Raw genomic sequence first — 144179 nt, forward strand, 5'->3', positions numbered from 1 at the left:
AGGCTGAGGCAGAAGGATTGCTTAAGTCCAGGAGTTTGAGGTTGCTGTGAGCTTGATGCCATGGCACTCCAGTCCGGGCAACAGAGCGAGACTCTGTCTCAAAAAAAAAAGGAAAAAGGTAAAGATACAACTATATGACAACCAATTATGATTATTAGTTCCATGAAAGAAAAGAACAGGGTGTTGTGAGAAAATAACGGGGCTGGGGGGTGGTGGTGGTGCTTAGTTTGGATTGAATGCTTAATTGGATTGAAAGGTCTGGGAAGACTTTTCTGAGGCTGAGACCAAGAAGATAATTAGGAGGTAGGCAATGATGGGAAGAGCATTTTCACTGTTCCAGGTGGATGAAGCAGCTGAGGGTAAAGAGCTGGTTCACTTAGTTCTCAACAAGACACTTCAGAGAATGAAGATGACCTAGTGATGGCCACAGCCAGCTTTTTAGAGGGTTGTGCCCATGTCCCAGTATGTGGTATTTCCTTAATACATTATGTATTGGTGAAAGTCCTGTCCAGACATGGAAGTGGCCTCTCCCTTCCCTTGCAAATCCTGGCATGCCATCCAGTTTTGCAACTTCCCAACCTGTTGCCAATCAACTCTGCAGGCTTATTGACCCCAAAGTGTGTGGTGAAGCTCATATTACTGTTCCTTGATTCGTTCTCCATGTTCTAAAACCCATGGTGCAGAGAGCTGGAGCAGAACAGGTCTGGGAACTTTTGTTCACAAGTTATCTTTATACCTGGAATTTACATCTCATGCTAAAAACTCAGACATCCCAAAGAGAAGTTGCTCAGCCTTTTGACTATTCTGGATAACAGTATAAAGGATTAAATGAAATAATCTTTCTGGATCCTGTAAGATGAAATTAAACCACATTGTTCTTCTGGATAATGAAGAAATAAATTAAACCAAGCAAACTTTCTGGATTCCAGAGAGAAGAATGAAATGAAGTCACCCATTCTGGATCATGGAGGAAGAACTTAAGTAACATTTCTGGGTGAGAGGACATTTTTCTGGATAGTGGAGGACAGGATGCAACTGAGCAGTTTTTCTGCATAGTGGAAGGACTCAGTCCAGGAAAAGAAGCAACGTAGTACCTTCAGCTCATAAGAACTAGCCAACAGGAGGGGGTGTCAGTGGTGACAACTTCCTCGTATGCCATCAAGTACAAACAGAGGAAGCTTGTGCCTGGGAGGCAGGTGCCCTGGAGTTAGGTTGTTTCCAAGGCTTTCCATTACTGCTCCATAGGGCTTGGGGCCCGTGGACCTCACAAAGCCTCAACCATCATGTTCTCAAAATAAAGCACATCTGTGACCCTCCCCAGCTTTCATATTGGCAGAGATACAAAGCCCAGATGAAAGGACCTGGGAACTGGGGGATGCTGAGAGTGGGACCAATTAGTCATTTTGGACTTCTGAGATGACAGAATCAGAAGAAAAATTAGTCACATCCAGTATAAATCCTTCATTTTACAACTGAAGAAACTGAGGACTAGATACGGGAAATGACTTGCCCAAGGCTTCACAGGCAGGTAATGGAAGAGCTGGGACTAGAACCGGAGATGCCCGACTCCTAGACTGGTACTTTATAGTGTTAAACTTAAAGCCGTCTCATAGGAATAGAGAAAGGCTTTCTGGTAGAAGCTCTTGGGACCTACATTGAGACAGAATAGAAAGATGAAAGGAAATAAACTTATTAACATTCGATGAAAAGCTTCAATTAATTAGGCACAGTGCCAGATAATTTCGCATATTTTTAAACCTCACTTGATCTTTTCAAAAAAAACAAGAAGGAGGTATTATTGCCATTTTGCAGTTGTTAAAACTGAGGGTCAAAGAAATTAAGTAATTTGTCTTAGGACACTCATGTGGCTGAGCCAGTATTTGAACCCATACCTGCTTGCAGACAGAACCTGGGTCTTTCCATCCCAGCAGAGTGAAAACATTAATTGCTTCTCAATATCAGTCGCAGATGTGATAAAACCTGGCACAAAAATTAGTCAAGACTAGCAGCATCTGCCTTTTCCTGTGGGGGGTGGGAAAAGGAGGGGTAAGGTTCAATTCTTTCCCCAGGCTTGAAGGCAGGTGGCAGAGTATCTGCTCTCCATCCTAACATCATAATTCATATTGCTGAGAAATGATCCTCTGGATAATTTTAGGATCTCTGATCTCATTTTAGATATTGTAATTCCAATGGATATTTTCCTTTTGACTTAGGTACTCTCTCTGCTCTTATGAACACTATTATTATCCCAATCTAATCACTTGTGTTTGCCTTTTACACAGATTATTTTTAAAATTTTACATGTAATTTGCTTCTGAAACACCATCGCTCAGTAACTACGAAACCCTTCTCATTACTAAAATCCTTCTGTGCCCAGTTCTTCAAGAAATTAGATCATCTTCAGATGGGTTGTTAATAAAAATGAAAGCTATAGCCAGGAGCACGGGTATCGTTGGGCTCGTGGCCAACAAATAGGCCATCTGTGTGAAAGAAAACAGGCTGAAACGATTTTAGACTGTGGTCTCTTGTGGCTATGCTGAGAACTGACCTCACCGGTGCTCGCTCAAATTAATTGCCTTTTAGGTTGTGTTTTCTCCTCATGGAAAACCTCTTTTCCCAATTCAAACCATGTGGGTTAAAATGAGAAAATAAAAGCTAAAACTGCTTCCCACACCCAAAAGCCCCTTCGGTGAGGGATCCCAGGTGGCCCCGAGAGAGCAGTTAGAGGTTCGAGAAGGGTTGGTCATCACCGCATACCATGCATAGGTGGAGGGCTTGTTATTTTCAGTTTCCCGCCTCTGAGAGGATACCCCTATTGTTTCTGAAAATGCTGACCGGGACCCACACTTCCAACAAAATTCTTCTACCCCTGCAGCAGCAGCAAAAGCAGCAGCAGCAGAAGCAACAGCAACAGATAAGTGTTTTGATGAATTGCAAGATGGATAGGGCTTGAGTGCCCCCCAGCCCTGCTGATACCAAATGCCTTTAAGATACAGCCTTTCCCATCCTAATCTACAAAGGAAACAGGAAAAAGGAACTTAAAACTCCCTGTGCTCAGACAGAAATGAGACTGTTACAGCCTGCTTCTGTGCTGTTCCTTCTTGCCTCTAACTTGTAAACAAGACCTAAGAGAACATGCGAATGGAAAGTCACAAACCTCTGGGTTTTTGAAAGGATCCTTGGGACCTCATGCCCGTCTGTGGAAACTGGATGGAGAGATTTGGGGGAGCATGGACTCTAGCCGGCTTAGTTCTCTACGGAGTCAGCGTGCTCCTTTCTGGTAAGGTTTGGCTTTATTTTTTTAATTTAGTATTTATAAAAGCAGAGTTAGTGAATTCTGGGCTTTCTCACCAAATCTCATCAGTGCTAGTTAACAAGGAGTGGCTGTGGCAACGGAGTTACTTCTCTGTGACTCTCTGGTTAATATACGGAAGAGTTGAAATGCAAAGTCCCTGAAGCATGAACCGATTTTCTAGACTTTCTTTTCTGAATGGTTATTGCCCGCTGTGTTGCCACAAACGATTTGAGGACTGATTAAGTCATCTTATATGAAGAGATTCGCTTACTATCATGCATTATTTTCCTGCTCTTTATTCTGGAGTGTTTTCCTATTTTTTTAAAAAAGGAAACAAACCTGGTTTTACCTGCTTCAAAGATAATCTTCAGTTATTTTTTAAAAATGAAATTCATGCTAAGAATTATGGGGTCCACTTAAAGCAATATGGTTTGTCATTGTTACACAAGAACAATAATGCTTTCCTATAAAGATTTTGTGTCTGTACCCTATTTTAATTAAAACAATGAAATTACAGGTATTTGGGGTTTTTTATAGTTAGGGTCACGGAGATTAGGGCTATATAATTTCTCTTTTATTTTAAAAAATATTTGGCATATAGTAATTCATATAGTGTTTACTGGCCTAATGAAGGGAAAATTTAGGCAGTTACCAGTATCCTTGGGCACAGGAGAGTACTGAAACCTCTTGTAGAGTTAAGGAATGGTTGGCCAGAATGTGTTTAGGAATGCTTGGCCAGAATGTGTTTAGGGTTAGTATATATATGGCTCAGAGTCTCTAGATAATGGCATGCCTCTGTAGTTCACTCACACTATGTGACACAGACTGAAAGTAATATCAAAACCTGAACTGCAGGTCACAAATACATTATCATCACCATCAGCGTCTCCCCTTCAGTTCGAAAATATTCTAATTATTATAATGAAAATTGAATTGATATTGGAGAGGAATTTGGGAAAATTTACTGAATGTCGTGGGTGTGGGCTATATTCTATTAACAGAATTTGATCCAAATATACATAAGTATCTGCTATACTATTTTTATATTTTCTATATCTTTGAAATATTTTAAGTACTCAATTCAAAATTAATCCAGTTAGATAACAGAATTACATACCATTTGTTTTACAGCTCTCCAATGTGCTTTCAATAACCAATATGTTGAGAGTTTAATAATATTGTTAAGATTAAGAACGTGTAACACGTTGCTGAAAATAAAAGATTATTTTAAATGGATTCCGTATGTACACAGAGATTGTTTATATTAATGTAGAAATGTTGATTTCTCCACTAAAATGCATCTTTAAATATCATGATGCCATTTTTGGTTTGCTTTTTTTTCTGAATGCCACATTTATCAGCAACATGAACTCTGAAACTGATTCTATACCAGGGATTATAGTAATGCAAAGCCCAGGTGTCTATAGTTTCTCCAAGGTACCTTTTAGGTTATATAACACACACACACACACACACACACACACACAACTGGGTTTTTTTGTTTGTTTTGAAACAGTCTTGCTCTGTTGCCCAGGTTCCAGTGCAGTGGTGTGATCACAGCTCACTGTAGCCTCAAGCTCCTGGGCTCAAGTGATCCTCCTTCCCCAGCCTCCTGAGTAGCTGGGACTACAGGTGTGCCCTACGACATCCAGATAATTTTAAAATTTTTTTGTAGAGACAGAGGTCTCGATATTTTGCTCAGGGTAGTCTTGAACTCCTGGCTTCACGCAATCCTCCTGCCTTGGCCTCCCTCAATGCTGGGATTATAGGCACGAGCCACTGCACCCAGCCACAAGCAACTGTTTTAATTCACTTTTTTCTCCTAAAGTGGTTTTGTTATAATACTTTGCAATATAAGCTTAGAAGACCTGTCATAAAATCAAGCAAAATGATCATATGGCCAAAATAGTTGCTCCATGTCTAAACAACACTGACTTCAGGAGCGAGAGGACCAAGGAGAGGAAGGAGATCATGCTCTTATTAAAAAGTAAGGGGGTGACACTAGCAAGGTTAGTTTCTGAGGTAGGTCTGTTGTGTTGAATGCTAACTTGCATCCCTAGTCTAAGCCTCCATGAACATGAATGCTCAAGTCTTGACAATGGCAACAGGAATCTGGATGATCATGTCTGTAGCCATAGCAGCCCATTATTCAAGCCAAACTCCACTAGTAGACTATAGTAATGGAGCAAGAGGCTTATGAGTTTCTCTCTCTAACCCAGTGGATTGTTTCTCATTCCATTTTTTTTGAACAATGAAAAGAACTGAAAAAAATGTGCCACATTTGCCTCAATTAAGGTGGCTCTGGGTAGCAGAGATGCTAACCCATACAGGGTTGGAGAAGGTATGTAGCTTCAGAAGCCTCCCCACAAACCCTCCTAGATCCTGGTGGTTTCCCCTCCCAATTGAGAATCATTGCCAAAGTCAGCTTACAAACAAGTTCTCATAAACATATTAATTTTTCCCTACTCCCCTATCCTCACCAAACCAGGCTGTTTTCTCTAAAAAGTTGTGTATATAGAAAAACAAGCCAAAAAATCACACTTTCTGCTGTATCATAGCATGTCCTATATGATCAATACTGATTCAATGGGAAGTCTCTAGTTGCATGTCTTCATAGCTCTGTCCTGTGTCATTTGACATTTTAAATAACAACTGGATTTAGAGACAGTGGACATCTTGTCTGGCATGGCAGAAGAAATGCAGTTATGGGGAAGTGGTTTCAGATGGAACCTCCTTATTAGGGCTGGTCTTAGAAGGCTCGTGTCAGGTCCAAGTAATCAAGGGCGGAGGTCTAGAAGCTGGAATCAGACACCCCGTGGAATTATGCTCTGAAGGAGGAGTTTTGCTTTCTTCACAGATGCTGCCTTCCAAGCATTGTCTTTGTTAGGAGATCTTAGCATTTCCCTTTCAGCCCTGCCCTGGGAGAGCTTCCTGGAAGAATCTAGTTCTTCTAAGGCATCACTCCAGGAGGGAAGGGGTCTTCCAAGTCCATCTCAAAAAACTATTATGTCCTGTGGGAGCTTTAGATGGGTGGGCTCTAAATTCCTCTGCAATTATCAATCTGTTCACTGAGCCTCTACCCCTCAAAACATATCTTTGTGATTGTGTCTCCTGCTTATTCCCTGTAGATGGTATACTGGTTATTGCACAGAATCAGGATTTAAACAGACTTCTCTAGGCTGGAAGGGTGGACCAAAACCTGCGTTTGAGTTAAAAAAAAAAAAATAAAGTATATATGTTTAATATGGGGCAGACCCGGTTTGTTGAAAGTTCTTGGGAATGACATCCAGGTTTGGGGGGATACACAAAACTCCTGGGAGCCAATACATGCTCTGTTTGCTAAATAGGGTAATGCATATGCTGTAATATATTGCATTAGCAGAAATATAAAGTCAAAATCAGAAATGGTAATCACGACATCCATTAAACACTGAAGACACGAAAAATTTGACAGCAAATGTAGTAGACAAGCTGAAGAAGGAGTTAAGAGCATGGATTATGAAGTCAAAGCCCAAACTGGATAACCATAAACATGTTATTTAATTTCTTTAAGTCACATTTTCCTCATCTTTATGGATGAAAGACCCATTTCCAGGGTCATTATGAAGACCAAATATGATAATGTATGTAAAGTGCTTAGCCAGTAAGAACTCTCTTAATAAGTGAAGCTAGTATAATCAAAAGAGAGGTATTGCTAGGAGGACCACATGCTAGTCAAGACTGATCTAATCTTTTCCAGGATGTAAGAGAACCACTTAGTACTGATAGATGCAGTCTCCTTCTACAAAACCTTGACATAATCCAGTCCCTCAAATTTTGTGCTGGCCACTCCCCACCCAACAAGCCTGAATACTTTGCCTACCACCCAATGCCTCCCTCACATATTCATGCACCCCTGATCACGGCCTGCATGCTCTCACCAGGCCCATTTCCACAATTTACACATTCTTTCCTCTTGGCTCTTGTTCATGCTGTTCCATACATTTGGAAATGGCATTTTCCGTCTCCACTCTGCAAACACAATTCATATCAGCTTGCCTGGGCCAATTCTTTCTTTCCACTGATCGTCCCCTAAATCTAGGCTCCTTCACCATATGTCTTTGAGCTTTGACCTTTTAGCCCAATTAGCCTCTACAATCTCTGACAATAAATATTATTTCTTTTAAATTTTCATTAGTGTATGTACTTAATGTTTAGGAATTTTTATTGAATGAAATTTTATGGTCATACTAAGGAATTGTTGGTACTCCACAGCAGACCTAAAAGAAAAAGCGAACATTGTAGAAAGAGTTTCAGATACATTGAATGATAGATCAATTTCATATGCATTGTAAGTAATATTCAATCTTATTTTAAAAGGTTGGCTTATGTTAAGTGTTTGATGTAAATAAAGTCAAAAGAAGATGTCTTTTTTTTCCTATTAAATATGAAACAAAAGAGAGGACTCATAAAAGTAGGTTTAGGCCTTTACTTAAAATTGGGTATTGTATGATTGTTCACTATTACCTATAACATATGCATACTTTTTATTCGGTAGACATTTGTTGAGTTATTGCATGGCAATCATTCATTGATTCATTCACTTATTTTTCTTTCAATAAATGAAGACTTATTGAAAGCTTATTTTGGACTATGTACTGTACTGGAAACTAGAAATATGAAAAAGAATTCCTTCCCCCTGCTAAGCTCACATTTTAGTAGAAAAAATGAATATAGGCAGATGAATTATAAAATGTGATAAATGATATAATAGAGGTATTATACAAAATAAAGGTATTTATAAAATCTGAGGTTTAAAGGGCTATGAATTATTGGGTCCAATGACATAAAATGAAATTGTAAAATCTAAATCAACATAAATTAAATGTCTGAAAAACATATTTCAACTTCATTAATTGCTAAGTTTAATATAAAGAAAATGAATGATGTTTGAAAACAATTTGTGGGTTGAATTTTTCTCACTTTGCAAGAACTCCTAAATAGTCATGAATATTGCCAAAAATCCATGGCTAGCTATAGTTATGAGTTATTCATAGCCAAATAATTTTAAAATCAAGATAAAAAAGAAGGAAGAAGGAACTTCTCATTAGAGGAAGCAACGTATAAGAAGGAGGTGTGTATAAAATAACAGGGCAAGCCTGAGGAAGTTGAGTAAAGCTGGAATGTAGGGTAGAGGTAGAGAATGAAGGTTGCAGTCAGATCAGGAAGGGCCTTGTGGGCCACTTGAAGTAGCTTATAGCTCATTCTGTACATGATGAAATTTAGCAGGGTGTTCTATCATACGTCATATATCTGATTTATGGCGCACAACAGTCACTCTATTAAAAATGTGGAGGTTGAATTAACATAGCAGAGACTGTCGACTGGGACCAATGTGGCTTCCCAACATTCTAGGGAAGAAGACTGTGGGGATCAACAGGGGGCTTGAGAGAGGTTTAGGAGGTGAAGTTGCAGGAGTTAGTGATTGGTTGCATATAGGAGGCTGAGAGAGACGGAGGAGAACCATCATTGCTCCAGCATTCTGTTTTGGATAATGGTGATGCCATTCAATGTGCTGGGAAACATGGCAGAGGAAACTGGATGGAGCAAACAATTATTTTGTACATGTTGATTTTGAAGTCACATGTAAAGGGAGATATTTAGCAAAATTTGGCTCTCTGGATCAGAAGCTCAGAAAAGGATTGGGCAAGAGACCGAGACATGGAAATTTTCAGTTTATATTAAGGAAAGCTTTGAGCATCCAGTGAAGGAAAGAGAAAGAGGAGACAGCCAAAGATTCAGTGAGGAAGAAGGAGGCAGGGAGTCAGTAGGAGAAGGAAAGCCAATCAGATTCCTTTCCTGGGATTTTAGAGAATTGCCAAAAGAGAGAGTTTTAAGATGGTGACAGGGTCCAGGCCTGGCATGGGGGCTCCAGCCTGCAGGTCTGTTATTTTACAGAGAACCAGCTGCACTGGCAGCATCACCAGTCCAGGCTGGAAGGGTGTCAGAGGAGCAGCTGGCTTCACCCCCAGCCTTCAGGAAAGAGAATGTCTAAAGTTGCCTCCCTTATTTCTGGAATTGTAAGCTGATAACCCAATTCCCACTCGTCTGGCCAGACTATTCCCTAACTCACATCACACGTGCAGAATGGTTTTTAGATCTAGCCATGCTTGTTTCCCCGTAAACCCCACCCCCACTGCCCTCCTTTATCCCTGGAGGAGTCTCACTATCCTCCCAAGGTTCCTTCCTAGAGACTACAGAAGCAGGTGTGAAGACATGGATTTGCCAGATGGGTGGAGTCCTGACTCTTTTTACCACATGTGGTGAAAAGTGCATTCCTGTTGCCTGGTGGTTCCATGTCTAACACTGGTGTGGATGTGACAGAGGGAGAGAATTTAAAGACAAGCCAAAGGTGCCAGTCAGGCATCAGGTTGAGGGCATCGTGGGTGGCTGCCATTTGCTCTCTGCTGGTCACAGCCCCTTGTCCAGGGCTTGGCCAGTGAGGTGTGTGTGGTGGTCACACCCATCTCAGCAGATCTGTCAGCTTTCCCGCTTTTGTTAGGGGGTGATATCATGCTTCCTGGGGGGAGCACTGGAAGACAATGCTCAGCCACTTTCCTCCAGATACAATAGGCGGAGTCAGGAAGGCAGTATTGACATTGCTGGGGCTGGGGAGGCACTCGCTGCTCCGTGGCCGTCAGATGGTGAACCAGCTTAACCTTGGCACACAGGGCCTCGGTTGTGCAAGGCGTCTGGCTGCAGAGCCAAAGGGGACTCCACCCTGGGGACAGGAGTGCTTTAGACATCTGGGAATCTGGGATGGGCTTCAAATTCCAATCCCTGTGTCAAAAACAACCACAAAACAATAATAGTACCAGTAATAACAAAAATGACTACCATAGATTGAATGCCTCTGTGTGCCAAGTGCTTAATGTGATTTTAATATCTCCTAACAACCTTGCACAATAGATATTGTTACTCATTTTTTAGTAGGTAGAGAAACCAGGGCTCACAAAGGTGAAGGGAGTTGTCCAAGGTTAAAATGTAGTGGACATCCATTATTTTGAGCTGCGCAACATCCCTGCTTTTTAAGAGCTGCCATGCTTTCCCTGCATATATTCTGATGGGCCTGCCAATTACCAATCACAGAATGCCCTGTCCATCTAACGACAGCAGTGGGTTCAAATGGAGGATGCACAACCCAACAGAGCCAGTTAGAGTCTTTCTCTTGGAATCTATGAGGACTTCGAAAGCAAGATGCTCTCTTTCTTCACTGAGGAAACTGTATACCTGGCCAGCTTCCCTGGCCACTTGAGGCTGGTCTTCAGTAGGAGAGATTGAGCTAATAACACAGAACAGGACTGACACTGGCACTGTGATGGTATTTGAGCCCTGGGTCCAGTGGTTTTGGATCAGAGGCCCATCCCTGCTTCTTCCAGTTATGTGAGCCACTTTCTTTTAATTGCTGGAGCTATTGTGAGTTGATTTCTGTCTCTTGTAAGTGAATCATCCTTATTGACCTCATGTCTCAATAGGAAATGATGGAGACAAGAGTTAAACTGGGAATGACCTGAACCCCAGTCCTGAGCTCTTTAAAACACTCCACTGTGCCATCTTCTATTAATAACTAGTGTTTCATGGTCACCCGGTTCCTAGAAAATGAGGCTAATAGCACTTTTGTGGTTTTGGGAAAGATTTTTTAAAAGATACTACTTAAAAGTATTTAGTACAATGATGGTATATAGTAAGCACTCAATAAAAATCAGATGTTCTTCCTGTTTCCTTATAAACAAAGCTGGAGCCTCTTACATTTCCTTACACTAGTTCTTTAAAGTACATCTCCATCCACAAGGGCAGGCAACTCATATTCCTTGCAGATGAGACTCCCTGGCCTCCCTCTGTGCCCTAAACCAACTTGGCTTTGTAGAGGGATAAGGAGAGAGCAGCTTAGAGATATAGGTTCTTGGGCTTCTGCTAAAAATCTGGAGAGTCAGGTGGGAAAATTCTTTCCTGTGGCTCAACCACCTGGCAAGACAGACCTCCCGACTTTTCTCCTGCCGGCCCCCAATTTCCTCTCTTCCCTGGGTCTTGACTGAACAGAGGCTTCATGATGATTTGCCATTTGTAGGTCCTCACCTTATCTATTCTAAACCTGTTAAATCCTAGTCCTTGACAATTTATTGAATCCAGGTGGAATCTGCTTCACTTCTGACTAAGTTTGTGGTTGGATTTTTGGACCCATCCTGGAGAGAAAAAGAGAGGGAGAGGGAGGGAGGGGGAGAGAGAGAGAGAATAGCTCTGCCTCTATTTCACCACATCTTTCCTCTAATTCCAACTTCCCTTAGTCTCAATTTTGCTTTGCGTCCAATACCCTTTGCATCTGGAAAGCACTTTCTAATCCTCTGGGGTTGATTTAAACATCCACCTGTTCTACTGTTCATTGCTTCCACTTCAGAATGAAAGAGGAGTGTGTATGGTAGGTGGTTGTGGTCAGCAGGTTTTCAGCAGCCAGTCTTCGCCTACCTCACCAGCCCCATGTGGCTTTCAGCCCCTCGTGCTGCGGTGGAGGCATACTCCAGTCGTACCAGGCTCTTTTCAATTCGCAAATATTCACTTTCAAGTCCCCATGCTTTTGTGTATGCTGTTTCCTCTGCCCAGAATGCCCTCTTCACTTTCTCTTCTTCACCTGCCTGGCTGGTTCATGATCAGAGGTTTAGCTCTGGTGTCATTTCTTCTAAGAAGTCTTCCTTAACCTCCTTGCATGGGTTAGTTAGGGCATGAGGCAAAAATATGGCCTGAGGGCAAAGACATATGTGCAGGTAGATTATTTGGAATAATGGTCCCAGGGAATGAGAGTGAGAGACCAGTGGAATGGATGTACAAGGATGCATTATCAAGTTGGCGGTGGCTACAGAAGCCTGGTGTGAGACTTTCTGAGGAGCCCTATGAAACCACACTGACACCGCGAACTGTTCACCTGGGAATAAAAACGGGAGGCATTCATCCATCGTTATTCTCCCCCTTTGTTCAGGGTTATGTAGATGTGTGAACCTAGTGGGTTACTGCAGGTGAGGAAGTGAGATATACTTGAATGTGCTCTGGGTGAGCTACTTTGATATCACACCTGCTCAAAACTCAGAAGTGGCCCCTGCAGGAGCAGCTGGAGCCAGAGCTGAAATGGGGAGGGTCGCATTGGTGCCCAGGAGGTGACAGACACAGGCACCTTTGTGCTTGCCTCTGTCAGAATACTGAGAACATTCAATAGCAGTTTACAGTTTACTTATTGGCTTTGCACACTGGGCAGTGAGCTGTGTTTGGCATTTCAGTGTTTCTAGTATCTGACATTGTACACTAGCTGGAAGAGAAAGACTTTAATAAATAGCTTTGCTTTGGATTAAATATTCTGAGCCAGTGTTTCCCTAAGCATATCATGTATACTATCGCTGGCTTGCAAGATACGTGGTACTTAGAAGACTATTTATAATTATGATATTTATTTGTACATGTATCTGTAGCTACCTTTCTCTAGATATATATATATAGATATGTGTATGTATTTTTCATATCAATTGTGATGTCATGAATATTCTTGCTTAAGGCTAAGGAAAAAAGGTGAGTTAATTTAAAGAAAATGCTTAATAAAGTAATTGTACAAGTAGCATGTAGACTTGGTAAAAATCATGAAAGTAATGCATGAATGAATGCGGCTTGGGAGACGCTGCTCTCACGAATGAGTTAGCCATGTAATCCTGTCCTTTTTAGAACTATGTATGTGCATGCATGTCCAAATAATATAAAAGCAATTTCAGCATGTAGTTAATACTATCCTAAATGACATGAACAAAGTGAAACAGAGCTTCATGGTGATCAACCTGTCTCAAAGGACTGTCTTAGACTCAATTTTGCTTCTCCCAGGAAACTTGGAAAGTAAACATTTGCTAATAAAATTACAAACGAGACTGAATTTACCTCGTGGGCACTGTGAGCATCCTCAGGAAAGGTCTGACAGGCAGCAAACCAGTGGGCAGTGCCCATCAGTGGAGGAATGGGTAGGTCAGGTCTATTCATTCACTGAAGCTAACATTTATCGAGCCCTTTCTATGTACTGTGAATGTGCTAGGCACTGGAGTTCCAAAGGCAGTTAAGAAAGAAACCTGACCTCAGGTGGCTTGCAGCCTGGTGGGTGAGAAGCCCTGCTCTAATAAAAGCAGGACACATGGAAGCTGGAGTGAGCAGTCCTGGGAGAGAACAGGGATCTCACCGAGAGGCTGACACTTGAGACAGGTGAAGCGGATTATGCATTGTGGAAAATCAGGAGTGGAAGTGAGGAGTAGAAGCATTCTGAGCAGAGGGAAAGCATGAAAAATGTGAGATAAAAGATTAAGAAACCGCTGTGTAGTGGTTCTATGCAGCTACACTAAAGGGCACAGTGAAGGAGGTGGCAGGGAACAAATCTGGGAAGATGCCGTGTGAGGAAGGTGATTTGGTTTGAGATTAGCTGAATGGGCAAGGACAGAATGCTTACAGGATACTTTAGGATGTAGGATGGAGCTGTGTGAAGGAAGGAGTGAGATGGCCCAGGTCTGTCTGGGGAATAAGAAGAGGGCAGCGGGGCAGGTCTGGGAACACCTACATCAAGGGGTGACATGGGTAGAGGAAGAGGAGACTGAGGGTGCTGAAAGGATGAGCTGAGGGAGGAGGGAGTTTCAACCATATCAAAAATTGTAGAGGCAGGAGCAGGGTAAAGAGAGAGATGGGAGAATTTGACCATTTGGTGCTGTTACGGAGCATTTTTAGCGAATGAGCGAGGTTTGTGTTGAGGAGTAAGTGGGAGGTGAAGAGAAAGAGCAGGTAAACACAGATTCCTTCCTGAGCGATGTCTCATGTCCTGGCAGATTCCTATTCCCATGTGCATTTCTGTAAGCTTGATTATAGGGTGGGCTGGTAGGAGAAGCGGTCAGGTCCTTCTCTCTGCCATCGTTGGCTCAAGGTGCTAAAAGGATATGCAGGGATTGAAGATAGTAGAAAAAGACCTCTTCACAGATACTCTCTTCTTCCTCTGCATGTGGTCTTCAAATCATGTGAACGAGGGAATTATTTTAGTTTCACAAGTGCACTGTAATGAGGGTAGATGTTTTCACGAAGGAGCCACACAGTTACCTGGAGTAACAGAATATCAGAACTGTCAAAGACTAACGGATTTTCTAGCCCAGTATTTTTGAAGTGCCTTCACTGAATACTCATTCCAGAAGAATCATAGAATCCTTTTTTTTTATTTTTAAAGCTGAGTACCATGTGGAGCCAATGTTCTGTATCTTAAGAAATGCTGATTCAGCTCAACCTGCTCATTTTACAAATGCCGACACCGAGGCCCAGAGAGTTCAGCACTTTGCTCGGATTCACTCAGCTCATGGGAGGCTAAGTTTCGTCACTGTCTAGAGCATGGAAGGCCATGTAAATTAGAGCTTAATGCACACACCATGTAGGCAGACTGCAGAGCTTGTATCCCAGCTTTGTTACTGTTTGAGTTAGTTATTGCTGTATAACGACTGACTCCCAAAACTCAGTGGTTAAGCCAACATTTAGGATTACTCACATGCTTTTGGCTCATTCAAGGTTCAGCTGATCTTGGCACAGCTGGATGGCTCTGCTTCAGGTGGCCACAGCTGGTGTGGCTCTGCTTCTTGCTTTAGGTACGTGGGTTGTCTGGATGAGTCTGCTCCCATGTCATCCTTCTCAGATCAGCACATTAGCCAGGGCATGTTGTTTGCCTGGTGCTGTTGGAAACACAAGAGGGCTAAGCAGAAACAGGGAAACAAGTGGGGCCTCTTAAGGCCTAGGCTCAGAGCTACCACACTGCCACTCCCAAAGTGATGTGCCCAGCTCAAAGTCAAGGGCTAGGAAGCACACTCTGCCCACAGTGAGGCCAAAGCATGTACGTGGATGCAAGGAAGCTTTGAAGAGTTGGGACCAACAATTCAATTGACTACAATAACTACTAGCTTTGTGCTGTGGTACAGGTTACTTGGCTTCATCTGTAAAATATGCATCATAATAATAAACAATTTAGAACAGTGCTTAAATTTAGAAAACACAAAGTAAATGTTCATATTATCACTAATTTTATCCATCTAACCATCACTACCGGTGAATGACAAGGCCTTCACCAGAGCAGCCATGGGAAGGTTGGGGTGACTGCACACGCTGGCCTAGCGTCGGCCCATTCTCCAGCAGCAGAGGAGCTTGAAGGAGCGACCTTCTGAAGAGTCCCCGAATCATTTATTTTTAAATTCCCTCTTTTTTTCCCCTCTTATAAGTACTACATAGCCACAGACTCCAGGGCCCCAGCAGCATGGGTTTGCTCTGTGCTGTCCAGTCCGCCGGCGCCCTCGCCCTGTGTATCTCACACCCAGTCAGCAGAGCTTCGCACACAAACTGTCGTCTGCCAAGAGGTGTGGAGCTGGAGCCACACAGCAGCTGCAGGAGCTCAGCCACATTCGGAGGCCTGGGGTAATCTCCTAACAGGCCTGGCCACAGCGCTGAGTACTGAGGGTCTCCAGCGTACGCAAGCCATCAGCAAAGTATGACTCCAACGTGAGTAATACGTGAGTTCTGCCAGCTGCTTCTGGAATTGAACAAAAGACAGTGTTGTTGCCAGTCAGGAGAAAAATCACCTTTAACTGCACCGCTGTCTTCCCATGGAGGCTGAGGAGAGCCGGTGACTCAGACTAGCTTCCATTAGAGGCCCCTGTTTCTTTCCTAGAGATCACCTTCTGATGACACTCATGGCTTGTAAGCCCTACCAAGCCCACCTTTTTCACCTTATGGCCAGGAGTTTAAGAGCATAGACTCTGGGCAGATAAATCTGGGCTCTAGCCACTTTCAACAGTTTGATAGCTGTGTGACCTCAGACAAGTCGTTTTGTGTCTCTGCAGAATGAGAACAATGATGTTACCCACACTGAAGGGTATGCAATCATGAAAGATTGCATGATATGAAGCATGTCAAGTGCTTAGCAAAATACAGGTTCATAATAAATGCTTAATAAAGTATTACATTAGGTGTCATTGTTATTTTTTATGTTTCCCTGTGCTGCTAGGGTAATTGCTTCTAAAAGCACCCTGTCCCCAAGAATCTGTATATATGTCATTCCATTCCATTTCATCCCCCGTCAGCATAGCTCACTTCTTTCCAACACTTTCTGTTCTGTAAATATATCTTGAGCTCCTACTCTGTGCCCAACAGTGGGTCAGATCCTGAGCAGATATAAACAGAAATAAAACACAGAACCTTGCTGCTAAGGAGGCCACTGTTGGGGTGTCAGCTGCAGCTAGACATACGGTAGATTCTTGTTATTCATGGCAGTTATGTTCTAGAAATCATGCACATAGGGTAAGTTTCCTGCAAGCTTCTGTTCACATATTCATCAACAGATCAAGACATAACCCTGCTTTGTGAGAGTTTTGGTTTAAGGACAAACTCTTTGATATAGTGTGGCTGCTTCATTAACATTAAACTCATAGCCAATAACACTCCTGCCTGAACAAAGCTTATCTTACACACATATTTTCTCCTAAGGCACATCCCAGCCTTGTGGTGCTTAGGAACACTAGACAGCACTTCAGCACTATACATGGGGACCATTGTAAATGGTGAAACTGCCAAGAAAAAGCACAGAAATGCAAAAAATTAATGCACTAAATATATCACAAAAAGGACACTTGTTTATAGCATGAGAGCTGAGCAGAAGGAAGCTTTGTTCCACCTCAGCTGGGAACTTGTGTAACCAGGGACCCTGCATGTGTTCAACGACTGGGAAAGCACTGCCAGTATCGATTTTCAGGTGATAAATAAATTCTAGCCAGTATACAAGTTCATAGAAACAGGATCTGTAAATAATGAGGATAGACTACATATTGATACACAGATGACTACACAACTCAGACTGCAGTCAAGTTTCCACAGAAGTACAGGACGAGTACAGTGCAACGCAGCACAGAAGAGAGAAATTGATTCAGTCTGGGGTAATCGGGCCCCACTAACAGAAATCAGACTTTCAAACATAGAAAAGCATGGGTGACAGAATAGATGGTAGTGACGAAGCATGGAGGGATAAAAGAATATGGCCAGATGCAACCAGATTGGGCCAGTGGGTGGAAGGATTTCGGCTCCATCATTGTACAGTGTAACCCAGATTTGACTGGATTCCCTGAGGTAGCCCTCTCCCTACCGACACCCATTACAAGCAAGACCCAGCACTCTGAGATGCCAAACCAATGTAAAACAGATCCAACGCCAGAGTGTTAGTGAGTAACATGGAGTTTTTAGTAGGTCAAAGGAAAAGATGATTTGTGTTGTACAGTGTACAGCTTGATAAATTCACAAGTGGACATCTCTCTGTTCCTGGGGCTAAATTCCCTTCCAGTTCTCAGGCTACTCATTTCTTCTCTCTTTCTTTACTTTTTTTTTTTTTTTTTTTTGAGACAGGGTCTTGTTCTGTCACCCAGGCCAGAGGGCAGTGGCGTCATCATAGCTCACTGCAGCCTCAAGCTCCTGGGCTCAAGCAATCCTCTGGTCTCAGCCACCAGACTGGCCAGGACTATAGGTGTGCGCCACCACACCCGGCTAATTTTCCTAATTTTTTTTTTTTTTTTTTTTTTTAATAGAGATGAGGTTTCACTCTTGCTGAGGCTGGTCTCAAACTCCATTCCCTGCTCCAAGTTGCTTATCCAGATATTCTCCCAGTAAAATATTTTCTCCATATTTTGGCACAAGCGATACAGAAGTACAAGGTCTCGGAGGAGTTGCTATTCTGTATCATCGCTTCTGTCAGAGGCAGAGACAGAATAAGTATTTTCTCCTTTTAGAAGCGTGATCCATGGTTTCTGCATTTTCTAAAGAGGCTAGCCCGGGCCCTAACCACATTAGATATCCAATGTAATGCATAGATTTCCACTAGACTGATGTCTTTGGGGAAAGAGACATTTTTGTAATGTTTTCTGCCATAAAACTGATATGTAATTTTAATTTTCATTGTTTTCTTACATATTTCATGGCAAGGTTTTAAAATTTGCATCACATAAGTTCTAAATATTGCTTCTAATAATTCTCATCAAATTCACTAAAGATACTGGTTTTGAAACAGCAAAATAATTATAAATTTTATATTGGAGAATAAGGAGGAAGAATAGCTGAGAAAATTCTGAAGAAGAGTAATCTCTTAGGAATAGCTCTACTAGATCTTAAGGTGGAGTATGATACTGTAATAACACTGGGGTGCAGTCTGGAGAGTTTGGACACACAGATCAACAGACTAGAAAGGCCAGAACCAGGCCTGAGTTTATATGAAATTGTAATATCTTATAAAGGACACAAATCAATGGAGAAATGAATAATAGTTCTGAGAAAATTGGTTTTTTGTTTTGGAAAAAAGAGTTGTTTAAAAAACCCATCTCTTACCACACACCAAAATAAATTCCAAATAGATTAAAAGGTAAAATGTAAAAAACTCAAACTATCAAAAGAATAAGATAGAAGTGAATATATATTGAATTTTCATATGGAGAAGGATTTTATATGTTTAAAACAATGGAAGAAACCACAAAAATAAAAATGATTATACTTGTATACATAAGTATTTAAACTGTTTCCTGGGCCGGGCGGGGTGGCTCACGCCTGTAATCCTAGCACTCTGGGAGGCCGAGGTGGGCGGATCGTTTGAGCTCAGGAGTTCGAGACCACCCTGAGCAAGAGCGAGACCCCATCTCTACTAAAAATAGAAAGAAATTATATGGACAGCTAAAAATATATATAGAAAAAATTAGCCGGGCATGCTGGCACATGCCTGTAATCCCAGCTACTCGGGAGGCTGAGACAGGAGGATCCCTTGAGCTCAGGAGTTTGAGGTTGCTGTGAGCTAGGCTGACGCCACGGCACTCACTCTAGCCTGGGCAACAAAGTGAGACTCTGTCTCAAAAAAAAAAAACAAAAAAACAAAAAACTGTTAATCCAACAATAAGCAAAATTAGAAGGCAAAGAACAAAATGAGAAAAATACTTGCAACAAACATGGAAAATAAAAGATTAAAGTACTTTTGTTAAAAAGCTCATTGAAATTGATAGAAAAAAATCAAAACATCAGTAGAAGAAGGAACAAATAATTCACAAAAGGAGGAAATACAAATGGCTTATAAGCATGTGAAAAAGTTCACTCTCCAAAACAAATTAAAATCAAATAAAAACAAGATACCAGATTGCTATGTCAAACTAGCAAAGATTAAAAACAACTGCAAAGACTCAATACATGGCTGGGATTGGTAAAATGTTCACTCTTATACACTGCAACTTTTTAGAAAGAAATTTGGCAATGTAGAGCAAGAGGCTTTAAGAAGTTATTGATTAGAGTAAGTAAAAATTCAGAATATGAAATAGTATTTGATTTAAACCTAGAAAATGCTTTATATGTTGGTTTCTTTAGTTTAAGTATTCTAGAAAAAAAATGAAGGCTATGCATCAAAATGTTGACAAGGGTTGAAATGTTCCTTTCTAACTGTTTCTTTTCACTGTGTTTAAATAGACCTGATCTAGTGTTTAAAGAATTCCACAATAAGGACATATATTTTGAAATAATTTGTATTTGAAAAGTCTTAATAAGACCATTAACTATTTTTGTGGTTTTAGAGATATTCTTTGATGATTTTTTTAAATTCTTAAATCAGTATCACCTAACAGGATAAAAATAATTATAAAAGGACCCACAAGTTATCAGGACTACTGTCTATTTTAAGTATATAAAACGTTTAAGACCAACATATTAATTAATGTAGTATTATTATAGGAAAAAAGAGATTCTCAAGACAGTCTCTTCCCTGAACATTTTTAGTGGGACATTCAGGTAGCCTATTGAAATAGGACAAGGAGAGGCCGGGCACGGTGGCTCACGACTGTAATCCTAGCACTCTGGGAGGCCGAGGCAGAAAGATTGCTCAAGGTCAGGAGTTCAAGACCAGCCTGAGCAAGGGCAAGACCCTGTCTCTACTAAAAATAGAAAGAAATTAGCCAGACAACTAAAAATATATAGAAAAAATTAGCTGGATGTGGTGGTGCATGCCTGTAGTCGCAGCTACTTGGGAGGCTGAGGCAGGAGGATCACTTGAGCTCAGGAGTTTGAGGTTGCTATGAGCTAGGCTGACGCCACGGCACTCTAGCCTGAGCAACAGGGCAAGAGTCTGTCTCCAAAAAAAGAAAAAGAAAAAGAAAAGAAATAAGACCAGGAGACCAGGAGAGACAGTAAAGAAATGTTTCTTTCACAGTATCCAGTTGACTTTAAAAGTTTGGGAATGAAAACTATAAAAATGGGAACTCTGGGTAGTTATTTCAAACTATAGCATTTATGTGCTTTAGCTTCCTTAAAATGTACATTTTTTTTCTGATTACAAAAATAATTCATGTTCATGTAGAAAAATTTGGCCATACAGAAAAACATTTAAAAAAAAATTCAGTCACCAAAGTTAACAGATGTGCTTCTTAATAATATAAGAAATCTATATCTATACCTGTATCAAGGGGAGGGGAAGGTGGGAGAGAAAGACAGAGAAAGAGATGAAAGGAGAAAGAGAGTGAGCATGAGAGAGACAAGTTTGGATGTTTGGTTTAAACATCTGGTAATTATTATCTTTAAACATATGAATAAGTACAGTTGTGCATGCTCTGTTGTATGATGGTAGCTGAGAGAGAGAAAAACAGAGGTCTCAACCACAGGATCGTTGACTATAAACCAGAAGAGACCCCATGGAAAGTGAAGTCACAGAACTAATCCAAATCTTCAGATGCTGCCAAGTTATTTTTGAGTAATGCCTGAAACAAATACTTCCTTCTTATCTCTGGACATCCTCTCATCACTTAGATTTAACCCTGAAGGATGGAATGAGAAATGGGTAAGTGAAAGGGTAAATATCAGATATGGGATTACAGTTTCATATAAACATTATTTGTTAATAAAAAAATCTTGTCAAGTCATAGCTTGTTTTTAGGGTCATGGATATCCAAGAATTACTGGCATCAAAAGTAATTTGAAAATGTCATGTACTTCTGACTCTATGTCTTTTGCTCTTTACTTCACCATCTTTCTTATAAATCTTGTTAGCCACATCCAACTGAGTTCAAGTAAGCGGAGGTCTACAAGCCCATTGCTGGCTTCCACAATCTTCATCATGGCCCCCTTTGTCATTTCAGTGGCCGTGTGACACATCCAACCCTAAAAGCCAATGTCCTCAGCTTACTGCTGCCCTTTAGCACCTGTATCCAAATCAATTATTAGCACATGCTTCATCTTTCAATAAATCTCCCATTAGACTACAGGCCAGTGGCTTTCACACTTGCTTTATAGAGCCCGATGGCTTCCCAGGAGGTGCCTGCGGGGCTGCCACAGCTGGGGAAGCCTATGCCTGGACATTCCTAGACACCTTCACTCCTACTTCACCCCAGCTTCAACCACAGTAGTTATACTTTTCATTAGGCAACATATTATCTTCTATATAATATTTCATTTGGTAAAAGGATACCTCTGCTTAAACAAAAACACTGGGACCACAGATGTAAATTGTTGGATTTGCTCTGGCAATGCCATCTCAGAACTGGGAGTCATAGGCGGGTATCCTGTATGAAGAATTATTGGCTAAGCCAATAGTAGTTAGAAGTACAGGTTTGAAACTAAAATAGGAGGTATAGAAAGTTGATTTGTATTTTCCATTTGCTGTAGACTAGAAACCAGATAATCAGGTCTGTATGTAAAGGCTAGTAATGCTCTGGTTGAAGGTTTGGGTGACTGTTTTAGCAGAGGGGATGCATTTTTTTTTTTTTTTTTTTTTTTTTTTTTTTTTTTTTTAGACAGAGTCTCACTCTGTTGCCCAGGCTAGAGTCAGTGCCGTGGCGTCAGCCTAGCTCACAGCAACCTCAGACTCCTGAGCTCAAGGGATCCTCTTGTCTCAGCCTCCCGAGTAGCTGGGACTACAGGCATGCACCACCATGCCCGGCTAATTTTTTCTATATATATATTTTTAGCTGTCCATATAATTTCTTTCTATTTTTAGTAGAGATGGGGTCTCGCTCTTGCTCAGGCTGGTCTCGAACTCCTGAGCTCAAACGATCCGCCCACCTCGGCCTCCCAGAGTGCTAGGATTACAGGCGTGAGCCACCGCGCCCGGCCAGGGGGGATGCATTTTAAGTCATGAACTTTATGACATTGATTTTTGTCAGTGTTAAACACATTTGCTAGAAGAGTTTTGGGTGGATGAACTGTGATTGTATGGTTATGAAAATTCTGTATACTTGGATTAGAGTGTTAATATCATCTCATTTACTCTGAGATTTACTGTCACAAACATGATGTTCTGTAGGAGCTTGAGGACTCTGTTGAATGCTCACGATTATTTCCTTCTGAGTTGACATTGAAATTTTGAATATTAGCCACACAGACCTCAGCAGCCAAGTTTTAATTTCAGTTACATACAATAGGGCAAAATTTTGGCTTTCATTGAATATATTCTATATTACATAATCTAAGAACTAAAGTCAATTTAACCTCTAATAGTTTTTAATTCTTTAGGAGCCAAAATTAAGAATATCAAAAATTTGATTTGACACCTACAACTCTGGCTGATTAGTCATATTTTAAAATTCTGAATCCAGAGATTTTAGACATCAATTTCTAGAGCCCATGTAAATCTTGTTTTCCAGCTGTAACCCTAGACTATAAATGTGTGCCATCCTTAGAGAGAGTCAGATTTCATCATTAAATAATCCATAAATTAAAATTTATTTTCATGATCCCCTACTAGAAGTCAAGTCCATTTGAATATCTAATAAATAAAGAAAATGAAAGCTTTAGCAATGCAGCCCAGAATGCCAGGACATAGAAAATAAAATTTTATTTTATTTCATGGTGTACAATTATTGAGCTGGGTGATATTCAGTAGCTCACTCTCTGGACCTCATTTTCTCTGAACATTAGATAAAAAATGTTACCACAAACGTTAGCTTTTTGCCGTAATGGGCCCTGAAGGCAGGATCACCTTGGGAGGGTCTATTTGTAACTATTTTGCAGGGGAGCAAACGCCATTTTCTCTTTATTGATCTCACAACTTTAGGGAATCATAAATCATCATCACCTTGATCATCATAATCATCATTATAATCATTTATCGAATACTTGCCACATTCTTACTACAGCACTCATAAAATTTACAAAAGATATTTTGTAACAAAAGATATTTTTTATATGTATGTACATATTTATCCGCCCTCAAGGAAACTCTTCATTTTATAGATGACCAATCTGAAGCACAGAGGCTAAGTAACTTGTCCTGTATTATGTAAGTAATAAGTGGCAGATCTAGAATTCAAATTCAGAATTCAAATTCCCTAGCCTCTGCCCACACACTGCATCGCTCTACTGGTCGGCAGTGCTAAGCTTCCTGGCCTTCCTCTGCGATATGATCTGTCCTGAGACAGGCACAGCACCATGCAGGTACCTGGAGGCAGAGAAGGCAGCTTAGACACATCACCAGGTGAAGGTACTAATATAAATCCAAGACTAAGTGTGCAGAGCACAAGTCACTTGATTTCTTTCCAAAGAATTCAATTTTCAAAATGTTTATCTTTTTGTTCTGTGTATATAATACTACCATCCCGAGATAGCCACTGTTAACATTTTGAGATAAGATTGATATCCTTCCCTGTGGAATTCAAATGTCCTCCACAAAGTTTCTCCTGTGAATTCTGGGCCACTTACGTTCTCATGGTTACCTCTGACATTGAAGTCTGGCTTCAGTTTAATTCAGACACTCCTTCACTCACACCTGCCTGTGCCTCTCTGTTCAACATGGTGTCAACCCAAATGTGCAGTTTTACCTCCATTAAACCTAAGAATAGCAACAATTTCTCCACCCACATACAGGCACCCAGGTACAGATGGACACATGGACACAATCGTAAGAGACACAGGGATAGACGGACGATGCGTTTGTGAGTATAACACAACGAACTGAGGATGTGAGACAAAGTTGAGGTTTATACTGAGGCAATGCAAACAACTTTGCATCCAGTATCACACAACCCCATTTGTTCAAGTGCTTCAGCTGCCCGTTGTATTGCTTCTCCTTTTCCTTTTGTGCAACCCACTGGAATTTTCACTGGGAAATATGTTAAACTTATGTATTAATTTAGGAAGTGTTATCTTTCCAACGTTTTACCTTCCCACTTAAGAGTACAAAATGTCTCTTCATGTCTTTAAATTTTCTTTAAATTTTGATAAAACTTCACATATCTTTTCATATAGACCCTATACATTTTATGTTGGGCTATTGTTATATATTAATACAATTGTGATATACTGAGCAATTCTTGCCTTCAGAGGATAAATCCATAGTATCTATGGAAGATAAATCATTTGATTATGAACTGATTTGTTAATATTTTATTTGGGGGTTTTGCTTTTTCACAAGTAAGATAAGGAGTTTTCTTTTTCCAGCTATTTAGGGTAAGTCACAGAATTATACTAGCTTAAAAGAATTAGATTTCTACCTTTTAAAAAAGGTAAAAAACTCATTAGCAAAACTAGCTTGCCCTGTGAATTTTTGATGTTATAAAAGAGTATGTGGCAAATAATAAAAAAGCTTTTTACTTTTTGAGTTTAACTTTAAGAATTTATATTTCCTAATAAACATATATATATTTAAAAATTTATTAGCTGGGAATTATACATAGGGTTTTCTTATGACTTAAAGCATATTCTCAACAAGTGCTATTTTACTTTTTTTAAGAAAAACCATTTATTACGAGCAGAAACATAATTATATATCAATATAATTAATCAAGAATTACTGTACCAGTAGAACACCTAACAGAAATAAATTTTGTGAAGGTAGGATTTTGGCAAGAATGCTATTTGCCTCTCTCTCTCTCTATTTTACCATCCAGATGCTTGATTATAAATATAAGATATGTTTTGCCAATTCATGCATCTATATTTTAAATTTGAGGTATGGGTTCTTCAACACAGACTATATGAAAACAATTATATGCAAAGGTACTGAATTCATATTAATGAATGAGAACCATATGCATTTTTTAAACCTAACTAAATGATAAATATACAATATATTGTACATTAGAACATACCTATAGTTAGAGATACTATTTTTAATTTCTCAATAATATGTAGCATAACATTTCCTATGGCAATTTGAATTAGAAATTAGTTTTACTTCTGTTCCTGACTCCTGTTTTTGTGCATCATGTAACATCTTCAGATTTTTCCTAGTGTCTCAAATTCTTATTTCACCATATTCTTCTTTATTGTGATGGCATTTTCTGTTCCAAAAAGTGCTTTGTATTTCCTTAACCATGTGCTTAATGTTACACTTTAATACATTGGTTTTATTTGTTTGTGTAAATTTATGGGGTATGAGTGTAATTTTGTTACATAGATAGTATAGTGGTGAGGTCAGAGCTTTTAGTGTATATCATCTATTGTACCTATTAAGTAATTTCTCATCATTCACTCCCTTCCCATCCCCCTACTCTTCTGAGTCTCCAATGTGTATGATTCCACACTTTGCTTCCATGTGTACACATTATTTAGCTCCTGTTTACAACCGAGAATATGTGCTATTTTGTCTTTCTGTGTCTGAGTAGTTTCACTTAAGATAATGGCCTCCAGGTCCATCCATGTTGCCACAAAAGGCTTGATTTCATTCTTTTTATGGCTGAATAGTATTCCAGTGTGTGTGTGTGTGTGTGTGTGTGTGTGTGTATAAATATTTTTAAGGGGGTACAAATATTTTTGTTACATGGATATCTTTTGTAATGCTTGAGTAAGGGCTGTAAGTGGGCCCATCACCCGAATAGTAGGACTTTTGCCCCTCCACCCCACCCTCTGCTTGATTTCCAATGACTTTTACTTCCCTCTGTCCACACGTGTGCTTCTCAGTTAGTTCCAGTTTATTAAGAGAGTACATGTGGTGCTTGTTTTTCCATTCTTGAGATACTTCACTTTAGGATAATGGTCTCCAGTTTCACCCAAATTGCTTTACTCTCAATTTTAGTTATAAATAGATTCAGAGGCTTGCTGTTGTGCATTCTATCTGCACCAAGGACCATCTCTTAGAATTCTCACTTTTCTCTTTACTTAGCTTTATTTTTTCTCCCTCTGCCTTTTTTGATTCCTATTAGTTCTTTTAAAATTGTTCACACCACAAAGTCAAATATTGCACGTTCTCATTTATAAGTGGGAGCTAAATAACATGTGCACATGGACATAGTGGAATAATAGACATTGGAGACAGGGAAGGGTGAGAGGGTGGAAGGGGGCGTGGGATAAGAAATCACCTAATGATAATACACTGATCAGGTGATGGTTACACGAAAAGCCCAGATGTACCACTATGCAATATATCCATGTAACCAAACTTCACTTGTACTCCCTAAATCTACAAAAATAAAAAAGAATATTAAAAGAAGGTAATACCAAGAAAAAAACTGTTTCCTGAGCAGAGTTCATGGTTTATTTGTGTTCATTAATAAGCAAAGTATTTAAAACTACAGTTGACCCTTGAACAACACAGGTCTGAACTGAGTGGGTCCAGTTATATGTGGCTTTTTTCCAACAAAACACAGATCAAAAATACAGTATGCTGGGCAGACTAGAACTTGAGTATGTGTGGATTTGATTATACACGGGCAGTCCTAGAACCAATCTCCCACATATACTAGGGGTCAACTGTATAACTTTGTCTCTGAAAGCAGTTTTAGACTCGTTGTAGCAGTTTTGAAAGTAGGGTTTTTAGGCCGGGCGCAGTGGCTCACGCCTGTAATCCTAGCACTCTGGGAGGCCGAGGTGGGCGGATCGTTTGAGCTCAGGAGTTCGAGACCAGCCTGAGCAAGAGCGAGACCCCATCTCTACTAAAAATAGAAAGAAATTATATGGACAGCTAAAAAATATATATATATAGAAAAAATTAGCCGGGCATGGTGGCACATGCCTGTAGTCCCAGCTACTCGGGAGGCTGAGACAGTAGGATCGCTTGAGCTCAGGAGTTTGAGGTTGCTGTGAGCTAGGCTGACGCCACGGCACTCACTCTAGCCTGGGCAACAGAGTGAGACTCTGTCTCAAAAAAAAAAAAAAAAAGAAAGTAGGGTTTTTGTTTTTTATTTTCTAGAAATCCTGTCATTTTACTTTTGATGTTTTCTGAGAATAATTATTTAGAAGACTGCTTTATGATTTTTAAGGTGTTGATTCTCTTTTTTTGTTGTTGTTCAATAATGTATCATTCAACTTGATTTATTGTGTTGTGGTGTGAGATTGTTTTGTTGTGATTTGGGAATATCATATGGACAATTTCCCTTTGTTGGACTTCATTGATTTGAGAGAGAGTACATAGCAGGAGTTACAACAAGGCTGGTATTCCACTCTTACATACTGGTTCATCTGTATTGGCTGTTAGAAAAGTGAAATAATTTTGTTTTGGTAAATAACTGCTGGTTGGGCCTTCTAAGGTTCCCCCTGTCCTCCCCGCTGGGTTGTCCTGGTCCCTACCTTAGAACCTCTAGGCCTCCTGTAATCCAGCAACGAAAGGGTTAATGTCTAGCCCACCAGGATTTCTCAGATCCCTTTCCTGGTGCTCAGATCAGTGTCCATTTTAACTAGTTGGTCCAAGTTGTTAAATATTTTGAATTTCACCTTTGAGCCACTCCAAACTTATTTAAGTTAGGTAAATACAACTATATATTCTTGGTTTAAAAGATGTACAAAGTATATATAAATAGTGCAGGTGATTTCACTTGCTTTTCTACTTCATGAGCATATGCCCCAGACTGAACTTGGTCCCAGTTCTTGTAGTTTCTCATACTCCCATTGTGACTGCTGTGTTGGCAGGCACGTAGTTTTATGCTGCCTGCTCCTGAACACCAGCCAACTGCTTTATCTGGTTCTCATCCAAAGAATCAGTGATCTGTTCAGTGCTGGAGGAAAACCTAGCTGTGACATTTGTAGATAAATGATATACTTTCACATTAGTCTTTATGGGTTATTTAAAGGATTGTTCAGAGAATACTTTTGTCTATATACTATTTTTACCTTACCGACCTTTAGAACCCGGACTCTTATAGAATGTGTTGCTCCATTAGGTATAATCGACTTCTATAAGTACTGCATAGATGCTGTGGGAAAAAAGAAGCTGAATTCCCTGTTTTAGGTACAGAGTTATATATACCTGTAAGATATATACATATATACACACAAACGATCCTATAAGTATATATCTTTATAATCATTTTTTAAATTTTATGTTTGCTCTTTTAGTCTACTTCATCTGTTAAAATTTGAGAGAGGCATGATGCTATCTTCTGAAACTATTGTGTTTTCCTCACATTATTTTTTTTACCAGTTTTTTTCTTTATATATTAGATTCCATATGATTTGGAGTACAAAATGCATATTCACTGTGCTTCTATTTTAGACTTTACTTTCTATCAACATAATATAATAAACTTTGTTCTATTTTATGTTCAATTCTACCTTGTCTGAAACTGTTACTACTTTTTCTTTCTTTTCTTTCTTTTATTGGTTCCTTTTTCTTTTCATTTCTTGATAAATTCTTTGCTTTGCCTATCCCTTTGTTTTTTAAGAGTTTGTGATTTTGTTCTAAGTGGGTCTCCCATAAGCATCATCTTGGAAGGTTTAATATGAATATTTTCTGTAGTCTCAGAGAATTTGTCTTTCCATACGTCATTTTAAACATTTGTCTTTAAATCATAAATAATAGTCAATCTTAACTTCTGACACTTTGATTGTTTTATGCTTTGACATATTTTTTTACACTTCCTTGTTTTTTCCTTTTAGTTTTTTCCCCCCATCTTTTGCTTATTTGGCTTATATTTTGTTTACATTTCTCTTCCTTAGGCATTTTGATGTATACATCCTGTTTTTTATTTTACTAGTGGTTACCCTTAAGTTTTTCAAAAATAGTTTTTAACCTATATTTCTCTATTTCTAATAATAAATAGTGAAATCATGTTTTAAATACTCACGTATCAATGAGGAACTCTGTACACTTTAACTTTCTCTCATCCTTCCTTTTCCCTTCCGAGTCTTTGGTAACTTACTATGGAATTTGAGATCCAACTTACTTCTTGTAGTATGAGGAATTTTGACATTAAAATATAGTTTAATGATGAAAATACATTTTTCAGTCTAATCCCATTGGTCTTTGTTGGTACTAGATGTGACAATAAGTTGATTGGCAGCCATAGTTAACACCGTATTTGCAATTCTTCATTTTTTTTTTTCCTTGTCTTTAGTGGGAAGCTGGGAGAGGCTATAAGGGTGCTAATCAGACGACATTTTAAATCTGAGATCCAGGCTTCAGTATTGAGTGCATATATTTCTATTACATGATGTTGCTAATTAAATATGACTCACATTGGTATATCTTAACATTCTTTGTTTTCTTTAATTCAAAAAGTAGGTGTAATAAGTTTGCATGTTCAGTTATGACAGTCTGCACATGTGAACTTTATTTTTTGAATTGTGCAAAATAATGAAACACAAATCTCTATTACCATTGAGATTTGAGCTGCATCTTGGCACTTCAACAGATTGGACTTCAACAGATAAATGTAGGGAAGGCCATCCTTGGCAGAAGAGACGATGTTGGCAATGGCCAGGAAAGGAATGCCAGCAGGGAGTTTAGGGCTAGAGACCAATGGCACTGAATTTTTGCAGTAGTTCAAGTGAGAGAGAATGAGGTAGTGAAAGGAGCTGAAGGTGAGAGATGGCCCAGAGTAGAAGGGACAGACTGTGGGGACTGGGTATCAACAGTGAGGGAGGGAGAGTGTGGCAGTAACTGAGTTTTCAAGCATCTGTGATTACAAAGGTGGAGCTTGAAGGGAGAATGAGAGGGAGGGTAGAGAGAAGAGAAGATGCTGAGTTCATGCAGGACATACTGCATTTGAGATGCCTTGCTGGGTGTCCAGGAGGCATTTTCATAATGTGTGTTTGTAGTTGGGAAGATGTTAGAACTAGAGACCTAGATTTGGAACAGGTGCTAACTGAAGTCCTGAATGTTGGTGAGATCACCATGAAAACGGAAATGGGGTCTTCCGTAGCACTAGTCAGGCCATAATCTGTGGGCTAAGGCCATAGCCATTTGCTGAGTTTTGGCAAGGAGAGTGAATGGGAAATGAGATCCAAGAGAAAACCTGCTATTTTAGATTCATAGTCTTACACGTGGTCCACAGAGTACTCGTATGTTTCTGCTGGGATGATCAAAGTGCTAAGGCAAATGGATTTTCAGTTAAACAAGGTGTATGGAGAAACTACTGTGCCCAGCTCTGTCAGAGAAGAGGAAGAGTTATGAATTCTAATGCTGTTCAGGATGTTTTACATTAGAGACCTCATTTAGTCATCCCTGTTGCTTATTTTGTCTAAGCCAATTTCCTCGTCTGTAATATGGAGATATAATGCCTAATTCATGTGGTGGTTATGAGAATTAAGTAAAGACAATACACATAAAGTAACTGGACTGTGGTAGGTACGTAATAAGTTATAGCTTTAATATTAATAATAATTTTACTAATTATTCATGTGTCATTGAAACATTGCTGTTGAAAAAGAGAACTAACAAATACTTGACAGTGATTTGCAAACTGTGCTCCTTAAAGAAATAGCAGCTCTAGGGAGGTGCCCAAGGGACTGCTTCAAGGTTGACAGAGCAGGTGCAAAGTTGGGCTTCTATAACCCTATGAACCTGCAGGAGGTGTGATTTTATCTGCTTATGAGTGTTGATTGAAATGAGTGTTGGTAGACTTGAAGGCAAGAGGGGAAGGAACAGTTACTGAACCCAGAGAAAGCAGTGGCAAGAGAGGACTGTCAAGACTGTCAATAAGAATCGTGGCTTCTGTAGACGGCTCAACAGGGAGGAGTTGGGAGAATAAACACCCTGCCCACACTCTTCTTCCACCCTCCCGTCTCCTGCTGCTGCTTCCCATTAGAGGGACCCAACAGGACACAGGTAGGCTCCATAGACCCAGAGCTGGCTGGAGAAGGGTGGAGAGTAGCTAGAGAGGGGCACATCTTGTCAAAATGAAGAGAAGGACTAAAGGACAGTTTGGCCTTAGCAAGTGAGACTCTTACACTAGGATGTTTAAATTTGTGTACTAAATGTGACTTAAGAATGGACCCAGCCCAAGCCCAGAGTATCTGACTGGAACATTTAATGAAATTGCCCCTCTGGCTTTCATGTTTTTTGGTTGGCTTTTTCTCAAGTGATTGCACAGATAGGCTCTGTCTCTTTGCTTTCAGAACAACCTATGTATCTGTCACATCTGTGATCCCCAACCACAAAGCTCTGCCCTGCCCCCCAAGTCATCCATGGAAAAATTATCTTCCATGAAACTGGTCTCTTGTGCCAAAAACGTTGGAGACCACTGTTCTTACAGTGTCTACACAGGGAAATAAAAGAGGAGTTGTTCTCCCAAGCCATTAGTGTGATGAAATGCATGGCAGCTTCTGTGTATAGGATCATGGCCTGTCACACTGCCATACCCACAGGGTACCACATCTGCAGTCTGCCCTGTGGCATCTGGCAGGCTTCCCAGGGGTGGTGAGAGCATGAGCCAAGTCTTGGAGGCCAAGAAGGAGGTAGCCAGTTGAATGTGGAGAAAGAGAAGTGTTGGAGGAAGGCAGTGCAGACAGGGAGTATAGCTCCTGCAAAGACGGGAAAGGGCAATGCACACAGGGAGAGTAGATCATGCAAAGGTTCTAGGGATGATTCCTAAAGAAGAGTTCCCAATGTGTTTGGAATGATGTCACTGCCATTGGAATAAATGTGGGGCCTGGTAGAGGCCCAAGGGGATTACATGAAATCTATCTACACCCAGGGTTTCTCAAGAGCTCTCTCTTAACAAAGACACATAAGCCAGGGACGCTTGAGACATTCAGTTGGAATTCCAGCCAGCAAATGTATCTGTAGTTTGGAAGTATACAGGATTTTTTTTTTTTTTTTTTTTTTTTGAGACAGGGTGTGGCTCTGTTGCCCAGGCTGGAGTGCAGTGGCATCATAGATCACTGTAACCTGGAACTCCTGGGCTTAAGGATCCTCCTGTCTCAGCCTCCAGAGTAGCTAGGACCACAGGCACATGGTACCAAACCTGGCTATTTTTTTTTATTTTTTGTAGAGATGGGGTCTCGCTATTTTGCTCAGGCTGGTCTTGAACTCCTGGCCTCAAGAGATCCTCTCACCTCGGCCTCCCAAAGTGTTGCGACTGCAGATGTGAACCCCTGCACCCAGCCCAGAATTTTTTTTTTTTTAATTGAGGAGAGGGAATATGATCAGAAAAGCTGTTTCCTAAATAGGTGACACCCAATTACAGAAATAATTTGCATAAGGCCTGGAGGATAATAGATTCCAGAATTATAATAAAGGACTTCCTAAACTAAATGATGTGAGTGAGGCTGGAGGGCCCCTCATTCCTCTTCCACTACTGAGCTAAGATCATGACCTCATTGAGCCAGAGAGGTTAAGCTTCAGAATGCAGAGTTTTTGTGTTCCAGAGGGAAGAGAAGCAAAGTACAGGGAAGGGAAAAGAATTCTTTGAGCAAAAGATTGGCACTGTGTATCTTGTTGTCAGGTTCAGTGTAAAGCTCCCATAAAATAGAGTTGTCAGGATAGAATATTGACTGCACAGTCACTTTTAAAGACAGTGAAGAAAACGTAAGGGAATTTCTCAGGCCCAGAGACACATGGGGCCCTTTGGGTCAGGTTGAGCGAGTGGTCTCCCTGAGGTTCAGTCGGCAAAGCCCATGGCTCCTGTTCATCCCCCAGTAGCCCCCCTGATTTCCCCAAGGCTGTCCCCACACCACCAAGCTAGTTGTGAAACTGCCTTTCCAGAATCACTTACATGTGCAGATAATTGGTCTCCTGTTAATGTCAGACCTGTAAGAAAAGGGGCAAGAATCAAAGGAATTTTGAAGGAAACACAGGAAATCTTCCTTAGCTGTTGCTCAGCCTGTTTCCTGCCCATGTGGGTTTGAAGTGTGAGGGAGGGCAGGCTCACAGCAGGACACAAAGCCATCAGCAGTCCTTCCTTCTAAGGGCACCTCAGCTCTAAGACAACTTAAAAAAAATCTTCTGTGGCTGACACAGACCATAGTTTCATAAAGATTTACTTGATCTTTTCTTTTACTTCTTTATATAGAAATTAATGATTTAGAAGCTATCTCCCCATTTTACAGATGAGGAAATATGACAGAACTTCTAGACCAAAGCTCTTAACTATTCTACTGTCCTGCTGATCATGCCAGGGAATGAGTAATTCACAAAAGAGTCGCCTGGATTTAAGATGTATTACTTTCAATTACTGTTGGAATTTTTCTAATTCAATTCAAACATATTTTTAAAGTGTACAGGCTATCAAACACTGTGCTTGGTGCTGGGGAGTTGAAGACAGGGAACTCACTAAGGAAGGCGATAAACATGTCAATGTTTAATTAGAACGCTGCCATTAGATTGATTAATTGCATGCACATTTCTATAAATAAAAACCTTTATTTTAAAATTACCAAAGAAATACAATACTAGGTATGCAAAACAAGAAGTGAATATCTTCTTTTCTTCTTCTCCACCCCACCCCAATCCCTGTGCCTGGCAATTTCATTAGCCAGAGGTGCCACTGTTATCAGGTGGGTGGGTGACTCCTAGGCTTTTCTCTATATTTTGGCCAAGATAAGATCATACACACTGTTCTGCATCTTGTTTTCTTCACTTTCTATTTCAAGGGCATCATTCCATGCAAACTGATCATACTCCATTATGTGTATGCATCATTCCCTGTTCATGAACTTTGTGTTGTTTCCAATTTGTGCCTATATGCTGTAATGAATATCTTTGCATATTTTTACTGGCAAATATGGAAGATACACTTTTATTATAATTTTAAAAATGAATATACAGTATAATTGACTTTTGTGTATGTGCACAGCTCTATGAGTTTAATACATCTACTTATGCAACCACCACCACAATCAGGGTGTGGAATAGTTCTATCACCCCAAAAATCTTTGTAGTCAAATTTCTCCCAGCTCTAATCCCTGGCAACCACTCATCTGTTCTTCATCCCTTTAGGCTCACCTTTCTCAGAATGTCATATAAATGCAGTCAGACAGTAGGTGGCCTTCCGATATGGACTTCTTTTACTCAGCATAATGCCATATTGCAAGTATGAATAATTTGTTCCTTTTTATCACAGAGTAGCATGGATGTACCACAGCTTATTTATGCATTCCCAGGGATATTTGGGTGCTTCCAGTTTTGGGTGATTATGAATAAATAGAGCTGCTATGTTCTTTGTATGAACATAAATTTTCATTTCTGTAGGGTAAATACCTACAAGTGGGATTGCTGGGTGATATGTAAATATATGTTTAACTTTATAAAAAACTGCTAAACTTTTTTCCACAATGGCTATACAATCCATTTTACATTGTCATCATTAATGGATGAAAATTATAGTTGCTATACATCCTAGCTAGCACTTGGTATTCTCAGGTTTTCTTTTTTTCTTTTCCTTTTTCTTTCTTTCTTTCTTTTTTTTTTTAGCTATTCTAATAGGTGTGTAGTGATATCTCATTGTGGTTTCAATTAGCATTTCCCTAAAGGTTAATGATATCAAATATCTTTTTGTGTGCTTATTTGCCATTCATATATTTTCTTTGATGAAGTGTCTCAAATCTTTTGCTCATTTTTTAAAAAATTGGATTATTTTCTTACTGTTGAAATATGAGAATTTTAAATACATTCTGGGTACAAGTCATTTATCAGATATGTGATTTGCAAATATTTTCTCCCAGTCTGTAGTTTGTCTTATTTTCTTAACAATGTCTTGTGTAGGCTACAGTTTTAAATTTTAATAAAATTCAATTTATAAGTTCATTTTTTTAATGGATCACACTTTGGTGTGATGGCCAACAACTCACTTGCTGCCTAACTCCAATGTCATGAAGATTTTCTCTTATCTCCCTGTATTTTTATGTTTTATGTGATCTATTTTTAGTTAATTTTTATGTAAGGGAGGAGGTTTTAGGTTAGGGCCCATTTTTTTGCATATAGATATCCAATGGTGCCAATATTATTTATTGAAAAGTGCAACTGTTCTTCACTGAGTTGTTGGAAGATACATTTTTGATGTGACTTTGTGTAATGAGTATAATTTAATGTTAAAAGAATGGGTTGATGTCAGTCTGCCTAAATTTGAATCTCAGCTCTACTACAAATTAGCTGTATGACAATCACAAAGTACTCAACCTCTCTGGGCCTTAGTCTCCTTTTCTGTAAAATGGGGATAGTCATAGTACTTATTCTATAAGATTGCTGTGAGGATTGAGTTATTATGTGTAACACACTAAGGGTAGTGCCTTACCTATAACGAGTAATGAATTAGGGTTAGATTTTTTTTTGTAACTTTATAATTCCTGTAGATAGTGCAAGCATGTCATATAAAAATGTTTTACCAATTACACTCCTTACCAACAATGTAGGTGTTATTAGCCAGCGTTAGATGTTATGACCCTCTCTCTATTCTTGGTCAATTTGATAGGCAAATAATGAGATGTCCTTTTAGTTTGCATTTTGGGATTTGTAGTCAGGCTAAACATCTTTTCATGTTTACTGATGTATAAGTTAGCTTTTGCTGAATAACCAGGCATGCCAAAATTTAATGGTAAAACATCAAACATTTATTATGACTTATGATTCTGTAGGTCAGCTGGATAGCTTTTTGGTCTAGGCTGGATTGGCTGATCTCTGATTAGCTGATGGCTCGGCTGGGGCTGGATGGTCCCTCTGTTAGGGAGATGTGGCTAGGAAAGATTATGAGGAAGAACTCTCAGGCTTGGGGGTCTAGGATGGTTCACTCATACATTTGGAAGGTGGTCTATTGGACTTCAGCTGGAATGTCTCAGGTCTACTCCATGTGGTCTCTGATTCTCCAGTAGGTTACTCTGGGCTTCTCCTTGTGATGGTCTCAGGGTTCCACAGAGCAGCAAGAGAGTGCAAACCCAGTGGACAAGCACTTTTTAAGCCTCTCCTTGTGTCATATTTGCTAACATTCCATTGATCAAAGGAAGTCCAATGGCCAAGCCTAGATTGAAGGGGTGGAGAAATAGACTCCATTTCTTAATGTAAGGAAATGCAAAATATTATGGCTATATTATTTTCAATCTACCACGGTTGATTATTTGTGTTTCTTCCTCTGTGAATTGCTATTGGCTTATTGAATGAAAGAATTTCTTTATGTATTATACATAGTAACTCTTTAAGTTTTATATGTAACAATATTTTTCCCACTTGGTCATTTAACTTTATTTATGTAATATTTTGCTAAGTCTTGTCTTTTTCTGGAGTCAAATTGTCAGTGTTTTCCTTTATGGCTTTGACTATATTCATGTCTTTGGATCACCAGACTGTTAGCTTCTTGAAGGCAGAAACCATATTTTATTCTTCTCTTCATGCACAGGATCCAGCACAGAGTCCAGCCCATAGTACTTACTAAGTAAATGTTTGTTGAATGACTTCATTCACTGAAGGCCAATCTCACTTGCTGATTTAACCATTTATTCATTTATCAGTATTTTTTGAATACCTATTATGTTCCAGGCATTATCACAATTATTTGAGAGACAATGGTGGGCAAAATAGGTTTTTCTCATGGTGTTTAGACTGAAGCCTAGCGGGTAGCAATGGAACTTAATATTGGTGAGATAGAAGTTCAAATTCCATCTTTCTGCTTGTGTGACTTTGTGCGTATCCCTGAATTTCAGGGTTTTTTTTTTTAACCTACAAAATGGAGCATAGATACCTTCCTTCAGTATTGTGAGAATTCAGGTGGACTTTGTAAAGCACTTACCATAGTGCTTATTAGGTAGTATATCATTTAAAATGTCAGCTTCCTTCCCTACAGGATATAATCTTAGGCCTGCTGGGGAGGCTAGCCTGCTTTTGTCAATTTCCTCTTAGCAACTGTCATAATCCTGAATTTCTTCCATTATAGACTCATTCCTTGGTTTGCTCCTCCAGTGGTTCTCAGTGGGTTGTCACTTTGAGTGATTCTTGGTTATTCTCCTTTTTGTGTAAGCAAGTCAATCAAATTGCCTTCTCTATCAGGAGGTGGAGAAGAGGGCACTGAAGAGTTAAGCATTTTGCTCCATGTTTGTCTTAGAGGTTAGAGATGTTTGGCTCTGGGTGTGGATATGCACCTCTTTGGGCAGCACAAGGGTAGAAAGGAACTTGGCAGGTGATTAACTCAGGAGGAGAGCCCAGAAAGGGAAAGTAGCCTGGTCCAAAGACAGGTTTCTCCCATACCAGATACATTTCCTGATGTTGGATGAACATGGTCCAATTAAAGAGCATCCCTCTCTTGGGGCAAAGTGGACAGGAAAGATTTTGAGGCAGCATTATCAAGCTTGGAAGGGATCTGTGAGGGGGGAAACACATCTCTGGGTATTCCCAAGTTTTCTGTCCTATGCCCTTTCCCGCTTTTCAGCCACCTCTCCTCAAAGTCTCTCCTTCCTTACCCCAGTTTCTACCAAGCTCCAGGATTCTCCAGGTGCTACCCTGCCAGATTTGTACACATTCCAAATTCTCTCACTCTAAGGATTTGGCCCTTTACACTGCTACCCTTTATAAAATGTGAGGCTTGTGCCAAGCAATCTCTAGTCTCTTCCAGTTTAAACCGTCTTTGTTTTCATGGAACGAAGTCCCCCATTCCCCAGAAAGGAGTCTGCATGTAAATGGATGTACAGTAAAGCAATAAAGTCTCATTATGTGGACACTCTGCCTATTCCCTGGAAATAAAAAGTTTCCTGCTAGCTAACTGATCCTGATTCTAACTAAAACGTGTTATTTGTCCTGGATGGAAAATTTATGGCATTTGAAGGTGGAGAGAGAATGCTGTTCCCTTCAGCAGACAGACAAGGGCCCTATTTGGCTGGGAAGCAGGGATGGGAAGTGGGCATGACCTTTGGGAAAACTAGCTTGGCACAGCTCCTGGACGAGAACAGGAGGCTGTTGTTAGAGAGACACAGCCCTGTCACATCCAGGATGCCCTTGTCTAACTCTAAGCTCTCAGCTATACAATAAGAAAGTTAGCAACTTCCTTTAGTTATTTCCAGTCTTGTGCATTTGGTACCTTCCCCTTAGTTGCCCAATATCTTCTTGGAAGGAAACTTGAGGGTGAATTTACTGCTCGACTTACTACATACATAAAAGGATCATGGAGAACAACAACAACAACAAAAAGATAAAAGTGTTGGAAACATGCCTGGGAACTGGATTTCTTCAGGGGAGACAAGAAGGCAGAAAAGATACTAAAAATACTGTAACATGGGATTGACACAGAGAAACGGGCCAGTAGTTCTTAGGACCCAACAAAAAGAAATTAATGCCAACTTTAGGATAGATTTAAGAAAGAACATTCCAGAAGTGAATCCTATTAAATGCTTATTCATTTTTTAAAACCCTGCTTAGTAGTTACCATTTTGGGGAAGATTTTTCTGAATATCTTGTATCTTTCTTGCTTTGCCTGGCTAACTCCAACTTTCCCTTAGGCTAAATATCTGCAAACCCCATCCCACCCCAGTCAAGTCTGATTAAGTTCACCATTATCCTATCCTATAACATCTTGTAATTCTTTGTCTTAGTACCTATCATGGTACCAGTGCTGCATTTATGGATGTGATTAGTTTTCCATGTCTGTCTCTCTCATTTGCCTGTAAGTTATATGACCTTGAGATTGTATCTGTTTTATTCATTATTGTGTGTCCAGGGCCAAATGCAGTACCTAGCACAAGGGAGGTACTTAGTAAATGTGTTTAGCAAATGAATGAAGGGACATATAAATGACTTAATGAGTGTCTTTTGAACTGAAGAGAATTTTCCTTTTCTGGATAGCATTAAAAAAATAATTAAAATCCAAACAATTTCACAAAATATCCTGGATAGTTCGGGAGTTGTTTTTGTTTCTTCGGCTCATTGCCAAGGCCTTGAATCCAGAAATGCTTTTGGCCAAGACCTTTTAAGTTCATTGCCAATTCCCTGATTTGTGAAATGCCTTTGGCCAAGAAAGTGCTAATTGCCATTTCAAACATTTAAAACTTTAAGAGATCTACTTCTGTTACAAAGATGAGACAACCATGAATACCTTCGAAAAATTTTAAACGTAGCTAATACCGAACTTCCAAGAAATCATACAGATAGTTGTTCTGAAGACATGATATATTATTCCAAACACATAGTAGTAGAATTGCACCCAACACTACAATTGTAATGTAATAAAAGCACAAGGGGATAGACTCAATATATAATAATTTAATGTGCTTTTTCCTCCTAGCTTGCCAACACTTTGAAGACCAGGGGGCTAGCTAGGTTAGTCAGAACTTGACTATCTGCCGCTGTGCTGAACTTGAATGTGGAAAAAGGAAGGCTAATTGGAGTGAGGATGTTGTGCTGTAGTGGAATGTATTTTCTTTGATATCCGTGTTTAAACTTTCATTTTCATTTGTAAAAAAAAAAAAAAAAAAGGAGTTAAAATTGATAACTTTTGAAGTTTCATATGTTTTTAATTAAGCAAAATCTTTTTTTTTCCCCCCCAAATGAAATCTTCTATGAAGCCCAATGTGAAAAATAAAGATGAAAGTTGAGAAGCTTGGTGAGAGAGAGTGTGGGGGGGGGGGTAGGGGGGTGTCTGGAAACCATTCTGTTGATTTCATCTCTCCCACTGTCAGAAATTTCTGGAGCACCTTTTCAGAAAGTGAGAAATAATGATTCCTTTAAGCACAATTTGAAAAACACAGCTCTATCTTTAATTTTGAATTTAACTTAGTTTTATTATATTGGTGGTATTTTAGGACCATAGTAATTTCTATGATTATTCTTAAAGAAAAATATTTCCATGTCTTAGTTAATGGCTCATTATTCACAGCAATATTAAATACAAGAAAATCTAAATGAAAAAACAAGAGTTAAACAACATTTTGAGTTAACCACAAGGAGATTTAGTGAGAAAATGTTACTGTGAATGATTAGATGTTATTCCGTATAGCACACAAAAAATACAGTGAGCAAAACATTTTAGAAAATTGTTATGCTTCAATTGTGATGATCCATTATTTGTTGTTAACTTGGCAGGTGCCGTGCCACAATGCAAGTATTTCCTTACAAACAAGGACACACTTTTATGCAAATGCTGAAAAGTGTTTAAGAGATCTTTGCTAAGGAAAAATAGTATTACTCTCCAAAACATAAACTGTATGATATTCAATTTGCATCTTACTTTATGGCAAACCCTTAGCCTTGATGTTAGAAGTACAAATTGAACTAATTAATGAATTTGATCAGCGTCCTTTAGGCTATAGTTGTGATGAAACAACTCATCGCAACCTCCACATGACTTGGAGAGGATAGTGGTCTAATGCAGGAAAAGGTGGTAGACATGGGGACGGATGTTGGTATGAGCCCAGATGGGATCTTTCTTATGGTAATTAGTCTCAGGAAAATGTCTCTGATAGCAGATTTCTTGGTGGCACCAGCCATGCGGTTGCAGTCGTGCCTTTCATGGTGTCGGCAGTAGAACCCTTTCAAGAAGCCATGGGCCACAGTTGTACCCATTGTTGTGGGGCCTCTCTGCTCAACTTTTTTGGAAAACTTTTCTGAAATTTTATTTTAACTGATTTTTTTTCCAGCATTGTGGGATGACAGTCACATTCCCTATTAGTCCAAAGAAGAGAGAAAGAGAAAATATATCATTTGGATGCAATCCAAGGATAATTGGAGTGGGTATAGGGATACATGATAAGAGACATAAAGAGATGTATATATGTTCATGGCTCTTGGTTTCTTTCCAACTTCCTCTTTTTAAGAAATGGACAGTAACCGTTTTTTTTTTTTTTTACATTTAATTTTTATGTGTAAGTAACATTCAAATTATTCAAAAGCCAGCACACATAAGTATACGGTAGAAAGTCTTCTTCCCATCATTGTGTCCTGACTACCTAGTTCTCCCCTAATGAGTCACCCTTGTTCTTAGTTTTATGTGTAACCTTCCAGAAATTCTTTAGTCATATAAAAGCAAATACAAATATAGATTCTTATTTTAAGAAAACTAGGGAGATAATTTTCTTTTTTTTTTTTTTTTTTTTTTTTTTTTTGAGACAGAGTCTCACTCTGTTGCCCAGGCTAGAGTGAGTGCCGTGGCGTCAGCCTAGCTCACAGCAACCTCAGACTCCTGAGCTCAAGCGATCCTCCTGTCTCAGCCTCCCGAGTAGCTGGGACTACAGGCATGCGCCACCATGCCCGGCTAATTTTTTCTATATATATTTTTAGCTGTCCATATAATTTCTTTCTATTTTTAGTAGAGGTGGGATCTCGCTCTTGCTCAGGCTGGTCTCGAACTCCTGAGCTCAAACGATCCACCCACCTCGGCCTCCCAGAGTGCTAGGATTACCGGCGTGAGCCACCGCGCCCGGCCTAATTTTCAAGATCTGTCCCAGGAAGCTGGTAGGTATTTCTTCTCATATCCAAAGTGCACATATAAACTCCTTCTGATATTGTAAGTGGTGTTACAAAGACAGAGGGCTCGCTGGTGGACGAGGGCTTCCTGTAACTGGCCTGCCGAGTAGGGGTGACAAAGTGCAGTTGAGTTGGGACTCCCGGAGCACACGACTTCCCTTCCCACCACTATGAAAGTAAAGGGAAATCACTGAAAGGAACAAGAGGAAAAAGAAACCAGATCCATACCTAGAAACAATTTACAGATGAAATGTGGATATCTTTTCAAGTCAACTGCTTTTTCTGTTATTTCCTAAAGACATTAAAATAAACCCCAGCCAGTGCCGGTGCTGTGAGTTCAGAGCAGAGCCCACGATGTTGGCAAATCACTCCACTGGCCCTAGAAATGGGGCTGGATTGAAGCGGAGCTGAAAGAATTACAGTGTTTCCTTCCTCTTGATGACCCTCTCTGGAACATGCCTGGGAGGAGTGAGCGCGGGAGATGAGTGGTGTTCGCTCAGAGGCAGGGCTGAATGGTGCATGTGGAAGGGGAGGTGTGCGCATGTGTTATTTTTGGAGACTGTAATTCCACTGCTGGTTTTCTTAGCTCATCCTCTCTTGCAATGTTTTTATTATCGTAACCTCTGTCCTGCGATCTTAAAAGTTATCACTGAGGCTAGAAGTAAGAAGGATGCTTCAAGGTCAGGTTTGGAAACCCATTCTAGTGAAGATTTTCTCCTTCAATCCCATGTATTAACATGACAATGAAATGCAACTGTAACTCCTGCTTACGTTAAGACTTGCCTTTGAAATTCTTTTTCCTAATTAGATAAAGATGTAACTGCTAGTAATATCGTACCCAAAACATCACTGTATACATTGGCAATTGCCATTAAAAACATATTGTATGAGGAATTCCTATGCAGTACAGTGCTTGACATAAGTAGGTGCTCAGGAAAGGTCTAGTAGATGTGCACTAGTCAACCTTAAATGCTCAGCAGCTTTGATCCCTTTCCTTTGGCATTTTGTAAAAACGGTAACATTTGCTTTTTCCCTATAAACTCAGTAGCTATCAAAACAATTTGTTAAATATGGACAAGAAGGTCAGTTTAGACTGAAAGAAAAATTTTCATTTTTAGCCTGATTATTCTAGAAATGGGAGCCAAGTATTTCAGGCAAAGGGAACAGCATGTACAAAGGCTTTGAGGTAGGAAGGGGGATGGTATATCAGAGATTTAAAGACCAGTGAGCATTTTTAATCCTAGCTCTGCCTTCAATAGCTGTGGAAGATTGAACAAGCTACTTGATCTTCTGAGCCTTCATCTCTTCATACTTAAAACTGAGTTAATGGTGCATACCTCACAGGGTTGTTGGGAGAATTTAATGTGTGTTAAATGAGATAACATGTAGCTTATTTGAAGCACTTTACATCCACACAAAGGTCTCTGAGACTCTAGCTGGGTCCTCATCGCCCAGTGTGTTTGACTTTTCTAGTCTCCTGATCATTTTAAGTCAACTTGAGAGCCAACCATTGGAGCTAGAGAACATTTTCCATCCTTTAAATATTTCCACATTTAAGCAGAGGAGAGAATAGTCACAGATTCTGTTTGCTCTGTTAGAAACTTTAGAAATTAAAAGGAAGGAGAGGGAAGAAGAAAGGAAAGGGGGGAGGGGGAGAGAGAGAGAGAGAGAGAGAGAGAGGGAAAAAAAAGAACCTGAGAAAGCAAAAAGAGGATTTTCTTTAAAGTGTGCTTCATCATTTATGGAATAAATTCAGGAAATAAATGTTAAAGGTCAAGAGAGTTTTGTTTTACATTTGGAGGGAGGTTGAGTTTTGGGGCTAGGTGTTCAGAAAACAGAATAAAGAGAAATGAAATAATGGTCATCGAGTACCTGATATATAACAGACACAGTGCTTGGCAAGTTACCTATTGTATCTTATTTAGTTTTCATAAGAATTCCAGAAGATAGGTCTTATTTGCCTCATTTTAAAGATGAGGCAAATGTTTTTAAAAAAGAATGAGGCAAATTAGGCTCAGAGGGAAACACAGACTTCCCTTAGTCATTGTCCCTCTCTATCTTGGGATATTTAATGTGGAATTGAGCAATTCTTTAAAAATGAGTCTATAAAGCATAGGTGTATGTAGTTGATATATTTCTTTAGAATACTTTATTATTGTGGCAGTACTACGTTAGCATCAATTAATAACTAATAACTGATGATTATTAATTATAATACTGATAATGCCATTATCATTAATTTATCTCAGCGTAACAAATATTTACTGAATACCCAACTATGTCTCAGGCACTACAGTGGACAGAGATATAAAGTGCATGGCTTGTTTGGGGAAATAATGGGTGGCCCATTGCAGCCAGCAGGTGCGGTGGGCAGGGGAGGTTTGCAGGGTCTAGGTGATGAAGGGTCCCGATGCCTTAGTAAAGTGTTTTGGATCTTGTCCAGTGGAAGATAGGCACATGGTCAGAAAGCATTTTAGGAAGTTTGCTCCCACAACTACTTTTAGGCAAGGCTTTGTAAGCTCCAGTTCATCCTGTGGGGTCATGTTAATAACCTTTGTCTTACATTATGCTTCCTCTTTCCTTTTAGGAACCGTGGAAGGTGCCATGGACTTGATTTTGATCAATTCCCTACCTCTTGTATCTGATGCTGAAACATCCCTTACCTGCATTGCCTCTGGGTGGCGCCCTCATGAGCCCATCACCATAGGAAGGGACTTTGAAGCCTTAATGAACCAGCACCAGGATCCACTGGAAGTTACTCAAGATGTGACCAGAGAATGGGCTAAAAAAGTTGTTTGGAAGAGAGAAAAGGCTAGTAAGATCAACGGTGCTTATTTCTGTGAAGGGCGAGTTCGAGGAGAGGCAATAAGGATAAGAACCATGAAGATGCGTCAACAAGGTAACATGCCCCTAAATTATGGGCAGGTGAGGTCCACTTAGCCACATACATACACCTTTTGCTTTGGAAGCTGCTCCTTCAGAGGCTGGACATAAGCTACCTGAGTGTAGAGCTTGAAGACCATGCCTGCCTCTTTCCAAGCATTGCTATCTCTGATACACAGAACATCAGGGATAAAAGAGACCATGCAGTCCAATCCGCTCAGTAGACATTGTGCCTGCTTCGTGAGATGAAGTAAAATATATGTTCTACTAAGTGCTTCATGGCACTTATGGCAATATGACAATGTTACATGTATGTAGTATGAAAACCACAGCAATGAAGACAGCTGACCATTGCCAAACTATTGACTACTTTGAGCTTTCTCATTGATTTTTCTTATAATACTTTGTTTCATTTGCCCCTAAATACTCTTAAAGGAAGTTAATATTTTAGGGGGAAAATTATTAGTATAGTAGAAATAAACATTTTAAAAGGGAAACACTTATCAATAACTCAGTGTAATTGATTACTTGTGTATCAGTTATCTATTGCCACAATAATGCTGTGGAGCATAACCACAAACCACAGTGGCTACAACAATAAGCATTTACATCTTGTGAGTCTAAGTCAGCTGTGTTGATTAGGTGGCTCTGTTGACTTTGGCTGGGCTTTCTTGCATATGTGGTGTTGGCTGGCTGTGGGCTTTTTAAGTTGACCATGGCTGGGGTAAGCTGGCTCGGTTCCATGTGTCTGTTATCCTGTAGCAGGCTAACCTAGGTATGTTTTCATGAGATGGAAAAGGTGCAAGAGAAAGGCTTCTTGAAACTGAGGCTCAGAATTGTGCACTGTTACTTCTGCCTCATTTTATTGAATGACACAAGTCAAACCGCTGAGCCTGGAGTAAGGGCGAGAGGGCACTACAAACCGAAATGGCAGGGAGTATGGATTCACGGAGGGATGGAGAACTGGGGCCCTCTTTGCAGGGTACTATTCTTGGAAAGGGACTGTGATCTAATTTTAGCAAATATCCAGGCCCAGCTCAGGAAACACCAGGATTTTGAAGGATTCTGAGAGCCTTCTATAAGGGAGGATTATTACTCCTTGCTACCACCCCACAAGGCAGTGATGTGATGGAGCTCTTCTCCCAAAATAGCAGTGGGTCCTAAGCTAAATCTTTAGGACAGTCCATCAATCTGATGGCCGTTGGGGGAGCCGGTGTTGCAAATACCATGTAATGATTGTCTAAGGCTCCCAGGCTGAGACAGACAGGTTGACTTCTGGTGCTGTCTGCAGGGAGGAAGGGACAAAGTTCCAGCAGAGATGACCCCTCTTTGTTCTGCCCAGGAGGATCTGGCCCCTCACCCATCAGCTCTCTGGCTGTTACACCTAAAATGAATGCATCCTTTCCAAATTAATATTGTCATAACCACAGGGGCTGTCATTTCATGAAATGATGACAAATGAGGGTTTGTCATTTCATGAAACAATGACATTATGAGATCTTTACAAGTTTGACTTTTAATGATAAAGCTAATCCAGATAAGTAACACACCTCTGCACGTTTCTGACAGTTTCTTATATAGTAGAAGAATCTGCAGCTTTTTAGATCAGTGCTTCTCGGAGTTGAATGTGCTTATAGATCACCCGTGGATCACCTGATCCAGTAGGTGTTAGGGAGAATCCTTGAAGTCTGCATTTCTAACAAGATCCCAGGTGGTGAGAATCTGCTTGACCACGGACTCTACTTCAAGCAGCAAGTGTTTAGGATTAGCCTCTAGCTGGTGTCTACCTGAAAACATTTCTTTAAATTCACGAATGGTAATAATGAAAGATTTGAAGGCAGCAAACTCATTTTAAGGTCAAAAGTGATAAAATCACTATTTATTACAAATGAAGGAAAGGGTTCTCTTAGTAAAATCATAATGTTCACCTTTAAATGACACCAGGGTAAGTGGGAAAAGTGCACAACAGAAATTCCCAGGAATGCAGCCCTCCGGTGAGGGAAGAGAGGTTGAACAAAGGGATATGAGGTGTGCCAAAGCTATCACGGCTGAAAGTCGGCTCTATTATTTTTCATATGTGTCATTTTGGATTTGACTTGTATAAAGACTAATTTTCTTCTGCTGATGTTTCCACATTCTCAGTGAAAATGATCTGAGATTGTGCCCCAACGGTTTCATAAGAATGAAATGTGAAGTGCCACCGTGCCCTTTCTGGGCTGTCCTGAGATTGTCCTTGACAATTAATAAATGTGTAGAGCATATTGAACCAGAGCATTGGGAGTTAAAAAACATTGTAATGATCCCTCCAAACCTAGAGTAAAAGATAGCTTAAATTCAGTTAAGTGAGGCAAAGGCAGGCTTGGACAGTGAGCAGCAGTAAAGAGAACACGGCTTTTAAACTTATACTCACCTAAGTTTTAATTCTTTCTCTACCACTCCTCAGCTGTGTGGCCTTAGGCAAGTTTACTTCTATTGGCGTTATTTTTTATCATCTGTGAAATGAGTATAATAATACCTACAAAATTGTGTTGTTTTAAATATGGTGGTGTATACAAGAAGCCAGTTCCCATGAGTGCATCAATTTACACTGTAGATGTGTTCCTAAAAGCTTACATAAAGTGAGACATTGCAGAAAGGTGCATCATAATAAGAATAGCAGTTTTTAAATGGTGGGAATGGGATTTGATGCCAAATGATCTGACTTCAGAGCCTATATTTATAACCACTGCGTTACCCTTTGCACATCACTCTCACTTAATGTTAACAACTCTCTCTGATTCTGAGCACTTATTTTATAAAGTACAGTGATTTCACTGGAAACCCTAACAAGCAACCCAGGGCACACAGTAGAGGGTGCGGGAGTAGAAGTCAGGCAGGTATGGGTTTGAGCCTACTCTGCAATTGAATGGGATGGCCTAGGACATGCTATTTAATTGAAATCATAGTTTTTCCTCATTTGGGAAAAAAAATTGGGATAGAGATTTTATCACAAATATTTGAAAATTAAATGAGGCACTTAAAGATTACTATCATCCAGTTTATAGTAAGTGTTCAATAACTGTCATTATAGTGTCTGTGATTAATAATTTGATGGGACTATTTTCTTATTCAATTATAGAAATTTTTAATATCGTGCATTAATGTAATTGTGGCAGTTTACATAAAATAGAAAAATAGGTAGCATGTTCTCCCCTATATTTTGACAATAACAACTCAGGCTAGTGAACTGGTTCTATTTCTCTTGCTGACCAGCCAGTGGAGTGAATACCATGCAAGGAAAGTAAAATCCATTATGGTGAGTCAGGACAAACCTCCAAAACTGTGTCTTCAGGCCACTGTTAATTCCCTAGTAAAACATCATGGGGACTCAGAACTGCTCTGCCTAGGGACACAGCAGGATAGGATAAACATAAATATATTCCTGCTTGCTGCTGACTTGTGCATCTGGGGAGGAAGTGGAAAATCCATTTGCAATGTGCCAAAACACAGCTTAAATTGGCTCGCACAGCCCAAATAGCCAGACTGTTTTTTATCAATGGCATCATCCAAACCAGTCAACAGCAGTTTGTTCAAACCTCACTGGTGATTTCATTTGAAGGTAGGGAGTTATAAATGAAGTATGAAACATTTTTAGATCGAAAAATTGGTTTCAGAATGATCCATCAGAAGAAACAAATGTTTTTTTAATTCCTATTTTCATTTGAGAAATAGCTTTATATTAAAAACATCAAACTTCCCAAACATGATTTGTGAAGCTGATAGAGAGGAGCCATTCATTTCTAAATAACACAAATAAACATGATAAAAGTAAATAGGAAAACTTGAAAATCAGATTTGTTCATTTCTTCTTCCATTCCACAATGATGCTTGAACCTCTCTCTCCTTGTGCCACCCATCAGGGATGCAATGATTTTGGCATTTCCTGAATACTCATTATGTGCCTGACATTCCCTTCATAACTTCATAAACATTACTGTCTAATTTAGACTTTATCAAATACATGTCAGATGAAGACTTTAAGGACCCCATTAATAGATGAGGCTTATAGCTATTATAACTTAGGGGTGTTCACTAGCTGGTGAGTGTTGGATCTGGGAAGGTAAAGACAGGCCTGATTCCAGAGGCCGGATCTAACCACTACCCCGTGCTGTCTTTCAAAATAGATGAGATCTTTCTCTCCTGGAACACTCTGTCTAGTAGAGGAGATACACCACGAGTGGGGCTGCAATGAGGACTTGCAGGGTATTTGGAGAGTAGCCATGAGAGCACCTAACCTGTATTCCAGGGGTTGTGTAAGGTCCCTGGAGACATCTAAATGGAGACTGATGAGTGAGTGGGAGCCAGAGAGGCATGGGGGAAAGGGGTAGAAGAGAAGGAAGGAAACTCATGACTTGGATGTGAGTGATCACAAGGTCCGTTTGAGGAACTTAATATAGTTGGAATGGCTGGAATTGAGAGGTAAGAGTGTGAGCCTGGAGAATGATAAGTCTGGAGAGCTGGTGTTGGGGAATGAGCGTGGAGATCTTGAGTTTGTGTCTCAAATTCTACACACAGTTGTCCTTAACCCCATCTCCCACATTGGTGAACTGTGGGTATACTGTCTACACAGGGCTGTAGTGAAAATTGTACAAAGTTGTAATGGACATAAAACTACATTATTACCCTGGTCACTTATCTAACATTAAAGGGGACAACTGAAATTTAGCTCAATTGTTTTTCATCCATGAGAAATATCTTTGTGTAGAAGTTTTATTGCCATCTGCTTTTTTTCTCCAGCCCTTAATGAATAAGTGGATTGTGTTCTTAGTTAAGTTCTGTTCATTAATTAGCCCAGCCAAACAATCTTAAGTCATGTTCTAACCCGGGCCTCAGTAATCTCATTTATAAAATGAGGTGGTTGGATTTTAAAGCCTTTTGAGTGCTAACGTTACATAATCTGTGAGAGCCTCCAGAGCCAAGTTCCCTGGTTCAAATCCTGCCTCTCCCATGTACTTACTGTGTGATCTTAGGTTACTTAGCCTCTCTATACCCTAGTTTTCTAATTTATAAAGTTAGGATAATTGGAGTACCTATCTCATAGAAATATTATAAAAATTAAATTTATGCAAGGTGCTTAGAACTGCACTTGGTCCACAGTGGGCACTATTAAAAGTTGCTTTTTGTTTTTATGATCCAGTCAAGTCACATGACATCAATATGTGAACCAAACACAAGCCAGGCTGAAGTAGACTGTGAAAGTTGGAACTCCTTCATTAGTACTCAGCAGAGAACAATCAGCCTAGAGACATTAATGCAGGAGGTAACAGGCTGGACAGCAGTGAACTCTGGTGCGATGGTGCCCCTGAGAAAACAGCTTTTAGGCACAAAGTCTGAAAGAATAGACAGCCACAGAGTAGGGGAGGGGGGAGCTATTGGAATGGAGCCTACTGGGGAAGGTGTGTTTCATTGCAGAACACAGTGCTGAGAACTGCCACAGTCAGCTAAACAATCTTCACACACAGGGGCAGAAAATATAAACAAGCCACATAGAAAGGAACAACAGCGTGAAATGATCAGAAAAAATTCTCATGAGCGCCTAGGAGCAGGTCACCGAGAGCAAGAGATGCACGCGTCAGGATGGCTAGATGAAGCACCTTGTCAGTGTGAGCAGGAGCCCCACGAAGCCCGTCCCCTGGCCGTCCAGTTCCCGCCTGCCTTCCCCTGTGTGGTTGGTCCTTTCTCGTACTGTGGGGAAAGCTGCCCCTCGGGTCCACATCCTAAATGTCAGCACAGCAGCGTTGTCATTTATTTACACTGACTTCTTCCAAGCGCCTCGGGGCTTAGCTTACATCATTTTTAACATGCTGTGAAGGTAGACGTTATTGCTTCTGGATTACAGATGAGGAAATTGAGATGTGCAGAGCTGATTAACTCACTCAGAAAAGTCCCTTAGGTGGCAGAGGGTGGATTCCAGCCCAGGACTATCTGACTGCAGTGCACACACTGCCCTTCACGCTCCCTGGGTTTGCTCCAGGTCAGCGTCTGCACCAAAGCAATCACATACCTGGCCACCAGGGAAGGCCTGGCAGGGGACCATGCCTGAGTCAGCAGGCACAGCCCATAGCTGAGGAAAGCAAGCAGAAGACCCTAAAGCCTAGGTCCTTCTGAGCATGTGGTCAGAGGCATCTTCTGTCCTCACAGGGTAGCTGTCCAAGCCAGCAGTACTCACAGCACTTAGTCTCTCCCAAGTCACCCATCTGAAAGCCACAGATGAGAGGAGAATGATGGCACGATGACCAGCTGATTCACCATGAGGTCCTCAACAGGAGTCTCTATGAGCCTCAAGGCTTGGTCCTGGGCTGAAACTCTATAGAAATTCATATCTTTGGGTACAAGGTGTTTTACTATTGATTTCTAATGTAGGTACCTTGTGGTCAGAGAATTTGTTATTACCGAGATGCCCTTTGTGGCTAAATAGGGAGGCAATATGCTTGAAAATAACATGCATTTAGATAACTGGGCATAGGGTTTCATGAATATCCAACAAATTTTTAATCATATTATTAAAATCTTCATGTTTCCTTAGTAATTTTCAGTCTGATCAATAATTTTCTGAAAGTTTCCACTGTGCTTGCAGTTTCTTAAATTCTCTCAGTTTTTGTTTCATGAGTTTTAAAGGTCTATTGTTAGATACATATACAAGTTCAGGATTATTATATCTTCCTAAACAAGATGTGTGAATAAAATCTTCTAACAAGATTTTATTAGATGGTGGATCGTTCTGTCTTATTCGTGTAAACACCATCTTTATCCCTAAAATTTGTTTTGGCTTTAGAATAAATTTTTTTCTGTATAAATGTTACAATACTAGCTTCTTTTAGTTGGTATTAGTTCAGTATTTATTTTTCTATCCCTTTGTTTTTCAAGCTGATGTGTCATTATGTTTAATGTATAGTTCATGGAAATAGCAGAATTTAAACTTTAAAATATAAGATTTTCTTATCTGAATTCATTCCAAGATCCTCTTTTAACATATATTTGTCTTTCCTTCTGCCATCTTATTCTGTCTTTTCCATACCATAATTTTCTTCGGGCCCTTTTTTCTCATTTTATGTCTTTTGTTTACTTCCCTTCTCTCCTGCCCTCCACGTTGAGGAAAGTTATATAGGCTACTTCTCTTCTTTTAGGAGTGATCCTTATATTTTTAACATTGTCTTAATTTTTAAAAGCCTAAAGTTAATTCCCCCTTATTCCACAGAGTTTGGCTTTCTGCAGATTATGGCATAAATTAAAGGAATTCAGAAACTCTAGTTGCTGGGAGAATGTTAGAAGATTTTATTTACACATCTTGTCCAGTAAGCCAAGGGAATCAGGAAATGTTGTGTTCCAAGCTTGACACAGGGACAGAAATTTTCAGTCAACTGGCTTATGCTTTTAAAAGTCAAATATAGAATAACTTCCCTTGTTTTCTCCTAGCACTGTCTAGTTCCATAATTCTGTCAATTAACACATGTATAATTAAAGGGTAGAAGGCAAGATATTGGATTCCATCGTTGTCTTTATTCTTCAGTATTCCAATATTTACACCATTAGTAATAAGTCCAGCATTGCGCTCATTCCATTTGAGAAAGGCTTGTGGCATCTAAAGCAATAAGAATTATCTGGAACAACACCACCACCGCCACAAAGGAACAAGGGAAAAGCCATTTGACAAGTGTTTTTTCTTTTCCACTTTGGGGAAACTCATATTCCAGTCATATTTTTTTCTACTTTGAGAAACTTGGTAGGGATTGGAGAAGGATGTCAGAGTCACAGGTAATGTGGTTTATTGTTAATGTCATGACTTAGTTTGATAATAAATACAGTTAAGGATCTCAAATCCAAAAATATGAAATCTGAAATGCTCTAAAATCTGAAAATTTTTGAGCACCAATATGATGCTTAAAGGAAATGCTCATTGGAGCATTTTAGATTTTGGATTTTTGGATTTGGGATGTTCAACTGATAGAATGCAAATATTCCCAAATCTGAAAAACCCCGAAATCTGAAACACTCTGATCCTGAGCATTTTGTGTAAGGGATATTCAATCTGCGCTAATCAACACTAAGTCCTCACTTCCCCAATTAGATGTGTGGGAAAATTGTGCATATGTACATTGTTTATATATATTTACATTTTTATAGAGGAAATGACCATTCCTTTCATCAGATTCTTAAAAAAAATCACAACCTTAAGAAAGATTAAAACCCATTAGTTAACCACTGTTTTTCGTATCCTAAAAACTAGCCGACTCCTAGCCAGTCTCTGCCCTCATCTTTTGAGGCAACTGAATTTCAAAGCTCAGTTGCTCCTGGAAAAAATGTGTGACCTCATTTTTGGTATTTGTTTTCTCTCTCTCCTTTAAAAGCTTCCTTCCTACCAGCTACTTTAACTATGACTGTGGACAGGGGAGATAATGTGAACATATCTTTCAAAAAGGTATTGATTAAAGAAGAAGATGCAGTGATTTACAAAAACGGTGAGTGTGTGTTTCATTTCCTTCCAGCACCATGGTGTGAGACATGAGATAACACATAACATATTGGCTCATTATCCTATTGCAGTCTTGGGGGCAGATGTTTGAAACAAAGCTGCTATGATGCAAGCTTATCAAATTCTGTGTATGATAGGAGCCCTCTTAGGTGAGATGTTTGGGTACTTAAGCAAATGAAAGTGGAACTCATATATATATATATATATATATATGATAGATATATACATTCATAGACATGAATGTGCATACATTGTACATACAATAAAACCCCATCATAATATGATAAGTGAGGTCCTAAATTCAGTCATGTAAAATGGGAGGTTTGATTATAAAATTAAGGAAATGACCACAGTAAACCTGGGAAACCAATTATCAGCAGTTCTGGAGGTCCAACTATATAATCCGAACCTGTCTAGGTCCTAGCTGTGGTATGGTACAGTTGCCTGATCCAGCTGGAATACTGATGGGGAGCATTCTGAATTCTATGGGTGGACAGGATTTCTGGGCTAGAGCAGTGATTCTAGGTGCCTCCTGGTTACCTGCTAAGTTGACAGGGTCACTTGACACTTCCCACCTAGCTTTGCCTGCTGCTCTCTGTTCACCTCCCTGTAGAACATGAGAACTTAGACTACCTCCGTCTTCATGTGTTTGGGGGTAGATCCTGCAGGCTAACCTATCTGCCCCATCACCATGCCTTTCTTCACAATTGGGAGAGCATCGCACAGTTTCTGCCTTTTCATTCTTCTCCCACATCCAATGTGTGAGAGCACATTTTATCAGGTCAGGGAAAGCTGACTAAGTGGAGAGGCCAGACGAGGACACAGGAGGGTTTGAGTGTGACCTATCATTCTCCACTTTTCTTGATTACTAGGGTCCTTCATCCATTCAGTGCCCCGCCACGAAGTACCGGATATTTTAGAAGTGCACCTGCCTCACGCTCAGCCCCAGGATGCCGGCGTGTACTCGGCCAGGTACATAGGAGGAAACCTCTTCACCTCGGCCTTCACCAGGCTGATAGTCCGGAGTAAGTGACTGAGAGGCCACCATCTGTGATGGTGTAGCTGTTAGGATTTTTAGTGCAAGTATCATAAATTGACCCTGGATTCTTAAGCAAAAAAATAGAGATTGGTTGGAAGGATACTAAGGACTTTTAGGAAATTGATGGAAAGCTGACAAACAAGTTCCAGAAAAGACAAGCTCCAGGGAAGATCTGGGTCTGAGCAGTGGAGGTGAGGGGCAGGGAGGGGAGGGGACTTTCCCTCTAGGCTGCTGCTATTACCATAACTCAGCTTCGACAAAGTTTCTTTTACTTCCAAATTTTGAATCCCTAGGATAAAGAATCAGATTGGCATAACCTATGTCAGATGTCCACTGACCTAGACCAATGAGAACTTGGTGGATCTTTCCAGATCACTTAACTCTCAAAGATGATTTTTATTTTCAGGTTTGAAAAATGCAGGAGTTTGAACTAGTGAAAACTTTTATTTTTCCCATTATAACTATTGAAGTCGTGAGTAACTATCACCATTACATCTTCCTATAACTTTTATAGGAAATTGATGTATAAAAAGCAAAAGATTTGCCCTGAATTTTCCCCAGCTATGTTAAGTATTTGTGATGTTAAATATTCAGGTATTTAGGCCTAAACACCTGGGCTGCTTTGTCATTCCTCTAATGATTGGTATCTCTAATTCATGAAGATTATTGATTTTGCTTTGCATTATATTCATTCATTCATTGAACAAAATATGTTTATCATAACTCTGTGCCAAGAATTGTATTGGTGTTGAGAATACAGGATCATAAGATAAATCCTTGTCCCTTGGGTAATTCCCAATCAGAGCAAAAACATATATAGATAAATAGACACTAAAATATGACAACAGAAGTATGAAAAGTGTCATTCATCTAGTTTATGCCTCATGCTAAGCCACCTCTATGAGTATAAAATATAGCAAGGTATTTTATAAGCAGGACTATTTGAGCTTGAGTCAAGAGGAATCTGTCTATGTACCCATGATTTGTTTCCTCCTAGATGACTTCTGTGCTTGACTTTTCTTCTATTAAATGTTAAAGCAGCCTTTTTATAAGACCAATCTTTAGAAAAATATAACTTATGATGACAGCAAAAATACAGTTTTCAGCTTCCAATAGTTTGCTTCACAATTACCTCTACATGAAGTTTCTGTTGACTTGGGAGAAGCAAGCAACATTCCCTTTTATCCTACTACACAGGAAAGTCCAAATGACAAGGAAGCAATTTGCATTTATTTCATTTAGATAGTTTCTCTGTAGTCTGATACAACATCATGTACAGGCATATTCAGAGGGTAAATGGTGGGTACGTTTCCTAGGAATATCAGAAACATCAGATGTTGATACATGGTTGTTTGAGATGGGAAAACCAAAGTGTTTTTCCTAATCTCTATTCTCATGAACACAACACTTCTGACAGCAGACGTGTGGGGGGTTTTCTTACACACCAAGCAGTTCTCCAGCAGTCATCAGCTGTGCTTCCTACAATTTAACTCAATTCTGACTCTGTCTACCTGGTGTCAGATCCTACAGGTTAAGTACTCAGTCCCATACGACTGCCTCCAATTCAGATGCCAGTTGCAGGCCCTAAGTTGTGACCTGTGCTTCTAATAAACTGCTATAAATTGCGGGTTCTTAACACTCCCTCCCTAGGTTGGATTAATTTGCTAGGATGGCTCACAGAACTCAGGGCAACACATTTACTGGTTTAGTACAGAGAATATACAAAGGATACAGATGAAATAGCCAGATGGAAATATGCACAGAGCAAGGTGTGGGAAGGGAGTGTGGAGCTTCCATGCCCTCTCCAGGCGTATCACCCTCCAGGAACCCCCATGTGTTCAGTGATCCAGAAGCTCTCTGAACCCTGTCCTTCTGGGTTTTTATAAAGGCTTCATTAGGTAGGCATGATTGATTAACTCATTGGCCATTGGTGATCAACTCAACATTCAGCCCTTAGCCCCTCCTTAGAGAATAAGGGGTTGGGCTGGATGTCCGAATCATGCCTTGGTCTTGTGACTAGCCCCCATCCTGAAGCTATCTAGGGGTCCCCATCCACCAGTCATCTCATTAGCATACAAAAGGCCCTCTTTTTTTTTTTTTTTTTTTTTTTTTGAGACAGAGTTTCACTCCGTTGCCCTGAGTAGAGTGCTGTGGCTCACAGCAACCTCAAACTCCTGCCTCAGCCTTCCGAGTAGCTGGGACTACAGGCATGCGCCACCATGCCCGGCTAATTTTTAAAATATTTTTAGTGCAGATGGGGTCTCGTTCTTGCTCAGGCTGGTCTTGAACTCCTGAGCTCAAGCTATCCTCCCGCCTCGGCCTCCCAGAGTGCTAGGATTACAGGCGTGAGCCACCACACCCGGCTGAGGCCCTCTTAGTTTTCCAGAAATTCCAAGGGTTTTAGTATCTGTGTGCCAGGAACCAGAAAAGACCAAATATATATTTCTTATTATATGATATTATCACAATGGTGAAAGGCTTAAAGCTTTAAAAATTTTTTTAAATGTTAAAATAAACATGATTTAGCATAGTGTAGATAGAATTTAAAATTCATCTGAACGTTTAAGATAAAGCAAAAGATTTTAAACACATTTTGATCTCCAAGTTATTTCTTTTGAGATTGCTAGGAGTACATGTTCATTCCCCTTTTGTTGTTAGGAGTATTTTTTTTTTTTTTTTTTTTTGAGACAGAAAAAGTGAATTTTATCTTAGGAATAGAATTTCAAGCAACTTTCTACAGAAATACAGCTTGTAGTTAAATTTCCTAATGAAAGTATATTCACTGAAAAAATTGTCCATCTGTGCCACCTCAAAATAAGAATTGTGCCTCTTCCATGAATGTTGTATACAAGAATGTTACATTTGTAAGAGCGCAGGAAACTTAATAAATTTTAAATAAATTATATAAAGAGATTTGGTTTTTTGTGTGTAGTATATCTGATCACTTTTCCACACAAATACTGATTTTACTAAAATTACTCAATTTGCTAAATATTTTTTCTCTTGCTGATTTGCCTGAGTTCTTTATAGATTCTGGTTATCAGCCCTTTATCAGATGTATAGCATGCAAATATTTTCTCCCATTCTATAGGTTGTCTATTCGCTCTAATTGTTTCCTTGGCTGTGCAGAAGCTTTTTTTTTTTTTTTTTTATCATTAATAACAATTTAATTTTACAGAATCAAAGAGTCTAACAGTATATCTTGTTAGATACAGTATGTCCTCATAATGTATACATTATTTCTTGTACAATGATATGAAATAATATGGGAAATATTCATGATAAATTATTAAGTGAACAATGCAAGTTAAAAACAACAGTTTCATATTTTTAGGAGTATTTTAATGAAACCATATGAGAAGCACTGCTAATACTTAAAATCATTCTAAGAAAGTTCGAGTTGGGCTCTAGTCATTCATTTAAGAATACTTTTCCCCAGTAGGAGTTCTTTGATGTTTAATAAAACGTGATGTACAGTTAAAGGCATTTGTCCATTTCTCATAACTATAGGGTATCCCCCCAGGATAAATTGAAGCCTAGAAATAGTGCTTAAAGATTTTGTATTAAAAATCACGATGGTTAGATTTATAGGAATTTTTTCTGTATAAATTCGATTCCTGACCAGATTTCTCACAATATAGGATTTTTTTCTGTGTGCCATGAATATCTGATTCCTAAAATACAGAATCACAAGGCTTCTGAAGAAAATAGATGTCTAATTGCCTACTTGTTGCTTATCAAAAAGCTCTTTTCCTTACTCCTCCATCCCCAAGAGATAATCCCTATTATACTCTAGAGCTTTATCCTTTTCTCCTTCTCAGGATTAGGTGTGAAGTTGGCACAGGTCTGCAGGTAGGTACAGGACTAGAGAACACAGTTTAATGTAACAGGGAACTCATTTTCATTGACATTGTCTGCCATCATTAGTTTCCAACATGTGCAAATAACCTGTGGTCTGGCTCTCAGGACATCACTAATTGTCCATAGCTTCTTTCCCTTTACATATTGAGGAATATATTAATAAATATTCGCTTTTAGACATTTTGTGCCTTTATCTACTAAGTGGAAGACTGTATGAAATGGTCTGTGTTGACAGTCTTCCTGATTGTTGTAGAGAAAATACTGATAACAAGGAGTTCTTGGCAAAGAAGTTATCAGGTAACATCAGCTGTAGGCACAGGTCCAAGCTTACCACTGTGAGACTAACGGGGCAAAAACACTAGTTTCCTTCAGAGGAGAAATGAAACTAAATTCCTGATCACAAGGGATCATCTCAACCTCCTTGGATTTTCCTTATATTAGAAGGTATCTTTTGACCTAATTAACAATCTAAAATCCTCAAGTGTTGGAGAGAAGTAGCCAGGAAATCTGATTCTAGAAGGATTTTACCATCCTTATACATTAGGTTTTGCCTATCTTGTTTCATTCTTATATGTTTATCAGCTGAAAAAATAGGTGGATGCCACTAGTTCCTATTTTCCTTTTAGCCTTATCCCTCCTCCACATTCTCTAGGCCTGATGTTCTAAAACTCCAGCATGTTCCAGAATCACCTGGAGGCCTGGTTAAGCAGAGATTACTAGGCCACCTCCAGCGTTTCTCATCCAGTAGATTGTGGGTGGGGGCGGTTTGAGGTTTGCATTTCTAAGAGATTCCTACTTTGGAAACTACGACTCCAATCTCTAAGCATACCCACAGCTTCCTGAACATGCTGTGCTCTCTCCCATGCCTTGCCTTGGCCTGGAACACACTCTCCAGCCTTATCTTCTTTGCTACCTAGGTGGCCCTGCAAATTCAGCTCAGATACCACCTCCTCTGGGAAGCCTTCCTTTATGCCCTCTTCCATGCCCAAGACAGGATTAGTACTCCTTGTCTTTGTTTCTAGCGTCATCTCCTGTTCACATGTCTGTCTCTGTTACCTTTTAGAGAGCAGAGACCGTATTTTGTGCTCAGTTACCAGTGTCCACTAAAATGACTGACACCTATGTTGACCCAAAATAAGCGACCGAGGCAAAGGATCTCAATCAACAGAGGTTTATTAAGCCAAAGTTGAGGACACACTCGGGAAAAACAAAAACCACAGACAAACCTGTGGCTGTTTTGCTGAAGGAGAATTTGGAAGTTTCAGCATTTAAAGGCATACAGAAGGAAAAAAAAGTGTGGGGGTAGTAGAGAAAATGGTTACATTCTTGTGAGACCCAGGAAAATCTGCATTTTATATAAGATAAGGCAAATATTAGAAGAGAAGAAGGGAGTGAAGGAAACATCAATGATGTAGATGTTCCTGGGGAGGAGGAAGAATGTCTGATCCTGTCTTGTCGCTGTTCTGTTCTTGTGAAGGTGAACTTGTAATTCATTATTAGTGTGGAAAAGGAACAGACTTCAGTTTTAGGAGCTAGACTTAGCCTGCAGGCCTAAAGTTACAATTCACATGTCCTTGCTGTGGGAGGCCAGCAAGGAATTTCCTTAATGAATGATCTGTGGGGCCATTCTTCGCAGGTGCCTGAGGCCTTTACCTCCCCTTTTACATAGGCAGTTGAGGTGGAGGTGGTCCTGAGATTGTTATTTTCTTTTTACACATAGTAGGTGCTCAATAAAGGTTTGTTGAGTGAATGTGCTCTACTCATTACGGTCTTGTTTTCCTTAACAAAAGGATGTGAAGCACAAAAGTGGGGACCTGAATGTAACCATCTCTGTACGGCTTGTGTGAATAATGGTGTCTGCCATGAAGATACTGGAGAATGCATTTGCCCGCCTGGGTTTATGGGAAAGACATGTGAGAAGGGTAAGTCCAGAGTTCTTGATAAGTAAGCTGTGGATTTAAAAAGCCGTCGTTGCTGGATCTAGAATTTTAGACCTGGACACAGATGGTAATAGAAGCTATGTGGCCTCCATTAGACCATATGATACTTTTGTGTGAATTAGAAAAAGATGCCCTTTCCTTAAGGTTCTTTATTGACAACCACTGGAAAGTTATAATAAATATACAAATCTATGATGTCTGCAATGTGAATGTCACCCCCTAGATTTGTGCAGTGTACAACCTGCATAACTGTGAGTGGTAACCCTGATGGTGGTGGTGGTGGTGGTAGTGGTGTGGCTCTGTGGGGCAGTTTCATTATCTGTAAAATGGGCCATAATGGTGTGTTCATTCTGCCCAGCTGAGGTCATACTATTTTTCATGTTCTCTAGGCTAGTAGAGACTAAGCCAAAGAAGAATTATGCATTTCAAGGGGTTGCATATTTGACTCTGAATTAGCTTTTCTTTTTTTCTTCCCAAAGCTTGCGAACTACACACATTTGGTAGAACTTGTAAAGAAAGGTGTAGTGGACCAGAGGGATGCAAGTCCTACGTGTTCTGTCTCCCAGATCCCTATGGGTGTTCCTGTGCCACAGGCTGGAAGGGTTTGCAGTGCAATGAAGGTATGCACCAATCGTACCCTTGAATAGAAAAAGTTCTAGCAGGTGTATAAAGGAGATCCAGGTTGCTGGAAATGACGACGTAGGATATAGCTGGACTAATCAACTGCCCATTGATGGGCTACAGGGTTTTCAGTCATAGATGTTTTTGTCCAAAGTTAATTATACTTTCACAGTAAGACTATGGACCTCACAGAAAGTACTTTTCATACATATCACCTGGGGATCTTATTAAAACATAGATTCTAATTTGGTGGGTCTGGACTGGGGCCTGAAGTTCTGCATTTCTAACAAGCTTCTAGGCGGTTCCAACACTGTTGGTTTTCAAACCACGCTTTGTACAGGAAGATCATGGAATTTTTCAGTGGGCCCTAAAAATCAGAGCTTCTAGGTTGGATCCAGATGGGATTTGGGGTTTAAAAATAGAAGTTAAGATCTTATCGGCTGTGGACTTTACTCAAGCAGTATTAACTTCACCTACTCAGAGTTTTGATACTATAGATTTGAAATATATTTTGAAATCAGATAGTATGATGTCTCTAGCTTTGTTCTTGCTCAATATTTCTTTGGCTGTTCTGGGTCTTTTTATGGTTCCATCTGAATTTTAGGATTTTTATTTCTATTTCTTTAAAAAAATGGTATCATGATTTTGATAGGGACTGCATTGAATCTGTAGATTACTTAGTTGTGATTGATACAAAAGTAAAGACTGAATCTTGTCATTTTTATTATTGAAACAAACCATCAGAGCTCCAAAGGGCAAGCACCTATAGCAGTTTTGGTTGAAAGCCTTCTAGTGATGTTATGGTTGGCCAAAATGAGGACAGCCAGTCAACAGAATCCATTCATCATCTACCAAATTCTAAGAACGGTCCTAGGAGGTTCAGTGACTCCCAAAGGGAAAATAGTGGTTTTACCCTGTCCTTTCAAGAGCTTATTGAAGTAAAGAAGCACAGTTTGCACACTGAATGGCTGAAATACTTTGCTGTACAGTAAAAATCGAAAACAGGCTTAAAAAGACTAACATTTTAAACTCTCTTGATATTTTAGTTTTTAGCAGTTTGACCATGATGTGCCTAGGTATAGTTTTCTTTATATTTATTCTCCTCGAAGTTTTAACAAATTATAGAATAAATTTCAACAAATTGGGGGAATTTAAACCATAATTTCTTCAAATATTTTTTTCTCCCGCTTTCTTTCTGTTCCTTCTTGGACCTCTAATTACATGTGTTAGACCTTTTGATATTGTCCCATAGGTCCCTGAGGCTCTCATCATTTTTTTCTAACTTTTTCCCTGTCTTTGTTCTTCTGATTAGATATCTGTTGGTCTAGCTTCAAGTTCATACTCTCTTTTGTCATCTCCATTCCATTGCTAAGGCTATACAGTGATATTTTTATTTCAGACATTGCATTTTTAAATCTTAGAATTTCTTTTTGTTTTTTTTTTATAGTTTCTATTTCTCTACTGAAAGTTCTCGTTTCATTTGTTGTGAGCATATTTTCTTTTACTTCACTGAGCATAATTATTATAGTTGCTTTAAAATTCTTGTCTATTTCTAACATCTAGGTGGTCATGATTGATCTCTATTGAGTTTCTTTTCTCTTAAGAATGGGTCATAGCTCTCTTTCTTCTTATGTTGAGTAATCTGGCATTATATCTTGGATATTGTGAATGTTACATTGTGACAACTCTGGAATATGATACAGTCTTTTGAGGATGTTGATTTTGTTTTGTTTTGTTTTATAATAGCAGGCAATTAACTTGGTAGGACTCAAACTGAAAACTCTTAGGCATCAGGTCAAACTCAGTTTAGTTCTTTTATCTTTACTGGGCTGCTTTTGAGTCTGCACCAAGCATGGTATGGTTCAAGGATCAGCCAAAGATTTGGGACTTCTCTTTGACACGCCCTTTCTGGTTTTCTTCCTCACTTTCCAGTGGCTGTGGTTGCCCTGACTCTGTCCACAGATTCATCAGGCCGGAAAGGTTGCAGGTTTTCTTTGGAGTTTTAGCCTCCTCACATGGTATTAACTGTGCCCAACAATTAGGTTAAAAGCTATCTTCCCAATTTCAATTCCCTTCCAGAACCTGCTTTGTTTTGTTTTTCCCCACCCCGCTCTTTTGTGCTTTCAGGTAGTTGTTTTCTGAATGTAGCTGTATCCATGAAAAGGTTGGTCTGGTAGAAGCTTATTCAACTCTTCTGGAGGCAGAACTCCCAACCCTTTAAGTTCCTGGTAATTCAGATAAATCAGCCCTACCTTATACGAACCAGCAAGATTGATAGATGAGAGAGAAAAATAAAATTAGCCATCTAGCCTTAGCTTTCTCCATTTCCCTGTATTAACTCTGGTTTTTGATGTCTTTGTTTACAGCATGCCTCCCTGGTTATTATGGGCCAGATTGTAAGCTTAGGTGCAGCTGCACGAATGGGGAGATGTGTGACCGGTTCCAAGGATGCCTCTGCTCTCCAGGACGACAAGGGCTCCAGTGTGAGAAAGAAGGTAAAGCAAGGTAACACTGTAGTCAGGGCCACGTTCAGCATGTTTGAGCCAAGCTTTGCTGGTGTAATTCTTGCCCCAGCATCCCAAGATCCTGAAGCCTCTTCAGTTTTCATCTAGAAGCTGGGAGAAATTTATCCCAAATCCTAAGGACAGCATTCTAATCCTTTTCGGTGGACACTCATAGGAATCTTCATTTCTCATTCCACTAGGAATAAACCACGTGCTCTCTGTGGCACGTTAAGTGAGGATTAGCCAGCTGAGAGCTCTACCCACCTCTTCTGCATCCTTCTCTGGGACCAGCCTTTTCCCTCGATATGCATGACAGGGAAAGAGCCACTCTGGAGAGATTTGGACAAAGGGTATTTTTACAAAGAGATAGAAAGAATGAAACAAATAAAGAAGGTTACACTCAAAATGAAATTTTAAATAATTCTAGTTCAGAAATTATCCTAGATCAGAAGTTGGCAAACTTTGACCCACAGACCAAATACAGCCTGCTATATTTTTTTTAAACGGCTTTATTGAGAATAATTTTATACCATAATGTTTACCCCTTTAAATGTATAATTCAATGGTTTTTAGTATATTTACAGAGTTGTGCAATCGTTGCCATAATCTAATTTTAGAACATTTTCATTATATGAAAATGAACCTAGTTCCCATCAGCAGTAACTCCCATTCTCCCCTCCTCCCAGTCTCTGCTAACCGTTAATTTACAGTTGACCCTTGAACAATGCAGGGGTTGGGGGCACCAACCCTCCTCAGAGTCAAGAATCTGCATATGACTTTTGAATCCCTCCAAAACTTAACTGCTAATAACCTATTGTTGACTTGGAAGTATTACTGATAGCACAAATAGTAGATCAACACATAAATAGACTAGTATCTCTGTATATTATACACACTCATGAAATACCTTTTTATTAATTTTTTTGATATTTCTAGGCTACTACACAGTTTGTGAGTTGTTTCAAATCTCCAAAAAATTTCCAATACATTATTGAAAAAAACCTGTGTATAAATGGACGCATGCAGTTCAAACCCATGTTGTTCCAGGGTCAACTATATTTTCTCTCTATAGATTTGCCTATTTTTGACATTTTCTTTTCTCTTTCTTTCATCTCTTTTCTTTCTTTTCTTTTCTTTCCCTTCTTTTCTTTTCTTTTTTTCCTTTCTTTTCTTTTCCTTCTTTCTTTCTCTCTCTCTCTCTCTCTCTCTTTCTCTCTCTCTTTTTCTTTCTTTCTTTTCCTTCCTTCCTTCCTTTCTTCCTTCCTTTCTCTTTCTCTCTCTCTCTCTCTCCCCCCCCTTTTCTTTTCTTTTCCTTCCCTTCTTTTCTGTTTTCTTTACTTTTCTTTTCTTTCTTGTCCTGCTCTGTCACCCAGGCCGGAATGCAGTGGCACAATCACAGCTCACTGCAACCTTGAACTCCTGTGTTTAAGTAATCCTCCTGCCTCAGCCTCCTGAGCAGCTGGGACTATAGCACGTGCCACCATGCCTCGCTAATTTTTTTATTTTTTGTAGAGACGAGATCTCGCTATGTTGCCCAGGCTGGTCTCGAACTCCTGTGCTCAAGGTGATCAGCTTTATGGTGAAGAGTGTGGACTCTGGATTCATAAAAACCTGAGCCTGAATCTGGGCTCTGAGCCTCAGTCTCATTTATAAAATGGAAACCACAATAGCACCCACCTCAAGTGCATTATGGATGATAAAACAATAAAATACTTGCAAAGTTTTTGCCCAGTGCATGACTTGCTACAGTAGCTATTTTTATTACTACATTGCTGTGGTGTTGAGGATTTGATTTCACAATGCTGTTTTCTTCATTCAGGCATGCCAAGGATGACCCCAAAAATAGAGGATTTGCCAGATCACATAGAAGTAAACAGCGGCAAATTTAACCCCATCTGCAAAGCCTCCGGCTGGCCATTACCTACTAATGAAGAAATGACCCTGGTGAAGCCAGATGGGACAGTGCTCCATGTAAGAGCCATTCTTAATCTGCCTACCTGACACTGTGAAATGTTTTCAGTGTAGTAATCACACCCTCCTAAAGGCTCCACTCAAGGCTTGTTTCCTACTAGGCCAGTGTGCTGTTAGCTTTGATAAAATGCCCTGTTCCTGGGGATGCAGAAAGACTCACTGCAGTCCTTTGCTGGCCAGTCCACAGTACAAGGTTGGGAATATGCCCACGGTGGAATTGATGGAGATGAGTGTCCAGGACGACACTCATCCTGCAGAACTGTCCAGCTGGGTGTGGGGAGAAGTATGTGCCTGCCTGTGTAAGGCTCTGCCCTCCCAATAGCCCCATGTCTCTAACTCCTCATATCAGTAAGAGTAAGGTGGGCCCGTGGCCCCAAAAGGGTGTTGCAACCCATGAATCAGGAGGAGATTTAGGTGCTCTCAGGTGCTACCAGGACATGGAGTTTTGATAACTGGTCTTACTCCTACCACGCTCTTTGGAGCAGCAACTAGGAGAGTACGAAAGAGGGAGTTCAGCATGATCTCTTTGACTCTACATAGACAGATCTTGAATCTGCTCCCAACATTTCCAATTCAGAAACTATGATCTGCGGGATCCCTTAGGTCTGAGTGCATACCGGGGGTTTCCCCCGCACCTTCGCTTTGCTCTCACTGCTGGTGCTCACCATTGGTGAGGGCGCCAGCGCAGCAATTCTCTTTTGCCACAAAACACTAAGCTACCTTTCTAACATGCTTTGCTTCTTTCTCCCAACTATCCCAAATGCAGCAGACATAGGAGCCACCCAGAATCTCTCTGTTACAAGCGATCCCCAGGAAGTTGATGTATATTTGTATCTAAAGATTTTAAAATAGATATCTTATTTTTCTCTCAAAGATGACTGAAAATCAACTTGCCCAGAAGGCAGATATGAGTGACCTTCTAGGGGCAGGATATATAGAATGTGCCATTACCAGTGTCCACACATCACATGTTCCTGATTCCACTCAGCCTATCAGGTAGAAGAAGCCAATTGACAGCTTCCAAAATCTTGTTGGCTTTTTCATGAATTAATGGAAATAAAGGCTACCATTTAGTAAGGATCAACCATACTATATGTAACTTCTTCCTTAACATTACCTGTCCCCTTTTTTGTGGAAGTGGAAACTGGCTGAGGGAAGTTAAGTAACTAACGAATTGGTCAAAAGTGGCAGAGGTCCACGTGTCTTCAGACTTTTGGCTTTTCCTGCTGTACCACACTTAATAGCACACTTAGGAAGCCGCTTTGTCCTCCCACCCAGCCATCCCGGTATTAGGCTGGAAAGGAACACGTCTTACCAAGGGCAGTGTAAAAGAAATTAGACTCCTTGCTTGTAAGTGTTTACACCACACTCCCAAATACACAAATACAACAGCAGGATCTGACAGGGCATCAATCCAATATAAACTTTCAGGGCTACTACAATAGCTTTGGAAATAAGCCAATACTTATATTAGCATTGCTTTTAGCTTCTTGATCTCTCCTAGAAAACTTCTTATTAAACAATGAGACGGGGTCAGTGTTCTGGACCTTTTTGTTTATGCCTCCCTAGAAGTTTTTATTTTTTTGTATTTGACCTTTCCAGCCAAAAGACTTTAACCATACGGATCCTTTCTCAGTAGCCATATTCACCATCCACCAGATCCTCCCCCCTGACTCAGGAGTTTGGGTCTGCAGTGTGAACACAGTGGCTGGGATGGTGGAAAAGCCTTTCAACGTTTCTGTTAAAGGTAAGTTTCATTTTCCAGAGGAAGAGCTTGTATCCTTGATGCACCGTGTTTCTGTATTGCTAAGAAAAGTTGCTGTATCTAGACAAAAACGCTTGCTGACCACTGAAATATTTTCCAGGATACTAAGTCTTTTAAAAAAAATTATATGCATGAAAATAGAATGAAGAGATTAAAAGGATGATCTTTGGAGTCCCACAGCCCTGAGTTTGATTTTGTCCCTAACAACTTATAATCTTGTGTGTGGCCTTGAGCAAATGAATTTAACATGAGCCTGTTTTTATTTGTAAATGGAGCTTATTTTATGTACATCTTAGGGCTACTGTGAAGATTTGTTAAATACATAGAATACTTGGAATTGTGTGGCATAACATGTCTGGTAGTGATTATATTTCATAAAAAATTAAGCATCATTATTGTTGTAACTTCTTATTCATTATTGTAGAGAATAATTTGAAGAATCCCTTTTTCAAGGATGACTCATTTAATAAGAAGCCCAGACTATGTTATATAATTAACATGAATGATTTTTCACATATTCAGGGCTGTGGGTATTCTTCCTGCTACTAATTAGTATTTCAAAATTCAAATTAATCTGAGTGGATATGTATACCTTTGTGGCTTAAGGAGAAGAAATAAAGTGGAGGTAAATTCAAGTTAATTTGGCTGGTGTACATAGCCACAACAAGGAATTTTAAATTTGGAAGTTACTTATGAACCCATTTAGACAGAAGCACCTACCAGCTCTCTGCCATATATTCTAGGAAAGGCACTAGACTAAGATGCTTTGTAAGACCTACCACAATGTAAATGCTATGTAAATAGTTGTTTATACTGTTTTGTTCAGAGAATAATGACAAGAAGAGAAAGTTTGCACGTGTTTAGTACAGACACAATTTTTTCCCCAAATATTTTTGATCCATGGTTAGTAGATTTCACGGATGCAGAACCTACAGATATGAAGGGCCACCTGTATAAGATGGCACAGTTAGTAAGCACAAATGGTAGTTTTGAACCTGGGTCTCCTGATTCCAGACCCAGCACCATCTCTTCTAGACCATTTTGCTGTCTCTTGTGTTACAGACAAGGAAACAAGATGACTAAAGTTGATTTGTGTTTGGCCCACTTCATTACTTGATTAGGAATCTCTTGGGAGATCCTACAGGTAACTTCTATAAGTAAGAGAATGTTAAATACTCATTAATTTTTGTTTGTTTTTAAAGGCCAATAATAGCAGTAGCATTCATGCAACCTTATAGATTTGGATTCTCTGCCCTGACAATCCATGTAAACCACTTCACAATCATTGTTGTTATTATTGATTAGAGGAAAAAGCTCAAATCTGTTTTATTTAGTAGAACTTTCACATGACCCAAATAATTTCTTATATCTTGCATGTTTTTAGAAGAAAGGAAATGATATGCAGACAAGACAAATTATCTTATTTTTAAGCTTCTTGGAATGTTGCTACCCATGAAAAATAGGCAAAAACCAACCATGTTGCTAACATACAGAGGAGTCACTGGTTCTAATTTTTATTTTTAATGAAAGATACAGTGTAAAACATCAATGCATAGAAGCATCTCAAGTCCTAAGTCACTGATGCCTCTTTGCTGTCACTTGGCTGACAGCCATAAAATGGAAATAGCCATTAGGTAAATTAGTGTCTTTTAAAAAATAGATACTAGGCTTCACTACCAGTGTACAGATTGGTACAATCACTTTGGAAAACTGGCCATATGTACTTTAATACGTATAGTACCCTATGACCTACCAATTCTACTCTTAGGTATATGCTCAATAGAATGAGTACATATGTTAAAAAAAGACATCTTTAAGAATGTTCAGAGGTTTTATTCCTAATAGCCTCAAACTGAAATTAACCCAAATGCCCATCAACATTAGAAGAGATAAATAAATTGTGGTATAATTCATATGTGTTAGTTTGCTCGGGCTGCTATAATAAAGTTCAACAGGATGAGTGGCTTAAAGAACAGAAATATTTATCTTCTCACAATTCTGGAGGCTGGAAGTCCAAGATCAAGGTGTCAACAGAGTTGTTTTCTTTTTTTCTTACTTTTTAAAATTAATTAATTAATTAATTAATTTTTAGAGACAGCATCTCACTCTGTTGCCCAGGCTGAAGCACAGTGGCCTGATCATATCAGTGTAACCACAAACTCATGGGTTTAAGTAATTCTCCTACCTGACCTTCCTGAGTAGCTGGGACTACAGGTGTGTGTCACCATGCCCGGCTAATTTTTTAATTTTTTTGTAGAGACAGAGCCTTGCTATGTTGCCCAGGCTGGTCTCCAACTCCTGGCCTCAAGCCATCCTCCCTCTTCTGCCTCCCTAAGTGCTAGGATTACAGGCATGAGCCACCGCACCCAGCTGCAGAGTTGATTTCTTCTGAGGTCTCTCTCCTTGGCTGTGGATGGCTGTCTTCTCCCTGTAGTCCTCACAGGGTCTTCTCTCTGTGCCTGTGTGTCTTGATTTAATCTTCTTATAAGGATACCAGTCATACTGGAGTATGACCCACCCTAATTAACTCATTTAACTTAATTACCTCTTTAAAGGCCCTATCTCCAAATACAGTTATATTCTGAGGTACTAGGGGTTAAGACTTCAACATACAAATTTTGGGAGGAACACAATTCAGCCCATAAACTCATGCAGAGGAAAATTAAACAGCATTAAAAAAGAATTCTTGCAATGATCTGGTTGAATCTTACAGACATGATAATGAATGAAAGAAAGTATATGCTTTATGATTCCATTTATATAAAGTTAAAGAACAGGCAATACTGATCTTCAGAAGTCAGGATAGTAGTTACCTCTGGGTAAAGGATATTGACTGGGAAAGGGCACAGGGGTGCCTTGTGGGGGGCTGGAAATGTTCTGCATCATAATCCGGGTGGTGGTTACATGGGTGTATACATCGCTAAAGTCCCTTGAGCTAAATACACTTAAGATTTTTACACTTTATATTATGTATTTTAAATCTCAATAACAATATTGAGATTTAACAAATAACAAAAATCTCAATAACAATGATTTAAAAATGATGGGTTACTAAGAGGAAGGTTTGGGAGCATTATTTTCACCCTTGTAAAAGTATCACAGACTAGCATTAATGGCTGTAAGAAAACATGCACCTGCTGGTTTAAACAAAGAGGTGGTCTTGTTTGATCATACAAGGGAATCATGACTTAATGAATGAATTTACTTACAACAGTGCCCTCTTTTCTGACCTAAATGTGTACCCAGTCTTACCTAACTTAATACCGGCATGGTCAGCCTCCAGTCAGGGGATACTGCTTGATTAGGCTCCTTACTGGCTTTGTTATTCTGCCTTTGGACAAGTTCCTAAATCTGTATTCAGTCAGTCAATAGAATTTACTGAAGGCCCATTATGTTTCAGCTCCTGTTCTAGGCACTGGAAATAGAGCAGTGAATAGTATGTGGGGGGAAAAACTTATCATGGAGCTTACACTCCCACAGGGAGATAAGCAATGAGCAAATAAATAGGTAAAATGTACAGTTTGCTAAAATGCTGAGTGTCATACAGAGCACTAAAGCAGACGTGAGGGTAGAGAATGCCAGGGCAGGGCTGGAGGGTGACTATAACTTTAAATAGTGTAGTCAAGCCTTCCTGAGAAAATGATAGTTGAGCAAAGACTTGAAGGTCATTTCTAAGGAAGATGAGTCAAAGCATTGAGACAGAGAGGAAAAGTTAAATTACCGAATTACTGAACACTGCAATGTCCCCTGAAATCTGAAAGTTTCCACATTCTGTAACACACACTCTCGGGGAGGAAAAACAAAACTAGACATGCATTTCTAAGTAGGTTGGGCTAATGGAGCCATGGAGCTCACTGGAAATTCAGTTGATAAACATTCAGCACCTGGTAGGTGCAGGTGAACAAACCTACCTGGACTTTGCCCTGATGTAGTTTTGAGTGTCATGCTGTGTTTTACAAACTTTTTAATATTATCATCCCACTAAGGAGCTCTTTTAGAAATTTTATTCCCAAACTCCCTCCTATCACCATAAATTTTAATATCACAGATGTACTGTATATCTGTTTATGTATTGTGGCTCTTTGGAGGGCTGCAAGCCATTGTAATATCTAAAGATTTTTCATCCTCCAAGAACCAATTTTCACCTCCTTGGGGACGCTGTCACCACCATTGAGAATACGTGGTCTTTGAGATGGGGATATTTTTCTAGATTATCTGAGTGGGTACACTATCATCACATGAGTCATGGAAAAAACAAACAAACAAACAAAAAAAACAGCAGAGAACCATCCCTGATAATAGTCAGAAAGAGATGTTGTGGTAAAAGAAGGGTCAGAGAGATCTGAGACCCGATGCTGTTGGCTTTGAAAGTGGAGGAAGGAGCTTTGAGCCAAGGAATGCAGGTGGTCTTTGGAAGCTGGCAAGAGCAAGGGAACAGATCCTCCACTGAGCCTCCAGAAAGGAACATAACCTAGCTATGTCTTAATTTTAGTACAGTGAGACACACGTCTCACTTCTGACCTCCAGAACTATAAAACAATAAATTTGTGTTGTTTTAAACTGAGAGATGAATATGAATGTGAACAAATGGTCTAGTGGGAAGACCAGTATTAAATAATTACTCAAATTTACAAAGAATAATAAATGCTGAAAATGACAATAAAGGAAAAGTAGAGGTTCTGCGAAAGCATGCGGCACTCCTAATTGAGGTTGTGGGATGGATGCCTGTGAAGAAATCACATCAGAGCTAAAAGCTAACCAGGAGAAATACGGGGAGGTGGAGCATTCCTTGCAGGAGAACAACATCCACAAAGAACCCAAGAAAGAAAGGAGCTTGGTGTTTTGGTAGGTGGATGACCTGAAGGGTCAGCGGGACTGGTGGGTCCCGGGTAAGGGGAGTAGGAGGCTGGAGGGTAGGCAGGGGCTCAATCATGCAAGGCCTGGCAGGTCATGGTATGAAGTTTGGATTTTATCCTGTATGTAATGAGAATCCACTGAAGGGTCTTGAGGAGGGGAGTGCTCATATTTTAAGGACGCACGTTGACTGTGGATAATGGGTTAGGGGAGCAAGAGCAAAGTAGATAGCTCTGCTCTGAGCAAGTGATGTCATTGAATCTGAGCAGAGAATTCTAAGAGGACTTTGTTGGAAAAGTCAAACAAGTCCTCTATTCCACCTAAGAACAACTATCACACAGCAAAGCCTAAAGACTAATCTGATTGCTGAAACTTTATTTAGTTCTTCCAAAGCCCCTGCATGCCCCAAATGTGATCGACACTGGACACAACTTTGCTGTCATCAACATCAGCTCGGAGCCTTACTTTGGGGATGGACCAATCAAATCCAAGAAGCTTCTCTACAAACCTGTTAATCATTATGAGGCTTGGCGGCATATTCAAGGTAAGGTGTGGACAGGAGAGGCCCCCAGCTGGGGATGTAGCACCAGGAAAAAAAATTCCCCAAATATAGAAGTCCCCTTCTCCCTGCTGCAACCCTCTACCTCAAGGTGGCAGAGGATCCATTTTAGCGTGTTCAGGAGGGAGTGTAAAGGGGACCTCTGGGTTCTGGGGCTGACTTTCTGGAAGGCATTGCAGAGCCAGCCTGCACCATGAGTTACTGTAAATATTTCCTTCCCAGGCTTCTCTGGCTCTCCAGTCCTGTTTATAGTTACTCTGTCTTACCTGGTCACGGTGGTTTACACCATGAGTAAGGGAACAGGAAAGTCCAGGCCTGCTGGAAAGGCAGAGAGACTTAATCTGCCTAAATTCTAGGAGTGGTCCTTGCTGCTATGTTGAGTCATTTATTTATTTATTTATTTTTTTCTCATTTCTTGTCTTGCCCTGTCTTGCGGGCCCCTAACACAGATTTTTGGAGGAATTTGTACCTGCAAAGTTGGGGCTTTGGCAGACCAGATGGGGGTGGGTGGGGGAGTATGGGTTAAGAGAACTATGTGTTCCTACCTCAAATTCCTGGAAGAAAAAAATAATAATTCAATACAATGTGAGCAAATGTCCAAAGTTCATGGAAACAGTTAATTTTGAAACACAAATTACAATTCTATTTGTTGTGTGATGACGTAAAACCACAATTTTATAAATAAAACAAAACTGTGCATTATCAATTGACCATGATGCTTTTATTGGGCCATTTTATAGAGACCTGCCACTGTCATGCTTGTAGGTAACGTGTATACTTCCAACAATACCTTGGTCTCACTGTGTCTCTGATTTCCTAAAAAGGGCCCTCTACCCACTGTATGTAGATAATTTGAGAAAGTTACAAAAAAAGAGAAGAAAAGGAGGCTTAATAACACTAGCTGACCTGGGCTCACTGAATAAAATTATGCAATTATTACTGAGCTCTTCACATTCTATTGTAGACTCAGACAAAATTCAAGATCTTAGGGATGTAAGGCTGATTTGCTGGACTGCTCTTTTCCAGTATCAATAGTGAGGTCTCTTTTTGTCATATGGTGGTAATAATTCATTGCTATTTCTACAAGTGGACATGCACAAAGTGATCTTCTAAGAACTGTTAAACACAGCCCAATTTTTTTTAACCAACTAGTAATTTATCATATGTTAAGGCAAAATTTATCTTTGCAGTATGCGTGGAGAAACAGAAGCTGGGTAAAGCAATCACTAAGGAGAAAAGAGGCACGTAACATTTGTTCATGAGAACTGTTTTCAAGGACTTCAGAACCCTTCATTCTAATGCATGAACATTACAAATCAGTTATCTGGTTACTTTAAACAAACCCTCAAAGAGTCTTTTTCTCTTGAGAGCTTGATTGCAATCAATGTATGTACTTGAAAACAGTAGAAATTAAATTATTTTACTCTAATTGAGTTTTTCCCCCCAAACCTGGTATTCCATACAGTAGGAGATTTGTTAGATTTTATTCTACAAATGAAAAGACAAAAGCACTAGAGAAGAGATGTACAAGTGGCACAGAGATACACATATTAATATGTACGTTGTAGCCTGGAAACATCCTTTCAAAAGCCTAATTTTTCTTGTATCAGGAATGATGAGGCCTTGAAGATGGAATTGCTTCTTAGTTTCACTAAGACATATTTTTAAAAACCTAAAATTAGTTCACATCACAGTAACAACTCCAGTTTAAAGACTGTAAAAGGATGCCAACCTCAGTTTCCTGGACTTTCTCTCTTCTCAGTGACAAATGAGATTGTTACACTCAACTATTTGGAACCTCGAACAGAATACGAGCTCTGTGTGCAGCTGGCCCGTCGTGGAGAGGGCGGGGAAGGGCATCCTGGACCTGTGAGACGCTTCACAACAGCTTCTATCGGTCAGTGGAAGCCAACAGGCACTTATTCAGGAGCTGGGTGGGAGGGGGAGGAAGGGGAAAGAGGAAGGAAGACCAGGAAGGGTGGTGGTGGGTAAGTGGGTGGGTGGGGATGGAGGTGGCAGGCGTTTGCTTTTGAATGGGTGGGAAAGTGACAGGAAGGCCAGAAACTTGGAGCCAAAGCATTCCTTTATTTGGGCTGGAGTCCTGGTCTGTCTCCCTGGGGGAGGGGGTCTGCAGCAGCCCATGGGGACAGAGAAGGAAGCAGATGAGCCTTCAGGAAGGCAGGGACATCCCTTAGGATTTGGGATTTACTTAGCAGCAGCTGTCCTGAGCCTGGGCGCCTGCATTTTACCACCAGCATCCTGTTTCCATCTGAAGGGCCCAGGCCAGGCTCTTGTCGCAGACATATTTCAGAAACCCCAGTTTATTTATATTTAAAAATAATTTCTAATTTTTCAAAGTAATTCATGCACACAGTGAAAACATCAAATAGAATGAAAGGCTTTTATCTAAAGAACAGGGTCCCCTCGCTGTGCCCCTCTGCCTCCCAGTCCCACTTGCTATAGACAGCCACTGTCATCTCCTTGAGCCATTTCTTACAAGAGTCACCTCCAGGATTCTAAGTTGATAGTTCCCAAACATGAGTGTCTCTCAGGATCACCTGGGGAGTTTGTTAAAACAGATTGCTGGCCCCCATGCCTGGAGTTTCTGAACCAACAGGTTTGGGATGGGGTCCAGTAATTTGCTTTTCTAGTAAGTTCCCAAGTGATGCCTGATGTTGCTGGTCCTGGGTCCACATGTTCAACATAATGTGTGTAGAAATATTTCTCTATGGTGTCAATTGAGGTACTATTGAATTCATGAAGTCTCCTTGATGCTCGCCTGGGCTCTGGCTTTTTGCCACCCAGGTACCTTTCTCTGAAACATTGGAGTGATCTTTTGTGAAGTTTTCTGTTCTTTGGCTTGTTCACTGTGCATAATCCTGCTGTTACTATCTCCGGGTCAGTGCTTTATAGTTTTAGGTTCATATATATTTAATTCATATTACCTTGGAGGGTAAGAATTATCATATTCCCCATTTTATAGTTTGAAAAGTAGAGTCTCAGAGTGGTTAATAACTTGCCCATGGTAATGCATGTTATGGCCCCATATCTTATTATTATTATTTTGTCTAGGATCTCAAAGGTACCATTTTCTTATCCCAATTCATACATTTTCCTATTTTTTAGTCCATTTACTAAAGGCAGAAGGATATGATATAAGAAATGATTTAGTGAGAAAACTAGGGAGAATATCTAGATCTTCTTCTGCAGGGATTATGTGCCCCTAACAGATACACCCTTTCTCCAACCACCCACCTAGTTTTCATCTGACCAGCAGCATCCTTAGCCGTATGGAACCCACAGCTACCCAGGGCTTGTAGAAGCATTGTACAAGAATTGGCTTCCTGGGGACCCTCCAGGTTGTGAATATAAAAACTAAACTCAGAAACTGTATATTAATTAGAGGCTAAAGGGCCCTCTATAACTATGATCAAAGGGACCCCTGATACTGCATCGGGTTGCTGCTAAAAGGCAAATGGCAGTTGGTTCTCCCTCAGGTCAGTGTTGATGAGTCGAAGGGGAAGGTTGAAATCTGACTCAAATGGAAAGTATTTATGGGGCAGAACATAAAACACTTCACAGCCCCACAGCCTACTGTCTTCAACCCTCAGAATATGTTCCAGCCAGGATGTATTCAGAGGTCTCTTGGAATATTTCAAAGTGTAGTTCTCAGGGGTGGGCGGGAAGGGAATTCTTGAAGGTTCTTCTTTTCCCATCGTTTGAATTTTGCTGAAGTTTGTTTTTTAATTCATCTGGCAGTTGCACTATTTGTGTGTGTTGACTGAGGTGGTGAAGGCCAGGGAGAGCAGGAGGGAGGGAGGAGCACACATTCTGAACGCACTGCAGAAAGAGGGCAGACAGGGAGGGGTAAAGGGAAGGAAAAAGAGAAATGACCATTTATCGAGTTACTCCTCTGTACCGGGCACAGGACGAGGAGGTTTACACGTATCCTCCAAAACAGCAACTCTCCCTTCTGCTTCTTTATAAACCTGCCTAACCACACTGGGAAGCTCATTTTGGAACTTAGACTTTAGAATTTAGCAAGAGGAGTTGACATCACCATTCTTAATTTGCAAAGGTTATGGAGAAATGGGCAATAAGACCTTTAGCACAGTGCCAAGCAAGTGTATTCCTGATTGCTGTTCTTACTAGACTGAGAGCAGTCAGATCTGGCTGATGGACTGACTTCCCAGAATAGAAACAGACCCTTCCTCTCACGTCTAACGAAGAGTTAGAACAGCATTTGTCAGCTTTTTTAAAAACACTTTATTGCCTTCTCCCAAGGAACTTTTTTAGATATCTTCATCCTAATAGATCCTCCCCCGCAGCCCCCATGTAATTTTAATACAAGACATACTTTATATCTGTTTGTGTATTATGGGCCTTTGTAAACCATTACAATAATCTAAAATTTTCTCATACCCTAAGAACCAATTTTTCTGCCCCTTATAACATCCCCATTGGAAGTGCATAAATTAGAGGATCCCTATCCTATGTTGGGAAGGGCTTTATATCTGTTATAAAAAAAAATCACTTTACTGTTACTAACTGAAAAGTCACAAATTCCTCCTTTGTCCATTGACATAAGATATCTTGAAAGAAGGAAGGGAGGGAGGAAAAAAACATGTTAATAGAGACCCTAACACCTTCCAAGCATTTTCACATCCATTTTCTCATTTATTCCTCCTGAGTCTGGAAGATGGGTATTTTAATTGCATTTTACAGGTGAACTTGGAGAGAATATGAATCTGTCCAAGGTATGAAACTAAAGTGCATGTTCCTGTTTCTCTGATTTTAAAATCCATATTTTTTCTATTCAACGAGGTCTCGTGGGTAATTATGGCCAGACAGCCTGTGATCCTAGCAGATCCCTTGCTGTGATCAGAGCAGTCTAGGCCTGGCCCTGCCACCGCAGCTGTATGATGTTTGAAATTCTTCTTGCTCAGGGGAAGTAACCCTGAAATTGCTTTAAAATATATTGCTCAGAATGGTAACAGAAACGCTACGTACTCACCCACAATTCCACAACCTCAGCAAATCCACTGTTTTCATTTTTATCAGTTTCCTTCCTATCTGTCACCATTGTAGACATGACTTTTACCAAGCTACAATCAGAGCTCTTTCTCATGTACTATAAATATTTTTATTGGGCTTCCATACTTTTCCTAGTTATCTGTTTTAATCCACTGGATGGCTGCATCATAATTTATTAAAGCATTTTTTAATTCTGAGTATTTAGAGGTTTCTTCCAATTGTTTGCTATTATAAATAATGTAATGAACATCTTCATGCACATAGCTTTTTCTCTTCCTGTGGAGTATTTCTTTAGGATAAAACCCTGATATTTAGATATTAGGCCCAAAGTATATGATCATGTCTAGGGCTCTTGGAAAATATTTCCAAGTTGTTTTCCAACGGGATTATACTCCTGTATCAAAATTACTCAAACTAAATATTAGAAAAATTTTAAAGATTTGCTGTTTATGTAGAGAAAAAAGTATCATATGTCTGCTAGCTTGTGTTTCTTTGGTAGCTTGTGAAGCTGTATATTATTCTGGAAGCCAAGGTTATTCTTTAAAGCTGCCCTTTGGGACTACCATTACCTCCATCTCCACCCTACCTAGACATAATGATCTTTCTGGTTTCTCCTAGGACTCCCTCCTCCAAGAGGTCTCAATCTCCTACCAAAAAGTCAGACCACTCTAAATTTGACCTGGCAACCAATATTTCCAAGCTCGGAAGATGATTTTTATGTGGAAGTGGAAAGGAGGTCTGTGCAAGTAAAAAGTGATCAGCAGAACATTAAAGTGCCGGGCAACTTGACTTCAGTGCTGCTTAACAACTTGCACCCCAGGGAGCAGTACATAGTCCGAGCCAGAGTCAACACCAAGGCTCAGGGGGAATGGAGTGAAGACCTCACCGCTTGGACTCTCAGCGACAGTAAGTGACACATGCTGCCCCAGCCTCACCTGAAAAACATGTGGCTATTGCCATTTGGACTTAGCTACCATCAATTCAAGACTATTTCTTAGAAATCATAAAAGGAAGTTGGGTGTGAGTAGAAGCTAATTCATTAGTGCCTCTACCTAATCATTTTAATAACCTGCAATATATCAGAAAGCCCCATATATTCAGATTTGCAATAATTCAAGCAGGATTGTACTAAAATTGACCTTTCCTTGGTATGGAGTTGTTTTTTAAGTAAGTTAGTAACATGAATAAGATTTTCTAAGGCTTGTTTAATCAATCATAGGACAGTTTTTAAGGATTATCATGCATCTACATGTATACAGATTTGATTAATTACAGATGGGTCTTTCCTAATCTTAAAAGCCAAATAACTTTGCTTGAAAACCCTTTATAACAGACAATTTTTGGAGTTCAAAAATATACCTGAGAGTAATAAAACCATTTTTTCCCCAAAATATTCTGCATTTTAGGCTTTTTTCTATTTCTGATTGGTCATTAAAATTAGTTGGAACTTCTTAGATTTCTTTGTAGTGTTGAAATTTTTTTCATTATTAAGCAGAGAGTTCTAATTTGATTCACTGACATTAGAACAGTGTCTGTGCATTTTGGAGCCCTTGGAAAGATGAGATACTTCTTGACCATGCCAGCTACCACTTAAGTCAGGATCACGGGATCTCTTGCCAAACCCCCAAATCTGAGGCTGTCCTCTGCATCTGGCCTCCACCTTCTCAGTGACAGGTGTAGAAGTTGTGTTTTTCCAGCCACTATCAGTGCCTTGTGAAAGTCTGAACTATTGTGTCAGTGTTCAGGGATTCTTCATCATATATACTTTTTAATTTTGTGAAATTTACAAGTTACAGAATAGTGCAGAGAGTAACACAGCAAACATCCACATTACTACTACCCAGAATTAACAATTATTAACATTTTGTCATATTTGCTTCCAGAATTTTTTCGTTGACTTATGTATGTAATAACAATACAGAAATTGAAATCCCCTTTGATTATCATCCCTACTCTATTTCTGTTCCTGTCTTCCCAGAGATGACCAAAATTATGAGTTTGTTATACATCTTTCCATTCAATGTTGTATAATTTTAATATATATATCCATAAGTATACATATGCATACATATCATTCATCTTTTTTGAATAAAATCATCATGATTTTTATCTATCCATATTTATTTAGATCTGATGTATGACTTTTAAACTTCTGTATAATATTCTATCTTATGAATGTATTATGTCATTTATTCATTCCCTTTTAGATGGACACATCATAGATAGTTTCCATTTTTTTTACCATCACGAACAAAAATGCAGTGGTCATCCTTATGCATGTCTTCATGTGTGTAGGTGTGAGAGCTTTTCTAGGGAACATGTCCAGAAGTGGAACTCCTGGGCTATTTCCCTCTAAAGTGGCCATTCCCGGAGTGCATGAGAGTGCTATTCCTTATCCCCCTCTCTGTATATATCTTTTCCCTACATCTATATCACTTGATAGTGTCAGACATTTTTATTTTTGCCCATCTCAAAAGCAAAAAATGGTACTTCCATTAATTTCAATTTTCATTTCCTTGATCACTAGCAAGGTTGATCATCTTTTTCTATGTTAATTGGTCTTTTGGTTTTCCTCTTTTTTGATATACTTGTTGATATACTTTGTCCATTTGTTATAGGTTGTCTTACTTACTTGTAAAAATTGTTTATATAATCTGGATACTAATCTTGCTATATATATTTCAAATATATTCTCCTAATTCCTTGATTGTAACCTTGTTTGTGGTGGCTTTTGTCCCATAGACACTTTACATTTTGATGCAATCATACCTGTCGATATTTGCCTTTATGATTTGTATTTTTTGTGTTTTGAAATTATTACCCATCCCAAAGTCATAAATATATTCTCAATATCTTTTCTAGTAGTTTTAATGTTTTGCTTATTTAGGTTTTTAAGATATAGGAATGTTATTTTGAGGTATGGTGTTTTTTAATATTTTCATTTTAGTCTCATTTATTCACATACGGCAAGTCAGTGGTCCCAATGCCATGTATTGAATAAGGCCCCTGGTGACTTGTGATGCTTTCTGTATCATACGCCAAGGTCTCATATTCCTTTTGGATCTATTTCTGAACTCTCTGTTCCCTTCCATTGATCTGTGTTTGTTCCTATACCATTTCTAGCCTGTTTAAATTGACTATAGATTTGTGAAATGTCTTGATAACAGTAGTGTGAATAACGACTTTCTTTTTCAAAATTGTCTTAGGCGTTCACTCACTATTCTATATTTTATCCTCATTAGAATTATACACTATTGAAATCACACTCATTTTTGTTTATAGGATTAAACGAAAACTGGCCAGTAGTCACTGGAAGTGGACTTGCTGTGGGTGACCGTATGGAGTTTGATGGAGGGTTTATGCTGCTGGTGGTGGTGGGGGTGTGAGATTTGCAGGGTAGGAGTTGCTTCCTACAGAGTCAAGAATTAGGGGAAGGAGGATGTGAATGAGAATGTTTCAATTTTAACTGAAAATATTTGTTGTTATGCTGAGTTGTCATTGGCAGATCTTGCATATCAATTGTTCAGAAGTAAAATTAATGCTTCTAGTTACCAAGTTTGTGTTGGTTTCCAGCCTAGCAATTCCATCTGTTCCAAGCGTAGGAAATGGAGTGAGGTAGATTTGGCATATGGCCCCAAACATATGTAAAAAATAATGTATGTGTATAATGTTTTCTTAAATAAAAACATTTATATGTATAATATTTGACCATTAAAATGACTTTATGAGAAAAGTAGTGTAAGAATTATTATCATATCTAACAGATGACAAACCTGAGACCCAGAGGAGGGTAAGTGACTTGCCCAAAGTTATGCAGCTGGTTAAGTTGTGGGGTTTAGGATTCTAACCCACATTTCAGTTCTTTCCCCGCACCCCCAAATCATGCTATAAACGTCTTCCATTTATCTCTTTGGATTGGCAACCATCTGCTTCCAAGCAACATCAGTTCTTGGAGAAGTTCCTTTAGTAGTGATATCCCACTTCTAAATTAAGAGCTACTTAATGCTTTCTAAAGTGCTTTATAATATACATTTGAGTCACCTGGGGAAGCTGTTAAAAGGTAGATTGCTGGGCCCAGACCCACTGAATCTATATCAGAGGCCCCTTGAGCTATCCCTAAGTGTGACTCCTTTCAGGCATAAAATAGATAAATAGGTAGATGCAAATTTATGATTTTTATTTGGCATCAAAATTATATTCATTATTTTTCTAGCAGTGTCTGCAAGGTACTGCTTCTTTTTCTGACAGGCTTAGAAGACCACTGGTTTGATTTTCTTGGAGGCAAAACTATACAAATATTACATATGTGTTCATATTAATCTGAATATGTTAGTATTCCTATTACCCTGTAATCTTCTTGTAGGAAGGAAGGTTATATTTTTATAAAAATATGTAAAAAGCTTGGTACTAGATGCAAAGGAAGATAAGACATACTGTTAATTGTGATTTTTAGATAATTTGTCACCTGCTAGACATAGAAAATAACACTCATATTTGGAAATCTCAAAATCCAGTATCTAATTCTCATAAATTCCCACAGTCACCTAAGGAGTAACATGGGGAATCAACATAATGGAAAGAGGAAACTTAGAACTAATGAAGAAGAAACTCTGAGAATTTAGAATAGCAAGAATGTACCTTAAGACACTTCTCAAAGGTTCTAATTTGCTCATAAACAGTAACTTTCATATGGAAAGACATTGACATATGGAGTGAAACACCGTGAGTCTACTACTTGCTTACTGGGACCAAAGTCCCTTAAATTTTCAAAGTCTCAGTTTTCTTATCTCTAAAATTTAAATAATAAAAATCTCAACACTGCCTACCTGCCTGCCTGTGGTTATGAAAGCCAAGAGAGAGTCTGTACCTGGAAGCACATTGTAAACAGCCTCACAAATGTAAGGTAAAGTTAATATTATGGGCAAGATCTTGGATTCATACTTTTCTTGGGTTAAATATCTGTAGACTTTATTGGGTCATAAACTTCCCCTTTAGCCTGTGCCCTTTAGAAAGAGTTTAGTGAGAATGCAGGGAGGATTCTGTGCATGTCATCTTCACACCTGGAAAATAAAAATATCTCTTTCTCATCCTGCCTAGGCCCATGAATGGGAGGTGATCTCACTTTTTCTAAATGTTTAATACATTTTCTCATGTATACACAGACTTGCCAACTGCTCCACAAATGCATTTAGGGAAAGAACAGGCCATACGACACTAAGACTACGGGCTATGGAGCCAGACTGCCAGGAGTTGAATCCTGTTTCTTCTATGAATACTTAATAGTAGTGTGACCTTGGCTAAGTCACTTAATCTCTCTGGGCCTTAGTACTTACATAAAGACTGTCATGAAGAGGAAATGAGTTAATAAATGGAAGGGCCTAGAACACTGCCTGGCATATTGTAAACACTATATAAATGTCAGTTCTCATAATCTTTCCATTCTTCCCATCATCAAGAACAGTGTATATATGCTTGTGGAATAACAGAATTTCTGAGGCCTTCGTTTAGTAGAAGGATGACAAATTGGTGATATGTGTGTTGCCACTCTCTTATCTGTGCCATTCTTTCATGTCTGCATGGACTTGGAATCCAGTAGCCACTACTGAATGATTGAAAATGCCACCTAAGAAAACACCTATTTGCCTTTGATGGTTTATGAACTGACATAAACCATCTTTCAAAAGCATAATGAGGCCGGGCACGGTGGCTCACGCCTGTAATTCTAGCACTCTGGGAGGCCGAGGCGAGTGGATTGCTCGAGGTCAGGAGTTCGAGACCAGCCTGAGCAAGAGTGAGACCCCCGTCTCTACTAAAAATAGAAAGAAATTATCTGGCCAACTAAAAATATATATAGGAAAAATTAGCCGGGCATGGTGGCGCATGCCTGTAGTCCCAGCTACTTGGGAGGCTGAGGCAGTAGGATCGCTTAAGCCCAGGAGTTTGATGTTGCTGTGAGTTAGGCCCTCACTCTAGCCCGGGCAACAGAGTGAGACTCTGTCTCAAAAAAAAAAAAAAGCACAATGATCTAAGAGATGGTAGCATATCTGAAGTGATTTTTTTTTTTTTTTTAATTTCTAGTTCTCCCTCCTCAACCGGAAAACATCAAGATTTCCAATGTCACACACTCCTCAGCTGTGATTTCGTGGGCAATACTGGATGGCTATTCTATTTCCTCTATTATCATACGTTATAAAGTTCAGGGCAAGAATGAAGACCAGCACATCGACGTGAAGATAAAGAATGCCACCATCACTCAGTATCAACTCAAGGGCCTAGAGCCTGAAACAGCTTACCAGGTGGACATTTTTGCAGAGAACAACATAGGATCAAGCACTCCAACTTTTTCTTATGAACTGATTACCCTCCCAGAATCTCAAGGTTGGTAGAGTGGACAGGTATTTACGTAGGATTATTTTTGAAGAATATCAGAAAAGCCTCACTGTCTTAAGATATTTACCCCACATGTGTGTCATGTGACAATTCATTTGTCTTAATGGGACCTCAAGATATGTCCTTAAAATCAAAACACCTCTAGGAAGGATCCCTGTTGATCCATTTTCTATTATTAAACCTTAGAATAGATTAGCCTGTCAACACATCCCATCCAGCAATCTAGGAAGAGAGGTCTGAGGAATACGAATTTTGATTCTGAGAAAGAAGAATGTGGAACCTGCTTCTGGGAGGCAGGCCCACGTGAGTGTTTCAGTAGCAGGCTCCAAGAACCGCACCCTGTTCTTTATCACATCTGCTCCTCTTTTAGCTTGGATGACACCATGCTCTTCTGAATTTTCTTCTACTTTTCTGATCCAGGTTATTAGGTCTCCACGTCCACCACTAACCCCCACCCCAGAGTGCAAGCTCCTTGAGATAAATAGAGATCCCCTTGGAGTGCCAAGCATACTATGGCCACTCTCTGTGATTGATAAAAGCTGCTGAGTGTAATTAAGTGAACAAGGGCCCTGGTGTGGGCAGGGGCTGCAGCACAAGGATCCACTTTAAGTTTGTGCAGGCGGCCCCTCCAAGCTCTCTGCATTGTACAAGGTGCACAGAGACTGCAGATAGAGGCACAGAAGAGGGAAAGGCAAGTTTTACTAATTTATAATTTGGACTAGAGTCTATTTTTACAGAAAATCTTACAACTAAATCTAAAAACTTCTTGGTTCTCTTGGAGGGTTACCTAGGGCTTAAGAAATAAAATAAAACAGCTGTTTTTTTTTTTTTTGTTTTTAGTTTTTTGTTTTTTTGGTGCTGATTCTTTGGAACATTTTTGAAATCTCCAAGGAACGAAGAGTGCACCAGTTATAGAGAATCGTAGTTTTCACATCACACTCTTAATAAATGCTTCATTTTTATAATTACTTGTGTTTTGGTAAAGTGTATATAGGTCTTAAATCCAAGCTATACACAAAATACTATGAGAAAAAAAAATTTTTTTTTTGAGAAAAATTTTTTAAAAAGACTAAACAAAACAAACACCCTTCACCCTTCCAGCCATCTCTGTATTTGCACATAGACAGATAGAAGGAAAGACAGATGAGCACAGAATTCTTTTAAGAAGATGTGATCAGGCTCTATGTGCTATTGTTAATAAAAATATATTGAGTGTGATTTTATTTCAATTTATAAATAAGGACAAGAAGTGGAAGGATTAGACCATCATTTTTAATAGTTTATTTTGACCTGAGTCCTAAATTTAATGTTTTTTTCCTTCTGCCTTTTCTTTCATTCCTTCTGTCTTTTCTTTCATTCCTTCCTTCCTCCCCTCCTGCCTGTCTCCTTCCCTCCATTGATTATCCTTAGGTTTTCTCCATTAGTTTTTTAAAATAAGAAAAAACAAAGCAAAATATCTTATAGACTCTAAACTCTTGCCTCATAGAACTTTAAAGCATTTCTGGGTGGAGAAATTGAGGTGCAGGGAGGTTTAGTCACTCTCCCGAAGTCGTACATCTAGTTAGTCATTCTGTTATTCAATGATCATCTGTTTGGGCTTCTACTTGGAAATAAAAGTTGAACAAATGACAATAATTAATGATTAGCACATTCACATTTTAAAAGCACTTTGCACATGTTTTTTATTTAAGATCTTATAACAACTCCGTGAGTCAGACTCATCTCCGCTGAATTTCAGAAAATAAATGAGTAGCTCAAAGTCACATAGCGATTAGATGTCAGGGCTTGTGCTGCCGTTACATTCCCACGGCACCGCATCTTCTCCCGCAGATGGTCTTGGCCCTGTCTCTCTGCCTAACCTGGCTGCTCCCCTCTGTTCTCCCGCACAGCACCTGCGGACCTCGGAGGTGGGAAGATGCTGCTCATAGCCATCCTCGGCTCGGCTGGAATGACCTGCCTGACGGTGCTTCTGGCCTTTCTGATCATGTTGCAATTGAAGAGGGCAAATGTCCAAAGGAGAATGGCCCAAGCCTTCCAAAACGTGGTAGTGTCTCATCTTCCTACTGGCTAATGAGGGCAAGTCCACATACAGGCAGCACTTCCGTTTTGGATACAGACCAGGAAATTTACTTGTAAAGCAAACATTTCCCCCCAGCAAGTCTCATCTTCTCTTTGGCTTCCATTATGAAATTTGAGATAAAAAGCATGGCTATATAACTTCTTGTCCAAACCAGGACAATTTTGAGAGTGAAAGGGTGCTCTTAATAAATTATGTAGGAAATCAGGCCTAAAATAGGACTGCCTTTCCCACGCCCCCCTAAATGAGACGTATGGTCATTCTAGTAATAGAATTACCAGAGAGAATAATCTTGTAATAGAACGAATTGAAAATTTGGGGGAAGGAAGGACACGGGGGTCACCAGACCTCAGCATGATAGGTAATGATGTACTGTACTAGACAAGGTTGCCCCACTTTTTCCTATTTCTAATTCCCATTTCCTATTTCTAATATTTTCCTCAATCCTATCACCCCTCATATATATATACGCAAATGCATATATATACACACACGTATATACTCACACACACACACACACACACACACATATGAATTATATGTACATGTGTGCCTCTCCCACTGCTCTGTGCCCTTGAGTCTGCAGTCAGAGTTCATGGCTCTTGGCACTGCCTCATTCTTTCGTCTAGAAATTTTGACCAGTAGCAAAGGTCTACAAAATCACACTTTACCAGTAGGTGCCTTATTTGAGTTCTTTTGGCATACTAAAGCCTGCATGCACATTTCTCTAGTTTGTGGTTTCAGGCCCCGTAAAATTAATTTGTAGTGGACTTTATTGATTCTGTACATAAAACACTGAGCACAATGACATGTTTCTGATGAGGTGTACCCTCATGTGCATGAGTCCCCAGGGTTCCCTTCCAAGGAGGATAAGAGGGGTTTCATTATCTGACTCCATCCAGAGCTGGCTCAACTCAGGCTGTCACTGGAGAGGAAGGACCGGCAAGGCTGTCGGGAGTGCTGGAGCCTGTCACGATACACCCATCAGTCATTTGAATTCAGGAGAAGACGCACTGTGTTGGGTTTTGCTAAGCATCAGTTATTGCGTGGCCAGAGTGGGCTTAAGAGATTCTAAACGTTAGGACAAGAGAGAGAGTGCCAAGAATAGAGCAGGACCAAGATGATGTTAGGAAACCTCTCTCTGAGACACAGTCTGTGACTGCCCCCATAGAGGATCTCCAAGTTATCTTCCAAACCAGAACTGAACAACGGCTCATTACCCAGGAGAGTGGGAGACTCAGATATGACTAACTCGAGGGTGGCAAACACATGGCATACATACTGCTATTTTCCCCTCCCTCACGCTTTACAGACATTGCTAATCAATAAGCTTTCCCAGAGAGGCCCCGACTGGTGCCCATGCAGCCTTCCAGGCAGCCAGGTCATCAGAGTGGGCCTATGAGATGAAACTTATTTCCATTTCCAATCTAGAATTAGATACACTATGTCTTTTGTTATCTGGTGTGGATACAAACCAGAAGGTATTACGCACCTTAGAATTATGAGAAATCCTGACACACAATGATGAAAAAATTATTTTGCCAGAGGGAAGAACCAGCTGTGCAGTTCAACTCAGGAACTCTGGCCCTAAACAGGAAGGTCAAAAACAACCCGGATCCTACAATTTATCCAGTGCTTGACTGGAATGACATCAAATTTCAAGATGTGATTGGAGAGGGCAATTTTGGCCAAGTTCTTAAGGCACGCATCAAGAAGGATGGGTTACGGATGGACGCTGCCATCAAGAGAATGAAAGGTCAGTGGTTGGCCAGGGAGAGTCAGCATTTCACTAGGGTGGGGAGAAAACTTGACTTCCTGTTGAATTTTTCCTCTATGGTCTTATATTCTTTAAACCAAAAATTGGCATGGTGTCAGAGATATAGCTCTTATGTGCAACTGAAGGTGATGTTTCCTTTGAGGTCAAGCATGTGATAGTTGGGATATAAATACAAAGACAGGAGCCATTTAAGCATCACTGTCTTGATTCCTTGGGATGTGATACTATAGATTCTTGGTTGTATACTGCTAACTTTTAAGGAGCATCCTTGTTTCTCTTCATGTAGTATTTCTCAAAATTAAGCATGCATCAAAATCACCTGCAAGGCTTGTTTAAAAACAGACTGTTTGGGACCTCCACTCCACAGTTGGTGATTCAGCAAGTCTAGGGCAAGGCCACAGAATTTGCATTTCTAATTAGTTCTCAAGCGATGCTGGTCCTGTGGGTTTGGAGACCACATTGTGCAGACCACAGTCTTTATAGGTCACCTGTATCAAAATTCCTGAGACATTGTTAGAAATGCATCCACCTGGGCTCCTCCCACCCCTGGTTCTACCACATCTGAATTTCTAGGGTGGCATATGAAAATCTGTGTTCTTAACAGGCTTTCTCAGTGGTTCCTATGTATACTTAAGTTTGAAAACCACTGGTCTAAGGTCCTAGGAACTAAATCTTTTCCAGCTGTGTTCATCTCAAAACTGCTTAATACCTACCCACTTAATAAAGTCAGGTAATAAACATCTTCCAAGAAAGCAGAATGACTAGTTCACCGGCAACATAGCTAGCTGTCTTCTCTTCCACCTGAAACAGAAGTTTGTGCATGACTTGATTGTGAAGCCACACTGTTGGTTTTACAGCATACAGGCTTGGAATGTGGTGCATTAGAGAATGTGGTTAACTATTATTGTTGTGTAGCTCTATCTTAAAAGCTCTCTAAGGTTGCTGGCAGATTTTCCTTCTCTGTGACCACAATGTTGAGCCCATGAATCTGAATCTTATTAAATCATCTCTGCTTTCTGCATTATTAAAAAAACCGACAGAACAGAATGAAGTATTATCTATGATTAGAGATAGTAATATGTTTCTTTAAAAAAAAATACAAACAACTTGTTAAATAGCCAGAAATCTCTTTTCTGTTTTGCTACATTAGTCACAGGAAGTTTTGGGGAACAGTGAGGATAGTTAGAGGAGAGAGAGAGTAGAACCTGATGAAACAAGTTTTGATTGAGATCTGCCTGGTTTTCTGTCTTGTGCCCATGTGGGAAAATAGCTTAACAGGGCACTTCGGTAACTGCCCTCCTTTGGATGCATCTCTTTGCCTGCAGAAATTTTATGCCCTGGTGCCTTGTCGAAGAAAGGCAGTTAAGTAAGGGGACAACCTCATTATAAAGAACTTCATTTTTAAAATATTCCCAAGGTGTTGACCCTTGGGGCCAGAGCCACAGTGAGGTTCCTGTGGTATGAACAGGGCACTTGACTTGGAGTTTCCTATTAGTCTTAGGGGTACCATCTATACCCCATGAGGCATAGCCACAATTTCCAAGCACTTTCAGGCATGTACATGGCCACCATCACTCTATTCCTCCCCTACCTCCCCTTCCCACAGTGTTACTTTTAAAAAACGATGAAAGTACACTGTCCCCAACTCAAGACTAATCAGTCAGTTTGTGCCCCAACCAATAGCCTTCTCTTCAGCCTGATGCCTGGGGGTTCTCCCTGGGGCCAAAGTGCTAGAAGAGAGACTGGCAAAAGGAATAGAAACGATGCTCCTCAGTTTCCTGACTACCTTGCACCTTCTGTAAGACGTCATTGGAATTTGATTTGTTTAGCTCAATCAACCAGATTGAGACTGGTTCACAGACTGGTTTGTTAAAAAATAAGTAAAATTTAATAAAGTAAGGTGCATGCATTATTGGTATGTTCGTGGAAACTCTGCTTCTATTCCTCGTCTCTGGATGGTAAATTTAGCTGGAAGATCTAGAGTCTAAAAGTTCGGACAGCTCGACCTCTACCAATTCATTTCCCTGAGTATCTAAGAGCTTAATCTAGAAAACTTTGGAATAGTGCTTCTCATCCAGAGGTAATTTTGCCCTGTGGGGGGCATTCAATAATGTCTGGATATATTTTTTGTGGGACTACTTTTATCTAGTGGGTAGAGGCCAGGGCCACTGCTAAACGCCCACCATGCACAGGACAGCCCCTTATAATAACGAATTGTCAGTCCAGAGTCAATAGTGCAAAGGTTGAGAAACTGCTTCATCGTAATCTCTCTGGTTGTATACAGTTTTCCAGACCTAATGGTGACTGAAGTGTACCTGAAGGTCCTGGGGAACAGGAGGGGGCAGTTGATTCTGAAAAGGTGTAACAAAGAAGGATTACAACCCTTGACTTCTTTCCCAGAATATGCCTCCAAAGATGATCACAGAGACTTTGCAGGAGAACTGGAGGTTCTCTGTAAACTTGGACACCATCCAAACATCATCAATCTCTTGGGAGCGTGTGAACATCGAGGTAAGATACTCTTTTCCTCTCTTTCCTGATAGATTTTTTTAAAAGTCATATTCCATATTGAAATTAGGAAAGATAATGATCTTAAGAATGTTATCTTTTTTTTTTAAAAAAAGTTGTAGCTTCAATCTGAGTGTCTGTCTAGACCCATCTATAGATTGTGCTGAGGACTGACATCGTTTTGGAGGTAGGTGCTAAGGCTGGGTCATTAGCCTCTGATGTGGGTCAGCCTTTACTGCCCAAAGGTGTCCCCAGCTCCTATCTTTGCTAACCCAGAGGTTTTCTCAACTACTACTAGTACTACTAGGGTGGAGTAGGGGGGACCTCATCACCAGAAAATGTGGGGTGCATTGGTTTGTTTTAATTGCCTGTCTCACGTTTCCTGGAAACCCAGGGAACTGATATTCTGAACGTTAAAGCCATGAATGCCAATAATCTACTGTAATATGAAAGCAGAGATGATGCTTAGATTAAAAAATAATTAGTGCTTCTTTCAAGAGATAGGGTCTTGCTGTGTTGCCCAGGCGATCATCGCTCACTGCAGCTTTAAACTCTCCTGGGCTCAAGTGACCTTCCCGTCTCAGCCTCCCAAAGTGCTTTGTTTCTCTCCAGAGTGCTTTCAAGAACAATTACAGTGGAGCTTTTCAACTATCCTATGTCGCATATGCTTTTAAAGTTAAACTTACATTATTAATTCACATATTTATTGAGTACTTCCTATTGTAATGTGTGTAATTAGCTGTGAATGAGTAGGCGACAACAAAATCTTTGTATGGAATTCCCCTGAAATCAAAAAAGAAAAAAAGAAAAAAAGAACAAAACTCATCTAAGGGTTTACCTCAGTGTACCATATGGGCTTGTAGTTCTGACTCTCTGCTTAAACTTAATTTCTCATGGAAAAGTTTGCTCCCACCAAAAGCTCCACGCAGTAATTATTTACAAACTTGACAACCTCTTGTTGACTCCGCAGCACAAACACCAACAATAGAAAAGAGAATACTTCCATTTCCTCAATTTATTAAACTAAAAATATTGGTGCTTGAAACAACATATCATTCTATGATCTGATAAGGGTGTAATTCTGAAAGCCAGATCATGTCCCTTAGGTTAAATAATGAAGTAATGACATTTATTTTTTTTTTGAGCTATTTCCTGAAAACAGCAATCAGCTTGGGACAGCAACATAAATGAAAGTTTAAAAAAAACAAAAAAAACAAAAAAACTGCTTTCCGTGCTGATAACACTCCTGCAAACATGTTGAGCATTCCTAAAACCCACCAGACTTTCTGGAAGACATGTGGCAAGCACCAACCCTACAAAGTGACACAAGAAAAGCAATTTGCAAAGATTCTCTGTATATCCAGGGGAAGTGACAGTAGGACAGGCAGCAGAGTGGCTATGGTGGATAGACTAAGCCAACTGTCTGGAAAAAGGCAAAAACTACAAAAGAAGATTGTGCTGAGGCTTGAGTGCATTAAGCCCAACTGCAGATCTAAGAGAACGCTGGCTGTTAAGACTTACGAGCATTAGGGACCCGGAGGAGATGAGAAGAGAAGGGGCCAAGTGATCCAGTTCCAAGCTTCATCTTTTGTTATGAAGACAGTAAAATCTTGAGGTTATTCACTTCATTTGGTTGCAGTTGGTCTTTTGGCAGGGAATGAACCAGAGCCATTAAGAAAATTCCCATTGTGGGGGGAAAAACCCCATAACAACAGAAAAATATGTATCTTAAAATTTTACTCTGTCATCACATTAGTACATACTTGGTTGGCTCTTAAACTATTTAATTCAGTAAAGATGTGAGAAAGCATATTTATACCAGAATTTAGGTCTGTCTCTCCTTATGGTGCAGCAGGATTCAATGTTAGATTTCTTTTTTTGCTGGAATTTCAATTTCTTAGAATATCTTTGAAGTTATAATGCATTTGATATGTTAAAAAGATGGTTTACCAAAATTCTTCTTTAAAAAGCAGTAAAATTACTTTACTTTTCACTAACCCTAAAGATCATTTTTTAGAAAGGCAAATTACTTTTTATAAAAAAAAAAAAAGAAAAAAATGATTTGGAATAAAAATAAGACAATGAACCATAAGTTTTCTAGGAACTATTGTATTATTTTTTTCCTAAAAGTTTGCGGTTTCTGGTTTCTTTAAGCAAATTCAATCTCTGAAACTAGACTCTGCCGATCAGTGACCTAATCAACAATATGATGACTTAGTATGTGTTTCAGGAAGGAGTAGAAGGCTGGAAAGAAAGTTACGTGTTGTGGGTCCTTCCGCCATGCATATATAATCAATAAGAAAAAGTAACCTAGGCAAAGCTAGAGACAGACAGGAATGACATGCTTGACCCATATTACGTTCTTGATTAATACTGAATAAAAAATAAAAGGTGATGTGAAGAAGTTGTCAGAGATCTAAAGGAGATGCTTTGCTTTTGTTCTGCCATTAGTTGGTGAAAGCGTTTCAGGAAGCCCTCTGCGTTAGTCGGCGTTTGCTAGGAATGGAGGGAGGATGGGACGCAGGGGGACCCTGATTCCAGCTCAGCCCCCTTGAGTATAGCAGGAGGAGGTCACGTACCTTCCTTCTGTTCCCAGCGTTCCCGGGGTGCTACCACCAGATGTGTTTATTTTAGATGCCATAGAGTTTACAGGCAATTCTCAAGGAGCACAGCACTCTCTAACATTTCACAGCTGTCTGGAGTCACTGATGAGGCGATGTTCTCTTCTTTCCCCACAGGATACCTGTACTTAGCTATCGAGTATGCGCCCCACGGAAACCTCCTGGACTTCCTGCGCAAAAGCCGCGTGCTGGAGACCGACCCTGCATTCGCCATCGCCAACAGCACCGCCTCCACGCTGTCCTCCCAGCAGCTCCTCCACTTCGCTGCAGATGTGGCCCGGGGCATGGACTACTTGAGCCAGAAACAGGTGTGCTCTGAGGATCTCACTTTGTACATCTCTCCTCTGGAGTTCTCTCTCTCAAGTCAGGGTTTGGATATGTTTGCATGGTTTGTCAAGCTCTAGTCTTTAATTCCTTCTTACAATCTTTCTCATTTTAATCTTTGTTAATATTCTATCTATTTATATAGAAATTAATGCCTAACACTAACATATTTATCTAGCAAATTTCATAATACGTATTTGGTGAGGTGCCGTAAGTGCAGTTTGGTTTGCTTCCAAATAATGCACAATTAGCAGAGGCGTTACATTGCAACCGGATTTAATGACCTGTAGTTTTTTCCCTTTCCCCCCGAAATACTTCTTCCAAGAGGTGGTGGGGGTCTTTTGGCAGAACCCACCAACTTAGAATTTTGGAGAGGAACTTTAAGGGAAATAGATTCTGTGACTTTTTAAAACCCCTTTTCAGGCTGAGTACGGTGGCTGATGCCCTCTTTGGGAGGCCGAGGTGGGAGGATCACTTGAGCTCAGGAGTTCAAGACCAGCCTGAGCAAGGGAGAGACCCCATCTCTACTAAAAAGAGAAAAAATTAGCCTGGCGTGGTGGTGCACACCTGTAGTCTCAGCTACTCAGGAGGCTGAGGCAGGGGGATCGTTTGAGCCCAGGAGTTCAAGGTTGCTGTGAGCTAGGCTGATGCCTTGGCACTCTAGGTTGGGTGACAGAGCTGAGGCTCTGTCTCAAAAAAAAAAAAAAAAAAGTCCTTTTCCTACTAGTGTTTCTTCTCTATTATCCAAAGTTTTTGCCCCTGGGGTTTTGTGCTAACAAAATGAAGTGAAAAAGCAAAGATTATGCTGAAAATACATGATGTTTTTTAAAATTTCAGTTTATTCACAGGGATCTGGCTGCTAGGAACATTTTAGTTGGTGAAAACTATGTAGCCAAAATAGCAGATTTTGGATTGTCCCGAGGTCAAGAAGTATACGTGAAAAAGACAATGGTAAGTACAGAACCATGGGCACCGTTAACAACCTTTCAAAGGTATTCCTTCCAATCTAAGTGTCACTTCTCTTAGAACATCATTGCTCTGTGGGATTAACGCAACTGTGTATCTATCCCAGTAGATGTTGCCAGGCCCAGTAAGCACCCTTTCTAAATGTTGGTTCCTAAAATGATTGGAGGGTCCATATTACCAGTGAAGAAGGCATCGTCACATGTGGCCAAGTAATTGAACATTTGAGCATGGTGGTGCAGGGTCTCGGATCCGTATCCAGTTCTGACCCCTGGGTGTCTCATTCAGAAACCTCTGAGGAGCTTCCACAGTCCCTGTTCATGCACAGCAGACATAGCAAGGGGAAAAAAAGATATTAACACATTGACTGCCACACCAGAAAAAAATTTTTTCCCCTGGGGCCACGGTGTTGTATTAAAACAAAACAATCATTTTTAATTTGTTATTTTGTATTGTTTTCTGTGCATGAGATATATACAATGCAATCCACATTTTTAGAATTAAATCATCAATATTTATTGTAACAATAAGAACATCAACAAGTAAGATTTTCACAAACCAACTGCAGGGTTTTGCCTCATGCAGCTCAAAACTAGCCTAAGTTAAATACAACTCATATGGCAGCCAGTGTGTTAATATACTTTCCAAAAATCAAGGAAATAAATTAATGGGTTCCTAAATTACAAGCAGTCTCTGCAGAGAAATTCATGACTTCCACAGGCCCACATAAGATTTCCCTCTTCACTAAAAGTTCAACATTTACTCTTCAAGCCCAAATCAGATGTACTTTCACACAGTGATACCCACTCCCCTAAACAGTAATAAATATTTTATCTTCAGAAATACAAGGGTCACAGGAGAACCTAATCCTATAGTCTTAGAGATATGGAACTCATTCTGCTTTTGGTATCCACTCTGGAACTGTAAAGTCCTGGGAATGCCACATGCCTGGACATTAGTGCTGTGCTGACAACATGGCACCACCCCGTTTTCCTTGGGTGGGCAGAGTGTAGGGCCTTGGGGTGGCAGACCTTATAGTCTTTACGTGTGTCAGGCGGGCTGCTCTGGTGAGCTAGCTCGCCCTGTGTTGGGTCTGATGACCATCACTTGGGCTCAGCTGTCTTGGGACTGCCCCAGTTGTCAGACAGAAGGTCTTTTTGTTTTTGTGGGTGCTCCAAGTCGCTTCTTAGCAAGGCTTAGGTTCCTGCATTTATCCTCAAATCCAGGCTTCCTTTCTTTTCATCATACTTATTTTAGTTACTGACAAGATAAAACAGAAACAATACTCAAGAACATTTTGAAAAGGAAATCACCCGTAACTCACCACCTTGGCACTTTTATTTTTTTCATTTTTGGCTCATTGGCTTCCACAGCACATATTTTTTACATAGTTACAATCACAGTGAACATAACCATTTCAGATCTTTCCACTCTTTTTTGGTGAGGGTTTGAAGTGGGGCCCATTGGCTCTCAGACAGCCACACACAGCCTGGATATTTACCAATATCAGCTTTCGGGAGCCCTGCGTACCTCCCTGCGGGCTGGCTTCCAGGCCGTGCTGGTTTCCCTGAGCTTGTCAGGTGCTGGCCCACTCCAGGCAGATGTTTCTCTGCGGCGGGGCTGGGCTTGTCTTCTCAGAAGCAGAGTCCATCACTCACCAGCTGCTCCAGCTCTGCTGGCTCCCCCCTGGCCACCCACATCCTCATTTCTCCTTCACAGAATCTGTTTTCTTGCTTCACTCTGGCATTTGAGGGATATGGTACCCCACATGAGGAGGTGGAGGGGTTAACACAGGTTAGCCCACGACCTACCCATTTTATGTGGGTGCTCTCCCCAGATCCCCAAGGCTCATGCTGGTTTGCTTGGTGTTTCATAAACAGCAGGGATTGCTGTAGTATTGGAAGTTTAGGAGGGATACTTACAGGGGCAGAGCACTGATCAGGGCTCAGTTCTTACAATAGAGTAAATAGGGTAAGGTGTTCATTAGCATCATGGGGCTGGCAGGGGGAAAAGGGAAGAAAGGAGAAGGGTTTGGAGAGGAGCAAGCTCTTTGCAGGAAGAGTGCAGTGCAGCAAGGCACCACTAGAGGGCAGAGTGGCCACTTTCTCTAGCAGCCAATTTTTAAGTCAGGTTTTCAACTTGTACCTCACAGAATGCAGATACTGAGTCTTGCCTAGATTCAATTAGTCTAGGGTGGGGTTCCTGCATTAGATGTGTTTTTTAAGTCCCCCCAAGTGATTCTAATACAGGAAGTGTTGCTGCAAACTAACGTACTAAGTGATTTGGAGTTTTATTATCATCGATTAATATATCCATTCCCTCATCATCCATGTATTGATTACCACAATGTTTCATGCGTGTGCTAGGTTTTGGGGTAACATAAGCCAGACACAGCCTCCACCTTCAAAGAGCTCACAGACAGACACAATTATCGACTGTGACAGCTGGTAAGCACCAAGGGCAAGGAAAGCACAGGTATCATGGGAGCACAGAGAAGGTGCACCGAACCAAGCCAGAGGGCAGTCAGGGAAAGCTTCCTGGAGGAGGTCAACTCCTGAGCTCACAGTAAATGTTAGATAGATACTGGAGGTATGAAAATGAGTTGAATGTAAAAGCCTAGAGGAAAAGGAATGCATGAAACCTTTGGAGAACCTTTAAGTCAGTCAGTATGGCTGGAGTGTAATATAGAGAAGAGGGAGCTAAAATTCAGTGTTAGAGGAAGAAGCAGGGTTAAAGACTTGAAGGACTTTGAGTTCCAGCTAAGGATTTTGGGACTCAGCTAAGGATTTGAGATCTTGGGACAATAGGGACATTAAAGGATTTTAACGAAAAGAACTATGTGGGAAGATTTGCCATTGTGAGTGATTTTGCCCTGACTGTCGTGAGAACAGACCATTAGGAGTGAGATCAGTTAGAGATCAGGACAGAGGCTAATGTCATCAAGCAGGGGCCTGAAGTGGGCCACATTCCAATTCACATAAAACTGCTGGACCCCTTGAGGTAAGCAGGACTTACACTATTTGCACGTCTTTACATTTGAAAACACACTTGTAGCTGGGACACATACAAAGCAACGATTCCTGAGTTCACCCTACCTCATGTCTGCGGAATTCCAACTAGGGTTCCCCGGGGCCTTTGAGAGAGCCCAGAACAGTCTCTGCTCTGACAAAGTGCTTCTTCCTTTGTTCTCTCCAGGGAAGGCTCCCAGTGCGCTGGATGGCGATCGAGTCACTCAATTACAGCGTGTACACAACCAACAGTGATGTGTGAGTAAGCTGCTTATTGCTGAGGGACTTTTGTCCCCCAGAAAATTTATACATTTGACAGAGGTTTTTTAAAAAGCAAGAATAAGCTGTACCTCTGTGGAATAACGCTAACCAATAATTGCAGGAAATAAATTCATAGAGTAAATGAAGCTCCAGAATAGTTTCCAGAGGGTATAAATCACTGGTGGCAGGTTCTGAGATTTCCTCTGCATGTGGAGGGGAGGCTTGACGGTGAGAATTCGTGGCCTCAGGAGGAAGAAGGGGCATGCCGGCCTCCCTGTGGCTCCGCTCCAGACCCAGATCAGAGGAAGCAGCCCTGAATAGCTGCCGGGGGCCAGAGGTGGTAGGGAGAAAAGTAAGGTCTGATAGAGGGGCCATCTCTGCATGCAGCCTGCAGTGACAAGTCATAGGCTGGTGGGGGAAGGAAGGGTCTGAGAGGCCATCTTGCCTTGTACCCTGTTTCCAGGAGGAAAAACTGAGGCCCAGCGAGTAGTGGTGATTTGTCCAAGGGGTTTTGCTTATGCCTGGGGGTGAGGAGGGTGCTGACAGTTGCTGTTTCCTCACTGCGGGACGCCTTTTTGATGTTACTCTGAATAACATTTGAGGCAGGAATTGGTGTCCCCCCTTCTGGAAGAATACACTAAGAGGTTTAAATGGTTCACTACTTCTCCCAGGTCACATGAGTATTATGTGGCAGCGACAGGATTGAACTCAGATCTGTTTGGCTCTAGCAAACTAGATTTCTTGCTGTCTCTACTTCAGTGATTTGGGGGCTCTGGCAAAGTGAACACTGTTTATCGTAAACCTCACATTTGGCTAAGAGGAGAGGAGCCCACACTGTGTGCAAGGCCTTATTCTAGGAAGTGGACGTTGAACATTTCCTTTTCTCAGAAAGGGATGGTCACTCTGGCTTTTGGGGCAAAAAAATCGAGCGGTCAACCTGTTTGCTGATTGTTGGTTTCCCACTTGTCCCTCCTGCAGGTGGTCCTACGGTGTGTTACTATGGGAGATTGTTAGCCTAGGTGAGTGTGTATGTTTATCTACCAGGTGAGACTCCAGGCAAATGGAGTGGCCCCTCCAGTACTACTGCATAGCATAAGTCCACGGGACACCCCTTCGTATGTGGTGCTACTGATGTGACTTGAAAACAGAAACAGGTCTCCACATGAGTATTTATTTCCATATTTTTCTTTTTGAAAGTTCTATAGCTAATGTCATATTTAATACTAATGACCTAGTGGCCAAGAACTTCATTATAGGTTAATTGTCTCTGCTTGTACAAAGATGTCATAGAGCTGCAACAAGTTTACTTCTATAACTTTAAGATAGACTATTATGTAACCATTACAAGTCACATTTTTGAAGGCCATTTAATACCATGTGAAAATCTGCATGCCAAAAGATGTAACAATTTAACATACTCTATGGCCCCAGTTTTATACACATATTTTAAAAATTGGAAGCTACTACACAGAAAGGTAATAAAATCTATTGTTTTTTCATCATGCATTTTTTGTATTCTAGGTTTTCTACAATAAACATATATTGTTTTATTGGTAACTATTATCAATTCAGTGGGAATTGCATAACACAATTAGATTTCCAATTAGAAAAAAGGTAAATCTCATGGTATAAGAAACATGCTGTGTGTAGGCAGTCCTAGGAAAGAGTAGTAGCACGGTAGCAGACCTTTCCACTGAAGGAATGATCACACTTTAGTGTGGTCTGTAGTGCAAGTCCAGCTTTGACATGCAGTGGGTTTGCAAAGGGAGGCTTGCTGGGTGCTCAGGCTCCCTTGACATGCCCCCATTCCTCCTGGCCTCTTGACTTTAGAGCCCTTGGGCAGGAGGCATTGTGGCCTTTCCTTCAGTGCCAGAGAGAACTGAGAGTGGCACTGTTTCCTGTCTTCCAGGAGGCACCCCCTACTGTGGGATGACCTGTGCAGAGCTCTATGAGAAGCTGCCGCAGGGTTACAGACTGGAGAAGCCCCTGAACTGTGATGATGAAGTGTAAGTCAAGCCTCACCCTGGGGTCATTTTATCTTATCCTTCCCCCCCGTGTGTTTCTTGGACAGGCTGACTCTAAGAAGCCACCTGGTACATACATACACACACTGATCCCAAATACCTGAAAAAATAGAGGCGGGGGGCGGGGGGAGGGTGTCCTAATACTAAGACTGCTATGTAATGGACAAGGAGTAGAAATCTAGGAGGGGCAAGATGGTGGACCAGAAGAATCCCATGCATGCTGCTCTCAAGGAGAGTTGCAGGTGGATGCCTACTGCAGATGGTTCCTCCTGGAAAGAGCATTTGTAAAACCCCAGAGAAGCAACAGGGGAAATTCTGAGTGAAGGAGAAGGTGATTCATTCAGCGAGATCAGAAGGTACCTGGGGGAGGCATCCACAGGTGGGGAAGGACAAGAGGAGAGAATGCTGGGGCTCCATGCTTATCCTGTGGACACTGTGGCCTGAGTTGTGAGGGGACCCCCAGTGCCACCACATACCTCTGGTTTGATCAGGGAGCTGCTTGGAGTCCGTGCAGTGACATTGCACCAGAGAGAGGGTGTGGCAGGCAACTGATGCCATTCTGAGCTTGCAGGTACAGGGCTCAAGGTTTGCACGGGGATCATCAGCAAGGAGTGGGCAGAGTGGATGCTCTTCTGTGCTGTGCCTTGTGACTAGGAGATTTGAGCAGAACAGGTGCCTCAGATGCCATAGATACTGCCTCCGTGGGACCTGTGCTGGGGGAGAACCCTAGCCCACCACCCCACATTCCACTGCTACCTACCCCACGTCGCTCCACCTGAGAAGCTCCAGCACTGCCCCCTGGGCCTGGAGATTCTACCTCTGAGGCTCCACCACTGCTGCTGGGCCTGTGGCACTGCCCTACAGTCTAATGCTATGCACCAGGGACTTTCCAGCCTCAAGCTGCTATTGCACCTGAATCCAGTAGGAATGGACACTCACAACCACTGCCTAGATGGCCTCACCCAACTTACACTGTCACCCCACCCCTTGGGCAGGGAAATCCCCTGCAATGCCAGCCTCCATAGAGAGAGTCTCACCCAGTGCCCCACTTGAGCTTCCAACAATGGTCTGGGGAACAGCCAACCACTCTGCACAAAGAAAAGCTGCATTTGAGGCTCTCAGTGCACCTGCTCCTCCCCTGCTGGGGTCAGTCTTCTCCAGCAGGATACAAAATCGCCATATTATAGGCACCTCCCCTTCTTCTCACTAACTAGGAGAGCTCCCCGCAAATGAGAACAGGTGCCTATCAGCCCTGAGCTGAGAGAAGAGGATTCATATGAAAAGAACCCAGCAAATGAACTCTGGCAACATGAAAAAACTAAATAGTTTGATACCCCCAAGGGATCACAATATATCTACAGCAATGGACACCAGAAAGAAACTATCAAAAATGGAATTCAGAATATGGATGGCAAATAAGATAAATGGAATTGAAGGAGAAAGTTGAAAACCAACACAAAGAAGCCCCCCAAAATTTCAGGAAATCAATGAAAAAAAAAAGTTGCTGAAGAGCTGGACACCATAAGAAAGGATATAATAGAACTTAAAGAAATGAGTCACTCAGGGAATTTCAAAATACAGCATAAAACTTCAACAACAAGCTAAACTAAGCAGAAGGAAGAATCTGAGCGCTTGATGACCAGGCTCTTGAGCTAACGCAGTCATTCAAAGATGCAGAAAAGAGAATAAAGACGACTGAACACGCACTCAGAAATATGGGACTATGTGAAGCAAACTAATACATGAATTATAGGTATTCCTGAGGGAGAAGAAAGCAAAAATTATGGAAAATCTATGTGAGAGAATTATCAAAGAAAATTTCCTCGATATTGCTAGAGATTCAGATATCGAGATGGTCATCGAACACCAGGAAGATTCATTGCAAATAGGACATGTAGTCAAAATGAAGGAGAAATTTCTACAAGCAGCAAGACAAAAGCAACAACCTACAAAGGAAAGCCCATCAGGCAAACAGAAGCCTTCTCAGCAGAGACCTTAAAAGCCAGAAGGGATGAGGGCCCCATCTTCAGTCTTCTATCAGAACCGCCAGCTAAGTTTCATAAATGATGGAGAAGTAAAGACTTTTCCAGATACTCAGAACTGCATTATACATGGATCAGCACTATAGATACCCACTAGTGTAAAATTACCCAAAGTTAAAGCTCACAGCTCTTATAAAACAATAGCACAAAACAATATTACCCAACATGATGAACCATATCAATACTAACACTCAAGGTGAATGGTCTGAATGCCCCACTTAAAAGTCATAGACCAGTTGAATGGATGAAAAAAAACAACCCAAATATCTGGTGTCCCCAAGAAACACATCTAAACTACAAAGACTCACATAATTTCAAGGTAAAGGGTTGGAAAAAATACTCCATACAAACAGAAACCAAAAGAAAGCAGATGTAGCTTTTCTCATATCAGACAAAATAGACTTTGAATCAATAGTGGTAAGGACAGCAATTCAACAAGACATATTAATAACAATCCTAAGTACATATTCTCATATCAGACAAAATAGACTTTAAATCAATAATGGTAAGAAGAGCAATTCTACAAGACATATTAATAACAATCCTAAGTATATAGTACATATGAACCTAACACAGGAGCTCCCAGATTCATAAAGCAAATCCCACTAGATCCAAAGAGATAAAAAGTAGCATTGTAATTGCCGGGGACTTCAACACTTCACTGACAGAGCTGGGCAGAATATCAAAGCAGAAAGCAATAAAGAAGCACTGGACTTAAATGAGACTCTAGAAAAAATGGACCTAACAGACATTTACAGAACATTCTACCCTAAAACTACTGAATACATGTTTTTTTCCATCAGCACGTGGGGTATTTTCTTCAAGACTGATCATATTTTAGGCCACAAAACATGTCTCAGCAAATTAAAGAGAAGATCAAAATCATACCATATATCTTCTCAGACGACAGTGGAATAAAACTATAAATCAATTCTAAAAGGAACACTCAAATCTACACAAAGTCATGAAAATTAAACAAACTACTGCTAAATGATCCTTGGGTCAATGATGAAATTAAGATGGAAATAAAAATTCCTTGAACTGAATTACAAAAAGGACACAAACTATCAAAATCTATGGGATACCACAAAAGCAGACCCAAGGGGAAAATTCATGTCTTAAATGCCTACATCAAAAAGACAGATCTTAAATTAACCACCTAATGTCACACCTCAAAGAACTCAAAAAGGAAGAGCAAACCAAACCCAAAGCCAGTGGAAAAAAATGAAATAACAAAGCTCAGAGCAGAACTAAATGAAATGGAAATTTAAAAAAAACAAGGATCAACAAAAGAAAAATTGGTTCTTTGAAAAGATAAAAATCAATAGACTTCTAGCTAGATTAACCAGAAATAGAACACAAAGGACCCAAATAAACTCAATCAGAAATGAAAAAGGAGATATTACAAGTGATACCACAGAAATACAAAATATTATCTGTGAATACTATAAAAATCTCTATGCACATAAATTAGAAAATGTAGAGGAAATAAATTCCTGAAAAAGACAACCTCCAAAACTCAATCAGGAATAAATAGAAATCCTGGACAGTGAGTAGCAAGATTGAAACAGTATTTAAAAAATCTCCAAACAAAAAAGGCCCTGGACCAGATGGGTTCAGAGCCAAATTCTACCAGAGCTACAAAGAGAACTGGTACCTATCCTACAGAAATTATTCCATGACATCAAGAAGGAGGGACTCTTCCCTAACTCATTCTATGAAGCCAGTATCACCTTGATACCCAAACCAGGAAAGGACACAACAAAAAAAGAAAACTATAGACCAATATCCCTTATGAATATAGATGCAAAAACCCTTAACAAAATACTAACAAATGAAATTCAACAGCACATAAAATTCACCATGATCAAATGGGCTTCATCCCAGGGATGCAAGGATGGTTCAACATATGCAAATCAAGTAACATGATTCACCACATAAACAGAAGCATAAACAAAGACATATGATCATCTTAATAGATGCAGAAAAAGCATTCAATAAAATCTAGCACCCTTTCATGATAAAAAAAAAATCCTCAAACTAGGCATAGACGGAGCATACTTTAAAATTATAAAAGCCATATATGACAAACTCACAGCCACCATCATAGTGAATGGGGAAAATTTGAAAGCATTCCCCTTAAGAAGTGGAAAAAAACAAGGGTGCCCACTGTCACCACTTCTATTCAACATAGAACTAGAAGTGCTAGCCAGAACAATCAGGCAAGAGAAAAAAATAAAGGGTATCCAAATTGACCTCCTCTTTCCCAAACTATCACTTTTCTCTGATGACATAATCTTGTATCTAGAAAATCCTAAAGACTGTACACCAACAGACTCCTAGAATTGATAAATAAATTTAGCAAAGTCCTAGGTTACAAAATCAATGTACACAAATCAATAGCATCTCTATATACTAATAACAGTCAAGCTGAGAGTCAAATCAAACAATACCATTCATAATAGCTACAAAGAAAATAAAATACTTAGGAATATACTTAACCAAGGAAGTGAAAGATCTCTACAAGGAGAACAATGAAACACTGATGAAAGAAATCAGAGATGACACAAATAAATGAAATAACATGCTCATGGATTGATAGAATCAACCTTCTTAAAATGTCTGTAGTGCCCAAAGTCATTTATAAGTTAAATGCAATCCCCATCAAAACACCAATGTCATATTTCACATATCTAGAAAAAATAATTCTAAATTTCATTTGGGACCAAAAGAGCGAGCCTGAATAGCCAAAGCAATCTTAAGCAAAAAGAACAAATCTGGAAGTATCACATTACTAGATTTTATATTACCAGGCTATAGCAACCAAAAACAGCATGGTACTGGTATAAAAGTAAAGACATAGAGCAATGTAACAGAATAAAGGACCAAGATATAAAACCATCTACCTACAACCAACTGATATTTAGCAAAGTAGACAACAACATACACTGGGGAAAGGAAGCTCTATTCAATAAATGGTGCTGGGAAAACTGAATGGTGACATGCAAAAGAATGAAACAAGACCCCTATCTCTTGCCATATACAAAAATTAAATGTAAGGCATGAAACCATAAAAATTCTAGGAAAAAATGTAGTAAAAACTCTTTTGGACATCAGCCTAAGCAAGAATTTATTACAAAATGCCAAAGGCAAATATAGTAATAACAAAAATAAATAAATGGGACTTGATTAAATTAAAAGCTGTATGGCAAAGGAAATAATCAACAGAGTAAACAAACAACAGAATGTGAGAAAATATTTGCAAACCATAGATCTGATAAAGGGCTGATATCCAGAATATACAAAGAACTCACATCGGCAAAAAACCTCCAGCCTCATTAAAAAGTGGGCAAAAGACATGAGTAGAAGTTTTTCATAGGAAGACAGACAAATGGCCTAAAAAAAATGAATAAATGCTCAACATCACTTAAAGAAATGCAAATTAAAACCACAATGAGATACCATCTTACCCCTGTCAGAATGGTCATTATTAAAAAGTCAAAAAACAATACATGCTAGCATAAAGGCAGAGACAAAGAAATGCTTATATGCTGTTAGAGGGACTGCAAAAATTAGTATAACCTCTATGGAAAACAATATAGAGATTCCTCAAAGAAATAAATGCAAACGTACCATTTGACCCAGCAATCCCACTACTGGGTATCTACCCAAAGGAAAAGAATTCATTTTATCAAAAAGATACCAGCACTCAAATATTTATTGCAGCTCAATTCACAACTGAAAATATGTGGTGCCCATCAACTCATGAGTAGATTAACAAAATGTGGTATATGTATACAACAGAGTACTACTCAGCCATAAAAAGGAACGAAATAATGTCTGTTCAGCAACTTGGTTGGAACTTTAGACCATTATCCTAAGTGAAGTATCTCAGGGATGGAAAAGCAAACACCACATGTGCTCATAATTGGAAACTAATCAATGGGCACACACAGGCACAGAGAGATGTAAAGGTCATTGGAAATCAAGAAGCGGGGAGGAAGGCAGGGGTAAAAACCTATCTGTTGGCTAAATGAACACTATTTGGGTGATGGGCACACTGAAAGCCCTGACTTAAACATTATAAAAGGTATCCATGTAACAAAAACATTTGTACCTCCTTAATATTTTGAAATAAAAAAATCTAGGAAGAATTTAAAGTAATGACTGGTGGGAACATTGAAATGAGGAACGGCAACAAATGCAGAAAAGATCTGAAATAAATTCATGAAATTGTTCATAAATAAATGTAAGAAACTTAGAGGCTAACTTTGGGGATAGAGATTTCACAGCTGTTCATTAAGGAAGATGGGTTTTTCTCTATGGAATTTTGCTTCTGCTAAGATTATTTTTCAAGAGTAAGAATTATTTCAAGGGGAACAATGATTAACTGTAGTGATGCCATCATTCCCAGAACTAGCAGAGATGGAAGCTGCCTAACTGGCATTATTTGGAGAGTGCAAGCTCTAGGTTGAACAAATAATTTATTGTCCAAATGGGGCCACTTCTAAGAGGGAAAGAGGGTACTATTAATAATGTTACCAGGCTGGGCGTGGTGGCTCATGCCTGTAATCCTAGCACTTAGGGAGGACAAGGCTGGAGGATTGCCTGAGGTCAGGAGTTTGAGAACAATGTCACTGGAACAAGAGGCATAAACTTAGATCATCTAGGATGACCTAGACATACTTGAACAAATTTCTGGACAAAGTACTGAAATTTCTACTTTTGAGATTCATTCCCAAAGGGGTGGGAGGTTTTCCAGTCTTAAGACACTACTGTTAAAGTCTAAGCTGCTCTAGAATTTGTGACATCCTAGGTGGACAATTGACAGCCTTTTGTACACAGCCTTCTGTATACATAAGGTCCCCTGAGGCATTTGCTCAGGGGTAACCCTGAGGCCCCAATCTCAGACATTTATTCTGTAGGTCTAGGGGATGTCCCAGAAATATGCATTTTAATAGCACAAGTAGTTCCAACCACATTTGAGAAAGCACTGTCTTAGACCAGTGTTTCCCAAAGTATGTTCACTACTGTCTTGCAAGACATAAATAACACAAGGAGAAAGTAGTTCTGCAATTACCTAAGTTTGAAAGCTTGTGTCAAACCTGGTGTCTTAGTCATTTCAGGCTACTATGACAAAATACCATAAACTGGATAGCTTATAAACAATAGAAATAGATAATATTTCTCACAGTTCTGAAGGCTGAGAAGTCCAAGATTGAAGCATTGGTAGATTTGGTGGCTGGTGTCTATGAACTCTTTCCTGGTTCACAGATGGCCTTATTTTTGCTGTGTCCTCACTTGGCAGAAGCAGCAAAGGAATTCTCTGGGGCTTCTTCTGTAAGGGCATTAATCCTATTCATGAGGACAGAGACTCCCCAATCACGTCCCAAAGGGCCCACTTCCAAATACCATCACATTGGGGGTTAGGCTTCCACACATGAATTTTGGGTGGCACAAACATTCAGTTTACAGCAACCAGTTAAACAGGCTTTTTTCGTTTCTAATGATGTAACTTCTAAGAGTCCAAGAGGGAGATGCAATAGGTGGCATCCTACAGATTTATCTGAGCATGGAGCCTTTTCTTTCATGAGACACTAACATTTTAAGAGATGCAGTATTCCAAGGGAAATGCTGCCCTAGACACATAATCCAGTTCTTTCGGATGATCAGAATAGCTGAGACCAAGATCCAGCAGGAACAGGACACAGGGTAGGCACTAAGTCCATGGGGAGAAGAAATGGGACTTACATAGGGAGGTGGGCGGTGGAATAGAAACTTCCTACGTGCTGTACTTTTGTCTCCTGCTGGTTGAGCTTCATGACCATGCATTGAGTGGCTACATTCTCTTCTCTTTTTTCCTGCCCTGGGCCATGCTCAGGATGAAGCACAGTCATAGAGTTAACCCTTTAATGCTTTATTTTTGAAGGTATGATCTAATGAGACAATGCTGGCGGGAGAAACCTTATGAGAGGCCATCATTTGCCCAGATATTGGTGTCCTTAAACAGAATGTTAGAAGAACGGAAGGTGAGTATGGGCACACGTGGGTTCAAAGAGTTCAAAGCAGGAGAGCTTTAATTGGAATTCCTGATATGCCCAGGGTGGTTAATAAAAATAATTGGGGAGGGTCAAGAATTCTATAAACATTTCTAAAAGTTAGTTGGCTATACTAATCTGGGGTTCAAAAGGCAAGTAAATCTAGGTTAAAGAAATAGATTTGGAATGTCACTGAAACCTAAGTGATAATTCAAGCAGAGATGTGGATGAGATCACGCAGGGAGATGTGAAGATGAGACATGGATAGACGAAGGGGCTAGAGAACCTGAACATCCCAGGGGGACCCAATGAGCGATCATGAGAAAGAGAGGCTCAGAGGCTGAGGAAAGGGAGAATGTGGATTCTCACTTGCCAAAGGCAAAGGATGCATTTTAGAAGGAAAATCATCAAATACAACAGAGGGAGTGAGGACAGAAAAGAGTCCCCCAAGTACTCAGTGTTTGAGGTGAAATAAACTAATAAAACCAAGGGTAATGCTGTAACTTCCCCTGGCAGAGGTGGAACCAAGGCAGCCTATGTCTCTGAACCATTCTTGATCTTTCAGACCTACGTGAATACCACGCTTTATGAGAAGTTTACCTATGCAGGAATTGATTGCTCTGCAGAAGAAGCAGCCTAGAACAGAACAACATCATCTAGGTACCCTCTGTTTCTCCTCCACTGGCATGAGAGACCCTTGATACCTGCGGAGAAAACAAGAAAGCCTCTGCCAAGAGATGTGATACAAACTGTATATATACTGTTGTACAACTGGGACCTTCACCACAAAACCCCCCGTGTGTGGATCTATAGTGTGCTCTGACTCTACTAGGACTGTATATACTGTTTTGAGTAAGAATGTGCTGAAATAAGAATGCCTGTTTGTGGTTTCATATGCAATAATATATTTTTGTAAAATGTGGACGTCATAGGAAGGTATGAGAATACAATTACTGTAATGCATAACTCGTTATTGTCCTAGATTTTTTTTTATATTTACCTTTATATTGAATGCTATAAAATGTTTTGTTGTGTAGAAGAAAAATATTGTTAATAAACCTAACAATGACCCTGATAGCACAGGTTAAGAAAAGTGAGGGAAATGTATGCATTCTAACAGGACACAGGTTAATATTTAAGAGATTGAAAAATCCAAGTGATACGAGATTCTTCTCTCTCTCAATGTTCTCCCTCACCTGTAGAAGCCAGTCCAATTTCATACAGTTATGTGACAACTTTGTCTTGTGTTTCCACAGCCTACAAGTCAGTCCAGAATGCTAACATCTAGAAATAGATATAAATTTCATTTCTTAGAAGTTTAAGAGCCTTTAGAGAAGTATAAATAAGTTTAATAGATAAAATAATGGGATTTACTTTTAGTTTCTCTGGTAATATTGACTTGTATATTTTAAGAAATACTAAAAATAGCCTGGGTGATATTTGGGAGACATGTGACATTTATATTGAATTAACATCCCTACATATATTGTACATTGTAAAAAGTTTTAGTTTTGACCAGTTGTGAGTTTACCATGTATACTTGTAGGCACACGTTGCACTGAGATATTATAAATGAATAAATGTCTTGCCTACCCATATTTCATCAAGAAGTGTGTCTCATAGGTATTGCCAAATGTTTTTATTATGCTTTAGAGAAAAATGCCTTAAATTATACACCCCTCACTTATTAGTAATAACCACATAGAGCAGTTGGGGAGTATACTCCACCAGACACAGGAGCGCACAGATTGGGACGATCACTCCCTTTTCTCACGTCAAGGCAGTATACCTCTAGTGGTGTTCCAGTGTGAACCAATGGCTTAGAATTAGGATTCCTTTTAATTATGTTACAATGTTAAATATAACAAGTCCTCATATAGCCATCTAATCTTTGACAAAGCAGACAAAAACATACTCTGGGGAAAAGATTCCTTATTTAATAAATGGTGCTGGGAAAACTGGATACCCACATGTAGAAGACTAAAACAGGACCCACAGCTTTCACTTCTCACAAAAATCAAATCACAGCAGATAACAGACTTAAACCTTAGGTGGGAAACTATTAGAATTCTAGAAGAAAATGTAGGAAAGATTCTTACAGACATTGGCCTAGGCAAAGAATTGATGAAGAAGACCCCTAAGGCAATCACAGCAACAACAAAAATAAATAAATGGGACCTGATCAAATTAAAAAGCTTCTGCACAGCCAAAGAAACTGTCATGAGAGCAAACAGACAACCTACAGAATGGGAAAAAATTTTTGCATACTACACGTCAGATAAAGGACTGATAACAAGAATCTATTTAGAACTCAGGAAAATCAGTAAGAAAAAAAAAAATCGAACAACCCCATCAAAAAGTGGGCAAAGGACATGAATAGAAATTTTTCAAAAGAACATATAAAAATGGCTAACAAACATATGAAAAAATGTTCAGCATCTCTAATCATCAGGGAAATGCAAATCAAAACCACAATGAGATATCACTTAACTCCAGTGAGAATGGCCTTTATCAAAAAGTCCCAAAACAATACATGTTGGCATGGATGCGGAGAGACAGGTACACTCATACACTGCTGGTGGGACTGTAAACTAGTGCACCCCCTGTGGAAAACAATATGGAGATACCTTAACAGATTCAAGTAGACCTACCATTCGATCCAGCAATCCCATTATTGGGCATCTACCCAGAAGAACAAAAGTCATTCTATAAAAAACACACTTGCACCCAAATGTTTATAGCAGCACAATTCACAATTGCAAAGATGTGGAAACAACCCAAATGCCCATCGATTCATGAATGGATTAGCAAAATGTGGTATATGTATACCATGGAATATTACTCAGCTATAAGAAATAACGGTGATATGGCATCTCTTTGGTTCTCCTGGAGAGAGTTGGAACCCATTCTATTAAGTGAAGTATCCCAAGAATGGAAAAATAAGCACCACATGTACTCACCAGCAAACTGGTTTCCCTGATCATCACCTAAGTGCACATTTGGGAATAACACCAATTGGGTATCGGACAGAGGTGGGGGATGGGGGGAAGGGATGAGTGTACACCTACTTGATGCGTGTGATGCGCACTGTCTGGGGAATGGACACGCTTGAAGTTCTGACTGGGGGGGGATGGAGGTGGGGGGGAGGGGATGGGTTCATACCTACATGATGAGTGTGATGTGCACTGTCTAGGGAATGGACACGCTTGAAGCTCAGACTCGGGGGGATTGGGGGGGCATGGGCAATATATATAACCTGAACTTTTGTAGCCCCATAATGAGCTGAAATAAAAAAAAAAAAAGAAAGAAAATCATAAGGAAGAGAAAAAAAATATAACAAGTCCTCATTTAATGTCGGTAAGTACTTGGAAACTGTGACTTTAAGTGAAACTATGCATTGTATTCTGTAGAAACTTAACTTTTGTTTATATCAATTAGCCTATGGTAAAATTGGTTTTGTTATACAGCATGCCATTTTGCTTAAAGTCAGTTTCCAAGCACCTATTGAGGACTTGTAATAGTTCAACATGCTGCATAAACTTCTGCATTCCTGTCATCTTAAACTTATGTATTCAGAAATGATGACTAGGTAAGTGAATTCATCCCAAATGCTCTTCATTCATAACAGCATATTCAAGCAGAGACACGGAGCAAAAGCAAGGCTGCCAGAATAGCATTTACTTAATCAACTAAATGGAAACAGAAATGAAGAGCCATTGAAACACAGGTCCGGTTTGTCATCACCAAGAGGGCAGAGTAAGAGATACCAGCCTGCATCCTCCCGCAAAAGAAAACAAAAACCCAAACATAGACAGCCATTACCACACCGAAATTAGCCTAGAGAGGGTGCAAGAGTACATTAGAGAATCTACAGCAATACAGTGGAGCACAAAAATGGAGAATATCCACATAGAAAGAATTGGTAATGTGATTGGTATACCTAAAACCTCAGGAGATGGCTGGGAAAAAAGGAGCAGGGTAGAGGCATCAGACTCAGTCACAGGGAAAAACCATCGTGGTCCCCAGTGGCTTGCTCTTTAGAAGACACTGGCAGCTCTTGCCACTGAAGTAACAAACCGCCATTCCCACCCGGGACCCCTAGAAAGGAAAATGCAGCCGCGTACCCCTAACATCCCCCACCCCCAGAAGTGGCTGCTATTGAGCCACATTTTGGAAAGGAGCCATTACCTCTCCCAACCTTGTGCGTGCTTCAACCCTGGAGCTGTGGCCACTTCACAGAGTCCATGTTCCAGTCCCAGCTCTGTGGCTGCACTGGGCCCACCGATGTCTCAGATGGTGAAGCCATTGCCATAGTGAGCTAGTTTGCACTCTGGGCCCTTGCTACATGTGCCTGTACTCCAGGCACCAGCTTGGCCGCCATAGAAAACTAGGCTCTATCCCAGCCTCAGAGCCACCTTAACTCTGCTCACACCCATGCTTCCACTTTTGGCTCCCTTGCTATTTCACAAGCATCTGTACCTTGAAAACTACTATCAACATGGCAACAAGGGTCCCTATGTCCCAGACACCATCTCAGTCACCACAGATAACTAAGCCCCACTCTGATCCCAGAGCTGCTTTAACACTGTGCATGTCTGTGCTTCCATTCTCGTCTCTCCCAGCTACTCCACAAGCATCTGTGCCTTGTATACTGTTTCTGTAGGAGGGGTGCCTCTGCCCTGGGCAGCAGTACCATTAACACCCAGATCCCAGAGCTACAGTCCCTCCACATGTGCCCATGCTTTAGGCCTCAGCTCTGTGGCTGCTCCACAGGTACCACTCAAACACTGGTGCCACCACTACTGCAAGAGAGCCTACAAGCCAGACCTAGTGCCAGGATGAATCCCCTCAGCCACAACTTCCCCAGTGGGAGAAAGAGATCGGGAGGACCTTAGCAAATATTGCCTTGCCACCACTGTGGACCCCAACAACCCTTGCCACCACTGTGGACATTCACAGCATTGGCTGCTAAGAATCCCTCCAATCTTTACCAACACTGACCTCTGTTGAACAGAACTGTACAAAGACTACACAGGTGGCACCCTCACTGGTGCCAGAACTGCTGCACCACCTCCACACCCCTGCAAGTGGCCTCATACTCCCTGGAGAGAAAGGTCTTTCCACAGCAAAACTAGCCCATAAGGTTTGCAAAAGGTGACTGTTCCACCAAATGCTCAGACATCAATGTCACAAGAAACATGAAAAACAAAGACAACATACCACTAAAACAACACAATAATCTCTCAGTAGCTGATCCCAAAGAAACATATGAACTACCTGATAAAAAATTCAAAATAATTGTTTTAAGAAAGCTCAGTGAACTTCAAGAAAATACGGAATAAATGCAATAAAATCAGAAAAACAATAAACAACCAAAATGAGAAATTTAACAGAGATTGGAATTATAAAACCCCTGAAATTCTAGAGCTAAAAAATACAATAAATGAAATGAAAAAATGCAATAGATGGCAGGCGTTAATAGCAGAATTGATCAAGCAGAAGAAAGAATCTGTGAACTCACAGACATGTTATTTAAAAATATACAGTCAGTCATGGGAGAAAAAAGATAAAAGAATGAAGAGTAATGAAGAAAGCTTACAGGATTTCTGAAACAGCATCAAAAAAGCCAATGTTCAACTTATAAGAGTTCAAACAAAAGAAGACAGAGACAAAGGGGTAGAAAGCTTATTTAAAGAAATAATAGCATAAAACTTCCCAAATCTTGGTAAAAATATAAGTATTTAGGTATAGGAAGGTCAAAAGTCACCAATCAGATTCAGTCCAAACAATATTAAACCAAGACAAACTATCAAAAATCAAAGACAAAGGATGCTGAAAGCAGCAAGAAAAAAGCAAACCATACATAACGGAGTTCCAATAAGGCTAGCCTAGATTTCTTAGCAGAAGCCTTACAGGCCAGGAAAGAGTGGGATGATATATTCAAAATATTGAAAGGGGAATAAAACCCTGCCATCCAAGAGATTTGTATCTGGTAAAGCTGTTCTTCAGAAATGAAGATATAAAGACTTTCCCAGACAAGAGCTGAGGGAGTTCAACACCACCAGACCAAGAAATGCTAAGGGGAGTTCTTCGATCTAAAAGAAAAGGATGCTAATTAATGACATAAAAATATATGAAAATATGAAACTCACTGGTAAAAGTACATAGTCATATTCAGAATAATACTGTAGTGATGTGTAAATCATTTACATCTTTACTATGAATGTTAAAAGACAAAACTATTACAAATATTACAATAATAGCTATAATCATTTGTTAACGGAAATAAATGTGAAAATACGTAAATTGTGACATCAAAACATAAAATGTTGGGGGATAGAGTAAAAGTGTAATTATTTCATGCAATCAAATTTAAGTTGTCAGCTTAAAGTAGCCTGTTAATAACCACAAGATGTTTTATGTAAGCCACATGGGAACCACAAAGCAAAAATCCACAGTACATACACAAAATATAAACAGTAAAAATCAAAGCATATCACTAGAGAAAAATCATCTAATCACAGAGGATAGCAAGAGAGGAAAAAAGGAATAAAGATCTACAAAACCAGAAAACAATTAACAAAGTGGCAGTAGTAAGTCTTTATCCATCAGTAATTACCTTGAATATAAATGGATTAAATTCTCCAATCAAAAGATATAGATTGGCTGAGAAAATAAGAAACAAGACCCGATTATCTACTGCCTACAAGAGACTCACTTAACTTTTATGGACACACACAGATTGAAAGTGGGAGAATAGAAGAAGATATTATATGCAAATGGAAACAAAAAGAGAACAGGGGTAGCTATACTTACATCACATAAAATAGACTGTATGTCAAAAACTGTGAAACAACACAAACAAGGTCATTATATAATAACAAAGCATTCATTATCAAAAAGATTAACAATTATAAATACATATGGACCCAACATCAGAGCACCTAAATATATAAAGCAAATATTAATAGGTCTGAAGAGAGAGGGACTGCAATACAATATTAGTAAAGGACTCCAATATTTCACTTTCCACCATGGACAGAACAGAAAATCTGAACAGAAAATCGATAAGGAAATACTAGACTTGAGCTATACTTTAGGCCAAATGGTACCAAGAGACATATTTACACCATTCTATCCAAACGTAGCAGAATACACATTTTTTTCAAGCACACATTGACCATTCTCCCGGATAGATCATATGTTAGGCTATAAAACAGGTCTTAACAAATTTAAGACAACTGAAATCATTTCAAGTATCTTTTCTAATCATAATGGTATAAAACTTGAATCAATAACAGAAATAATTCAGAAAATGTACAAATATGTGAAAATTAAACAACATGCTCCTAAACAACTAACAGATCAAAGAAGAAATTAAAAGTAAAATTTAAATGTATCTTGAGGCTAGGCACAGTGGCTCACACTTGTAATCCCAGCACTTTGGGAGGCCAAGGCAGGATGATTACTTGAGGAGTTCAAGGAGTTCAAGTTCAGGAGTTCAAGACAAGCCTGGGCAACATAGCAAGACCCTATCTCTACAAAAAAATAAAATAAATAATTAGCTAGGCTTGGTGGCATGCACCTAGCAGTCCTAGCTACTCAGGAGGCTTAGTCAGGAATATTGCTTGAGCCTAGGAGCTGGAGATTACAGTGAGCTGTGATCACATTCCAGCCTGGCTGACAGAGCAAGACCCACTATCATGCACACATAAATATCTTGAGACAAATGAAAAAGGAAACACAACATACTAACACTTATGAGATGCAACAAAAGAACTTCTGAGAGGGAAGTTTTTAACAATAAATTCATACATCAAAAAAGAACTAGGGGAAAAAAAAGAATAAACTAAGCCCAAATAAGTAGAAGGAAGGAAATTAATAAAGATCAGAGAAGACATAGAGACTGGAAAACCAACAGAAAAGATCAAAACTAAGAGTTGATTTTTCAAAAAGATACAAAAATTGACAAACTTTTAGTCAGACTACAAAAGAGAGAAGACTGAAATCAACAAAATCAGAAATGGAAGAGGAAACATTACAATTGATACTACAGAAATACAAAAGATCATAAGTGACTAATATGAACAATTATACACCAAAAATTGGATAACCTAGAAGAAATGGATAAATTACTAGATACATACAAAAACACTGAATCATGAAGAAATAGAAAATCTGAACAGACCATTAACCAGTAAGGAGATAGTGAATCAGTAATAAAAAGTCTCCCATCAAAGAAAAGCCCAGGACTTGATGGCTTTACTGCTGAATTCTATAAAAAATTTAAAGAAGAACAAATACCAAACCTTCTGAAACTCTTTGAAAAAACTGAAAAGGAAGGAAAACTTTCCCAACTCATTTTATGAGGCCAGCATTACATAGATGCCAAAACCAGACAAGGACAGTACAAGAAAAGAAAATTACAAGATAATATCTTTGATGAACATATTAATAGATGCCAAAATCCTCAGCAAAAAAAAAAAACACACACACACAAAAAAGACAGCAAACCAAATGACATATTCACCATAATCAAGGGGGATTTATCCCTGGGTAGCAAGGATAGTTCAATATTTTCAAATCAAAAAATGTGATACATACATTAACAATGAAGGAAAAAAACTGTATGATCATCTCAACAGATGCATCAAGGACATTTAACAAGTCAGCATCCTTTCATGATAAAAATTCTCAACAGATTAGGTTTAGAAGGAATGTACCTCAACACAATAAACACCGTATATGATATGTCCATAGCTAATATTATCCTCAATGGTGAATAGTTGAAAGTTTTTCTGTAAGATCAGGAACAAGACAAGGATGCCCACTCCTACTACTTCTATTCAACATAATGGAAGTCCTAGCCAGAGAAATTAAGTAAGCAAAAGATGTAAAAAGCATCCAAATCTGAAAGAAAGAAGTGAAATTGTTTCTGTGTACAGACAACATGATCTTATATATAGAAAACCCTGAAGACTCCACCAAAAAAACTGTTAGAATAAATGAATTTAGTAAAGTTGCAGGACACAAAATCAACATACCAAAGCCAGTAGTGTATCCATACATTAATAACAAATTATCTGAAAAAGAAACCAAGAAAACTCCACTTACAATAGCTACTAAAAAATAAATAGGAATATGTTTAACCAATGAGGTAAAAGATCTACACACTGAAAACTATAAAATATTAATGAAAGAAATTGAAGATACAAACAGAAAGATATTCCATGTTCATAGATTAGAAGAATTAATACTGTTAAAATGTCCACATTATCCAATGTGATCTACAGATTAAGGGAAATGCTTATCAAAATTCTAATGACATTTTTCTCAGCTATAGAAAAAACAATCCTAAAATTTGTAAAGAATAAAAAAAGACCCCAAATAATGAAAGTAATCTTGAACAAAAAGTAGAAAGTCAGAGGCATCACACTACCTGATTTCAACATCTACTACAAAGTTATAGTAATCAAAACAGTATGGTATTGGCATAAAGACAGACACATAGACCAAAGGAACAAAATAAAGAGAAATAAATCCACACATTTATGGTCAACTGATTTTTTAACAAATATGCCAAGAACACACAATGGGGAAAGTATGGTCTCTTTAATAAATTGTGCTAGGAAAACCTGATATTTATATGCAGAAGAATGAAATTAGACCCTCATATCACACGATATACAAAAATCAACTCAAAGTGGATTAAAGACTTAAACATATGACCTGAAGCTATAAACCTACTAGAAGAAAACATAGGGGGGAAAACTCCATGACATTGGTCTGGGCAAAGATTTTTTTTGGATATGATCCCAAAAGCACAGGCGACAAAAACAAAAATAGACAAATGGGATTATAACAAACTAAAATGCTTTTGTACAGGAAACAATCAACAAAATGAAGAGACAACCTATAGAATGAGAGAATATATTTGCAAACCATATATCTGATAAGGGTTAATATCCAAAATGTATCAGGAACTCAACTCAATCGTAAGCAAAGAAATTGACCTGATTAAAAAAGACAAAAGACTTGAATAGGCATTTGTCAAAAGATGACATACAAATTGGCTATCAGGTATATGAAAAAAATGCTCAATATTGCTAATCATCAGAGAAATGCAAATTAAAACTACAATGAGGTCTTACCTCTAATCAGTTAGACTGGCTACTATCAAAAGGATGAAAGATAACAAGGATTGGTGAGGATGTGTAGAAAAGGGAAACTTGTATACTGTCGGTGGGAATGCAGATTAGTACAGCTGTTACAGAAAACAGTATGGAGGTTCCTCAAAAAGTTAAAAATGGAATTACTATAAGATCCAGCAATTCCATTTCTTGGTATATATCCAAAGGATATTAAAGCAGTACTATGTTGAAGAGATATCTCCACTTCCATGTTCATTGCAGCATTATTCAGAAAAGACAAGATATAGAATCAACCTAGGTATCATTCAACGAATGAATGGATAAAGAAAATGTGGCACATATACAAAATGAAATACTATTTAGCCTTAAAAAAGAAGGAAATTCTGTCATTTGTGATAATGTGGATGAACTTGGAGGACATTATGTTAAGTGAAACCAGGAACAGAGAGACAAATACCGCATGATCTCACTGATATGTGGAGTGTCAAAAATTTAAACTCATAGAAACAGAGTGCAATGATAGTTACCAGAGGCTGGGAGATGAGGGGGATTAGAGATGTTGGTCAAAGGCTACAAAATTTTAGTTAGATAGTAGGAATAAGTTCAGGAGATCTGTACATCATGGTGATTACAGTTAATAACAACACATTATATACTTAAAGTTTACTCTCCTAGCAATTTTCAAGTGTTATCACCACAAAAAGTATATGAGGTAATGCATAAATACTTGATTTAGCCATTTCACATGTACATACTGTACACCATAAATAAAATTACTTGTTAATTAGAAAATTTAAAAAAATATATATATATAATCATTCCTTTTGGTTTTTACTCAATTATTGTGGAGACACACTCTTGTCAACTCTTGGTTTGCACATATACGGGACTGAACAAGTGCAAGGACGATCTGAAAATGTAGGTAATGTCTTCAAATTGTTCATATGACTTTGAATTCATGCTAACAGATTTTTTCCTCCCATAATAGTTATACCTTCCTGATTATATACCATTTAAAATAATATACCATAATGAGGTTGTTTTACATCAACTATACAAGACATGGCTAAAGAGCACTTGGGATAGCAAGAAAAAGGTACTCAGTGACAGTTAAGATTTAATTGTAAATTCAAAATGCTAAGGCAGCAAACTTGAAGTGTATTTATTGAGGGTGTATCATCACAATCAATCATCAGAAGGGAACTAATCTGTCTATGCCCATACCACTCAGAACACACCTGATCTCGTCTGATTTTAGAAGGCAACTAATTCACTTCTGCCCCAGAGGACACACTACTGATTATTCCGTGACTTGTCTACCCCATTGGCAAAGAAATCTTTGTGGTTTTACAGCATGTTAGCAGCATTAACATTGGAGAGTCATGGACTTTTATCAGAGGTAAACAAGTCAAACTGAATAAAATCATGTAGCTTCCACATTATCAAAAAGCAATTAAGGAAGAAAGAACCAACCCCTCAAAGACATTAGACAATTCAGAGGTTGGGGATACAGATTAGAACTTTGTACACTTAAAAGAGCCATATGACACTGCCTTAAAAAATATCAGTGAGTTGTTGATATGAATTAAAATCAAGTAACAGTACACCAGTTCAAATAAAAACACATTACACAATAGCCAAATGACCAAACCTTTATGACAAGAATGCACTGAAAATTTTACATTTACTTTCATATATTTTGTGGGAGAAAAAAACATCTCTAGTTCTATATAGGACATCTAAAGGAAACTGTTACAATTTCGTTAAAGATGTTTTTAACTCCAAGCAGTATAATGGGTTTAAGTATCTAGAGAAAAAGAAATGTAGGTAACCCGAGAAATGATCTTTGTGAAAGACATGGACTTACTACTTCAAATCTAAACCATCGTCCACTGTTATTCACAAAATGAAGCATACTACTTATGAGGATGGGTTGAAAATGCAAACCAACTTAATTCCTCACCATCCCTTCCCTCTGGCCCCAGACCCAACTTGAGAAAGTACTGTGGAAATTCAACCTCTAAAATGTAATAAACAAATCTCAACAGCACTTTTCCTCCTCTTTTTCTGTCTGAAGTGTCAAGAAACTGCAGACCATTCCAGACCAAACGCTACCGCCAGCAGTAGGGGCCAGAGAAGTCACCGACACAGCAACACAGACAGTAAAGATGTTCTTGAGCAAAGTGAAAGTGACTACTTCTTTCCTTTCAGGTCTTCTTTTAGCTTCCAAAGCACCAGTTCCATGCAAGCTTTTGCATTTTCACTAGAATCGTGACCTCCAAATAGTAAAGAATATTTTTAAAAAGTGTTAGGCGTAAGACAACTATATCTGTGATGCTACCTACACATGTTCTCAAACGAAGCCTTCAGTTATGTGTGTAACAAAGTTAACACTGCCAACCTACCCAAACATAATTAACAACTAATACAAACCCCAATGGTTGCTTTATAAATGTTTTACATAAATATACTATGTGGACAAACATTGCTCTTTTTCTATGTAGTATGTCTTCTGTCACACTGTCACTACCTTGCAGTGACTAGAAGGCATGCTGCCACCTCAGTTGTGTACCTCTTTTCCAGGGAGGTATAATAAAGGAGCAGGTATCACTAAAGGACAGAGATGTGGCTAGAAGTCAGAAATGTGGAATGCTAGAAAAAGCACACATCTCTAAACAAAAGAATGACCCTAGACACAAGGCTACATGGTTTTAAAAAGTAGATATTTTACCGAAAATATAAAGCCTATAGTTCTGGTGAGAATAATAAATGATGTCTGAGATTAGGTGAGAAAACTCATATGGTCAATGTTTCTAATTTGGTGTGATATTTTTCATTTCTTTACTTGTGTATTACTCTGAGAAAACTATGATATCATGTTAACCTTTAGAAGATTTTTAAAATAGGTTATATTTTGTTAATTGCAATATTTTTACGTCTATGGTTCAAGACTTTTCAATAGAAGGCATTACAAATTTTATAATAGAACTTTGTGGGAAAACTTTCTGAAATATGAATATTCTTAAAGCAGATAATATCAATTAAAGACCCTCTGCAAAACAATATTACTGCATTGTAGAATGCAACCTGCATTTTGTACAATTAATGACATGACCAGAAGAGTACCTTTAGAAACATGTAGCATTATATTAATAACATAATTTTAATATGCTTAAAATTAACTTGCTCTACTATTTGTGCATAGGAAGGGCCTAAACAGGTATCACGAATATACAGTCTCCACTCTGAGCCAGACACTGGTAAATTGTGCAGATGCTAATGCCACTAACAGGTAACTTGTTTAATATTGTGTATATTTCAGTACGAAAAGCAAAAATAGAAAAACCGTTCTGAGAACAAGATACACCAATCTGTTATAAAGCAAGTGTACATATAATGAATCTACTGAATTATACTTACTATAATACAAAACACAAATACACACACACACACACACACACGCACTTTACCCTTGGTAAGATAACCTGAACTCAGTCAATTGTAGAAACAACCTCATTTGGATTAATGAAAAGCACATATGAAAAGAGGTACACAGCAAAAATTTAGAATGGGATTAGACCTCCATACAAACAAAAGCTCTGTGCATGAATTCGCGGGCCAGGCACAAGGATCTGACCACTGTTCTCAGTGAAACTGCTGTTTTCATTCATGTGGAATATCCAGGACTGTTCCAGGTAGTGGGCGTGTAATGCCTTTTACACAAGCACAAGCAGATGCTTTAGGATTCTCCACCATAGAAGAGAATCCATAGAGAAGAACCTGGTATCCTACCCTAAGCATTTCAGACAGCAAATCTTTAGTATGGATCTCACGGTTTGTTCAGTCTTAGCAGAGTGAGGATACTGATATATTTTTTTTTTTTTTGGGACAGAGTCTCACTCTGTTGCCCGGGCTAGAGTGAGTGCCATGGCGTCAGTCTAGCTCACAGCAACATCAAACTCCTGGGCTTAAGCGATCCTACTGCCTCAGCCTCCCGAGTAGCTGGGGCTACAGGCATGCGCCACCATGCCCAGCTAATTTTTTGTATATATATATATTTTTTAGTTGTCCATATAATTTCTTTCTATTTTTAGTAGAGACGGGGTCTCACTCTTGCTCAGGCTGGTCTTGAACTCCTGACCTCGAGCCATCCACCCGCCTCGGCCTCCCAGAGTGCTAGGATTACAGGCGTGAGCCACCGCGCCCGGCCAGGATACTGATATTATTCACGAGCAAATGGGCTCTTACCATCATCCTGGATGATTCTCTGCAGGTATTCAGCTACTAGATTCCCAAGGGATCTTTTGTGAGGCAAGCCTAGCCGATGAGGAAACATAACTGAAGTGTCCACAAGTGAAGAATGAATTAACTGTAAAATAAAAGGGGAAAACCTATTAGGAGCCCTTGGCAAAGATTAAGATTAACTAGAGTCGCAACGATAACTATGACATTAGCAGGTAACATGGAGCAGTTACAATGCGTCAGTTACTGGACTAAGCACTTTACGTAGATTATCTCACCATACTTTGCAGAGTAACCTAATGAGATAGGTATTTTTATTGTCCCTTTTCATAGCCAAGGAAATTGAGGCTTTGAGAGGCTAAGAAACTTGCCTAAGCTAAGTTAGTAAAGCTGAAAGAAATAAAATGTAAGTAGTCTGATTTCAGAGTCTACACTTTCCTACAAAGAGAGCACCATGGTGCCGGGTCAGGGGCAGCTTGAGTGCAGAGAGGTTCCCACAAGGACTTGGTGTGACTGGAGAGCCAGGCTCTCCCACATTGTGACTCAGTGGAGAGGGGCACACCCCAATTCAGCATATGCCATGTCACATTTCAGTGGTTTGCCCGTCTGTCTCTGGGAGGAGGCATGGACCAGAGCACAGTCCTATCCAGTTCCAAATCCCCTGTGCTTGCGCATGGAAGAAGATGACTAAAGTCTCACTGAAGTTTGATACAATATGATAGAATAGCTGTGCGGGGAGAGGGGTCGGATAACTTGAGAACCCAGAAAGTCAGGTACCAGCTTGGATTCCTCATTAGGAGAACTATATTTTAAAAGAAGCATTTGAAGATTAGCCTGAGGACAAGAGTAATTTAAAGACTGAGAAATGAGAAGTCAGAAATTTAGTGTTGAACACCTACTATGCCTTGCCTGACATACCACTTTAAATTCTCCTAGCAGCCTCCATGCTAAGCACCCATTTCTGCCCGCAGGATACTGTGTGGGGAACACAGGACGGGGAGCAACATAGTGGAAACTGCTACAGCCCTTGGGCAGGGGGAGGGACTGAGGAACTCCCCCAGCAGACACCACTTGGGTGACAGCAGACTGTGTCCTAGCACAGGCAGCACAGCGTCCCTGCCCTCAGGGATTTTCAGAGTAGTGGGGGAAAGTGAAACAGGAGTGCGAACAAGGAAAAATCAGCTTGGGTGACAAGAGAGGTTTCCCCAAGAAGATGACACTAAAGAAAGTGGCAGTAGAAAGGGAGAAAAATAGGAAAATCCATGACTCATCTGGGTGGAAGAAACAGACTGATTCCAAGGAATGAAGAAACTTGAAGGTTGGAAATTTTCTGCTCTGAGGGACAGGCAGAATAGAATGGTTCCTGAGAAATCAGAGACAGGAAAGTCACAGCAAGAGGTCCAGTTTGGGAAGTGTTATCTCCGAGGTGACAGGAAGACATCCCTGTGAAGAGCTTTCTTGTGGAAACTTATTATGTCCCTACCGTCTTTTCCCAGTTTGGTAAGGTCTGGATGGAAACACATCCCAACTTATCTGTCACATGCAGTGACAGCACTCCTGTTTGAAACAAATATCCTATACTTTGGACACCAACTTTATAAGAAAAAGGCTAGGCCGGGTGTGGTGGCTCACGCCTGTAATCCTAGCACCTTGGGAGGCCGAGGCGGGTGGATTGCTCGAGGTCAGGAGTTCGAGACCAGCCTGAGCAAGAGCGAGACCCCGTCTCTACTAAAAATAGAAAGAAATTATATGGACAGCTAAAAATATATGTAGAAAAAATTAGCCAGGCATGGTGGTGCATGTCTGTAGTCCCAGATACTCAGGAGGCTGAGGCAGGAGGATCGCTTGAGCCCAGGAGTTTGAGGTTGCTGTGAGCTAGGCTGATGCCACGGCACTCGCCTGGGCAACAGAGCGAGACTCTGTCTCAAAAAAAAAAAAAAAAAAAGGCTGATATTCACCTATGAAAATTAAATGGCCTTACTTGGATTCTTGCACTAAAGAACAGATAACCCGTCTCCACATGAAGGCAAGTCCTAGGCTTGGCTCAAATACTCAGTAAAGGTCTTTAAAGTTCTAGAGCTATGCTGTGCAATGTGGTAGCCATAAGCCACATGCAGCTATTTAAATTTAAATTAAACAGAATTAAAAATTCATTTCCTCAGTCACATTAGATACTCAAGTGCTCAACAGCCATATTCACTTAGTGTCTACCATACTGGATATATACGTACATCTAGTATGAAATATCTATCTATATCTATATATCTCTATCTCCATCTATATATAGATATCTCCAGTATGAAAAGCAGGCAGCCAAATCATGGGCTATAGTTCACTGGCCCCATTCTAGATAACAGAGCAAAGAAAAGACAATTTTAACCTAGGGTATATCAAGGAAAGATTTTAGGTGTATCATGCGAAGAAAATAAACATAATGTTAGATTTTTGAGTTTACCTATAAGCCTACCTGATTTAATGTGAAAAAGGACCATTATGGCAATAAAATAATCTGTTAGATAAACTCATTCATTTGAATATTAAAGAAATTTTGTCAAAACAATGGTTTTTGTTTTACCATAATTGATGATGGTTTATTCTTTCTGATCTCGATTAGCCAAATGATGTGAGCTGTCTCATACTGCTTCTGGTCTGTGGTAGTTAGACTACGTTGTCAGCACAGCCAATAATTCTTGTTTTCTTGGTTAATAGGGCAAATCAAGTATCAACTATAACACAATGATAATGACTACTATCTTAACACATATTAATAATTTTGTAAAAATATTTTTTGTAAAAAATATGTTGGCCTGTAATTATTTACCTTAAGAGCATTGGCCTGTAATTATTTACCTTAAGAGCATACAGACTATATGCAAAGCTATGTCCGATTATTATAGTGTCAGCACTAAACAGGTTCAACAAGACGGCTTGGACGTCACGAATTGATGTTGTTGTGTTCTTCAAATCATCTTCCGCCACACCAGAAAACCTACCCCAAGAGACACATAATTCATATAAGATTATAATTCAGTGAATTTCATCAGTTATAGTTAGAACACATTATTGCCCCATTGTGACAAAAAGCTCAATAAAACAAACATCTTACTTGCATGACTGTCAACTACTCCTCCACTAGGTTACGTTGGTAACTTTGTTTTTGCATAATCTGAGTTTTATCAAATACAGCTAAGTAACCTAAGCCTAAAGATGAAATGTGAGTAACATGGAAGGAGCAAATGGAACCCTAGGTAGAGTCTAGACAACCTCAGTTTGAACTATGCTATGACTATGCCAGTTACTTACTATATATTATTTTTAGCAAGTTACTTAACCTTCTGGTCTCAATCTGCTCATCTGTAAAGTATGGATAATTACCAACTTACTGATTTACTTACCAATGAAAATGCATTCAGGAAAGTGACTACTTTAGTGGCTTTTTCTTTCCTTTTTTTTTTTTTTTTTTTTTTTGACAGAGTCTCACTTTGTTGCCCGGGCTAGAGTGAGTGCCATGGCATCAGCCTAGCTCACAGCAACCTCAAACTCCTGGGCTTAAGCGATCCTCCTGCCTCAGCCTCCCGAGTAGCTGGGACTACAGGCATGTGCCACCATGCCTGGCTAATTTTTTCTATATATATTTTAGTTGGCCAGATAATTTCTTTCTATTTTTAGTAGAGACGGGGTCTCGCTCTTGCTCAGGCTGGTCTTGAACTCCTGACCTTGAGCGATCCACCCACTTCAGCCTCCCAGAGTGCTAGGATTATAGGCGTGAGCCACCGCGCCCGGCCTTTAGTGGCTTTCTTGAAGCACAGACTAAATAAATGTTCAGCAATGCAGCTACCACTAAGAGAGAAAAATGCTGCAAAAATATTTTTAACTTAAACTATATGGTGCTATTATCTTTTGTAAGGAACCAAAGATACCTGGCTCCATTAGTTAGGGAGGTTTAGCGAGGCAATATGATATATGGTTAATCAAATATTTGAATGAAGAGGAATTTATCATGGATGGAATACATGGGTTTATTTTAAACTATTTTCTACAGAATGCAATGGATTGAATGCATTTGAAGTTTTTTAAGATTCAAAGTTTTTTTATTTATAATGTAAACCTTTCAGTTCTCATTTTGCCATTATGAATATCAATAATTACCAAAGTGTTTCTTGATTTGTTCCAAAAAAAGGAATTAGGGAAGATCCTACTAAACTCTTAAAAGAATAAGAACCAAAAAGAGTACAATAGATGGAGATATTAGGATATGGCCAAAGTGAGGGGGGCGGGGCGGGGAACAAATGGAGTTAAGAGAGGGATTCATATGCAAAATGCATTTTTTGATAACAGCTATCTTCACTGAATGTTTATAAATACAATCATTTTTCTAAACTATGAGGAAGTTTAGGTTAAAAAAAATTCTTAACAGAATTCTCTATAATTATTCTCAACATTTATCATCAAAAGAACTTTTATATGATCACCTTGCTTTTTTGTGTACCAAATTTATATACATGTGTATATATGTGTATTTACAAGTCATTTATTTATATGAGCAATTACTATTTTAAGTGCCATTACGGAGTTTATTTAGAGAAAACTGAATAATAAATACAATTATACCAATAATTACTTCTAAATGTTCACTCTAATACTGGTGCTTCCCATTTCATATTTAAATAAATATGCAAATATGTCATATCATATGGATCATATGCCTTTAGAAAACCCAATTTAAAATTGATCAATGCTGCCACTGGTGTTTCATATGAGGTTTTTAAAAATTAAAGGCACATCTATATTACACTATCTCAAGTTAGCTTTGAGTTAGAATTAAAAATGTGTCATACTTTAGTAATAATGATTAATAAAATCAAATATGCACTGAACAGTTATTCTGCATGCCATATCAAAGCTATATATACTTGGGGTCATGTCTACAGGATTACAGAAATTTTTACCTGGCAGGAATGATAAATAAAGTATTTTGAGAAGAAACTGATGAATAATTGAATGAATGAATAAATAAAATAACTTATTCACTGTTTTGCCTGTTTCTTTAGTCTCCTACCCACCATGCTGAGCACCATGAGGACTGAGGCCTTGTCTTTTATTTAGGGTTATAGCCCAAGGCCTTGTGCAGTATCTGCATAATTTTAATAGTTACTCAGTAAAATAGGAATGTTTTGCACAAATGAATGAATTAAAGGAAAACAGTAAATCACTCAGGTTCTGAAGCTGATTCCAATAAAGGTACCCGAACTAAAACTTCACATAAACTTTATGTTGAACGTTCTCTAGTCTCAAAAACCCCTTCAAAAAATGCCCACCTAGTGTTGTAGTCAATGACATCTTCATCTGGTTTCACGAATGTACCATAGACCACCTGGAGGCTGGAATCAACCACTGTCACTCTAGAAAGTTCCAAGCCTTTGGTTGTATAGCACTATTAAGGGAGAAATACTGAATTTATATATCATATTGAGTAAACATATTTTAACATCTGGGATATCTTAAAGGAATATTTCTAACTAGAACATACAACTTAATCATATCATCCAGTTTTGCTAAAGGCCAGTCAGTGGATCAGGCAATCATGTAAAAGACATTCCAAGCTTTAATTTTTTCCCGTTAGTAGCATTTCTGCTAATAAAATCATTTCATTTTTTTTGGCTTAGTCTTTACAATTATTTTCATTATAGACCAGCACTACCCAACAGAACCTTCTGTGATGACAAAATCCTCTATTTTGTGCCGTCCAACAGGGTAGCCACCAGCCACATGTAGCTATTTAGCATCTGAAATACGGCTAGTGCAAGTGAGAAACCTAATTTTTAACTTTATTTAATTTTAATTAATTTAAATAGCCACAAGTGGCTAGTGGCTACTCTGTTGGACAATACAATGATAGACCTTGTTGAATGAAAAAAAAAAATCCCTATTATAGCTATATAAACATGGCACCACAGAGGATAATATAGCAATGATATTTGATTTCCAAGCCAGGATCAGTATACATTGTTTCCAGTTAAAGATCTAAGTTTGAAAACTGCACACTGTCCTCTGCTTTCATTATTTAATATAAGTAAACCCTACAAATCTGTTTTCCAAATATAGGGAATCAAAGTTACATATGTTTTATTAAAGATGACTATTCACATGACGTTTGACATGTACAAAACACTTCCCCATATTTTAGCATATTTGATTCTCACAGTCACTGTAGAGATATTATTACTAACCCCATAATTTATAGCTTAGAGCCGTGGTCCCCAACCCCCCAGGCCACAGACCAGTACCCTGGCCCGTTAGGAACCAGGCTGCACAGCAGGAGGTGAGCGGCAGGTGAGTGAGTGAAGCTTCATCTGTATTTACAGCTGCTCCCCATGGCTCGCATCACTGCCTGAGCTCTGCCTCCTGTCAGGTGGCATTAGATTCTCATAGGAGATCCAACCCAACTATAAACCGCGCATGCAAGAGATCTAGGGTGTGTGCTCCTTATGAGAATCTAATGCCCCATGATCTGAGGAGGAGCTGAGGCAGTGACGCCAGCACTGGGGAGCAGCTGCAAATACAGATTATCATTAGCAGAGAGGTTTGACTGAACAATAAATATAATGTGCTTGAATCATCCCCACACCTTCACCCTGGCCCCCTGGTCCATGGAAAAATTGTCTTCCATGAAACTGGTCCCTGGAGCCAAAAAGTTTGGGGACCACTGGCTTAGAGAGTATCTAGGGGACCTGTTCAAAGGATCTTGCAATTCCAAATTCTGCTTCTCCCCCCTTTTGGTATTTTTTTTTTTTTTTTTTGTTGAGACAGAGTCTCACTTTGTTGCCCAGGCTAGAGTGAGTGCCGTGGCGTCAGCTTAGCTCACAGCAACCTCAGACTCCTCGGCTTAAGCGATCCTACTGCCTCAGCCTCCCGAGTAGCTGGGACTACAGGCATGCGCCACCATGCCCGGCTAATTTTTTCTATATAGATTTTTAGTTGTCCATATAATGTCTTTCTATTTTTAGTAGAGACGGGGTCTCGCTCAGGCTGGTCTCGAACTCCTGACCTTGAGCGATCCACCCGCCTCGGCCTCCCAGAGTGCTAGGATTACAGGCGTGAGCCACCGCGCCCGGCCCCCCTTTTGGTATTGATTCTCATATAAAGGAAAATGAATCCTCATAAAGATTTTACTGTCTCTATAAACAATATTTCAACAAGTATTTATTGAAGCTTTTATGCTGACTTTGGTATAACAGATACACTCATGACATTTTCCACTCACATAATTTCAGGAATTTGATGGTAGAACCACTGATGGTATATAAAGAAAATTTAATAAATAAAAGACTCATAGGACAATTCCTGGTTCCATCACTTATTAGGTGCATGAACTTGTCCTAGTCACCTAACTCTTTTCAAGCTTGAGTTGCTTCATCTAAAAATGTGTGAATAAACATTGCAGAGCTATGTGTGATGGAGAGCTAAGGCCTTGCAAAGCAGTAAACCAGAGTACTGTACAATCATTCAGTTATAATTACTGCAATAAGTTAAAATATAAAACCAACATACCATCTCACAATGTACTGCAAACACACCGTGATTACCATCAGCAGGTGGGACCTTGACAAAAGTCTTCACAAAGCCCTCTAGGTTTTCTTTTTGGTCATGAACATGAAGCTGGAGCAAACAGGTCAAATAAATTACTCTTTTTTATTTTATTATTTTATTTATTTATTAGAGACAGGGTCTCACTCTTGCTCAGGCTGGTTTTGAACTCCTGAGCTCAAAGGATCCTCCCGCCTCAGTCTCCCAGAGTGCTAGGATTACAGGTGTGAGCCACTACGCCCGGCCTACTCTATGTTTTTTGTAAGTGCAATTAAGCTCATAAAAATTTCATCAACTGAAAATTAGTAAATCAATTTTTTCAAATGCTTATTGATCACCCAGGTCTGCACTGGAGGCTGCAACATAGCTCTGACAAGCAGCATTCTGGGTGACAAGTCCTACCTTGGCGACCTGACACCCGGGGGATCCAAGGACACCTCCGCAACAGCTGTATCGAGATTCTAAGCCCCTGAGGACTGCAAACCAACCAACAAACAAAAATCAAAATAAGCAAGTTTTACAGGGCAGGGTGGCTAACTCCCAAGAGCTTGTGTCTTATCTCACCCTCAAAGACATTTAAAGACGCTGCTGTGCAAGCATTCAAAAGCTAGTACTCTTCACAGCTAGGTCTTTAGGTATCACAGAATAGGAAAAATCTACTCCTGTAAGCAGAGTGCTCAGGCACCATGCTTTGACAGTGAATACTGTGAACACCTTTTTTCCCCTTTCCCACATCATCTGCCCTGGCCCACCAGCTCCCTCCCTTTCTTTATCTGGCTTTGACTCCAGAGTTAAGCCACTCCTACCAGGCTCTCAACAACAACTCCTCCTGCCTGACCTCTTCTCTCTGTGGGAATCCTCTGGATGATGGGCTGCAACTACCACTCTCTCCCTTCCTGTATTCAAGTTTTTTATCTGACCCAAGAAAAATCCCATTGTGTAGACTGAGACCACAACACAGATGTTGGCTCCCACCTTGGCTACACCTCCCCAGTCCGGACTGCCCTCTTCTTTTGCATTCTTGGCCAGGCACTGTGCACATTCTTCACTGCGATAACCCCAAGCCTTTCTGTATCTTTTCTTAGCCCACTGCCATCATCCACCTTATCTATATTCTTCTCTGCCCTGAACCCATCCTCCCTCTGGCCCTAGGTAATGTTCTCCCAATGGCTCCTTAACAAAGCCCTCTGCCTCCAGTGGTTTCTGCTCTAGTTTTTTTCTAGAAAATGTGGTTAGGCTGATCTTCCCAAAGTACATTCACTTTCCTCCAGTACTACACTTCCTCAAGTTCACTTGCACATTACTGATCAAATGCAAATTTCTCAGGCTGGTATGGCAGGCTCTTGCTTAACCAGCCTGACATTACTCATCCAATCTTGGCATCCCACATCCTTATCTCACCTTCTCCTGTGATGAGAAAGGCGGCAGAGGACCAGCATTACCAGAGCATGCCTTGCATGCCAGGGATGTGACTCAGCAGCTTGCTGAATTGCCAAAGAAAGCCCTTTCTATGAATGTGGTAACAAAAGCTCAGGGCACAGAAGTAATAATAACTTGCCCAAAGAAAGCAGGCAGCACAACAGCCCAAAATCTCGGGCCGGCTCCAAAGTCCCTGTTCTGCTCATTACACTGTATGGTCCTGTCAGCCCAACTGGTATGTGTGCTACACTTACTCTTCCTCAATGTCTTTCCTTCTTCTTCTTTGGAATTTGCGGTCCCCTGCTCCCCCACACTAAGCCCTCCATGGTTTAAAGACAGGTCAAACTTGTCTGATTTACTTTACTACATTATTTGTTCATGTACTGTCCCACGTTCCCCTCTATTTCCTTTCCCCTGCTTTGTCTTCTCATAACATTACAATGTTAATGAAACTCTTCCAGAGGAAGCGTTTCTTTAGGGGCCAACAGCAGTTACCTGCTGTTTAAAGCCACAAGAAAGGGCGAGTTTGTCCAGGGAGAAGGGGTGGAAAAAGAGACAAGTTTCCCGGAAGGAAGATCTGAGAATTTCTGCAACTAGACGATTTGAGGAGGAATATTCAGAAGAAGAGGTTGAAAAGAAGTGGCTAGAAAGGGAGGAAGAAAGGCGGAAGTGCGTGTTGTTATAGATGCAGAGAGAGGAGAGTGCTGTAAGGTGGGGTAATGCTGAAAAAATGAGTAAAGTGAACCGGAAACAGGTCTGACAGACCCAGCACTCTCAAGGTCACGGGTATGAGTGGCAGCGATGAGGGAGGGAGTGAAGCCGGCCGGCGTGGACAACGCTGAAGGAATGAGGAGCTGCAGCCGACCACGGAGAGATGAGAGCAGCTTGGAGATAGCAGAGTGGGAACTGAGGAACGAGCTGATCCCGGGAAGGGGAGTCTGATGAGTCCCTGACTAGGTGCAAAAAGACTGGACACAGCACATGGGAAGGAGCTTTGATAGGAAGAGGAATGCTTCCGCCACTGTAGCCCCAGAAAGAAGCAGATGGCACAGATGTTGGTGAATCTAGTAGTGGGAAGAGCAGGACATTATTTCCCAAAGGCTCTGTCTTCTCAGTGAAGTGTTGGTCAAGGTCACCTACAAAGAATTGAAGCTATTAGCAAAGAAATTATTGTAATGCTGGCAAGTGGAAAGGAGGGTGAGGTCTGGAGGCAGCTGACTGACATGAGGTTAAAGAAAAAAAAAAAAAAAACGCAGAAGAATTGTCATAGCCTGAGAGTTCTTGAGCCAAGAGCTGCAAGGGTAAGGTAAGCGGTGGCCAGAAATAGATATCTGGAATTGAAATGTTCAGGTTGATACAGTTTCTCTTTCCTGGACTGTATTAAACAAACATATGGAACGGAATACTTTATCCCACTTTTCTCTGAAGAGCCTTGGCACTGGCTTGTCAAACAAATGAAACGGAACTACCAAATACTTGCCTTTATGACTCAACACTCGGCCGAAGTGGTAGTTACACTCTTCTACCCTACTGTGTTTACCTGAAGAAGTCACACCATATATTTTCCCACATCGACAACAGATCTTCTTAGAGGCTAAAACAAAACATGGAGTAGAATTATTCATGACTAGTTGAGGGAGAAAAGAAAAATGGACCCGAATGTGGAGCCCTGCCTTCGCATTCTTGACCCTGTAGCAAGCACATACCCAGTGTGATCACAAAGCAACAGGAGAAGTTACAGGATTACTCAAAGGGATATTTCTAGCTGGCGTGCTTACTGCCCCAGAGCTGTGGCTGCTCAGACATTCCCCTGCCCACCTCCAGAGTCTGCCCAGTGCTAGATAATTGTGGTTTTAGTGTCACAATTTGACTGTAGCCAACTTGAACAGTCACTGATTGGTACTGAAATAAGAACCTTGGCTTTTAGCTAGACTGCACTCATGAATATTTGTTTTTTATTAATAACCCTCAGACTGGTTCTGGTGATGGTGATGACGACAGCAATTCTTATTTGAGTATCTGTCATGAGATTAGATTACGAGGCAGGATCTGTGCCAAGCACTTTACATGTATTATTTCAACTGAGTCTCACAACAACCTAATGGGGTAGTTAACATTATCCCCACTACTCAGAATGAGGAAACCAAGGGTGAGAGAAGTTAAATACCGACTTATCCAGCATCCAAACCTGCATTTGCTTGACTTCCTCCTTCAAGCCCATGTTCTTACCTGATAAGTAGACTCCCTTCCACCAAGGGGATTTCAAAAAGCAAAACAAACACAGTAAAGCAAATGGTGAACATAATCCCAAGGGAGAAGTTCTAAAGACGTAAAGATGAAGAGAAATATTTTCTATTCACTGAAAAATATTTCTATAACTGCATTTCAAACTCTGATCATCAACCTAAAGTTTGACAGTAGTGATGTTAAAAGCGTGCGTACTCTCTCTTTCGGGATGAACGTATTAACTAACCATGCCTAGTATTTGGAGAAAATGCAAAATAAGTTATAAATTTATAACTGAAGTTATAAATTATAATTATAGATATTTTTATAAGAATTTGTAATGACAGTATATGCAGCGTTCAAGACATGGCATAGTGTACATATATGAATAGTGGCTAAGAATAAGAGCTCTGAAGTTGGACTCCTTGGTTTCAAATCCTGGCTCTCCCACTATTGGCTCAGTGAATTTTGACAAGTTATTTGATCTTTCTGAGCACCAGTTTCCTCATTTGTGTAACTGGGCATAATAATAGTACCGGCCTGAAATGGTTGCTCTGTAGATTTAATACAACAGATTACTTACATTAAAGAAAAGCACTTAAATAATGGAAATGAAGTGAAATGAAAAGGGAAATGAAATAAAATGCATTAACGCTTCTATCGGTGGTTTGATAATGCCAGCCAAAAATCTCATTTCCACTTAAAAATGTCAGAACACTGGGCCTCTTTGGGTTCCAGTCTTAGCATACAGAAAGGGTAATTTTTGGCCCCATCTGCTTACCATTATTTAGAAGAGGTTTTGTCATTCCTGGGTTTAAAAGAATACTTCCCGGTTTGTCAGGGTGTGGTTGAGGGTAGTTATGTTCACGTAACTGTTCTTCAGTTAGAAGGTAGTCTTTCAGATGTCTATAGAGGATAATTCCTGTGAGCACTAAGAAAAAAAGAAAAGCTGTCCAATAAAATTTAAGTAGCATTTTTTCTTTTTATGTAGTGGTAAGGTTAGAACTTACTAACCCTTTCAGATTTGAAATTCTAGGATTCTGACTTATATTAAGTAGGGTAGTGGCCTAAAAGAATTCCAGGTCTTCATATGTGTCATCCAACAACAAAATAATCAGTATGTTCCCTGTACCACGTGACATCATATGTTTTGGGTGACAGCAGGGAAAGTAAGAATCACATCAGATTAGCTCACGCACATTCAGAATAGGACTCTGATTCAAACTTTAACTTAGAAAGACAAGTATACTGACTTCACTTTTACAGATGAGGAAGACGAAGCTCAGAAAAGTGAAGACACGTGATCGAGGTTACACAACACTATAGACCCACAGACCCAGGTCTTCTGGTTCCAAATCATGCTTAGTGATTCTCAATACTCACTCAGATAAGGATACTACAAAAACTTACAAATATGGACCATAAACGGAGACATGACAATTCTCGCATGGCAAGAGAGTTAAAGTTCAAGGATCCATTTCCAACAGCATTAACCCAGACCCAGATTCCCTCACTCTAATGGATTCTTTTAAAATTTTCTCTAATTTCTTATTAAAAACTCTAGCAGAACTTGCTAGATACTCTTCAGTAAATGGTACTATAAAACGAAAAGTTCTTTTGTGTGAGAAGTGTTAGAAGATTCCAAAGGCACCTACTTTGAGAGGAGAAGCATTACCATTTGCTTTTGTTCAAAATACAACCAAATTCAAATAACACCTTTTCTCTAGCTTCTTGCTCCTGGGAGCTTGTTTTAAGTTCAGGGTTTGAGGTCCTTCACAGACCTACTGAATAAGACTGCATTTTAACAAGATTCCCGGGTAATTCAAATGCATATAAAATTTGAAAGTTTGAGAAGCATTGCTCTTGCTGACTGGATATATGTTAACTATCAAAAAAGAAAAATAGTTGAAAATTCAATCCAAATAGTGCTTAAATAGAAGTCCTTTTCCCTCGTATTTATAATTTTTTAAAACGAATATCAAATATACACAGCATGCAGCTGACCCTTCATAAACACAGCATTTTATTATTTGCATTATACCACATTTACTTCCCCCTTGAGGTAATAATTATAAGGGCCAATTATTATGATAGAAAGCTTACCATTTTTCTTTTCATAATTTTTAAATCCAGTTGTCTTGTCATCACTGCTTTCAGACACAACTAAAAGATATAAGAACTTTTCTCTTAAAATAATGAATTATTTTTGTCTGTTTCTTAAAACATACAGAACCTAAAAAAGTTAAGTAGCATGATAAAATATTTATTTTTATCTTAAAACAAGTACCCAACATGTAAGACCAAAGATCTGCATAACCAATTCTAAGCTGGGAAAAAAGTTAAATCTACTGAACTACTAAAAAGGACAGGACTACACATTGGCTCAAACTACTGTATTTTGTATATTGGATAGAGTATGTTTAAATTTGAGTCAATGGCTTTTATATCATAATTTACAACTGTAACAACTTGCAAACCATTTCCATTTTCACTGGGAATATTTAAAATAGGTACTTAGACCTCTATGTTTTATTTCTATGTGCTATATAAAAGGAGGAAAAGCTAGATTACCATGAAAATACTAGCCTAACAGACCCTGAATATTTAAATACATGTATTTAAATCTATTTAAAGTACTGTAAATAAAAATGCCATAAAGAAATCAGTTTTTATATTCTTGAGATTTGAATAGTCTTTCAAAGTATGACGCAAAACCCAGAAATCAAAAAGAGATTGATTACATTTTGAAAATGATGTCTATGTCATAATACTTCATAAATAAGGCTGAAGCACAAATCACAAACTAAGGAAAGTATCTACAGCAAATTAAAAGGGTGATGTGCAAAGGTTGTCTCAGATAAACAGTCCAATAAAAAGGTATACGTGGGGCGGGGGGCTGCAAATAGAGAATTAAAAATGAGAGAGAAAGAAAAAAAGAAAAGTCTTCAACTTCACTAGCAATAAATTTAAAAAAAAAGACTATTTTTGTTCTACACCTTTGCACTCTGAGAGAATAAATGATTTACGTTTGGCAAGGTATGATAAAAACATGTCTACTTCTACCTTATTGCAGGGGAATGTAAACGGACAAACCCTCTTTGGAGGCAGTTACCAATATTTACTGATTTCAAACATGAAGACCCTTGTTCCTAGATCCTCTGTGCATGAGAATTTATGCTAAGGATACATGTGCTCAGGTAGGAGAAAATGTTAGAGTTCACACATATATTCACCACAGAATTTATGATAGAAAAAATGTAAGTAAATATCCAAATGTCTTTAGTTCATTTATGTTATATTAATAAACTCTATAGAAAAGAACACATAGATAGCATAGGTTCTATATAATAGGATCTCATGTAGGCATTAAAAAATATAATATAGATCTAGATGTTAACAGATTCTAGATTCATGGATAAAAGATGATATCCTTAGTCAAAAAATCTACATAAATCTTGCTCCTTAGTACTAATTTTATGGAGGGGAAGATGTTAGAAAAAACAATGTCTAAAAAGATTTCTTACGGAGACGATAATGAAAATAAGGTTGAGAAATACTGTTCCACATAGAAGCAAGTTTATTTTATAACCAAAACCAAATTTAAGTATTTTTTTAGTGATAACTTGTCAATGAAGTTATAGTAATATGTCCAATTTAAAATTAATCTGTTATTTTCCACCAAGTGTGCCACCTGAACATTCTGCTAAAGAGAATATTTTAAAAATATATTCCACTGAATGTCTAATAACAACTCTGCTAATGAAGAAAACACATCCAATGTTAGGTACTAATCACAAATTATCTTATTATTTAATTAATCAAAAAGAAATTACCTTGGTCTTTTATCTTCTTAAGAGAATTTACTGCTATGTTCATATACATATTTCTACTGCCACACCTTTCATATATGGCCTTTTCTTCTGTTTTAGCCTAGATCAAAAATTGAATAATTAAATGGAAATGATAAACAAAAAGCCTATGAACAATAAGTGTCATTTGCAATATAATGAATAAATATGGCAAAATATCTATCTAATCCAAGGAGTGGGGGGAAATGTTACCACCAATAGAAAGCAAATTATTTTACATTTTGTATTTATTTTTTGAGAAGAAAAAAAAATAGTCCTATGAGTATAACCCAAGAACCTGATACTCTCTCTTCAGACAAAAGACACCCTATATTTGTATGGGGTGTATATTGCAAAGCCTACACAAATCCTACAGTATACATCAACACATTTGATTCTCAAAGCAAGCTCCAAATCTACAGAGGCATACGTTGTTATTCCCTTTTCAAAGATGAGGAAACTAAGGCTCAAAGTGGCTCAATGATTTAAGATCACACAGCAAAGGGAGGACATGATCCTCTTTTCTTCTTTTTTCTGTAAAAGTTACTTTCCTAAAACCATTAAGTAATTAGTGTTTTTATATCAGGGGTCATTAAGATAGGACAGTAAAAGGAAAAACAGTTGAACTATGAGAGAAACAAGTAAAGGGAATATTATGATAAATAATAGTATATTATATTAATTTATTGTACACTTAGTACATGCCCAGTTTGGTATAAGCATGTTAAATGTTTTCTCACTTAATCTTCATCGTGACTATATGAGGATGGGTGCCATCATCACCAATTTATATGAAGAAACTAAGGCTTAAAAGAAAAGCAACTATCTTGTTTATTGTTCCAGAGCTGGTAATTGAACCCAGGTGTGCCCAAATGTCAATGCCAACACTCTTCTCATTATGTTAAATCTTCACAGAGAGAAAGCCATGTGGGTTTGAAAAGAGTAGGGTAGTCATTCTACTAAGTGAAGTATCACAAGAATGGAAAAACAAGCACCACATGTAGTCACCATCAAATTGGTATTAACTGATCAACACTTGTGTGCACATACAGTAATAACATCCATCAGGTGTTGGGCAGATGGGAGGGGGAGGAGGGGGTGGGTATACACGCACCTAAAGGGTGCGGTACACACCGTCTGGGGGATGGACATGCTTGAAGCTCTGATTTGGGTGGGGCAAAGGCAATAAATGTAACCTAAATATTTGTACCCCAGTAATACGTTGAAATAAAAAAAAAAAAAGATAAAAACGAAAAAAGACAAAGCTGGAAGAAAAAAAGTAACATTTTTCTATAAGAGGCTCCTTTTTTTTCTGTTTTGCCATTATTCCTTAACCTATATAGAATCTTAGAGAAGGCGGACTTCTGGAATGATGAGGCAAGAACCTTCATCAACTTACTGTCCCACAAAAGCAATAAAAATATTGGCAAAACAACTAAAAATCAACTTTTTCAAAATTCTGATAATTAACTAAAGCCACAGAACAAACTGAAAATTGTCTAAGAGAAACTACTGAACCTCGGTAAGACAATGGGGTCTGTGACATTTCAGTTTGAGGTAATTCCCACCTCCCTTCCCTTCCCAGCTTAGTGATACTATACCTGTGAAAAGGTGGCAGCCAGGCAGCCAACAGAAAGCACGGATCTCTTTTAGAACTACACTAAAAGCATCATCGCTAAAGCACAGTCAATATTTAAACAAAATAAACAAGCATCTCTATTCCCAGGGTGTTGTGAGTATTTGATCTCAGAGTTCAGAGAATGGGGTGCCGGGGGTCGGGGAGAGGGAGCCCTATACCCAGGGTACTACTGAAACAATAGCAATCTGGTGGCAATATCACAGCTACCTGAGACTATGATTTCAGTTGGGCAAACAAGAGTTTGGGCAGGACTTTAAAAGAAAATCTTGAAATAGATGACACTAGGGGTAATTTTTCAAAATTCTGACATAATCCTTAAAAGGTGGCCCAGTTAAGATCTGGGAAAAGACAAGGTCCTGTTCCCTCACCAGTGGCTGACCTTGAAGCCTGGCACAAGCAAGAAGTGAAAGCTAAGACTTCCTTATAAACTGCCAGAAGTTTGAAGGCATGCCTTCTCACACAGATCCCCTGGCAAAGGGTAGAAGACACAGATAGGGTATTTAAGAAATTTTTGGTAACCGATCATTGGTTCACCACTCAATTATACTGACCCAGGAATGACCCCTAGGGAGACAGTATTAAAATTAAAAATAAAAACAAGAACTTAAAACAGAAGGCTACCAGAGAACTTTGTGCCATACACTGGAAAGAATACAGAATCTACAGAATTAGCTCAGGAAAGGTTACTAAAGAAATAAACAGCAACAAGATAAACAAGAAGAAACACATACCTGAAGCCAGAGGTATTACAGCAAAAAGTAGCCAACAGAAAATGTCCCTGAGAAAGCCTAGATTTTGGACTTAGCAGACACAGACTTTAATTTACTATTATAATTGTGTCCTAGGAACAAAGAAAACCATGTCCAATAACAGACTTAAACCTAAGGCGTGAAACTGTAAGAATTCTAGAATAAAATATTGGAAAAACTCTTACAGACATTGGCCTAGGCAAAGAATTTATGAAGAAGACCCCAAAGGCAATCACAGCAACAACAAAAATAAATGGGACCAGATCAAATTAAAAAGCTTCTGCACAGCCAAGGAAACTATCACGAGAGCAAATAGACAACCTACAGAATGGGAGAAAATGTTCGCATGTTACACATCCGATAAAGGGCTGATAACTAGAATCTGTATAGAACTCAGGAAAATCAGCAAGAAAAAAATCAAACAACCCTATCAAAAAGTGGGCAAAGGACATGAACAGAAACTTTTCAAAAGAAGATAGACTAATGGCCAACAAACATATGAAAAAATGCTCAACATCTCTAATCATCACAGAAATGCAAATCAAAACCACAATGAGATATCATTTATCTCCAGTGAGAATGGCTTTTATCAAAAAGCCTCAAAACAATAAATGTTGGTGTGGTTGCAGAGAGATAGGAACACTCATACACTGCTGGTGGGACTGCAAACTAGTGCAACCTCTGTGGAAAGCAATATGGAGATACCTCAAAGAGATACAAGCAGAACCACCATTTGATCTGGCAATCCCATTACTAGGCATCTACCCAAAAGAACAAAAGACATTCTATAAAAAAGACATCTGCACTAGAATATTTATAGCAGCACAATTCACAATTGCAAAGATGTGGAAACAACTAAAGTGCTCATTAATACACGAGTGGATTAACAAAATGTAGTATATGTATACCATGGAGTGCTACTCAGCCACAGAAAACAATGATGATATAGCACCTCTTGTATTATCCTGGATAGAGCTGGAACCCATCGTACTAAGTGAAGTATCCCAAGAATGGAAAAACAAGCACCACACGTACTCACCATCATATTGGTATTAACTGATCAACGCTGAAGTACACAGAGAGTAACAATATCCATCAGGTGTTGGGCAGATGGGAGTGGGGAGGAGGGGATGAGTATATTCACACCTAATGGGTGCGGTGCACACTGCCTGGGGGATGGACATGCTTGAAGCTCTGACTTGGGGGTGGAAGGGCAATATATATAACCTAAACATTTGTACCCTCATAATATGCTGAAATAAAAATAAAATCAAAAAATAAAAAGCAAACAGTATCCATAAACCCAGAATAAAATCTCTCCGGCCTAACAAAAAATAAATAAATAAATAAAAACAAAAAAACCAAAACCAAACAAACAAAAAAGACATGTACAAAAAACTCAGTTACCATTGTACTTAATGGAGAAAAACCTAAAGCTTTTCATCTAAGATGAAGAATAAGACAAGGATGACCCTTCTTACCACAATATTTTACTGGCAGTTCAAGCTGGGAAAATTAGACAAGAAAATGAAATAAAAAGTATCCACATTAAAAAGAAAGTAGTAAAACCATCCCTATTTGCAGATGACATAAACTTATTCATAGAAAATGCCTAAAAATCCACTAAAAATTATTAGAATAAACAAGTTCAATAAGTTTTCAAGATACAACATAAAAATCAATTGTACTTTTATGCCTAGCAATGAACAATCTGAAAATAAAATTACAAAAATGATTCCATTTACAATAGTATTAAAGATTAAAATATGTCAGCATAGATTTGACAAAAGAAGTTCAAGGCTTATACTCTGAATTTTGTTTTGAACTACAAAACACTATTGAAAGAAATTAAAGATGATCTTAATAAACAGAAAGACTTCTCAGGTTCACGGTTTACAAGACTTAATATTAAGATGGCAATACTCTACTGATTGACCTATAGCTTCAATGCAATTCCTATCAAAATCCTAACTGTATATATTTTGGCATAAAGTAACAACCTGATCCATATAGAAATGCCAGGGACCAGCAATAGCCAAAATAGTCTTTAAGGACAATTTTGGAGGCTTTACACGTCTAACTTCAATATTACTACAAAACTAGAGTAATTAAGTGTAGGTAGTACTGGTAAAAGGATAGAGCAATGGAATAAAACTTAGAGTTCATAATTTACGATCATTTACACTTATATTTATGATCAACTGACAAAGGAGACAAGATAAATGGAGGAAAGAATAGTCTTTTCAACAAATGGTGCTATGACAGCTGGATATTCACATTCAAAAGAATGAAGTTAGACTCCCTACCTCATACCTTATTAAAAAAACAACTCAAAATAGATCATGTATCTAAATGTAAGAGCTAAAACTATTAAACACTTAGAAAAAAATCATAGAAATAAATCTTTGTGAACTTTGTTTCTTAGATATGTCACCAAAAGCACAAACAATAAAGGAAAAATAGATGAAATACATCAACATGAAAAACTTTGTGCTGCAAATGATACCATCATGAAAGTAAGACAATTCACAGAAAACAATTTTCAAATGTTTATATCTAAGGGACCTGTATCCAGAATACATAAAGAACTCTTACCACTCAACAATAAAATGACAAGTAACTCAAAAAAATGGGCAAAGGATTTAAATAGACGTTACTCCAAAGAAGAAGTACAAATGGCCAATAAGCACATGAAAATATGTTCAACATCATTAGTCACTAGGGAATTGCAAATCAGAACCACAATGAGATACCATTTCATATCTACTAAGATAGCGATAATCAAAAAGACAGACAATAACAAGTCTCATTGAGGATGTGGAGAAATTAGAACCTCATACATAGCTGATGAAATGTAAAATGATGCAGCCATCTTGGAAAACAATTTGGTGGCTCCTCAAAAAGCTAAATATAGGTTAGCATATGACCTAGTAATTCCACCCCCACATATATGCTCAAGGAAATGTAACCATGTGTCCACACAAAAACTTGTACACAAATGTTCACATTATTCATAACAACTAAAAAGTGGAAATAACCCAAATGTCCATCAGCTGACAAATGGATAAAATGTGCATATCCATAAAACAATATTATTTGTCAGTAAAATGAAATTACTTAGCAGTGATACATGCTACAACATGGATAACCCTTGAAAACATTATGCTAAGTGAAAACATTAGGACAGTCATGAATGAACCACATATAATATGCTCCCATTTTTATGAAATGTTCAGAATAAGCAAAACTATAGAGGAAGACGGTATTAATACATTAGTGGTTACCTAGGATGGGGGGTACAGGGAAGGTCACAGCTAAAGGATACAGGGATTGTTTTGGGGGGTGATAGAAATGTTTTAAAATTGATTGTGGTGGTGGTCGCACAATTTTGCACGTACAAAAAGTCACTGAATTGTATACATTAAATGAGTGAATTGTAGGGTATATATTTCAATAAAGCTATTAATAAAAAGAATCCTTCAATCAGTCCTTCCTCACTCCTAGTGTAAGAATCCCATTGTGATGACAACATAGCTTATATTCCAAATATTTCTAGCAATTGATAGCTCGTTGCTTTGTAAAGCAGCTGTTTTATGGACAGCATATCAGTTATAAAGGGCTGAAATCTCTCAATTTCAGCATATTGACCTGAAATCTGTCTCGTTTCATCCATCCATGGTTCTTTTTATAACCCCTAGAGCAATATGAATCAGCCTCAACCAGGGGAATGGCAGCATAAAGCCCAGATCTAATGTTCAGACATGTGTTTGTCTAATAGTGTTTCAAATGGAGATTTTTAACATAAAAATTCTTGAAAGATTAAAAATTTGTAAAAATACTGGACTTGAATTTCCAAACTGCAAAAATCAGATGGAACTGTGTGGTGTCTATCCCCCTTTAAATGGGACTTATTCTATCTACTGAGCCACAGTCCCCACCACTCCCTATTACTTACATAGTCAACCGCATGGGTTCTTAAAGATATGCATGGAGATGGGGACAATAGCTATTGCCATTTATTTGAAAGGTTTCAGTTTGGAAAAAAGGACTTGAATAGACTTTGCAAACACAAGTACTTCCAAGAGACCAGGCATGGCCCATGCACAAGCATCAGTAGGTGTGTAACAGGGAGTGGTGGAGACTACAGCCCATTAAACAGCATATGTCCTATCAAAAGGGGGAGGGCAGACTCTACTCAGATTAATATACTACTGGCTTTTATATAAAAGTCATGGGACTAAAACTGTTTTTTATCATTAGAAATAGCCAGGGAACTTTTTATAACCTAAGATGACAAAAAAAGTCATCAAAGAGGGAAGAAAGAACCAGTCCCACAGCCTGATTTTGAAAAAGCAGTGGAGAGAAAATTAATAAAGTTATTTGCTAATTGTGGGTCGTGAGTTTTTATTTTCTTTTTTTAAAATTTATTTAATTAATTATAGTTTTTTATTATTAGTATTATTTTTGAGACAGAGTCTCACTTTGTTGTCCCGGCTAGAGTGCCATGGCATCAGCCTAGCTCACAGCAACCTCAAACTCCTGGGCTCAAGCAATCCAACTGCCTCAGCCTCCCGAGTAGTTGGGACTACAGGCATGCGCCACCATGCCCGGCTAATTTTTCTATATATATTTTTAGCTGTCCATATAATTTCTTTCTATTTTTAGTAGAGACAGGGTCTCACTCTTGCTCAGGCTGGTCTCGAACTCCTGAGCTCAAACAATCCACCCGCCTCGGCCTCCCAGAGTGCTAGGATTATAGGCGTGAGCCACCATGCCCGGCCGGTCATGAGTTTTTTATTCAATGTACAGTAATTTTGTGTATGTCTTCAGATAAATTACATTATACAATAC

The 144179-nt window shown here is 39.4% G+C and overlaps 1 protein-coding gene across 5 annotated transcripts; it reads left to right on the forward strand.

Moving 5' to 3' along the window:
- The first annotated feature begins 2862 nt into the window (after window positions 1-2862).
- On the forward strand, window positions 2863-109070 carry TEK (TEK receptor tyrosine kinase). 5 transcript variants are annotated; one of them, XM_069474317.1, is made up of 23 exons: window positions 2863-3280; window positions 44479-44790; window positions 53162-53272; window positions 54159-54311; window positions 59977-60108; window positions 60606-60746; window positions 63114-63242; window positions 65071-65222; window positions 66825-66969; window positions 72224-72385; window positions 74163-74297; window positions 78053-78340; window positions 83513-83812; window positions 85714-85868; window positions 87447-87657; window positions 90079-90189; window positions 92925-93115; window positions 93969-94082; window positions 97290-97360; window positions 98342-98382; window positions 99273-99369; window positions 107359-107458; window positions 108033-109070. In XM_069474317.1, the coding sequence occupies exons 1-23, from the start codon at window positions 3190-3192 to the stop codon at window positions 108105-108107; spliced, it is 3417 nt and encodes a 1138-aa protein (XP_069330418.1). In that variant the 5' UTR covers window positions 2863-3189; the 3' UTR covers window positions 108108-109070. The 5 variants fall into 5 exon arrangements, with proteins under 5 accessions (XP_069330418.1, XP_069330420.1, XP_069330422.1 ...); XM_069474318.1 differs by having other exon boundaries at window positions 3091-3280; window positions 85714-85865; XM_069474319.1 differs by lacking the exon at window positions 63114-63242.
- The last annotated feature ends 35109 nt before the right edge of the window (window positions 109071-144179 follow it).

Source organism: Eulemur rufifrons, chromosome 7 (genome assembly GCF_041146395.1).
Source record: "Eulemur rufifrons isolate Redbay chromosome 7, OSU_ERuf_1, whole genome shotgun sequence".
Taxonomy (NCBI): Eukaryota; Metazoa; Chordata; class Mammalia; order Primates; family Lemuridae; genus Eulemur; species Eulemur rufifrons.

Coding starts and splice junctions, on each gene's coding strand:
- TEK (XM_069474317.1), top strand. CDS start 3,190: ATGCCCGTCTGTGGAAACTGGATGGAGAGATTTGGGGGAGCATGGACT. Junction 72,386..74,162: donor GGCTTGGCGGCATATTCAAG/GTAAGGTGTGGA, acceptor CTCTCTTCTCAG/TGACAAATGAGATTGTTACA. Junction 90,190..92,924: donor GGGAGCGTGTGAACATCGAG/GTAAGATACTCT, acceptor CTTTCCCCACAG/GATACCTGTACTTAGCTATC.